Source organism: Pleurodeles waltl, chromosome 7 (assembly GCF_031143425.1).
Source record: "Pleurodeles waltl isolate 20211129_DDA chromosome 7, aPleWal1.hap1.20221129, whole genome shotgun sequence".
Classification (NCBI taxonomy): domain Eukaryota; kingdom Metazoa; phylum Chordata; class Amphibia; order Caudata; family Salamandridae; genus Pleurodeles; species Pleurodeles waltl.
The window spans coordinates 1,551,562,147-1,551,704,570 of NC_090446.1; the positions used below are offsets into that span (position 1 = coordinate 1,551,562,147).

Below are 142,424 nucleotides of genomic sequence, written 5' to 3' on the forward strand. Positions count from 1 at the left end.
ACCACCCACACTCTGCTCAGAGAGGATCACCCACTCTCTGCTGAGCGAGTTACACAGAGAGGGCCACCCACTCTGCTGAGCGAGTTGCACAGAGAGGGCACCCACTCTCAGCTGAGTGAGTGACAGAGAGAGGGCCACCCACTTTCTGCAGAGCGAGCTACACAGAGAGGGCACTCACTCTCAGCTGAGCGAGTTACAGAGAGGGCCACCCACTCTCTGCTGAGCGAGTTACACAGAGAGGCCCACCCACCCTCAGCTAAGCGACACCCACTCTCAGCTGAGCGAGTTACACAGAGAGGGCCACCCACTCACTGCTGAGGGAGTTACACTTACACAGCAAGGGCTAACCACTCTCAGTTCAGCAAGTTACACAGAGAGGGCCACATACTCTCAGCTGAGCGACACCCACTCTCAGCTGAGCGAGTTCCACAGAGAGGGCCACCCACTCTCAGCTGAGCGAGTTACACAGAGAGGGCCACCCACTCTCAGCTGGGTGAGTTACACAGAGAGGGCACCCAGTCTCAGCTGAGCGAGTTACACAGAGAGGGTCACCCACTTTCTGCTGAGCGAGTTACACAGAGAGGGCACCCACTCTCAGCTGAGTGAGTTACAGAGAGGGCCACCCACTCTCTGCTGAGCGAGTTACACAGCGAGGGCCACCCACTCTCAGCTGAGCGAGTTACACAGAGAGGGCCACCAACTCCCTGCTGAGTGAGTTACATTTACACAGCAAGGGCCACCCACTCTCTGCTGAGCGAGTTACAGAGAGAGGACCACCCACTCTGCTGAGCGAGTTACACAGAGAAGACACCCACTCTCAGCTGAGCGAGTTAGACAGAGAGGGGCACCCACTCTCAGTTGAGCAGGTTACACAGAGAGGGCCACCCACTCTCAGCTGAATGAGTTACAGAGAGGGCCACCCACTCCTAGCTGAGCGAGTTACACAGAGAGGGCCACCCACTCTCAGCTGAGCGACACCCACTCTCAGCTGAGCGAGTTACACAGAGTGGGCCACCCACTCTCAGCTGAGCGAGTTACACAGAGAGGGCACCCACTCTCAGCTGAGCGAGTTACACAGAGAGGGGCACCCACTCTCAGCTGAGCGAGTTACACAGAGAGGGCCACCCACTCTCAGCTGAGCGACACCCACTCTCAGCTGAGCGAGTTACACAGAGTGGGCCACCCACTCTCAGCTGAGCGAGTTACACAGAGAGGGCACCCACGGTCAGCTGAGCGAGTTACCCAGAGAGGACCACCGACTCTCAGCTGAGCGAGTTACACAGAGAGGGCCAGCCACTCTCTACTGAGCGAGTTACACACTCTTCTGAGTGAGTTACACAGAGAGAACCACCCACTCTGCTGAGCGAGTTGCACAGAGAGGGCCACCCACTCTCTGCTGAGCGAGTTACACAGAGAGGGCCACCCACTCTCAGCTGAGCGACACCCACTATTAGCTGAGTGAGTTACAGAGAGGGCCACCCACACTCAGCTGAGCGATTTACACAGAGAGGGCCACCCACACTCAGTTGAGCGATTTATACAGAGAGGGCACCCACTCTCAGCTGAGCAAGTTACAGAGAGAGGGGCACCCACTCTCAGCTGAGCAAGTTACAGAGAGAGGGGCACCCACTCTCAGCTGAGCGAGTTACACAGAGAGGACCACCCACTCTGCTGAGCGAGTTACACAGAGAAGACACCCACTCTCAGCTGAGCGAGTTACACAGAGAGGGCCACCCACTCTCAGTTGAGCAGGTTACACAGAGAGGGCCACCCACTCTCAGCTGAGCGACACCCACTCTCAGCTGAACGAGTTAAAGAGAGGGCCACCCACTCCTAGCTGAGCGAGTTACACAGAGAGGGCCATCCACTCTCAGCTGAGCAACACCCACTCTCAGCTGAGCGAGTTACACAGAGTGGGCCACCCACTGTCAGCTGAGCGAGTTACACAGAGAGGGCACCCACTCTCAGCTGAGCGAGTTACACAGAGAGGGGCACCCACTCTCAGCTGAGCGAGTTACAGAGAGAGGGCCACCCACTCTCAGCTGAGCGACACCCACTCTCAGCTGAGCGAGTTACACAGAGTTGGCCACCCACCCTCAGCTGAGCGAGTTACACAGAGAGGGCACCCACGGTCAGCTGAGCGAGTTACCCAGAGAGGGCCACCGACTCTCAGCTGAGCGAGTTACACAGAGAGGGCCACCCACTCTCTACTGAGCGAGTTACACACTCTTCTGAGTGAGTTACACAGAGAGAACCACCCACTCTGCTGAGCGAGTTGCACAGAGAGGGCCACCCACTCTCTGCTGAGCGAGTTACACAGAGAGGGCCACCCACTCTCAGCTGAGCGACACCCACTATTTGCTGAGTGAGTGTGAGAAGGTAGCCTCTTTCTAGCCTTGTTACCCCCACTTTTGGCCTGTTTGTGAGTGTATGTCAGGATGTTTGTCACTGTTTTCACTGTCTCACTGGGATCCTGATAGCCAGGCCTCAGTGCTCATAGTGAAAACACTATGTTTTCAGTATGGTTGTTATGTGTCACTGGGATCCTGCTGGTCAGGACCCCAGTGCTCATAGGTTTGTGGCCTATATGTATGTGTCACTGGGACCCTGTCACACAGGGCCCCAGTGCTCATAGGTGTGCATTTATATGTTCCCTGTGTGGTGCCTAACTGTCTCACTGAGGCTCTGCTAACCAGAACCTCAGTGGTTATGCTCTCTCATTACTTTCAAATTGTCACTAACAGGCTAGTGACCATTTTTACCAATTTACATTGGCTTACTGGAACACCCTTATAATTCCCTAGTATATGGTACTGAGGTACCCAGGGTATTGGGGTTCCAGGAGATCCCTATGGGCTGCAGCATTTCTTTTGCCACCCATAGGGAGCTCTGACAATTCTTACACAGGCCTGCCACTGCAGCCTGAGTGAAATAACGTCCACGTTATTTCACAGCCATTTTACACTGCACTTAAGTAACTTATAAGTCACCTATATGTCTAACCTTTACCTGGTAAAGGTTAGGTGCAAAGTTACTTAGTGTGAGGGCACCCTGGCACTAGCCAAGGTGCCCCCACATTGTTCAGAGCCAATTCCCTGAACTTTGTGAGTGCGGGGACACCATTACACGCGTGCACTACATATAGGTCACTACCTATATGTAGCTTCACCATGGTAACTCCGAATATGGCCATGTAACATGTCTATGATCATGGAATTGCCCCCTCTATACCATCCTGGCATAGTTGGCACAATCCCATGATCCCAGTGGTCTGTAGCACAGACCCTGGTACTGCCAAACTGCCCTTCCTGGGGTTTCACTGCAGCTGCTGCCAACCCCTCAGACAGGCAGCTGCCCTCCTGGGGTCCAGCCAGGCCTGGCCCAGGATGGCAGAACAAAGAACTTCCTCTGAGAGAGGGTGTGACACCCTCTCCCTTTGGAAAATGGTGTGAAGGCAGGGGAGGAGTAGCCTCCCCTAGCCTCTGGAAATGCTTTGTTGGGCACAGATGTGCCCAATTCTGCATAAGCCAGTCTACACCGGTTCAGGGACCCCTTAGCCCCTGCTCTGGCGCGAAACTGGACAAAGGAAAGGGGAGTGACCACTCCCCTGACCTGCACCTCCCCTGGGAGGTGTCCAGAGCTCCTCCAGTGTGCTCCAGACCTCTGCCATCTTGGAAACAGAGGTGCTGCTGGCACACTGGACTGCTCTGAGTGGCCAGTGCCACCAGGTGACGTCAGAGACTCCTGCTGATAGGCTCCTTCAGGTGTTGGTAGCCTTTCCTCTCTCCTAGGTAGCCAAGCCCTCTTTTCTGGCTATTTAGGGTCTCTGTCTCTGGGGAAACTTTAGATAACGAATGCAAGAGCTCATCCGAGTTCCTCTGCATCTCTCTCTTCACCTTCTGATAAGGAAACGACCGCTGACCGCGCTGGAAGCCTGCAAACCTGCAACATAGTAGCAAAGACGACTACTGCAACTCTGTAACGCTGATCCTGCTGCCTTCTCGACTGTTTTCCTGCTTGTGCATGCTGTGGGGGTAGCCTGCCTCCTCTCTGCACCAGAAGCTCCGAAGAAATCTCCCGTGGGTCGACGGAATCTTCCCCCTGCAACCGCAGGCACCAAAAAGCTGCATTACCGGTCCCTTGGGTCTCCTCTCAGCACGACGAGCGAGGTCCCTCGAATCCAGCGACTCTGTCCAAGTGACCCCCACAGTCCAGTGACTCTTCAGCCCAAGCTTGGTGGAGGTAAGTCCTTGCCTCACCTCGCTGGGCTGCATTGCTGGGAACCGCGACTTTGCAGCTACTCCGGCCCCTGTGCACTTCCGGCGGAAATCCTTTGTGCACAGCCAAGCCTGGGTCCACGGCACTCTAACCTGCATTGCACGACTTTCTAAGTTGGTCTCCGGCGACGTGGGACTCTTTTGTGTAACTTCGGCGAGCACCGTTTCACGCATCCTCGTAGTGCCTGTTTCTGGCACTTCTCCGGATGCTACCTGCTTTAGTGAGGGTTCTTTGTCTTGCTCGACGTCCCCTCTCTCTTCAGGGCCAATTTGCGACCTCCTGGTCCCTCCTGGGCCCCAGCAGCGTCCAAAAATGCCAAACGCACGATTTGCGTGTAGCAAGGCTTGTTGGCGTCCTTCCGTCAGGAAAACACTTCTGCACGACTCTCCAAGGCGAGCGGGATCCGTCCACTAAAGGGGAAGTCTCTAGCCCTTTTCGTTCCTGCAGAAACCTCAGCTTCTTCTGTCCAGTCGAAGCTTCTTTGCACCCGCAGCTGGCATTTCCTGGGCATCTGCCCATCTCCGACTTGCTTGTGACTTTTGGACTTGGTCCCCTTGTTCCACAGGTACCCTAGATTGGAAATCCACAGTTGTTGCATTGCTGGTTTGTGTCTTTCCTGCATTATTCCTCTAACACGACTATTTTGTACTTAGGGGAACTTTAGTGCACTTTGCACTCACTTTTCAGGGTCTTGGGGAGGGTTCTTTTTCTAACTCTCACTATTTTCTAATAGTCCCAGCGACCCTCTACAAGGTCACATAGGTTTGGGGTCCATTCGTGGTTCGCATTCCACTTTTGGAGTATATGGTTTGTGTTGCCCCTATCCCTATGTTTCCCCATTGCATCCTATTGTAACTATACATTGTTTGCACTGTTTTCTAAGACTATACTGCATATTTTTGCTATTGTGTATATATATCTTGTGTATATTTCCTATCCTCTCACTGAGGGTACACTCTAAGATACTTTGGCATATTGTCATAAAAATAAAGTACCTTTATTTTTAGTATAACTGTGTATTGTGTTTTCTTATGATATTGTGCATATGACACTAAGTGGTACTGTAGTAGCTTCACACGTCTCCTAGTTCAGCCTAAGCTGCTCTGCTAAGCTACCATTATCTATCAGCCTAAGCTGCTAGACACCCTATACACTAATAAGGGATAACTGGGCCTGGTGCAAGGTGCAAGTACCCCTTGGTACTCACTACAAGCCAGTCCAGCCTCCTACAGTGAGTTACAGAGAGGGCCACCCACACTCAGCTGAGCGATTTACACAGAGAGGGCCACCCACACTCAGTTGAGCGATTTACACAGAGAGGGCACCCACTCTCAGCTGAGCAAGTTACACAGAGAGGGGCACCCACTCTCAGCTGAGCGAGTTACACAGAGAGGGCCACCCACTCTCAGCTGAGCGACACCCACTCTCAGCTGAGCGAGTTACACAGAGAGGGCCAACCATTCTCAGCTGAGCGAGTTACACAGAAAGGGCACCCACTCTCAGCTGAGCGAGTTACACAGAGAGGGCCACCCACTCTCTGCTGAGCAAGTTACACTTACACAGCGAGGGCCAACCACTCTCAGCTGAGCAACTTACACAGAGAGGACCACCCACCCTGCTGTGCAAGTTACACAGAGAGGGCCACCCACTCTCTGCTGAGCAAGTTACACAGAGAGGACCACCCACTCTCAGCTGAGCAAGTTGCACAGCCGAGCGAGTTACATAGAGAGGACCACCCACTCTCTGCTCAGAGAGGATCACCCACTCTCTGCTGAGTGAGTTACACAGAGGGGGCCACCCACTCTGCTGAGCGAGTTACACAGAGAGGGCCACCCACTCTCAGCTGAGCGAGTTACACAGAGAGGGCACCCAATCTCAGCTGAGCGAGTTACACAGAGAGGGCCACCCACTTTCTGCTGGACGAGTTACACAGAGAGGGCACCCACTCTCAGCTGAGCGACACCCACTCTCAGCTGAGCGAGTTACACAGAGATGGCCACCCATTCTCAGATGAGGGAGTTACACAGAGAGGGCACCCACCCTCAGCTGAGTGAGTTACACAGAGAGGGCCACCCACTCTCTGCTGATCAAGTTACACTTACATAGCAAGGGCAACCCACTCTCAGCAGAGCGACTTACACAGAGAGGACCACCCACTCTGCTGAGCGAGTTACACAGAGAGGACCACCCACTCTGCTGAGCAAGTTACACAGAGAGGGCCACCCACTCTCTGCTGAGCAAGTTACACAGAGAGGACAGCCCACTCTCAGCTGAGCGAGTTGCACAGCCAAACGAGTTACACAGAGAGGACCTCCCACTCTCTGCTCCGAGAGGACCACCCACTGTCTGTTGAGCGAGTTACACAGAGTGGGCCACCCACTCTGCTGAGCGAGTTACACAGAGAGGGCCAGCCACTCTCAGCTGAGCGAGTTGCACAGAGAGGGCTCCCACTCTCAGCTGAGCGAGTGACACAGAGAGGGCCACCCACTTTCTGCAGAGCGAGTTACACTGAGAGGGCACCCACTCTCAGCATAGCGAGTTACAGAGAGGGACACCCACTCTCTGCTGAGCGAGTTACACAGAGAGGCCCACCCACTCTCTGCTAAGCGACACCCACTCTCAGCTGAGAGAGTTACACAGAGAGGGCCACCCACTCTCTGCTGAGTGAGTTACACTTACACAGCAAGGGCCAACCACTCTCAGATGAGCAAGTTACACAGAGAGGGCCACCCACTCTCAGCTGAGCGACACCCACTCTCAGCTGAGCGAGTTCCACAGAGAGGGCCACCCACTCTCAGCTGAGCGACACCCACTCTCAGCTGAGCGAGTTACACAGAGAGGGCCACCCACTCTCAGCTGAGTGAGTTACATAGAGAGGGCACGCACTCTCAGCTGAACGAGTTACACAGAGAGGGCCACCCAGTTTCTGCTGAGTGAGTTACACAGAGAGGGCACCCACTCTCAGCTGAGCGAGTTAGAGAGAGGGCCACCCACTCTCTGCTGAGCGAGTTACACAGAGAGGGCCACCCAATCTCAGTTGAGCGACACCCACTCTCAGCTGAGCGAGTTACACAGAGAGGGCCACCAACTCTCTGCTGAGTGAGTTACATTTACATAGCGAGAGCCACCCACTCTCTGCTGAGTGAGTTACACAGAGAGGGGCACCCACTCTCAGTTGAGCAGGTTACACAGAGTAGGCCACCCACTCTCAGCTGAGCCACACCCACTCTCAGCTGAACAAGTTACAGAGAGGGCCACCCACTCCTAGCTGAGCGAGTTACACAGAGAGGGCCACCCACTCTCAGCTGAGCGACACCCACTCTCAGCTGAGCGAGTTACACAGAGTGGGCCACCCACTCTCAGCTGAGCGAGTTACACAGAGAGGGCACCCACTCTCAGCTGAGCGACACCCACTCTCAGCTCAGCACCTTACACAGAGAGGGCCACCCACTCTCAGCTGAGAGAGTTACAGAGAGAGGGCACCCACTCTCTGTTGAGCGAGTTACACAGAGAGGGCCACCCACTTTCTGCTGAGCGAGTTACACAGAGAGGGCCACCCAATCTCAGCTGAGCGACACCCACTCTCAGCTGAGCGACACCCACTCTCAGCTGAGCGAGTTACACAGAGTGGGCCACCCACTCTCAGCTGAGCGAGTTACACAGAGAGGGCACCCACTCTCAGCTGAGCGACACCCACTCTCAGCTCAGCACCTTACACAGAGAGGGCCACCCACTCTCAGCTGAGAGAGTTACAGAGAGAGGGCACCCACTCTCTGTTGAGCGAGTTACACAGAGAGGGCCACCCACTTTCTGCTGAGCGAGTTACACAGAGAGGGCCACCCAATCTCAGCTGAGCGACACCCACTCTCAGCTGAGCGACACCCACTCTCAGCTGAGCGAGTTACACAGAGTGGGCCACCCACTCTCAGCTGAGCGAGTTACACAGAGAGGGTACCCACTCTCAGCTGAGCGACACCCACTCTCAGCTGAACGAGTTACAGAGAGGGCCACCCACTCCTAGCTGAGCGAGTTACACAGAGAGGGCCAACCACTCTCAACTGAGCAACACCCACTCTCAGCTGAGCGAGTTACACAGAGTGGGCCACCCACTCTCAGCTGAGCGAGTTACACAGAGAGGGCCACCCACTCTCAGCTGAGCGACACCCACTCTCAGCTCAGCACCTTACACAGAGAGGGCCACCCACTCTCAGCTGAGAGAGTTTCAGAGAGAGGGCACCCACTCTCTGTTGAGCGAGTTACACAGAGAGGGCCACCCACTCTCAGCTGAGCGACACCCACTCTCAGCTGAGCGATACCCACTCTCAGCTAAGCGAGTTACACAGAGTGGGCCACCCACTCTCAGCTGAGCGAGTTACACAGAGAGGGCACCCACTCTCAGCTGAGCGAGTTACACAGAGAGGGCCACCCACTCTCAGCTGAGCGACACCCACTTTCAGCTCAGCACCTTACACAGAGAGGGCCACCCACTCTCAGCTGAGAGAGTTACAGAGAGAAGTCACCCACTCTCTCTTGAGCGAGTTACACAGAGAGGGCCACCCACTCTCAGCTGAGCGACACCCACTCTCAGCTCCGCACCTTACACAGAGAGGACCAGCCACTCTGCTGAGCGAGTTACAGAGAGAGGCCCACCCACTCTCAGCCGAGCGACTTACACAGAGTGGGCACCCACTCTCAGCTGAGCGAGTTACACAGAGAGGGCCACCCACTCTCAGCTGAGCGACACCCACTCTCAGCTGAGCGAGTTCCACAGAGAGGGCCACCCACTCTCAGCTGAGAGACTTACACAGAGAGGACAACCCACTCTCAGCCGAGCGAGTTACACAGAGAGGACACCCACTCTGCTGAGCGAGTTACACAGAGAGGGCCACCACTCTTTACTGAGCTAGTTACACTTTCACAGAGAGGGCCACCCACTCTCGGATGAGCGAGTTACACAGAGAGGGCCACCCAGTTTCTGCTGAGTGAGTTACACAGAGAGGGCCACCCACTCTAAGCTGAGCGAGTTAGAGAAAGGGCCACCCACTCTCTGCTGAGTGAGTTACACAGAGAGGGCCACCCAATCTCAGTTGAGCGACACCCACTCTCAGCTGAGCGAGTTACACAGAGAGGGCCACCAACTCTCTGCTGAGTGAGTTACATTTACACAGCAAGAGCCACCCACTCTCTTCTGAGTGAGTTACACAGAGAGGGGCACCCACTCTCAGTTGAGCAGGTTACACAGAGTAGGCCACCCACTCTCAGCTGAGCCACACCCACTCTCAGCTGAACGAGTTACAGATAGGGCCACCCACTCCTAGCTGAGCGAGTTACACAGAGAGGGCCACCCACTCTCAGCTGAGCGACACCCACTCTCAGCTGAGCGAGTTACACAGAGTGGGCCACCCACTCTCAGCTGAGCGAGTTACACAGAGAGGGCACCCACTCTCAGCTGAGCGACACCCACTCTCAGCTCAGCACCTTACACAGAGAGGGCCACCCACTCTCAGCTGAGAGAGTTACAGAGAGAGGGCACCCACTCTCTGTTGAGCGAGTTACACAGAGAGGGCCACCCACTTTCTGCTGAGCGAGTTACACAGAGAGGGCCACCCACTCTCAGCTGAGCGACACCCACTCTCAGCTGAGCGAGTTACACAGAGTGGGCCACCCACTCTCAGCTGAGCGAGTTACACAGAGAGGGTACCCACTCTCAGCTGAGCGACACCCACTCTCAGCTGAACGAGTTACAGAGAGGGCCACCCACTCCTAGCTGAGCGAGTTACACAGAGAGGGCCAACCACTCTCAGCTGAGCAACACCCACTCTCAGCTGAGCGAGTTACACAGAGTGGGCCACCCACTCTCAGCTGAGTGAGTTACACAGAGAGGGCCACCCACTCTCAGCTGAGCGACACCCACTCTCAGCTCAGCACCTTACACAGAGAGGGCCACCCACTCTCAGCTGAGAGAGTTTCAGAGAGAGGGCACCCTCTCTCTGTTGAGCGAGTTACACAGAGAGGGCCACCCACTCTCAGCTGAGCGACACCCACTCTCAGCTGAGCGAGTTACACAGAGTGGGCCACCCACTCTCAGCTGAGCGAGTTACACAGAGAGGGCACCCACTCTCAGCTGAGCGAGTTACACAGAGAGGGCCACCCACTCTCAGCTGAGCGACACCCACTCTCAGCTCAGCACCTTACAAAGAGAGGGCCACCCACTCTCAGCTGAGAGAGTTACAGAGAGAGGTCACCCACTCTCTGTTGAGCGAGTTACAGAGAGAGGGCCACCCACTCTCAGCTGAGCGACACCCACTCTCAGCTCCGCACCTTACACAGAGAGGACCAGCCACTCTGCTGAGCGAGTTACAGAGAGAGGGCCACCCACTCTCAGCTGAGCGACTTACACAGAGAGGACCACCCACTCTGCTGAGCGAGTTACACAGAGAGTGCCACCCACTCTCTGCTGAGCAAGTTACACAGAGAGGACAACCCACTCTCAGCCGAGCGAGTTACACAGAAAGGACACCCACTCTGCTGAGCGAATTACACAGAGAGGGCCACCCACTCTTTGCTGAGCTAGTTACACTTTCACAGAGAGGGCCACCCACTCTCGGATGAGCGAGTTACACAGAGAGGACCACCCACTCTGCTGAGCAAGTTACACAGAGAAGACACACACTCTGCTGAGCGAGTTACACAGAAGGGGCCACCTACTCTCTGCTGAGCTAGTTACACTTACACAGTGAGGGCCACCCACTCTCAGCTGAGCAAGTTACACAGAGGGGGCCACCCACGCTCAGCTGAGCGAGTTACACAGAGAGGGCCACCTACTCTCGGCTGAGCGAGTTACACAGAGAGGACCACCCACTCTGCTGACAGAGTTACACAGAGGAGACCACCCACTCTGCTAAGCGAGTTACACAGAGGGGGCCACCCATGCTCAGCTGAGCGAGTTACCCAGAGAGGGCCACCGACTCTCAGCTGAGCGAGTTACACAGAGAGGGCCACCAACTTTCTACTGAGCGAGTTACACACTCTTCTGAGTGAGTTACACAGAGGACCACCCACTCTGCTGAGCGAGTTGCACAGAAAGGACCACCCACTCTCTGCTGAGCACGTTACACAGAGAGGGCCACCCACTCTCTGCTGAGCAAGTTACACAGAGAGGACCACCCACTGTCAGCCGAACGAGTTGCACTGAGGGGGCCACCCACTCTGCTGAGCGAGTTACACAGAGAGGGCCACCCACTCTCAGCTGAGCGAGTTACACAGAGAGGGCACCCACTCTCAGCTGAGCAGGTTACACACGGATGGCCACCCACTCTCTGCTGAATGTGTTACACTTACACAGCAAGGGCCACCCACTCTCTGCAGAGGGAGTAACACAGAGAGGGGCACCCACTCTCAGTTGAGCAAGTTACAAAGAGAGGGCCACCCACTCTCAGCTGAGCGACACCTACTCTCAGCTGAGCGAGTTCCAGAGAGGGCCACCCACTCTCAGCTGAGCGAGTTACACAGAGAGGGCCACCTACTCTCAGCTGAGTGACACCCACTCTCAGCTGAGCGAGTTACACAGAGAAGGCCACCCATTCTCAGCTGAGCGAGTTACACAGAGAGGGCACCCACACTCAGCTGAGCGAGTTACACAGAGAGGGGCACCCACTCTCAGCTGAGCAACACCCACTCTCAGCTGAGCAGGTTACACAGACAGGGCCACCCACTCTCAGCTGAGCAACACCCACTCTCAGGTGAGCGAGTTACCCAGAGAGGGCCACCCACTCTCAGCTTAGTGACTTACACAGAGAGGGCACCCAATCTCTTCTGAGCAAGTTAGACAGAGAGGGCCACCCACTTTCTACTGAGCGAGTTACACAGAAAGGGCCACCCACTCTCAGCTGAGTGAGTTACACAGAGAGCCACCCACTCTCAGGTGAGCGAGTTACACAGAGAGGGATACCCACTCTCAATTGAGCAGGTTACACAGAGAGGGCCACCCACTCTCAGCTGAGCGACACCCACTCTCAGCTTAGCGAGTTACACAGAGTGGGCACCCACTCTCAGCTGAGCGAGTTACACAGAGAGGGCCACCCACTCTCAGCTGAGCGACACCCACTCTCAGCTGAGCGAGTTCCACAGAGAGGGCCACCCACTCTCAGCTGAGAGACTTACACAGAGAGGACAACCCACTCTCAGCCGAGCGAGTTACACAGAGAGGACACCCACTCTGCTGAGCGAGTTACAGAGAGAGGGCCACCCACTCTCGGCTGAGTGAGTTACACAGAGAGGACCACCCACTCTGCTGAGCGAGTTACACAGAGAAGACACCCACTCTCAGCTGAGCGAGTTACACAGAGAGGGGCACCCACTCTCAGTTGAGCATGTTACACAGAGAGGGCCACCCACTCTCAGCTGAGCGACACCCACTCTCAGCTGAACGAGTTACAGAGAGGGCCACCCACTCCTTGCTAAGCGAGTTACACAGAGTGGGTGACCCACTCTCAGCTGAGCGAGTTACACAGAGAGGGCACCCACTCTCAGCTGAGCGAGTTACACAGAGAGGGCCACCCACTCTCAGCTGAGCGACACGCACTCTTAGCTGAGCGAGTTACACAGAGAGGGCCACCCACTCTCAGCTGAGAGACTTACACAGAGAGGGCACCCACTTTCTGTTGAGCGAGTGACACAGAGAGGGACACCCACTTTCTGCTGAGTGAGTTACACAGAGAGGGCCACCCACTCTCAGCTGAGCGACACCCACTCTCAGCTCAGCACCTTACATAGAGAGGACCAGCCACTCTGCTGATCGAGTTACAGAGAGAGGGCCACCCACTCTCAGCTGAGCAACCTACACAGAGAGGACCACCCACTCTGCTGAGCGAGTTACACAGAGAGTGCCACCCACTCTCTGCTGAGCAAGTTACACAGAGAGGACAACCCATTCTCAGCCGAGCGAGTTACACAGAGAGGACACACACTCTGCTGAGCGAGTTACACAGAAGGGGCCACCTACTCTCTGCTGAGCTAGTTACACTTACACAGCGAGGGCCACCCACTCTCAGCTGAGCAAGTTACACAGAGGGGGCCACCCACGCTCAGCTGAGCGAGTTACACAGAGAAGGCCACCTACTCTCGGCTGAGAGAGTTACACAGAGAGGACCACCCACTCTGCTGACAGAGTTACACAGAGGAGACCACCCACTCTGCTAAGCGAGTTACACAGAGGGGGCCACCCATGCTCAGCTGAGCGAGTTACCCAGAGAGGGCCACCGACTCTCAGCTGAGCGAGTTACACAGGGAGGGCCACCAACTTTCTACTGAACGAGTTATACACTCTTCTGAGTGAGTTACACAGAGGACCACCCACTCTGCTGAGCGAGTTGCACAGAAAGGACCACCCACTCTCTGCTGAGCACGTTACACAGAGAGGGCCACCCACTCTCTGCTGAGCCAGTTACACAGAGAGGACCACCCACTCTGCTGAGCTAGTTACACAGAGAGGGCCACCCACTCTCTGCTGAGCAAGTTACACAGAGAGGACCACCCACTGTCAGCTGAGCGAGTTGCACAGAGGGGGCCACCCACTCTGCTGAGCGAGTTACACAGAGAGGGCCACCCACTCTCAGCTGAGCGAGTTACACAGAGAGGGCACCCACTCTCAGCTGAGCAGGTTACACACGGATGGCCACCCACTCTCTGCTGAATGTGTTACACTTACACAGGAAGGGCCACCCACTCTCTGCAGAGGGAGTAACACAGAGAGGGGCACCCACTCTCAGTTGAGCAAGTTACAAAGAGAGGGCCACCCACTCTCAGCTGAGCGACACCCACTCTCAGCTGAGCGAGTTCCAGAGAGGGCCACCCAATCTCAGCTGAGCGAGTTACACAGAGAGGGCCACCTACTCTCAGCTGAGTGACACCCACTCTCAGCTGAGCGAGTTACACAGAGAAGGCCACCCATTCTCAGCTGAGCGAGTTACACAGAGAGGGCACCCACACTCAGCTGAGCGAGTTACACAGAGAGGGGCACCCACTCTCAGCTGAGCAACACCCACTCTCAGCTGAGCAGGTTACACAGACAGGGCCACCCACTCTCAGCTGAGCAACACCCACTCTCAGGTGAGCGAGTTACACAGAGAGGGCCACCCACTCTCAGCTGAGTGACTTACACAGAGAGGGCACCCAATCTCTTCTGAGCAAGTTAGACAGAGAGGGCCACCCACTTTCTACTGAGCGAGTTACACAGAAAGGGCCACCCACTCTCAGCTGAGTGAGTTACACAGAGAGCCACCCACTCTCAGGTGAGCGAGTTACACAGAGAGGGATATCCACTCTCAATTGAGCAGGTTACACAGAGAGGGCCACCCACTCTCAGCTGAGCGACACCCACTCTCAGCTGAGCGAGTTACACAGAGTGGGCACCCACTCTCAGCTGAGCGAGTTACACAGAGAGGGCAACCCACTCTCAGCTGAGCGACACCCACTCTCAGCTGAGCGAGTTCCACAGAGAGGGCCACCCACTCTCAGCTGAGAGACTTACACAGAGGACAACCCACTCTCAGCCGAGCAAGTTACACAGAGAGGACACCCACTCTGCTGAGCGAGTTACAGAGAGAGGGCCACCCACTCTCGGCTGAGCGAGTTACACAGAGAGGACCACCCACTCTGCTGAGCGAGTTACACAGAGAAGACACCCACTCTCAGCTGAGCGAGTTACACAGAGAGGGGCACCCACTCTCAGTTGAGCATGTTACACAGAGAGGGCCACCCACTCTCAGCTGAGCGACACCCACTCTCAGCTGAACGAGTTACAGAGAGGGCCACCCACTCCTAGCTGAGCGAGTTACACAGAGTGGGTGACCCACTCTCAGCTGAGCGAGTTACACAGAGAGGGCACCCACTCTCAGCTGAGCGAGTTACACAGAGAGGGCCACCCACTCTCAGCTTAGCGACACCCACTCTCAGCTGAGCGAGTTACACAGAGAGGGCCACCCACTCTCAGCTGAGAGACTTACACAGAGAGGGCACCCACTTTCTGTTGAGCGAGTGACACAGAGAGGGACACCCACTCTCAGCTGAGCGAGTTACACAGAGAGGGCCACCCACTCTCAGCTGAGCGACACCCACTCTCAGCTCAGCACCTTACATAGAGAGGACCAGCCACTCTGCTGATCGAGTTACAGAGAGAGGGCCACCCACTCTCAGCTGAGCAACCTACACAGAGAGGACCACCCACTCTGCTGAGCGAGTTACACAGAGAGTGCCACCCACTCTCTGCTGAGCAAGTTACACAGAGAGGACAACCCATTCTCAGCCGAGCGAGTTACACAGAGAGGACACACACTCTGCTGAGCGAGTTACACAGAAGGGGCCACCTACTCTCTGCTGAGCTAGTTACACTTACACAGCGAGGGCCACCCACTCTCAGCTGAGCAAGTTACACAGAGGGGGCCACCCACGCTCAGCTGAGCGAGTTACACAGAGAAGGCCACCTACTCTCGGCTGAGAGAGTTACACAGAGAGGACCACCCACTCTGCTGACAGAGTTACACAGAGGAGACCACCCACTCTGCTAAGCGAGTTACACAGAGGGGGCCACCCATGCTCAGCTGAGCGAGTTACCCAGAGAGGGCCACCGACTCTCAGCTGAGCGAGTTACACAGGGAGGGCCACCAACTTTCTACTGAACGAGTTACACACTCTTCTGAGTGAGTTACACAGAGGACCACCCACTCTGCTGAGCGAGTTGCACAGAAAGGACCACCCACTCTCTGCTGAGCACGTTACACAGAGAGGGCCACCCACTCTCTGCTGAGCCAGTTACACAGAGAGGACCACCCACTCTGCTGAGCTAGTTACACAGAGAGGGCCACCCACTCTCTGCTGAGCAAGTTACACAGAGAGGACCACCCACTGTCAGCTGAGCGAGTTGCACAGAGGGGGCCACCCACTCTGCTGAGCGAGTTACACAGAGAGGGCCACCCACTCTCAGCTGAGCGAGTTACACAGAGAGGGCACCCACTCTCAGCTGAGCAGGTTACACACGGATGGCCACCCACTCTCTGCTGAATGTGTTACACTTACACAGGAAGGGCCACCCACTCTCTGCAGAGGGAGTAACACAGAGAGGGGCACCCACTCTCAGTTGAGCAAGTTACAAAGAGAGGGCCACCCACTCTCAGCTGAGCGACACCCACTCTCAGCTGAGCGAGTTCCAGAGAGGGCCACCCAATCTCAGCTGAGCGAGTTACACAGAGAGGGCCACCTACTCTCAGCTGAGTGACACCCACTCTCAGCTGAGCGAGTTACACAGAGAAGGCCACCCATTCTCAGCTGAGCGAGTTACACAGAGAGGGCACCCACACTCAGCTGAGCGAGTTACACAGAGAGGGGCACCCACTCTCAGCTGAGCAACACCCACTCTCAGCTGAGCAGGTTACACAGACAGGGCCACCCACTCTCAGCTGAGCAACACCCACTCTCAGGTGAGCGAGTTACACAGAGAGGGCCACCCACTCTCAGCTGAGTGACTTACACAGAGAGGGCACCCAATCTCTTCTGAGCAAGTTAGACAGAGAGGGCCACCCACTTTCTACTGAGCGAGTTACACAGAAAGGGCCACCCACTCTCAGCTGAGTGAGTTACACAGAGAGCCACCCACTCTCAGGTGAGCGAGTTACACAGAGAGGGATATCCACTCTCAATTGAGCAGGTTACACAGAGAGGGCCACCCACTCTCAGCTGAGCGACACCCACTCTCAGCTGAGCGAGTTACACAGAGTGGGCACCCACTCTCAGCTGAGCGAGTTACACAGAGAGGGCAACCCACTCTCAGCTGAGCGACACCCACTCTCAGCTGAGCGAGTTCCACAGAGAGGGCCACCCACTCTCAGCTGAGAGACTTACACAGAGGACAACCCACTCTCAGCCGAGCAAGTTACACAGAGAGGACACCCACTCTGCTGAGCGAGTTACAGAGAGAGGGCCACCCACTCTCGGCTGAGCGAGTTACACAGAGAGGACCACCCACTCTGCTGAGCGAGTTACACAGAGAAGACACCCACTCTCAGCTGAGCGAGTTACACAGAGAGGGGCACCCACTCTCAGTTGAGCATGTTACACAGAGAGGGCCACCCACTCTCAGCTGAGCGACACCCACTCTCAGCTGAACGAGTTACAGAGAGGGCCACCCACTCCTAGCTGAGCGAGTTACACAGAGTGGGTGACCCACTCTCAGCTGAGCGAGTTACACAGAGAGGGCACCCACTCTCAGCTGAGCGAGTTACACAGAGAGGGCCACCCACTCTCAGCTTAGCGACACCCACTCTCAGCTGAGCGAGTTACACAGAGAGGGCCACCCACTCTCAGCTGAGAGAGTTACACAGAGAGGGCACCCACTTTCTGTTGAGCGAGTGACACAGAGAGGGACACCCACTTTCTGCTGAGTGAGTTACACAGAGAGGGCCACCCACTCTCAGATGAGCGACACCCACTCTCAGCTCAGCACCTTACATAGAGAGGACCAGCCACTCTGCTGAGCGAGTTACAGAGAGAGGGCCACCCACTCTCAGCTGAGCAACCTACACAGAGAGGACCACCCACTCTGCTGAGCGAGTTACACAGAGAGGGCCACCCACTCTCTGCTGAGCAAGTTACACAGAGAGGACAACCCACTCTCAGCCGAGCGAGTTACACAGAGAGGACACCCACTCTGCTGAGTGAGTTACACAGAGAGGGCCACCCACTCTCTTCTGAGCTAGTTACACTTTCAGAGAGAGGGCCACCCACTCTTGGCGGAGCGAGTTACACAGAGAGGACCACCCACTCTGCTGAGCAAGTTACACAGAGAAGACACACACTCTGCTGAGCGAGTTACACAGAAGGGGCCACCTACTCTCTGCTGAGCTAGTTACACAGAGGGGGCCACCCACGCTCAGCTGAGCGAGTTACACAGAGAGGGCCACCCACTCATGGGTGAGCGAGTTACACAGAGAGGACCACCCACTCTGCTGACAGAGTTACACAGAGGAGACCACCCACTCTGCTAAGCGAGTTACACAGAGGGGGCCACCCATGCTCAGCTGAGCGAGTTACCCAGAGAAGGCCACCGACTCTCAGCTGAGCGAGTTACACAGAGAGGGCCACCAACTTTCTACTGAGCGAGTTACACACTCTTCTGAGTGAGTTACACAGAGGACCACCCACTCTGCTGAGCGAGTTGCACAGAAAGGACCACCCACTCTCTGCTGAGCACGTTACACAGAGAGGGCCACCCACTCTCTGCTGAACCAGTTACACAGAGAGGACCACCCACTCTGCTGAGCCAGTTACACAGAGAGGGCCACCCACTCTCTGCTGAGCAAGTTACACAGAGAGGACCACCCACTGTCAGCTGAGCGAGTTGCACAGAGGGGGCCACCCACTCTGCTGAGCGAGTTACACAGAGAGGGCCACCCACTCTCAGCTGAGCGAGTTACACAGAGAGGGCACCCACTTTCAGCTGAGCAGGTTACACACGGATGGCCACCCACTCTCTGCTGAATGTGTTACACTTATACAGCAAGGGCCACCCACTCTCTGCAGAGGGAGTAACACAGAGAGGGGCACCCACTCTCAGTTGAGCAAGTTACAAAGAGAGGGCCACCCACTCTCAGCTGAGCGACACCCACTCTCAGCTGAGCGAGTTCCAGAGAGGGCCACCCACTCTCAGCTGAGCGAGTTACACAGAGAGGGCCACCTACTCTCAGCTGAGTGACACCCACTCTCAGCTGAGTCGAGTTACACAGAGAGGGCGACCCACTCACAGCTGAGCGAGTTACACAGAGAGGGGCACCCACTCTCAGCTGAGCAACACCCACTCTCAGCTGAGCAGGTTACACAGACAGGGCCACCCACTCTCAGCTGAGCAACACCCACTCTCAGGTGAGCGAGTTACACAGAGAGGGCCACCCACTCTCAGCTGAGTGACTTACACAGAGAGGGCACCCAATCTCTTCTGAGCAAGTTAGACAGAGAGGGCCACCCACTTTCTACTGAGCGAGTTACACAGAAAGGGCCACCCACTCTCAGCTGAGTGAGTTACACAGAGAGCCACCCACTCTCAGGTGAGCGAGTTACACAGAGAGGGATACCCACTCTCAATTGAGCAGGTTACACAGAGAGGGCCACCCACTCTCAGCTGAGCGACACCCACTCTCAGCTGAGCGAGTTACACAGAGTGGGCACCCACTCTCAGCTGAGCGAGTTACACAGAGAGGGCCACCCACTCTCAGCTGAGCGACACCCACTCTCAGCTGAGCGAGTTCCACAGAGAGGGCCACCCACTCTCAGCTGAGAGACTTACACAGAGAGGACAACCCACTCTCAGCCGAGCGAGTTACACAGAGAGGACACCCACTCTGCTGAGCGAGTTACAGAGAGGGCCACCCACTCTCGGCTGAGCGAGTTACACAGAGAGGACCACCCACTCTGCTGAACGAGTTACACAGAGAAGACACCCACTCTCAGCTGAGCGAGTTACACAGAGAGGGGCACCCACTCTCAGTTGAGCATGTTACACAGAGAGGGCCACCCACTCTCAGCTGAGCGACACCCACTCTCAGCTGAACGAGTTACAGAGAGGGCCACCCACTCCTAGCTGAGCGAGTTACACAGAGTGGGCGACCCACTCTCAGCTGAGCGAGTTACACAGAGAGGGCACCCACTCTCAGCTGAGCGAGTTACACAGAGAGGGCCACCCACTCTCAGCTGAGCGACACCCACTCTCAGCTGAGCGAGTTACACAGAGAGGGCCACCCACTCTCAGCTGAGAGAGTTACACAGAGAGGGCACCCACTTTCTGTTGAGCGAGTCACACAGAGAGGGACACCCACTTTCTGCTGAGTGAGTTACACAGAGAGGGCCACCCACTCTCAGCTGAGCGACACCCACTCTCAGCTCAGCACCTTACATAGAGAGGACCAGCCACTCTGCTGAGCGAGTTACAGAGAGAGGGCCACCCACTCTCAGCTGAGCAACCTACACAGAGAGGACCACCCACTCTGCTGAGCGAGTTACACAGAGAGGGCCACCCACTCTCTGCTGAGCAAGTTACACAGAGAGGACAACCCACTCTCAGCCGAGCGAGTTACACAGAGAGGACACCCACTCTGCTGAGTGAGTTACACAGAGAGGGCCACCCACTCTCTGCTGAGCTAGTTACACTTTCACAGAGAGGGCCACCCACTCTTGGCTGAGCGAGTTACACAGAGAGGACCACCCACTCTGCTGAGCGAGTTACACAGAGAAGAGACCCACTCTGCTGAGCGAGTTACACAGAAAGGGCCACCCACTCTCTGCTGAGCTAGTTACACTTACACAGCGAGGGCCACCCACTCTCAGCTGAGCAAGTTACACAGAGGAGGCCACCCACGCTCAGCTGAGCGAGTTACACAGAGAGGGCCACCCACTCATGGGTGAGCGAGTTACACAGAGAGGACCACCCACTCTGCTGACAGAGTTACACAGAGGAGACCACCCACTCTGCTAAGCGAGTTACACAGAGGGGGCCACACACGCTCAGCTGAGCGAGTTACCCAGATAGGGCCACCGACTCTCAGCTAAGCTAGTTACACAGAGAGGGCCACCGACTCTCTACTGAGCGAGTTACACACTCTTCTGAGTGAGTTACACAGAGAGGACCACCCACTCTGCTGAGCGAGATACACAGAGGGGGCCACCCACTCTGCTGAGCGAGTTACACAGAGAGGGCCACCCACTCTCAGCTGAGCGAGTTACACAGAGAGGGCACCCACTCTCAGCTGAGCGAGTTACACAGAGAGGGCCACCCACTTTCTGCTGAGCGAGTTAGACAAAGAGGGCACCCACTCTCAGCTGAGCGAGTTACAGAGAGGGTCACCCACTCTCTGCTGAGTGAGTTACACTGAGAGGGCCACCCACTCTCAGCTGAGTGACACCCACTCTCAGCTGAGCGGGTGACACAGAGAGGGCCACCCACTCTCTGCTGAATGAGTTACACTTACACAGCAAGGGCCACCCACTCTCAGCTGAGCGAGTTACACAGAGAGGGCACCCACTCTCAGCTGAGCGAGTTACACAGAGAGGGCACCCACTCTCAGCTGAGCGAGTTACACAGAGATTGCCACCCACTCTCTTCTGAGCAATTACACAGAGAGGGCCACCCACTCTCTGCTGAGCAAGTTACACAGAGAGGGCACCCACTCTCAGCCGAGCGACTTACACAGAGAGGACCACCCACTCTGCTGAGCCAGTGACACAGAGAGGACCGCCCACTCTGATGAGCGAGTTACACAGAGAGGGCCAACCAATCTCTGCTGAGCAAGTTACACAGAGAGGACCACCCACTCTCAGCTGAGCGAGTTGCATATCTGAGCGAGCTACACAGAGAGGACCACCCAATCTCTGCTCAGAGAGGACCACCTACTCTCTGCTGAGCGAGTTACACAAAGGGGGCCAACCACTCTCAGCTGAGCGACACCCACTCTCAGCTGAGCGAGTTACACAGAGAGAGCCAACCATTCTCAGCTGAGCAAGTTACACAGAGAGGGCACCCACTCTCAGCTGAGTGAGTTACACAGAGAGGGCCACCCACTCTCTGCTGAGGAAGTTACACTTACACAGCGAGGGACACCCACTCTCAGCCGAGCGACTTACACAGAGAGGACCACCCACTCTGATGAGCGAGTTACACAGAGAGGGCCACCCACTCTGCTGAGAAAGTTACACAGAGAGGACCACCCACTCTGATAAGCGAGTTACACAGAGAGGGCCAACCAATCTCAGCTGAGCAAGTTACACAGAGAGGGCCACCCACTCTCAGCTGAGCGAGTTACTCAGAGAGGGCACCCACTCTCAGCTGAGCGAGTTACACAGAGAGGGCCACCCACTTTCTGCTGAGCGAGTTACATAGAGAGGGCACCCACTCTCAGCTGAGCAAGTTACAGAGAGGGCCACCCACTCTCTGCTGAGCGAGTTACACAGAGAGGCCCACCCACTTTCACCTGAGCGACACCCACTCTCAGCTGAGTGAGTTACACAGAGAGGGCCACCTACTCTCTGCTGAGTGAGTTACACTTACACAGCAAGGGCCACCCACTCTCTGCTGAGTGAGTTACACAGAGAGGGGCACCCACTCTCAGTTGAGCAAGTTACACAGAGAAGGCCACCCACTCTCAGCTAAGCGAGTTACACAGAGAGGGCCACCCAATCTAGCTGAGCGACACCCACTCTCGGCTGAGCGACTTACACAGAGAGGGCCACCCACTCTCAGCTGAGTGAGTTACAGAGAGGGCCACCCACTCTCAGCTGAGCGATACCCACTCTCAGCTGAGTGACTTACACAGAGAGGGCCACCCACTCTCAGCTCAGCGAGTTACACAGAGAGGGCACCCACTCTCTGCTGAGTGAGTTACACAGAGAGGGCCACCCACTTTCTGCTGACCTAGTTACACAGAGAAGGCCACCCATTCTCAGCTGAGCGACACCCACTCTCAGCTGAGCGACTTACACAGAGAGGCCACCCACTCTGCTGAGCGAGTTACACAGGGAGGGCCACCCACTCTCAGCTGAGCGACTTACACAGAGAGGACCACCCACTCTGTGAGCGAGTTACACAGAGAGGGCCACCCACTCTCTGCTGAGCAAGTTACACAGAGAGGACAACCCACTCTCAGCCAAGCGAGTTACACAGAGAGGACACCCACTCTCTGCTGAGCGAGTTACACAGAGAGGGCCACCCACTCTCTGATGAGCGAGTTACACAGAGAGGGCCACCCACACTCAGCTGAGCGAATTACAGAGAGAGGGCCACCCACTCTCGGCTGAGCGAGTTACACAGAGAGGACCACCCACTCTGCTGAGCGAGTTACACAGAGAAGACACCCACTCTGCTGAGCAAGTTACACAGAAAGGGCCACCCACTCTCTGCTGAGCGAGTTACACTTACAGAGGGAGGGCCACCCACTCTCAGCTGAGCAAGTTACACAGAGGGGGCCACCCACGCTCAGCTGAGCGAGTTACACAGAGAGGGCCACCCACTCTCGGCTGAACAAGTTACACAGAGAGGACCACCCACTCTCAGCTGAGCGAGTTACACAGAGAGGGCCACCCACTCTCTGCTGAGCGAGTTACACACTCTTCTGAGTGAGTTACACAGAGAGGGCCACCCAATCTCAGCTGAGCGAGTTACACAAAGAGGACCACCCACTCTCTGCTGAGAGAGTTACACAGAGAGGGCCACCCACTTCCAGCCGAGCGAGTTACACTAGACCTGCCATCTTAAAATCTGAATCCCTGAGCTGACTCTTTTGTTTCTGCGTCAAACGTAACTTTAAGTCTTTTGCAGCAGAGTGGGAATACTCCTCCTTCTTCTCACATTCCTCTTGCACTCCTGTGGTAATTGTTCCATTAGATTTTGAGGCATTATTTGATTCTGACCCAACCTTAAACCGTTCTTCTGTATTATCAAATATTGAAAATTTGAAAATGATACAAAGTAGTGATATCTCTCTTGTATATTTATCGCACTCTTTTAACGCGTCAAAGACAAGGCTCCAGTTGTATTCCAAAATTGTTGTCAATTTAATCTTACAACATTGGACCTGTTGCAATGTAGAAGTATTGATATAATGCCCGTCTGTGGGCGGCACGTTCCTTCAAACCTGCCTTCGCCGATCACTGATCACTGCCTTCGAATGAGGTGACGACTAATAACTTGAAAGGTTTTAGTGTCTCCTAGAGAATGGAAGATACCAGTAACGTCACGTCCATAGCAGAGGATGAGCCTAGGAGATGGAACTGGCTGCCCCGGGCACTAAATAAGATTTAAAATACCACCTTTGTCAATAATATATAAGTGGGACCCTTGGATGCAGCTGGAATTATTAAATAGGTAGAGAAATTGGATTTCTTAAATATTTTAAAAGCAGAAATGATCTGCACCAGGAAACCTGGTTACCTAGGACTTTCCGTGTGATAGTTATTTGCCTTAAGCTGAGCCCTCCTTCTAAGAAGGGCACAGGAGGAGGAATGACCATCTCACTGAGTAACAAACTCAACCTGCAGCAGGACAGCCTTCCAGGCGCCTCAGCGGGTTCAGGTTCCAGAGGCTGTTTCTTCTGCTGATGGAGGCATGAGAGTTTTGTTGCTAGTGGTGAATGTCTATCTTCCCCCAGACACAGGTTATAACAACATGCACCCTGATATATTTAGAAAACATATCAACCATTGGGCACAATGAGGGGGAACATGGAGTTTTCAAGTCAGAGATTCAAATTGTAAAGTATCTAATCACCATATCAATCCATCCTGCGATATTGAGAAGGAAACTGCATTTAATATCTCGCCTCCTTGCCTCCACCAAGGGCAACAATGCGTTAAGAGAGGGCGTTCACCTCCAGGCCACTTAGGAATGAAGGGTTTTGTGATTTTAAACTGCAGATTTAGCCTGGACTCTCTGGCCCAATTTACCCATAAATCTCGGCCGGAACCTCCTTTAGAGATGACGTGATTGCTTCCTACTACAGCAAAATGGGTCACTGATGTGATGGTTCTAGGCTCTCCCTCAGTGATCATAGATCACTTTATTTAAATTTTGGTTTAAGTCAGTCTCCCTCACAGTCATGAAAAATTGATGGTTTCCGTGCCAAATTTAATAAAACATCAGGTAGAACACATTGGCCCCTTCTAAAATTGTTAATTAAAATGGATTACTTGAGGGGACTATCTGCGTTTAGATGTCTGGAATATGAATACCCCAACTGCTGTGACTCAGATTGTCAGGGACACCGGCCGGGCCACCCGAGCATCCCATGAACATACGTCCCTCGTTGCTTTCCCTGCATAAGGACATGAGCGGGTTACTCGGCTGCAGGTTCTTTCACCCTGAAGGGATGAAGGTGCCTTGGGAGCAGCTGCGGGGACCCGAGAGAAGCGCCCGAACCTCTCCTTGTTATCTAAGCACCACCTTTGGCAATGCCAAGGACATGTGTGCATTTCCCAAACCAGGGCTATCTGATCACTCCAACCACAGCCAAAAACAACATTGGCAGAAACAAGAGGGCCTGTCCCAGGAAGCCAAGGTCTCTCAGGGGACATGCCCCCGTGCTGTACCTGGTGCAGTGCATGCTGGGGCAGATCTCTGGGACAGGTGCCTCGGACAGGCTGTACACGGTGCAGTGCATGCAGGTACAGGTGACTGGGACACGCTCTACACTGTGCAGTGCATGCAGGTACAGGTGCCTGGGACACGCTGTACACTGTGCAGTGCATGCAGGTCCAGGTGTCTGGGACAGGCTGTACACAGTGCAGTGCATGCAGGTACAGGTGCCTGGGACAGGCTGTACACAGTGCAGTGCATGCAGGTACAGGTGTCTGGGACAGGCTGTACACTGTGCAGTGCATGCAGGTACAGGTGTCTGGGACAGGCTGTACACTGTGCAATGCATGCAGGTACAGGTGCCTGGGACAGGCTGTACACGATGCAGTGCATGCTGGGGCAGGTGCCAGAGACAGGCTGTACACGATGCAGTGCATGAGGGTACAGGTGCCTGGGTCAGGCTGTACACGGTGCAGTGCATGCAGGTACAGGTGACTGGGACACGCTGTACACTGTGCAGTGCATGCAGGTACAGGTGCCTAGGACACGCTGTACACTGTGCCGTGCATGCAGGTCCAGGTGTCTGGGACAGGCTGTACACAGTGCAGTGTACGCAGGTACAGGTGACTGGGACACGCTGTACACTGTGCAGTGCATGCAGGTACAGGTGCCTGGGACAGGCTGTATACAGTGCAGTGCATGCCGGGGCAGATCTCTGGGACAGGTGCCTGGGTGACGCTCTACCTGGCGCAGTGCATGCCGGGGCAGGTGCCTGGTACAGGCTGTACACGGTGCAGTGCATGCAGGTACAGGTGTCTGGGAGAGGCTGTACACTGTGCAGTGCATGCCGGTACAGGTGTCTGGGACAGGCGGTACATGGTGCAGTGCATGCAAGTACAGGTGTCTAGGACAGGCTGTACACAGTGCAGTGCATGCAGGTACAGGTGTCTGGGACAGGCGGTACATGGTGCAGTGCATGCAGGTTCAGGTGTCTGGGACAGGCTGTACACGGTGCAGTGCATGCAGGTTCAGGTGTCTGGGACAGGCTGTACACGGTGCAGTGCATGCAGGTACAGGTGTCTGGAAGAGGCTGTACCTGGTGCAGTGCATGCCGGGGCAGATCTCTGGGACAGGTGCCTGGGTGAGGCTCTACCTGGCGCAGTGCATGCCGGGGCAGGTGCCTGGTACAGGCTGTACACGGTGCAGTACATGCAGGTACAGGTGTCTGAGAGAGGCTGTACACTGTGCAGTGTATGCCGGTACAGGTGTCTGGGACAGGCTGTACACGGTGCAGTGCATGCAGGTACAGGTGTCTAGGACAGGCTGTACACAGTGCAGTGCATGCCGGTACAGGTGTCTGCGACAGGCTGTACACGTTGCAGTGCATGCAGGTACAGGTGCCTGGGACAGGGTGTACACGATGCAGTGCATGCAGGTACAGGTGTTGCATGCAGGTACAGGTGTCTGGTACAGACGGTACACGGTGCAGTGCATGCAGGTACAGGGGTCTGGGACAGGCTGCACACAGTGCAGTGCATGCCGGTACAGGGGTCTGGGACAGGCTGTACACGGTGCAGTTCAAGCAGGTACAGGTGCCTGGGACAGGCTGCACACAGTGCAGTGCATGCCGGTACAGGTGTCTGGGACAGGCTGTACACGGTGCAGTGCAAGCAGGTACAGGTGCCTGGGACAGGCTGTACACAGTGCAGTGCATGCCGGTACAGGTGCCTGGGATAGGCTGTACACGGTGCAGTGCATGCAGGGAGCGGTGTCTGGGACAGGCTGTACAAGGTGCAGTGCATGCAGGTACAGGTGTCTGGGAGAGGCTGTGCACTGTGCAGTGCATGCCGGTACAGGTGTCTGGGACAGGCTGTACACGGTGCAGTGCATGCAGGTACAGGTGTCTGGGATAGGCTGTACACGGTGCAGTGCATGCAGGGAGCGGTGCCTGGTACAGGCTGAACACGGTGCAGTACATGCAGGTACAGGTGTCTGGGAGAGGCTGTACACTGTGCAGTGCATGCCGGTACAGGTGTCTGGGACAGGCTGTACACGGTGCAGTGCATGCAGGTACAGGTGTCTAGGACAGGCTGTACACAGTGCAGTGCATGCCGGTACAGGTGTCTGCGACAGGCTGTACACGTTGCAGTGCATGCAGGTACAGGTGCCTGGGACAGGGTGTACACGATGCAGTGCATGCAGGTACAGGTGTTGCATGCAGGTACAGGTGTCTGGGACAGACGGTACACGGTGCAGTGCATGCAGGTACAGGGGTCTGGGACAGGCTGCACACAGTGCAGTGCATGCAGGTACAGGTGCCTGGGACAGGCTGTACACAGTGCAGTGCATGCAGGTACAGGTGCTTGGGACTGGCTGTACACAGTGCAGTGCATGCCAGTACAGGTGCCTGGGACAGGCTGTACACGATGTAGTGCATGCAGGCACAGGTGCCTGGGACAGGCTCTACAAGATGCAGTGCATGCAGGTACAGGTGTCTGGGACAGGCTGTACACAGTGCAGTGAATGCAGGTATAGGTGACTGGCACAGGCTGTACAAGGTGCAGTGCATGCAAGTACAGGTGTCTGGGACAGGCTGTACACAGTGCAGTGCATGCAGGTATAGGTGACTGCCACAGGCTGTACACGGTGCAGTGCATGCAGGTACAGGTGTCTGGGACAGGCTGTACACGGTGCAGTGCATGCAGGTATAGGTGACTGCCACAGGCTGTACACGGTGCAGTGCATGCAGGCACAGGTGTCTGGGACAGGCTGTACACAGTTCAGTGCATGCAGGTGTCTGGGACAGGCTGTACACAGTGCAGTGCATGCCAGTGCAGGTGTCTAGGAAAAGGCTGTACACAGTGGGGTGCATGCAGGCTCAGGTGCCTGGGACAGGCTGTACATGGTGCAGTGCATGCAGGTACAGGTGTCTAGGACAGGCTGTATACTGTGCAGTGCATGCAGGTACAGGTGTCTGGAACAGGCTGTTCACGGTGCAGTGCATGCAGGTACAGGTGCCTGGGACAGGCGGTACACTGTGCAGTGCATGCAGGTACAGGTGTCTGGCACAGGCTGTACACAGTGCAGTGCATGCAGGCACAGGTGTCTGGGACAGGCTGTACACTGTGCAGTGCATGCAGGTACAGGTGTCTGGGAAAGGCTGTACACAGTGCAGTGCATACTGGTACAGGTGTCTGGGACAGGCTGTACACAGTGCAATGCATGCAGGTAGTGGTGTCTGGGACAGTGCATGCAGGTACAGATGTCTGGGACAGGCTGTACACTGTGCAGTGCATGGAGGTACAGGTGTCTGGGACAGGCTGTACACAGTGCAGTGCATGCAGGTACAGGTGACTGGGACACGCTGTACACTGTGCAGTGAATGCAGGAACAGGTCCCTGGGACAGGCTGTATACAGTGCTGTGCATGCCAGTACAGGTGTCTGGGACAGGCTGTACACTGTGCAGTGCACGCAGGTACAGGTGTCTTGGACTGGCTGTATACAGTGCAGTGCATGCAGGTACAGGTGTCTGGGACAGGCTGTATACAGTGCAGTGCATGCAGGTACAGGTGCCTGGGACAGGCTGTACACGGTGCAGTGCATGCAGGTACAGGTGCCTGGGACAGGCTATACACGGTGCAGTGCATGCAGGTACAGGTGCCTGGGACAGGCTGTACACTGTGCAGTGCATGCAGGTACAGGTGTCTGGGACAGGCTGTACACAGTGCAGTGCATGCAGGTACAGGTGACTGGGACACACTGTACACTGTGCAGTGAATGCAGGACCAGGTGCCTGGGACAGGCTGTATACAGTGCTGTGCAGCCAGTACAGGTGTCTGGGACAGGCTGTATACTGTGCAGTGCACGCAGGTACAGGTGTCTGGGACAGGCTGTATACAGTGCAGTGCATGCAGGTACAGGTGTCTGGGACAGGCTGTACACAGTGCAGTGCATGCAGGTATAGGTGACTGGCAGAGGCTGTACACTGTGCAGTGCATGCAAGTACAGGTGTCTGGGACAGGCTGTACACAGTGCAGTGCATGCAGGTATAGGTGACTGGCACAGGCTGTACACGGTGCAGTGCATGCAGGTACAGGTGTCTGGGACAGGCTGTACACAGTGCAGTGCATGCAGGTACAGGTGTCTGGGACAGGCTGTATTCAGTGCAGTGCATGCAGGTACAGGTGCCTGGGAAAGGCTGTACACGGTGCAGTGCATGCAGGTACAGGTGCCTGGGACAGGCTATACACAGTGCATGCAGGTACAGGTGCCTGGGACAGGCTGTACACTGTGCAGTGCATGCAGGTACAGGTGTCTGGGACAGGCTGTACACAGTGCAGTGCATGCAGGTACAGGTGACTGGGACACACTGTACACTGTGCAGTGAATGCAGGACCAGGTGCCTGGGACAGGCTGTATACAGTGCTGTGCATGCCAGTACAGGTGTCTGGGACAGGCTGTATACTGTGCAGTGCACGCAGGTACAGGTGTCTGGGACAGGCTGTATACAGTGCAGTGCATGCAGGTACAGGTGTCTGGGACAGGCTGTACACAGTGCAGTGCATGCAGGTATAGGTGACTGGCAGAGGCTGTACACTGTGCAGTGCATGCAAGTACAGGTGTCTGGGACAGGCTGTACACAGTGCAGTGCATGCAGGTATAGGTGAGTGGCACAGGCTGTACACGGGTCAGTGCATGCAGGTACAGGTGTCTGGGACAGGCTGTACACAGTGCAGTGCATGCAGGTACAGGTGCTTAGGACAGGCTGTACACGGTGCAGTGCATGCAGGTACAGGTGACTGGCACAGGCTGTACACGGTGCAGTGCATGCCGGTACAGGTGCCTGGGACAGGCTGTACACTGTGGAGTGCATTCCGGTACAGGTGCCTGGGACAGGCTGTACAGGGTGCAGTGCATGCAGGCACAGGTGTCTGGGACAGGCTGTACACGGTTCAGTGCATGCAGGTACAGGTGTCTGGGACAGGCTTTACACGGTGCAGTGCATGCCAGTGCAGATGTCTGGGAGAAGGCTGTACACGGTGGGGTGCATGCAGGCTCAGGTGCCTGGGACAGGCTGTACATGGTGCAGTGCATGCAGGTACAGGTGTCTAGGACAGGCTGTATACTGTGCAGTGCATGCAGGTACAGGTGTCTGGGACAGGCTGTACACAGTGCAGTGCATGCAGGTACAGGTGACTGGGACAGGCTGTACACTGTGCATTGAATGCAGGAACAGGTGCCTGGGACAGGCTGTACACGGTGCAGTGCATGCAGGTACAGGTGTCTGGGAAAGGCTGTAAACAGTGCAGTGCATACTGGTACAGGTGTCTGGGACAGGCTGTACACAGTGCAGTGCATGCAGGTACAGGTGACTGGGACACGCTGTACACTGTGCAGTGAATGCAGGAACAGGTGCCTGGGACAGGCTGTACACGGTGCAGTGCATGCAGGTACAGGTGCCTGGGACAGGCTGTACACAGTGCAGTGCATGCAGGTACAGGTGTCTGGGACAGGCTGTACACGGTGCAGTGCATGCAGGTACAGGTGCCTGAGACAGGCTGTACACTGTGCAGTGCATGCAGGTACAGGTACCTGGGACAGGGTGTACACGTTGCAGTGCATGCAGGTACAGGTGTCTGGGACAGGCTGTACACAGTGCAGTGCATGCAGGTATAGGTGACTGGCACAGGCTGTACACGGTGCAGTGCATGCAGGTACAGGTGCCTGAGACAGGCTGTACAGTGCATGCAGGTACAGGTGCCTGGGTCAGGTTGTACACGGTGCAGTGCATGCAGGTACAGGTGTCTGGGTCAGGTTGTACACGGTGGGGTGCATGCAGGTACAGGTGTCTGGGACAGGCTGTATACGGTGCAGTGCATGCAGGTACAGGTGCCTGGGTCAGGTTGTACACGGTGGGGTGCATGCCTGTACAGGTGTCTGGGACATGAATTTGTGAAGTTTAATAAAAAAATAATATTTTTGTGCGTAATTATGCACCATAGGAATCAATGAAAGGTCAGCTTTAAAATGCATATAAAATCGTACAGTTGGTTTACCAAGTTCTTCTTTTGCAGGTTGGTCGAGGTCATCAGTGGGCACAGTGTGCCAGCTGGAGCAATATGGGTGACTCCCGGTACTGGCGGGAGCAGCGGGAACAGGGCGCTGCAGCTGGTGCAGGGACACCGCGAGGAACCACTTGGAAAAGCACTGAACAGGTAAGCTTAAAGGTGAATCCTGAGGGTCCCCTTGGAGTGTCGAGGTTGCAAGGGGTGGGAGACCCTTAGGGCACAGCAGGTTCTTCGTTCCAGGGCACAGGGCAGCTGGGTGCAGAGCTAATCCGTGAGCCAAGAGATGTGCCCAGATGCCCTCAGAAGCAGGAGGTGGGCTCGGTCAAGGGTAGTGTGCAGGACAATGGGGGCAGTCTGGAGGGAGGTCCAGGTTGTTTTTGAAGTCCCACGACTGGGGCTTCCTCTTGGTCTGCGTATAGTCCTGGAGGGGTTTTCTTTCCTGATGTCCAATGTGGGCTGACCAATACCACGGGTATTGGCACGGTTTGGCCGCTGGAGCTCATAGTGACACCAAATTTGGCACGTTGGCAGGGCTTGTCCTCACTGTTGTCGAGATGCAGCTAGGTTTACCTGCAATGTCTGGTTTGGGAGTTAGTGGCTGGTCAATGAAGTGACCCTCACTGGCTTGATGGTTTCTTGTGGTTTTAGAGTGGTACCCCCCCTTCTGGAGGGAGTTCTATGGTGATTTGTGAAGCCGAGAGGTCCTCTGGGGTTTTTGTAGAATTACCCAGTTGTCCAGCAGCTCCTCAGCGGCAATTTCTGCGTCGTGGGTGCAGCAGGCAGGGTTTGGCACCTTTTTGTTGATGCAGCTGGTCCACAGTTCTCTGGCTTCTTTTGTCGACTGAATCTGAGTTCTTGGTACGAGGATGCACACTAAGGGAGTTATTCTGACCCTGGCGGTCATGGGCCAACGACCGCGGAAGCACCGCCAACAGGCTGGCGGTGCTTCTGGGGCCATTCTGACCGCAGCGGTACAGCCGCGGTCAGAAAAGGGAAACTGACGGTTTCCCGCCGGTTTCCCGCGGCCCCAGGGAATCCTCCACGGCGGCGCTGCAAGCAGCGCCGCCATGGGGATTCCGACCCCCTTCCCACCATCCTGTTTCTGGCGGTTTTCGCCGCCAGAAACAGGATGGCGGGAACGGGTGTCGTGGGGCCCCTCGGGGCCCCTGCAGTGCCCATGCCATGCCCCCTAAGAGGGCCCCACATTGATTTTCAGTGTCTGCTTGGCAGACACTGAAAATCGCGACGGGTGCAACTGCACCCGTCGCACACCAGCAACTCCGCCGGCTCCAATCGGAGCCGGCATCCTCGTTGCTGGTGCTTTCCCGCTGGGCGGGCGGGTGGCCTTTTGGCGGTCGCCCGCCAGCCCAGCAGGAAAGCCAGAATGACCGCTGCGGTCTTTTGACCGCGGCGCGGTCTTCTGGCGGCGGAACTTTGACGGGCGGCCTCCGCCACCCGCCAAAGTTGGAATGACCCCCTAAATACTCTATTTGGTGGGCATTTTAGGGTAGAACCTGGTAGTGACTACACCCACTAAGTGACCACTTCCGGTGGGTAGAGGTCACATCCCTACACCTGATAGGCTATTTTCCTCCTTCTAAGATGGAGGAAAATGCAAAGGAGAGTCCGCCTTGAATGCAACACTTTAGGGGTGGTGCATGCTAGGTAGGGCCACTCCTCCTCTCCTAGTTCTGAATTTTCCACTGTTGCTCCCACCAAAGTGGGATTTTGCAACAGGGCAGCCATCTGCTGCTAGCAGCAAGCCTGGAGGTTGAGTTTCAAAGAACGTAAGCCCTTTGAAGCTCACTGCCAGGGCAGTGCACATTCCTGAGGGAAGGAGTATTAGCACCTCCACCCAGGAAGGGCTTTGTTCCGTACCCCAGAGGGCTGAAGCCCTCACCCCAGGGGTACAGACTTGTGTCTGGAAGTGGCAGGCTGGTTAGGGCCAGTCAGTAACCATTCTAGGGTAGTACCTCTGGGTACATTTTATAATAAATCCAACATTGGTACTAGTTTGGATTTATCATTCTGAGTTGCTTGTTACCAAACAGCCCGGGGTTCAGAGTGGCCATCATGTAGCTGGGAAACTCGTATTTGACCAGTGTCCAGCACATGCATTAAAATGGCTTCTCTATTCACTCACTATGTCCCAGGTTTGGCAGGAACACAGTGGGGGCATATTACTCATGCAGCTATGCACTCACATACAGTATAGTGCACCCTGCCTTAGGGTTGAAAGGCCTGCCAGTGGGGTGTCCTACCCATAGTGCATGTAATATATAGCAGACAGGGCACACAGGCAGTGTGCCATGTTGAGTTTATGTTTTTAGTTAGTGCCAGGGCACTCAGCCTACAGTGGTATGACTGGGAGCATCTGGATGCAGGGGCCCATGAGGGTGGCACAATCAGTGCTGATGCCCTCAGGGGCCTACCCTTAGTACCTCATGCTCTGGGTGTCTAAATACCATTTACTAGGGGTGTATAGCGGCAGCTAAAGGTATTACCAATTGTGCCAATGCATCACAACAGTTTAAGGAAATGAGCTCTGGCCCAGGGAACATGGTTAGCAGGTGCCCTGGGCACTAACTACTTCCAGGCTACATCATACACTAAGGCAAAAAGAGGCTAACCATGTCAAAAAGAGGCCTCTCCTCTCACTTGGGATCCTGTGACCAGAGCTTGGGTCATGTCTAGGTACCTTGGGTCATGCCTAGGGAGCCTGTAACCATAGCTTGGGTCATGTCTGGGGAACTTGTGATGGAGCTTGGGTCATGTGTAGGGAGCCTGTGACCGGAACTATGTCTAGGGAGCTTATGACAGAGATTGAGTCATGTCTGGGGAGCTGGTGACTGGTGCTTGGGTCATGTCTAGGGAACCCGTGACGAGAGATTGGGTCATGCATAAGGGGCCCATGACCGGATCTTGGTTCATGTCTAGAGTGCCTGTGACCATAGCTTGGGTCATGTCTTGGGAGCTTGTGACCAGAGCTTTGGTCATGTCTAGTGAGCTTGTGACCAGAGCTTGACACATGGCTAGGGAGCTTGTGACAGTGCTTGGGTCATGTCTAGGGAGCACATGACTGGAGATTGGGTAATGTCTAGGGAGCCTGGGACCAGAGCTTGGGCCATGTCTAGGAAGCCTGTGACCATAGCATGGGTCATGTCTAGGAAGCCTGTGACTATAGCATGAGTCATGTCTAGGGAGCACATTACTGGAGCTTGGGTAATGTCTAGGGAGCCTGTGATCAGAGTTTGGGTCATGTCTATCCAGCGTGTGACTGGAGCTGGGTCATGTGTAGGGTGCCTTTGACCAGAGATTGGGTCATGTCTAGCAAGCCTCTGACCATAGCTTGGGTCATGTGTAGTGAGCTTGTGATTAGAGCTTGACACATGGCTAGGGAGCTTGTGACAGTGCTTGGGTCATGTCTAGGGAGCCTGGCACTGCAGCCTGGGACATGTCTAAGCTGCCTGTTACCAGAGCTTGGGTCATCTCTAGGGAGCCTCTGACCAGAGCTTTGGTCATGGCTAGGGAGCTTTTGACAGAGCTTTGGTCATGTCTAGGGAGCCTATGACTGGAGCTTGGGTCATGTCTAGGTAGCCTGTGACTGGAGCTTGGGTCATGTCTGGGGAACTTGTGATGGAGCTTGGGTCATGTGTAGGGAGCCTGTGACCGGAGCTATGTCTAGGGAGCTTGTGGCAGATATTGTGTCATGTCTAGGGAGCCCATGATCAGAGCTTTCATGTCTAGGGAGCGGGTGACCGGAGCTTTGGCCACGTCTAGGGAACCCGTGACTGAGCTTCGGTCATTTTTGAGGAGCCAGTGATCAGAGCTTGGGTCATAGCTAGGGAGCCCATGGCCAGAGCCTAGGTCATGTGTAGGGAGCCCATGACTGGAGCTTGGGTCATGTCTAAGGAGCCTGTGACCGGAGTTTGAGTCATGTCTATCCAGCGTGTGACCAGAGTTTGGGTCATGTCTAGGGAGCCTGTCACTGCAGCTTGGGACATGTCTAAGCTGCCTGTGACCATAGCTTGGGTCATCTCTAGGGAGCCTCTGACCAGAGCTTCAGTCATGGCTAGGGAGCTTGTGACAGAGCTTCGGTCATGTCTAGGGAGCCTATGATTGGAGCTTGGGTCATGTCTAGGTAGCCTGTGACTGGAGCTTGGGTCATGTCTGGGGAACTTGTGATGGAGCTTGGGTCATGTGTAGGGAGCCTGTGACCGGAGCTTTCATGTCTAGGGAGTTGGTGACCGGAGCTTTGGTCAGGTCTAGGGAACCCGTGACTGAGCTTCGGTCATGTTTGATGAGCCAGTGACCAGAGCTTGGGTCATAGCTAGGGAGCCCATGACCAGAGCCTAGGTCATGTGTAGGGAGCCCATGACCGCAGCTTGGGTCATGTCTAGGGAGCCTATGACTGGAGTTTGGGTCCTGTCTAGGGAGCCTCTGACAGGAGCTGGGGTCATGTGTAGGGAGCCTGTGACCAGAGCTTGGGTCATGTGTAGGGAGCCTGTGACCAAAGCTGGGATCATGTCTAGGGAGCCCATGACTGGAGCTTGGGTCCTGTCTAGGGAGCCTCTGACAGGAGCTTGGGTCATGTCTAGGGGCAGGGTTTGGGTCATGTCTAGGGAGCCCATGACTGGAGCTTGGGTCCTGTCTAGGGAGCCTGTGACCAGAGCTGGGGTCATGTCTAGGGAGCCTCTGACAGGAGCTTGGGTCATGTTTAGGGAGCCTCTGACAGGAGCTTGGGTCATGTCTAGGGGCAGGGTTTGGGTCATGTCTAGGGAGCCCATGACTGGAGCTTGGGTCCTGTCTAGGGAGCCTGTGACCAGAGCTGGGGTCATGTCTAGGGAGCCTCTGACAGGAGCTTGGGTCATGTTTAGGGAGCCTCTGACAGGAGCTTGGGTCATGTCTAGGGGCAGGGTTTGGGTCATGTCTAGGAAGCCTGTGACCAGAGCTTGGGTCATGTGTAGGGAGCCTGTGATGGAGCTTGGTTCATGTCTAGGGAGCCTGTGACCAGAGCTTGGGTCATGTGTAGGGAGCCTGTGATGGAGCTTGGTTCATGTCTAGGGAGCCTGTGACCAGAGCTTGGGTCATGTGTAGGGAGCCTGTGACCAGAGCTTGGGTCATGTGTAGGGAGCCTGTGACCAGAGCTTGGGTCATGTGTAGGGAGCCTGTGACCAGAGCTGGGATCATGTCTAGGGAGCCCATGACTGGAGCTTGGGTCCTGTCTAGGGAGCCTCTGACAGGAGCTTGGGTCATGTCTAGGGGCAGGGTTTGGGTCATGTCTAGGGAGCCCATGACTGGAGCTTGGGTCCTGTCTAGGGAGCCTGTGACCAGAGCTGGGGTCATGTCTAGGGAGCCTCTGACAGGAGCTTGGGTCATGTTTAGGGAGCCTCTGACAGGAGCTTGGGTCATGTCTAGGGGCAGGGTTTGGGTCATGTCTAGGAAGCCTGTGACCAGAGCTTTGGTCATGTGTAGGGAGCCTGTGATGGAGCTTGGTTCATGTCTAGGGAGCCTGTGACCAGAGCTTGGGTCATGTGTAGGGAGCCTGTGATGGAGCTTGGTTCATGTCTAGGGAGCCTGTGACCAGAGCTTGGGTCATGTGTAGGGAGCCTGTGACCAGAGCTTGGGTCATGTGTAGGGAGCCTGTGACCAGAGCTGGGATCATGTCTAGGGAGCCCATGACTGGAGCTTGGGTCCTGTCTAGGGAGCCTCTGACAGGAGCTTGGGTCATGTCTAGGGGCAGGGTTTGGGTCATGTCTAAGGAGCCTGGGACTGGAGGCATCACCATTGTTTAACTGGACAAAGTCCTGGACCAGCAAATACTTGGGGCACACACCTGTCAACTCCAATGATGCAGGCCTTTCTAACTATTCAAATTTCTTAGCAACATGTGAGTCTAGGTGCTCAGGTGAAGCTCATTTTTATGTTGTCACGCCAGCCTCCTATGTTGCGCAGCACACATCCATCCTCTAGCTGTCCCCCTGGGAAGTCACAGGTGGCCCTGGCCTGTTTACCAGGAGCTCAGGCACACTTCCAGTTTGGCTCCAGTAGACAACAGAGGACATTGGTTCTGGATAAGATAAATACTCAGAGGTGCATAAGTAGCCTGTCCGGCCCTTGTTCGCGGAGAGGTTTTGGCACCACGAGAAGATGCAGCGCTTGGTCCTCTTGGCTGTCTTGGGAGCTGCAGGTATGTATGCCCTGGTCCCTAGTCTGAATCCACAGTGTCCTCATCATTGACATTGGAGCTGTTCTCACAAATAAACACCTGTGTCTTTCCATTTCAGTGTCAGTTCCATGGGATGATGATAGGATCATTGGTGGCTATGAATGTGCCCCTAACTCCCAGCCCTGGCAAGTATACCTGACCTACAAGGGGAATCGATGGTGCGGAGGGACCCTGATTAATGAATACTGGATCGTCTCAGCAGCCCATTGCTACAAATCGTGAGTAAAAACCCTCCTCAAACTTGATTATCACAATCTCCACAGATCCCATCATGACAGCTTCCTCCTACTCATCCTCACAGCCTCTTCAGATCTCATTAATGCTTTCCCAAACCTCATCATCACAGCCTCTAAAAACCTCATCCTCACAGCACCCACTGATGTCTTCATCACAGTCACCTCAAACCTCATCCTCACAGCGTCCACTGATGTCATCACCGCAGCTTTCTCCTACCTCATCCTCACAGCCTTCCTACATCTTGCCAATGCCTTCTCCACCCTCATCACCACAGCCTCCATAGATCACATACTCACAGTCTCCTCCTACCTCATGCTCACAATGTCCCTAGATCTCTTGAATGCCTTCTCTAACCCATCATCACAGGCTCTATAAAACTCATCCTCACAACATCCACCAATCTCATCATAGCCACTTCAAACCTCATCCTCACAGCCTCCATGGATCTCATCATCACAACCTTCTCAAACTTCATCCATACAGCCTCCATATATCTCATCAAAACAACCTTCTCAAACCTCATCCTCACAGCCTCTTCAGATCTCATCAATGCTTTCCCTAACCTCATCACCACAGCCTCTATAAACCTCATCCTCACAGCGTCCACCAATCTCATCACAGCGACTTCAAACCTCATCCTCGCAGCCTCCATCGATCTCATCATCACAACCTTCTCAAACCTCACCCTCACAGCCTCCATAGATCTCATCAAAACAACCTTCTCAAACCTCACCCTCACAGCCTCTTCAGATCTCATCAATGCTTTCCCTAACCTCATCACCACAGCCTCTATAAACCTCATCCTCACAGCATCCACTGTCATCATCACAGCAACCTCAAATCTCATCCTTACAGCCTCCATAGATCTTATCATCTCAAGCTTCTCAAACCTCATCCTTACAGCCTCCATAGATCTCATCATCACAACCTTCTCAAACCTCATCCTCACAGCCTCTTCAGATCTCATCTATGCTTTCCCCAACCTCATTACCGCAGTCTCTATATACCTCATCCTCACAGCGTCCACTGATGTCATCATCACAGCCACCTCAAACCTCATCCTCACAGCGTCCACTGATGTCATCATCACAGCAACCTCAAACCTCATTCTTACAGCCTCTATAGATCTCATCATCTCAACCTTCTCAAACCTCATCCTTACAGCCTCCCTATATCTCACCAATGCCTTCTTGAACCCCATCACTACAGCATCTGCAAACCTCATCACAGCATTCTCCAACCCCAACATCATAGCTTCCTCCTATCTCATTCTCACAGCATCCTGACATTTCATCAATGTCTTCTCCAACCTCATTACTACAACCACTATAAATCTCATCATCAAAGCCACCTCCAAGCTCATCACAACACTTCCATGGCCCTCATCAGAACCTTCTTTAACCCCATCCTCACAACCTCCCTAGGTCTCATCAATGCCTTCTCCAACCCCATCACCACAGCTGTGCAAGCCTCATCACCACAGTCTCCAACCCCAACATCACAGCGTCCATAGATCTCATCAATACAACCTCCTCCAATGACATCCACACAGCGTCCCCATATCTCGTCATTACAGTCCCCTCCAAACTCAGGCTCACGACCGCAGCAGGTCTCGTAATCAGAGGCTGCCTAACTTCAACCATCACAGCGTCCGCCAGCCTCATCCTCACAGCCTTTGCCAGCCTCATCCTCACAGCCTCTGCCAGCCTCATCCTCACAGCCTCTGCCAGCCTCATTCTCACAGGCTCATCCTCACAGCCTCTGCCAGAGTCATCCTCACATCCTCCAAAGAGCTCATCCACAAGTCATCAATAGACCTGATTCTTACAGCCTCCTCAAGCCATATCCTAATAACATCTATGTACCTCATTCTCACACCATTTGTAGACCTCCGCCATACAGCCTCCTATAACCTCAAGCTCTCCTTCAACACCTCTCATAATCATTGTTTCCTCACAGGCCACCCACACTGCCTGCATAGAACTCATCCTTACACCAGCCTCATGCCTCACCTTGACAAATGCCTTCAACTTCACTCTTAACAGCCTCTGCAGACCTCATCAAAGCAGCTTCATCATTTTCACAGCCTCCTCAGACCTCATCCTGACAGACCTTGCAAACCTCACAGGGACAGTCTCCATAACTAAAGAGTACTACCTATAGAAATAAACTGAGTTATTTACCATCCCTGCATGCTATTATTTAGACTCAATAGATCTCAGCCTCACATCATCAGAAGACTTCTTCCTCCCTGCCTTGGTTAACCTCACCTTCACTAAACTTCATCTTAACAGGATCCATAGACCCTCTCATTCCTTCCAGACACCCTGGCTATTCACTGTCTGTAAACCTCACCCTCATTCCCTCCATAGATCCCATGCTCGCCTCTTCATTAGAGTGCAGAAACCTCACCCTCATTCCCTCCATAGACCCCACACATTCACCCTCAGTAAGGCTTATCCTCACACTCACCATACAAATCAACCTCATTCCCTCCGTAGATCCCGTCCTCGCCTCTTCTTTAGAGCGTGTTTCTTCACTAAAGAAGCCTCACCCTCATTCCCTCCATAGACGTCACCCATTTACCCTGGGTAAGGTTTATCCTCACACACACCATACGCATCACCCACATTCCCTCTATAAAACCCATCCTCGCCTCTTCTGTAGAGAGCGTCTCCTCACTCAAGAAGCCTCATTCTCTCCGTAGACCCCACCCTCATCTTTTCATTAGAGCGCATCTAATCACTCTCAAGAAACCTCACCCTCATTCCTTCCATAGACCCCACACATTCACCCTCAGTAAGGCTTATCCTCACACTCACCATACAAATCACCCTCATTCCCTCCGTAGACCCCGTCCTCGCCTCTTCTTTAGAGCGTGTTTCTTCACTCAAGAAGCCTCACCCTCATTCCCTCCTACACCCCACTTTCTTCCCTCTTAATAGCCGTCTCTTCGCTCTTAGGAGCCCTCACCCTCACTCCCCCCGCTCCTGTGTGTTCTCTCCATCAGCCTCATTCTCCCTATTCCCATTCCCTCTTGGGAAGCCGCTCATCACAGTCTCTGCGTCTTCGTAAATCCCATTTTAATACCTTCACCTCAACCTCAGACTGCACCCCTCTTGGGACTATTCAGGGCCACCCTCGGATGCAGGTTTCTTTAGCACGAATTCCGAATACATTAGAACCTCCTCTCAAGCTCTCTCCTCTGATTCACTTGAGAACAGTTGCAGACACAGTCATTCCAGAGCTCTGACACTCCCTCACTCTATCTCCTCCTAGGCTATACTCCCTCTCAGAGCTGTGGCACTCCCTCACTCTGTCTCCTTACAATCCCTCACTCTGTCTCCTTCCAGACTATACTCCATCTCAGTGCTGTGACAATCCCTCACTCTTTCTCCTTACAATCCCTCACTCTGTCTCCTTCCAGACTATACTCCATCTCAGTGCTGTGACAATCCCTCACTCTGTCTCCTTCGAATCCCTCACTCTATCTCCACCCAGACTATACTCCATCTCAGTGCTGTGACAATCCCTCACTCTGTCTCCTTCCAAGGCTACTCACCCATCTTAGGATACACTCCCATTTCAGAGCTGTGACACTCCCTCACTCTGTCTCCTTCCAAGGCTACACTCCCATCTCAGGATACACTCCCATCTCAGGATACACTCCATCTCAGAGCTGTGACACTCCCTCACTCTGTCTCCTTCCAAGGCTACAATCCCATCTCAGGATACACTCCCATCTCAGAGCTGTGACACTCCCTCACTCTGTCTCCTTCCAAGGCTACACTCCCATCTCAGAGCTGTGACACTCCCTCACTCTATCTCCTTCCAAGGCTACACTCCCATCTCAGAGCTGTGACACTCCCTCACTCTGTCTCCTTTCAAGGCTACACTCCCATCTCAGGATAAAAAACACTCCCATCTCAGAGCTGTGACACTCCCTCACGCTGTCTCCTTCCAAAGCTACACTCCCATCTCAGAGCTGTGACACTCCCTCACTCTGTCTCCTTCCAAGGCTACACTGCCATCTCAGAGCTGTGACACTCCCTCACTCTGTCTCCTTCCAAGGCTACACTCCCATCACAGGATAGATACTCTCCCATCTCAGAGCTGTGACACTCCCTCCCTCTGTCTCCTTCCAAGGCTACACTCCCATCTCAGGATAGAAACACTCCCATCTCAGAGCTGTGACACTCCCTCACTCTGTCTCCTTCCAAAGCTACACTCCCATCTCAGAGCTGTGACACTCCCTCACTCTGTCTCCTTCCAAGGCTACACTGCCATCTCAGAGCTCTGACACTCCCTCACTCTGTCTCCTTCCAAGGTTACACTCCCATCACAGGATAGATACACTCCCATATCAGAGCTGTGACACTCCCTCCCTCTGTCTCCTTCCAAGGCTACACTCCCATCTCAGGATACACTCCATCTCAGAACTGTGACACTCCCTCACTCTATCTCCTCACCTCACCTCTCCTTTCCTCGCCTCTGCTCTCGTCTCCATCTTTTATCCCCTCCCCGCCTCTCCTCTCTCCTCTCCACTCCTCACCTCCCCTCCCTTCATCTTCCCCCCTCTCCTTTCTCTGCGCTCCTCCCCTCCCCTCCTCTCTCCTCTCCTCTCCACCCCTCTCTTCCCCTCTCCTCTCCACTCCTCTCCTCCCCTCTCGTCTTCTCTCCTTTACCCTCCCCACCCCGCCTATCCTCTCCTCTCCTTTCCTTGCCTCTCCCCTCTCCTCTTCTCCCCCTCCTCTCCACCCTTCTCTTCCCCTCTCCTCTCCTCCCCACTCCTCTCCTCCCCTCGCCCCTCTCGACTTCTCTCCTTTACCCTCCCCTCCCCGCCTATCATCTTTTCTCCTCTCCTCTCCTTTCCTTGCCTCTCCCCTCCCCTTCCCTCTCCTCTCTCCTCTCCACTACTCACATTTCCTCGCTTTCCCTCCCCTCTCCTCTCCTCTACCCTCCTCCCCTCTTCTTCCCTTCCCTCCTCTCTCCCCTCCTCTACTCTCCACTCCTCACCGGACTTCACCTCTCCCCTCCTTTCCTCTCCTCTCTCTCCTCTCCTCTCCACTCCTCCCCTTCCCTCCCCTCCTCTCTCCCCTCCTCATAACTGTACTTCTCACCTCATCTCACCTCTTCCCTCCTTTCCTCTCCTCCCTCTCCTCTCCTCCCCTCCCCTCGCCTGCACTCTCATTTCACTCCTTTCCTCTGCTCTCCCCTCCCCTCGTTTCTCCTCTTCTCCACCCTCACCTCTCATCCTCTCACTTTTTCTCCCCTCCTCTCTCCTTTCTCTGCTCTCCTCTCCTCCCCTTTCCTCTCCTCCCCTCCCCTCATCTCACCTTTCCTCCCCTCCCCTCTCCCCTCTCTCCTCTCCTCTCCTCATCTCACCTCACCTCTCCCCTCCTCTCCTCTCTCTCCTCTCTCTCCTCTCATCCCCTCCCCTCCTCTCTCCTCTTATCCCCCTCTTCCCCTCTCTCCCCTCCTCTCCTCTCCTTATCTCACCTCACCTCTCCCTCCCCTCTCCTGTCTCTGCTCTCGCCTCCTCCCCTCTCCTCCTCTCTCCTCTTATCCCCCCTCCTGTCCTATCCTCCCCTCTCCCCTCCCCTTCTCTTCCCTTCCCTCCCCTCCTCTCCTCTCCTCGCCTGCCCTCTCCTTTCACTCCTCTCCTCCCCTCCCCTTGCCTCTCTTATTCTCTCCCTTCTCCCCTCCCCTCCCTTTACCTCCCCTTCCCTCTCCTGTCTCTGCTCTCCTTTCCTCCCCTCCCGTCTCCTCTCCCCTTCTCCCCTCCCCTCCTCTCCTCTCTCCCCTCCTCTCCTCTCCACTCCTCATCTCACCTCACCTCTCTCCTTTCTCTGCTCTCCCCTCTCTCCTCTCCTCATTTCACCTCACCTCTCCCCTCCTCTCCTCTCTCTCCTCTCATCCCCTCTCCCCTCCCCTCCTCTCTCCTCTTATCCCCCCTCTTCCCCTCTCTCCCCTCCTCTCCTCATCTCACCTCACCTCACCCTCCCCTCTCCTGTCTCTGCTCTCGCCTCCTCCCCTCTCCTCCTCTCTCCTCTTATCCCCCCCTCCTCTCCTATCCTCCCCTCTCCTCTCCCCTCCCCTTCTCTTCCCTTCCCTCCCCTCCTCTCCTCTCCTGCCCTCTCCTTTCACTCCTCTCCTCCCCTCCCTTCCCTTTCCCTCCCCTTCCCTCTCCTGTCTCTGCTCTCCTTTCCTACCCTCCCGTCTCCTCTCCCCTTCTCCCCTCCTCTCCTCTCTCCCCTCCTCTCCTCTCCACTCCTCCTCTCACCCTCCCCTCACCTCACCCTCCCCTCTCCTGTCTCTGCTCTCGCCTCCTCCCCTCTCCTCCTCTCTCCTCTTATCCCCCCTCCTCTCCTATCCTACCCTCTCCTCTCCCCTCCCCTTCCCTTCCCTCCCCTCCCCTCCTCTCCTCTCCTGCCCTCTCCTTTCACTCCTCTCCTCCCCTCCCCTTGCTTCTCTTCTTCTTTCCCTCCTCCCCTCCCCTCCCTTTCCCTCCCCCTTCCCTCTCCTGTCTCTGCTCTCCTTTCCTACCCTCCTGTCTCCTGTCCCCTTCTCCCCTCCCCTCCTCTCTCCCCTCCTCTCCTCTCCACTCCTCATCTCACCTCACTTCTCCCCTCCTCTCGTCTCTCCTCTCTTCACCTCACCTCCCATCCCCTCCCTTTCCCTCCCCTCCCCTCTCCTGTCTCTGCTCTCCTCTCCTCCTCTCTCCTCTCCCCTCCTCCCCTCCTCTCCTCTCCTCTCCTCACCTCACCTCACCTCACCTCTCCCCTCCTCTCTCTTTTCTCCTCCCCTCCTCTCCCCTCTCTCCCCTCCTCACCTCTCCTTCCCTCACCCCTTCCCTTCCCTCTCCTGTCTCTGCTCTCCTCTCCACCCCTCTCCCCTCCCCTCCTCTCTCCTCTTATCCCCCCTCTTCCCCTCTCCTCCCCTCCCCTCCTCTCCTCTCCCCGGTACACCACACGAGATGAAACGCTGGAGTCTAGCGCCGCTCGTGGCCAACCACTGGTACTGCAGCACGCTCCCATAGAAAGCAATGAAGGGAGTATCCACAGGTGACCAATGGAGTCCCAGGGAGGGAGGATGCACTGGTGAGGGAAGGAGTCCCAGGTGAGGGAGGATCAAGGTGAGTGAAGGAGTCCAGCTGAGGGAGGATCCAGGTGAGTGAAGGAGTCCAGGTGAGGGAGGATGCAGGTGAGTGAAGGAGTCCAGGTGACGGAGAATCCAGGTGAGCAAAGGACTACAGGTGAGGGAGGATCCACAGCTGAGCGAAGGACTCCAGGTGAGGGAGTATCCACAGGTGAGCAAAGGAATCCCACGGAGGGAGGATGCATTAGTGAGGGAAGGAGTCCTAGGTGAGGAAGGATACACAGGTGAGCAAAGATGCCCAGCTGAGGGAGGATCCAGATGAGTGAAGGAGTCCAGGTGTCCAGGTGAGGGAGGATCCAGGTGAGTGAAGGAGTCCAGGTGAGGGAGGATCCACAGGTGAGCGAACGACTCCAGGTGAGGGAGGATCCACAGGTGAGCAAAGGTGTCCCAGGTAAGAGAGTATGCACATGTGAGTGAAGCTGTCCAGGTGAGGGAGAATCCAGGTGAGCGAAGGACTCCAGGTGAGGGAGAATCCAGGTGAGCAAAGGACTACAGGTGAGGGAGGATCCACAGGTGAGCAATAGAGTCCCAGAGAGAGAGTATGCACTGGTGAGGGAAAGAGTCCCAGGCGAGGAAGGATACACAGGTGAGAAAAGATGTCCAGGTGAGGGAGGATCCAGGTGGGTGAAGGACTCCAGGTGAGGGAGGATCCACAGGTGAGTGAAGGTGTCCAGGTAAGGGAGGATGCAGGTTAGTGAAGGAGTCCAGGTGAGGGAGGATCCATGTGAGTGAAGGACTCCAGGTGAGGGAGGATCCACAGGTGAGCAAAGGACTCCAAGTGAGGGAGGATCCACAGATTAGCAAAGGAGTCCCAGGTGAGAGAGTATACACAGGTGAGTGAAGCTGTCCAGGTGAGGGAGGATCTATGTGAGCAAAGGTGTCCAGGTGAGGGAGGATCCACAGGTGAGGGAAGGAGTCCCAGGTGAGGAAGGATACACGGGTGAGCAAAGGTGTCCAGGCGAGGGAGGATGCAGTTGAGTGAAGGAGTCCAGGTGAGGAAGGATCTAGGATCTAGGAGAGTGAAGGGCTCCAGGTGAGGGAGGACCCACAGGTGAGCAAAGGAGTCCAAGCGAGGGAGGATACACAGGTGAGTGAAGGAGTCCAAGCGAGGGAGGATACACAGGTGAGTGAAGGACTCCAGGTGAGGGAGGATCCACAGGTGAGCAAAGTAGTCCCAGGTGAGAGAGTCTACACAGGTGAGTTAAGCTGTCCAGGTGAGGGAGAATCCAGGAGAGCGAAGGACTCCAGGTGAGGGAGAATCCAGGTGAGCAAAGGACTACAGGTGAGGGAGGAACCACAGGTGAGCGAAGGACTCCAGGTGAGGGAGTATCCACAGGTGAGCAATAGAGTCTCAGGGAGAGAGTATGCACTGGTGAGGGAAAGAGTCCCAGGTGAGGAAAGATACACAGGTGAGCAAAGATGTCCAGCTGAGGGAGGATCCAGGTGAGTGAAGGAGTCCAATTGAGGGAGGATCCAGGTGAGTGAAGGTCTCCAGGTGAGGAAGGATCCACAAGTGAGTGAAGGTGTCCATGTGAGGGAGGATCCAGGTTAGTGAAGGAGTCCAGGTGAGGGACGATCCATGTGAGTGAAGGACTCCAGGTGAGGGAGTATACACAGGTGAGTGAAGCTGTCCAGGTGAGGGAGGATCTAGGTGAGCAAAGGTGTCCAGGTGAGGGAGGATCCACAGGTGAGGGAAGGAGTCACTGGTGAGGAAGGATACACAGGTGAGCAAAGGTGTCCAGGTGAGGGAGGATGCAGGTGAGTGAAGGAGTCCAGGTGAGGAAGGATCCAGGTGAGTGAAGGACTCCAGGTGAGGGAGGATCCACAGATGAGCAAAGGAGTCCAGGTGAGGGAGGATACACAGGTGAGTGAAGGACTCCAGGTGAGGGAGGAACCACAGGTGAGTGAAGGTGTCCAGGTGAGGGAGGATCCAGGTGAGTGAAGGAGTCCAGGTGAGGGAGGATCCAGGTGAGTGAAGGACTCCTGGTGAGGAAGGATCCACAGGTGAGCAAAGGAGTCCCAGGGAGGAAGGATACAAGGGTGAGTGAAGTTGTCCAAGTGAGGGAGGATCTAGGTGAGCAAAGGAGTCCATGTGAGGGAGGATCCAGGTGAGTGAAAGAGCCCCAGGGAGGGAGAATACACAGGTGAACGAATGAGTCACAGGTGAGGAAGGATCCAGGTGAATGAAGGAGTCCCAGGTGAGGAGGATTTACAGCTGAGCAAAGGAGACTAGGTGAGGAGGATCTAAGTGTGTGAAGGAGTCCCATGTTAGTGAAGGAGTCCAGGTGAAGGAGGATCCAAGTGAGTGAAGGAGCCCCAGGTGAGGGAGGAGCCAGGTGAGTGGAGTCCCTGGTGACTGAGGATACAGGTGAGTGAAGGAGTCCCAGGTGAGGGAGGATCCAGATGAGTAAAGGAGTCCAGGTGAGGGAGGGTCCACAGGTGAGAAAAGGAGTCCAAGTGAAGGAGGATCCACTGGTGAGTGAAGGAGTCCCAGGCAAGGGAGGATCCAGGTGAGTGTGAAGGAGTCCAGGTGAGGGAGGATCCAGGTGAGTGAAGGAGTCCAGGTGAAGGAGCATCCAGGTGAGGGAGGATCCAGGTGAATGAAGGAGTCCCAGGTGAGGGAGAATTATGGTGAGTGAAGGGGTCCCAGCTGAGGGAGGATTCAGGTGAGTGAAGGAGTCCCAGGTGAGGGAGGATCCAGGTGAGTGAAGGAGTCTCAGGTGAGAGTGAATGAGTCCAGGTGAGTGAAGGAGTCCAGGTGAAGGAGCATCCAGGTGAGGGAGGATCCAGGTGAGTGAAGTAGTCCTAGAAGAGGGAGGATCCTGGCGAGTGAAAGAGTCTCAGGTGAGAGTGAAGGTGTCCCTGGTGAGGGAGAATAAGATGAGTGAAGGAGTCCCATGTGAGGAAGGATCCAGGTGAGTGAAGGAGTCCCAGGGGAGGGAGGATCCACAGGTGAGTGAACGGTCCAGGTGAGTGAAGGAGTCCCAGGTGAGGGGCGCTCCAGTCTCAGGTGAGGGAGGCTGCATGTGAGTGAAGGAGTCCCAGATGAGGGAGGATCCAGGCAAGTGAAAGAGTCTAAGGTGAGAGTGAAGGAGTTCCAGGTGAGGGAAGATACAAGTGAGTGAAGGAGTCCCAGGTGAGGGAGGATCCAGGTGAGTGAAGGAGTCCAGGTGAGGGAGGATCCAGGTGAGAGAAGGAGCCCCAGGTTAGGGAGGATCCAGGTGAGCGAAGGCGTCCCAGATGAGGGAAGATTCAGGTGAGTGAAGGAGTCCCAGGTCAGGGAGGATCCAGGCGAGCGATGGAGTCCCAGGTGAGGGAGGATCCAGGTGAGCGAAGGCATCCCAGATGAGGAAAGATACAGGTGAGTGAAGGAGTCCCAGGTCAGGGAGGATCCTCTGTGGCATCCTGAAGGTAAAAATCAGGGGCGGCTCTTCTGCTCAGGCAGAGGAGCATCGGAGCGTCGCCCACTGCTTTTAAGAAGAAGGGGAAGAATAAATAAAATGATAATAACGAAGTGGTATTATCATTTTATTTTTCCTGGGAGCCAGGTTGGGGTGGGGCTGGGCTGGAGGGGGCCAGAGGAGGGCTGGAGGGAGAAGTGGAGTGCACAATAAGTGCGCATGTCTGTTTGGCCGGCCCAGCACAGCACGCCAAACAGACATGCGCACTTTGCATTCCTCCCCTGGCAGTATTGAACAGTTGGGAGGAGAAAGTGCATAGGCTCCCACTCCCTGTGTGAGCGCCAAAGCTGGGCTCTCACACCAATCACGACGCTGCTGTCATGTTGGTGACAGCATCGTTGTGATTGCTGGGAGCCTGTTTGCTGCTGGGAAGGGGAAGGAGGAGACGCAGTCTCTGGAAGAAAGGTAAGTTTAAAAAAAAAAATATTTCTTGTTTTATCCCTCGTGCCCCCTCCGCTACACCCGTTCAGTGGCATCCTGAAGGTGAAGTGTGCATCTCTGGTTAACCGGTTGGCCCTGTGTTTGGAGAGACAGATTGAGACCATGGAGACACCTAGGGCTAGATAGAGGAAGAAATGGGTTTGCGACTCGCAAATTGCAAGTCGGAGTGACTCACAATTTGCGAGTCGCAAACCCATATGCATGATGGTGTCCCTCACACCATCTGCGAATCGCAAGGGGGTCGCAAAGACCCACCTCATTAATGTTAATGGGGACCCTTTCCCTTTTGCGAATGGGTTAGCACCCACTTCACATGGGTGCTAACTGCGAGTTGCTTTGCGTTCGCGGTCACAAAGCGATTCTGCATCGCAATGTGAATCCCAAATAGGAAGGGGAACACCCCTTCATATTTGCGAATCGCATTCCCATTTTGCGAGTCGGTAACCAAGTTCTGAACATAGCTCAAAGTGATTACTGAGAAACAGGGAGTGGAGATGGCTCCTGTATCCAGGAAGAAAAGGAAGCACCCCAACAGCATGATGGTCCCAGCTAAGAGTGACAATGGACAGCCTCACAACATGCTGGCAGAGGGGAAGGAAATCATATTACTGGGACGGAAGAGGCCCCTCCATTGCACAGGAGAGCTGCAGCCCGGCTTTGAGTTGATGGTATTGAGTTTTGGTTGTTTTTTAGATTTCTTTTCTGGGGGCTCCTCTCTGACATGGAATGTGACCCACAGCAAGGCTCTGCGATCTGGATGGGCACATCATGTGCACCCCTTTTTATTAATGTTAGTAAGGAGCTATGGTGGACTGACAATGGTGGCTGCGGTGACAACAGAAGGATAATGATGGAACAGGTTTGTTTACCTGTGTCTGCACCTGGAGTGTGACATCTCCTTCTCAAAGTGGCCTGCCATTCCCTGCAACTAGGTCCTTGACTTCATACATGAGGAACATGGATGTCACATGTGTGCATATATATTGAACATGTAGTGGGGTGAGCCTGAGGTGTTAGGTGGTAGACTCTAAGCATATTTAAATTCAACATGGCAAAACCTTTCTTTTCTTGTGCCAGGCTCCTATGCCCCTTCCCCTAGATGTCTGGCAAGGGAAGAGCAAAGCTTACCATGTGGTCACTCAAACCAGATGACTCCTCTACCACTGGGATCGGTGCCTGGCTGGCTGGAAGGACAATAGTGGGGGCAGGCCCAGATGTGAGCTACATCTGCCTGCGACAAGGCAAACCCCTTAGAAAATAGATAGGTTGCTAGGCACTGGCAGATGATCATCCTTTTAACAGGAAACTTCCCCAACCCTTTGTCTCAGCTCTGAGAGTTATTCACACTTAATCAAGGAGCCATTCAGCTCCTGGGTGACAGGTGGAAGCTCAGGCATATGGGCTTCTAGAGGCTTTAGGAAGGTAAAAGGTGACTTTTTAAATGTACCTTTTGTAGAATATTTGTTACAAGTAGATCTTTACCAATGAATTGGATTTCTAATAACTATTTATTTTAAGTCCAAGAATGAACTGTTACAAGTCCAACCTTAGGATATCATGCACCTTGACATATGGGTATGGAAGGCCTACTTCGTGGTTACATAATAATAATTAAAAAGAGCGTTGAGGCCTGTCAAAAGGTCAAATCTGCAGTTTAAAGCTGCACTGCCACGTTTCTGGTGGTAGGCCTGCAGTTATGCTTTGCATTGTCACATCAGTGGTAGCACAATATGTGCTGCAATCCACAAGTGACATTGAACCTACAGGCTCTGGGTGCACCTTGAGCCATGTATTAGGGAATTGTATGTAAGTTAAATGTGCCAATTAGGTACTTAGCCAATTTTCACATGTTTAGGGTCAGAGCACATGCACTGTGGCCTGGTTAGCAGAGTCCGAGTGCACAGAGGGGAAAAAACAGCAGCATCACCTGAGAATGACACAAAAGCGATAGGGAACACAGGTGAGAATGGCAGTAGAGGAACAGGAAGTGACATCATATACATGCTGTAGTGACAAAGAAGGGATTGGAGGTGATATCACATAGAGGCTGTCCTCAGCAGAGAGGGATAGGAAGTGACATCACATAGAGGCTGTCCTCAGCTGAGAGTGACGAAGAAGGGATTGAAGGTGACATCACATAGAGGCTGTCCTCAGCTGAGAGCGCTAGTGGAGAGATAGGAAGTGACAACATATAGAGACTGTACTCAGATGGGGGTGCTAGAGGAGACATAGGAAGTGACATCACATAGAGGCTGTCCTCAGCTGAGAGTGCTAGTGGAGAGATAGGAAGTGACATCACATAGAGACTGTCCTCAGCTGGGGGTGCTAGAGAAGACATAGGAAGTGACATCACATGGAGGCTGTCCTCAGCTGAGAGTGCTAGTGTAGAGATAGGAAGTGACATCACACAGAGGCTGTTCTCAGCAGGGAGGGATAGGAAGTGACATCACACAGAGGCTGTTCTCAGCAGGGAGGGATAGAAAGTGACATCATTTGTAGGTTGTCCTCAGCTGGGGGGGTGATGGCAGAGGGATAGGAAGTGACATCACACGGAGACTGTCCTCAACAGGGAGGGATAGGAAGTGAAATCACATGTAGGTTGTCCCCTTCTGGGTGTGATGGCACAGGGATGGCCAGGTGCTCTTTCCTGATGGTTTCCTTTCTCCTCTCGTCATGCCACCATGCCTGCAGACCGAAGTCTCTGGTGGCCCACTTAGGTGAACACAACCTTGCAGAAGAGGAGGGCACGGAGCAGCACATTCAGGTGGCGAAGGCATAACAGTTCTTCTACTACAGCGAGTACAGTCTGGACAACGACATCATGATGGTGAAACTGGCCTCTCCTGCGCAGTTCAACCAGTACGTGCAGCCAATGAAGGTGGGCACCAGCTGCCCTCCGGAGGGAAGCCAGTGCCTGGTGTCCGGCTGGGGCAACCTCCTGACTTCAAGTGGTGAGCAGCTGCAGAAATCTTACTCAGTGCAATTTGACCACCTTCCAGGCAGTGATGCTTAACTCCTCAGACTGGAGTAGTCTCCAAGTCTTCCGCAACCAGTTGTCATGTGCCCTGCTCATTGGCAGCTGTAATCATGTAGAATTGGAAAACCTACTGACTGCATCAACGGGGGGTTAAGAAAGTTTGTTCAGTGGACAAGGACACAGAAGCAGGGTTTGTCAGTAGGCAGCAGGTAGGGAGTACCAGGAGATAGAGGCAGGGTTTGTCAGTAGGCAGGAGGTAGGGAGTGTCAGTAGATAGGGGCAGGGTTTGTCAGTAGACAGGAGGTATGGACTGGTCAAGGAGATAGGGTCAGGGTTTGTCAGTAGGCAGGAGGTAAGGAGTGCCAGGAGATAGGGTCAGGGTTTGTCAGTAGGCAGGAGGTAGGGAGTGCCAGTAGATAGGGTCAGGTTTTGTCAGTAGGCAGGAGGTAGGGAGTGCCAGGAGATAGAGGCAGGGTTTGTCAGTAGGCAGGAGGTAGGGAGTGCCAGTAGATAGGGTCAGGGTTTGTCAGTAGGCAGGAGGTAGGGAGTGCCAGGAGATAGGGTCAGGGTTTGTCAGTAGACAGGAGGTAGGGAGTATGCTAGGAGATAGGGGCAGGGTTTGTCAGTAGGCAGGAGGTAGGAAGTGCCAGGAGACAGAGGCAGGGTTTGTCAGTAGGCAGGAGGTAGGGAGTGTCAGGAGATAGGGTCAGGGTTTGTAAGTAGGCAGGAGGTAGGGAGTGTCAGTAGATAGGGTCAGGGTTTGTCAGTAGGCAGGAGGTAGGGAGTATACCAGGAGATAGGGTCAGGGTTTGTCAGTAGGCAGGAGGTAGGGAGTGCCAGGAGATAGGGGCAGGGTTTGTCAGTAGGCAGGAGGTAGGGAGTGGCAGGACACAGAGGCAGGGTTTGTCAGTAGGCAGAAGGTAGTGAGTGCCAGGAGACAGAGGCAGGGTTTGTCAGTAGGCAGGAGGTAGGTAGTGCCAGTAGATAGAGGCAGGGTTTGTCAGTAGGCAGGAGGTAGGGAGTAGGCCAGTAGATAGGGGCAGGGTTTGTCAGTAGGCAGGAGGTAGGGAGTGCCAGGAGACAGAGGCAGGGTTTGTCAGTAGACAGGAGGTAGGGAGTCGGCCAGTAGATAGGGGCAGGGTTTGTCAGTAGGCAGGAGGTAGGGAGTGCCAGGAGATAGGGTCAGGGTTTATCAGTAGGCAGGAGGTAGGGAGTGCCAGTAGCTAGGGTCAGGGTTTGTCAGTAGGCAGGAGGTCGGGAGTGCCAGGAGATAGGGGAAGGGTTTGTCTGTAGGCAGGAGGTAGGGAGTGCCAGTAGATAGAGGCTGGGGTTGTCAGTAGGCAGGAGGTCGGGAGTGCCGGGAGATAAGGGCAGGGTTTGTCTGTAGGCAGGAGGTAGGGAGTGCCAGTAGATAGAGGCAGGGTTTGTCAGTAGGCAGGAGGTAAGGAGGAGGCCAGGAGATAGGGGCAGGGTTTGTCAGTAGACAGGAGGTAGGAGGTTAGCCAGGAGATAGAGGCAGGGTTTGTCAGTAAACAGGAGGTAGGGAGTGCCAGTAGATAGGGGCAGGGTTTGTCAGTAGGCAGGGGGTAGGTAGTGCCAGTAGATAGGGGCAGGGTTTGTCAGTAGGTAGGAGGTAGGGAGTGCCAGTAGATAGGGTCAGGGTTTGTCAGTAGGCAGGAGGTAGGGAGTGCCAGGAAATAGGGGCAGGGTTTGTCAGTAGACAGGAGGTAGGGAGTGCCAGGAGATAGGGTCAGGGTTTGTCAGTAGGCAGCAGGTAGGGAGTGCCAGTAGATAGAGGCAGGGTTTGTCAGTAGGCAGGAGGTAGGGAGTGCCAGGAGATACGGGCAGGGTTTGTCAGTAGGCAGGAATAAGGGAGGAGGCCAGGAGATACGGGCAGGGTTTGTCAGTAGGCAGGAGGTAGGGAGGAGGCCAGGAGATAGGGTCAGGGTTTGTCAGTAAACAGGAGGTAGGGAGTGCCAGTAGATAGGGGCAGGGTTTGTCAGTAGACAGGAGGTAGGGAGTATGCTAGGAGATAGGGGCAGGGTTTGTCAGTAGGCAGGAGGTAGGAAGTGCCAGGAGACAGAGGCAGGGTTTGTCAGTAGGCAGGACGTAGGGAGTGCCAGGAGATAGGGTCAGGGTTTGTAAGTAGGCAGGAGGTAGGGAGTGTCAGTAGATAGGGTCAGGGTTTGTCAGTAGGCAGGAGGTAGGGAGTATACCAGGAGATAGGGTCAGGGTTTGTCAGTAGGCAGGAGGTAGGGAGTGCCAGGAGATAGGGGCAGGGTTTGTCAGTAGGCAGGAGGTAGGGAGTGGCAGGACACAGAGGCAGGGTTTGTCAGTAGGCAGAAGGTAGTGAGTGCCAGGAGACAGAGGCAGGGTTTGTCAGTAGGCAGGAGGTAGGTAGTGCCAGTAGATAGAGGCAGGGTTTGTCAGTAGGCAGGAGGTAGGGAGTAGGCCAGTAGATAGGGGCAGGGTTTGTCAGTAGGCAGGAGGTAGGGAGTGCCAGGAGACAGAGGCAGGGTTTGTCAGTAGACAGGAGGTAGGGAGTAGGCCAGTAGATAGGGGCAGGGTTTGTCAGTAGGCAGGAGGTAGGGAGTGCCAGGAGATAGGGTCAGGGTTTATCAGTAGGCAGGAGGTAGGGAGTGCCAGTAGATAGGGTCAGGGTTTGTCAGTAGGCAGGAGGTCGGGAGTGCCAGGAGATAGGGGAAGGGTTTGTCTGTAGGCAGGAGGTAGGGAGTGCCAGTAGATAGAGGCTGGGGTTGTCAGTAGGCAGGAGGTCGGGAGTGCCGGGAGATAAGGGCAGGGTTTGTCTGTAGGCAGGAGGTAGGGAGTGCCAGTAGATAGAGGCAGGGTTTGTCAGTAGGCAGGAGGTAAGGAGGAGGCCAGGAGATAGGGGCAGGGTTTGTCAGTAGACAGGAGGTAGGAGGTTAGCCAGGAGATAGAGGCAGGGTTTGTCAGTAAACAGGAGGTAGGGAGTGCCAGTAGATAGGGGCAGGGTTTGTCAGTAGGCAGGGGGTAGGGAGTGCCAGTAGATAGGGGCAGGGTTTGTCAGTAGGTAGGAGGTAGGGAGTGCCAGTAGATAGGGTCAGGGTTTGTCAGTAGGCAGGAGGTAGGGAGTGCCAGGAAATAGGGGCAGGGTTTGTCAGTAGACAGGAGGTAGGGAGTGCCAGGAGATAGGGTCAGGGTTTGTCAGTAGGCAGCAGGTAGGGAGTGCCAGTAGATAGAGGCAGGGTTTGTCAGTAGGCAGGAGGTAGGGAGTGCCAGGAGATACGGGTAGGGTTTGTCAGTAGGCAGGAATAAGGGAGGAGGCCAGGAGATACGGGCAGGGTTTGTCAGTAGGCAGGAGGTAGGGAGGAGGCCAGGAGATAGGGTCAGGGTTTGTCAGTAAACAGGAGGTAGGGAGTGCCAGTAGATAGGGGCAGGGTTTGTCAGTAAACAGGAGGTAGGGAGTGCCAGGAGATAGTGTCAGGGTTTGTCAGTAGGCAGGAGGTAGGGAGTGCCAGTAGATAGGGTCAGGGTTTGTCAGTAGGCAGGAGGTAGGGAGTGCCAGTAGATAGAGGCAGGATTTGTCAGTAGGCAGGAGGTAGGGAGTGCCAGGAGATACGGGCAGGGTTTGTCAGTAGACAGGAGGTAGGGAGTATGCCAGGAGATAGGGGCAGGGTTTGTCAGTAGGCAGGAGGTAGGGAGTGCCAGGAGACAGAGGCAGGGTTTGTCAGTAGGCAGGAGGTAGGGAGTGCCAGGAGATAGTGTCAGGGTTTGTCAGTAGGCAGGAGGTAGGGAGGAGGCCAGGAGATAGGGGCAGGGTTTGTCAGTAGACAGGAGGTAGGAGGTTAGCCAGGAGATAGAGGCAGGGTTTGTCAGTAAACAGGAGGTAGGGAGTGCCAGTAGATAGAGGCAGGGTTTGTCAGAAGGCAGGAGGTAGGGAGTAGGCCAGTAGATAGGGGCAGGGTTTGTCAGTAGGCAGGAGGTAGGGAGTGCCAGTAGATAGGGTCAGGGTTTGTCAGTACGCAGGAGGTAGGGAGTACCAGTAGATAGAGGCAGGGTTTGTCAGTAGGCAGGAGGTAGAGAGTGCCAGTAGATAGAGGCAGGGTTTGTCAGTAGGCAGGAGGTAGGGAGTGCCAGGAGATACGGGCAGGGTTTGTCAGTAGGCAGGAGGTAGGGAGGAGGCCAGGAGATGGGGTCAGGGTTTGTCAGTAAACAGGAGGTAGGGAGTGCCAGTCGATAGGGGCAGGGTTTATCAGTAGACAGGAGGTATGGACTGGGCAAGGAGATAGCGGCAGGGTTTGTCAGTAGACAGGAGGTAGGGAGTGCCAGGAGATAGGGGCAGAGTTTGTCAGTAGGCAGGAGGTAGGGAGTGTCAGTAGATAGGGGCAGGGTTTGTCTGTAGGCAGGAGGTAGGGAGTGCCAGTAGATAGAGGCAGGGTTTGTCAGTAGGAAGGAGGTAGGGAGGAGGCCAGGAGATAGGGGCAGGGTTTGTCAGTAAACAGGAGGTAGGGAGTGCCAGTAGATAGAGGCAGGGTTTGTCTGTGGACAGGAGGTAGGGAGTGCCAGGAGATAGGGGCAGGGTTTGTCAGTAAACAGGAGGTAGGGAGTGCCAGTAGATAGGGGCAGGGTTTGTCAGTAGGCAGGAGGTAGGGAGTGCCAGTAGATAGGGTCAGGGTTTGTCAGTAGGCAGGAGTTAGGGAGTGCCAGGAGATAGAGGCAGGGTTTGTCAGTAGGCAGGAGGTAGGGAGTGCCAGTAGATGGAGGCAGGGTTTGTCAGTAGACAGGATGTAGGGAGTGTCAGGAGATAGGGTCAGGGTTTGTCAGTAGACAGGAGGTCGGGAGTGCCAGTAGATAGAGGCAGGATTTGTCAGTAGACAGGAGGTAGGGAGTGCCAGGAGATAGGGGCAGGGTTTGTCAGTAGGCAGGAGGTAGGGAGTGCCAGGAGATACGGGCAGGGTTTGTCAGCAGACAGGAGGTAGGGAGTATGCCAGGAGATAGGGGCAGGGTTTGTCAGTAGGCAGGAGGTAGGGAGTGCCGGGAGATAGGGGCAGGGTTTGTCTGTAGGCAGGAGGTAGGGAGTGCCAGTAGATAGAGGCAGGGTTTGTCAGTAGGCAGGAGGTAGGGAGGAGGCCAGGAGATAGGGGCAGGGTTTGTCAGTAGACAGGAGGTAGGAGGTTAGCCAGGAGATAGAGGCAGGGTTTGTCAGTAAACAGGAGGTAGGGAGTGCCAGTAGATAGGGGCAGGGTTTGTCAGTAGGCAGGGGGTAGGGAGTGCCAGTAGATAGGGGCAGGGTTTGTCAGTAGGTAGGAGGTAGGGAGTGCCAGTAGATAGGGTCAGGGTTTGTCAGTAGGCAGGAGGTAGGGAGTGCCAGGAAATAGGGGCAGGGTTTGTCAGTAGACAGGAGGTAGGGAGTGCCAGGAGATAGGGTCAGGGTTTGTCAGTAGGCAGCAGGTAGGGAGTGCTAGTAGATAGAGGCAGGGTTTGTCAGTAGGCAGGAGGTAGGGAGTGCCAGGAGATACGGGCAGGGTTTGTCAGTAGGCAGGAATAAGGTAGGAGGCCAGGAGATACGGGCAGGGTTTGTCAGTAGGCAGGAGGTAGGGAGGAGGCCAGGAGATAGGGTCAGGGTTTGTCAGTAAACAGGAGGTAGGGAGTGCCAGTAGATAGGGGCAGGGTTTGTCAGTAAACAGGAGGTAGGGAGTGCCAGGAGATAGTGTCAGGGTTTGTCAGTAGGCAGGAGGTAGGGAGTGCCAGTAGAAAGGGTCAGGGTTTGTCAGTAGGCAGGAGGTAGGGAGTGCCAGTAGATAGAGGCAGGATTTGTCAGTAGGCAGGAGGTAGGGAGTGCCAGGAGATACGGGCAGGGTTTGTCAGTAGACAGGAGGTAGGGAGTATGCCAGGAGATAGGGGCAGGGTTTGTCAGTAGGCAGGAGGTAGGGAGTGCCAGGAGACAGAGGCAAGGTTTGTCAGTAGGCAGGAGGTAGGGAGTGCCAGGAGATAGGGTCAGGGTTTGTCAGTAGGCAGGAGGTAGGGAGGAGGCCAGGAGATAGGGGCAGGGTTTGTCAGTAGACAGGAGGTAGGAGGTTAGCCAGGAGATTGAGGCAGGGTTTGTCAGTAAACAGGAGGTAGGGAGTGCCAGTAGATAGAGGCAGGGTTTGTCAGTAGGCAGGAGGTAGGGAGTAGGCCAGTAGATAGGGGCAGGGTTTGTCAGTAGGCAGGAGGTAGGGAGTGCCAGTAGATAGGGTCAGGGTTTGTCAGTACGCAGGAGGTAGGGAGTACCAGTAGATAGAGGCAGGGTTTGTCAGTAGGCAGGAGGTAGAGAGTGCCAGTAGATAGAGGCAGGGTTTGTCAGTAGGCAGGAGGTAGGGAGTGCCAGGAGATACGGGCAGGGTTTGTCAGTAGGCAGGAGGTAGGGAGGAGGCCAGGAGATGGGGTCAGGGTTTGTCAGTAAACAGGAGGTAGGGAGTGCCAGTCGATAGGGGCAGGGTATATCAGTAGACAGGAGGTATGGACTGGGCAAGGAGATAGCGACAGGGTTTGTCAGTAGACAGGAGGTAGGGAGTGCCAGGAGATAGGGGCAGAGTTTGTCAGTAGGCAGGAGGTAGGGAGTTTCAGTAGATAGGGGCAGGGTTTGTCTGTAGGCAGGAGGTAGGGAGTGCCAGTAGATAGAGGCAGGGTTTGTCAGTAGGAAGGAGGTAGGGAGGAGGCCAGGAGATAGGGCAGGGTTTGTCAGTAAACAGGAGGTAGGGAGTGCCAGTAGATAGAGGCAGGGTTTGACTGTGGACAGGAGGTAGGGAGTGCCAGGAGATAATGGCAGGGTTTGTCAGTAGGCAGGAGGTAGGGAGTGCCAGTAGATAGGGTCAGGGTTTGTCAGTAGGCAGGAGTTAGGGAGTGCCAGGAGATAGAGGCAGGGTTTGTCAGTAGGCAGGAGGTAGGGAGTGCCAGTAGATAGGGTCAGGGTTTGTCAGTAGGCAGGAGTTAGGGAGTGCCAGGAGATAGAGGCAGGGTTTGTCAGTAGGCAGGAGGTAGGGAGTGCCAGTAGATGGAGGCAGGGTTTGTCAGTAGACAGGATGTAGGGAGTGTCAGGAGATAGGGTCAGGGTTTGTCAGTAGACAGGAGGTCAGGAGTGCCAGTAGATAGAGCCAGGATTTGTCAGTAGACAGGAGGTAGGGAGTGCCAGGAGATAGGGGCAGGGTTTGTCAGTAAACAGGAGGTAGGGAGTGCCAGTAGATAGGGGCAGGGTTTGTCAGTAGGCAGGAGGTAGGGAGTGCCAGTAGATAGGGTCAGGGTTTGTCAGTAGGCAGGAGTTAGGGAGTGCCAGGAGATAGAGGCAGGGTTTGTCAGTAGGCAGGAGGTAGGGAGTGCCAGTAGATGGAGGCAGGGTTTGTCAGTAGACAGGATGTAGGGAGTGTCAGGAGATAGGGTCAGGGTTTGTCAGTAGACAGGAGGTCGGGAGTGCCAGTAGATAGAGGCAGGATTTGTCAGTAGACAGGAGGTAGGGAGTGCCAGGAGATAGGGGCAGGGTTTGTCAGTAGGCAGGAGGTAGGGAGTGCCAGGAGATACGGGCAGGGTTTGTCAGCAGACAGGAGGTAGGGAGTATGCCAGGAGATAGGGGCAGGGTTTGTCAGTAGGCAGGAGGTAGGGAGTGCCGGGAGATAGGGGCAGGGTTTGTCTGTAGGCAGGAGGTAGGGAGTGCCAGTAGATAGAGGCAGGGTTTGTCAGTAGGCAGGAGGTAGGGAGGAGGCCAGGAGATAGGGGCAGGGTTTGTCAGTAGACAGGAGGTAGGAGGTTAGCCAGGAGATAGAGGCAGGGTTTGTCAGTAAACAGGAGGTAGGGAGTGCCAGTAGATAGGGGCAGGGTTTGTCAGTAGGCAGGGGGTAGGGAGTGCCAGTAGATAGGGGCAGGGTTTGTCAGTAGGTAGGAGGTAGGGAGTGCCAGTAGATAGGGTCAGGGTTTGTCAGTAGGCAGGAGGTAGGGAGTGCCAGGAAATAGGGGCAGGGTTTGTCAGTAGACAGGAGGTAGGGAGTGCCAGGAGATAGGGTCAGGGTTTGTCAGTAGGCAGCAGGTAGGGAGTGCTAGTAGATAGAGGCAGGGTTTGTCAGTAGGCAGGAGGTAGGGAGTGCCAGGAGATACGGGCAGGGTTTGTCAGTAGGCAGGAATAAGGTAGGAGGCCAGGAGATACGGGCAGGGTTTGTCAGTAGGCAGGAGGTAGGGAGGAGGCCAGGAGATAGGGTCAGGGTTTGTCAGTAAACAGGAGGTAGGGAGTGCCAGTAGATAGGGGCAGGGTTTGTCAGTAAACAGGAGGTAGGGAGTGCCAGGAGATAGTGTCAGGGTTTGTCAGTAGGCAGGAGGTAGGGAGTGCCAGTAGAAAGGGTCAGGGTTTGTCAGTAGGCAGGAGGTAGGGAGTGCCAGTAGATAGAGGCAGGATTTGTCAGTAGGCAGGAGGTAGGGAGTGCCAGGAGATACGGGCAGGGTTTGTCAGTAGACAGGAGGTAGGGAGTATGCCAGGAGATAGGGGCAGGGTTTGTCAGTAGGCAGGAGGTAGGGAGTGCCAGGAGACAGAGGCAAGGTTTGTCAGTAGGCAGGAGGTAGGGAGTGCCAGGAGATAGGGTCAGGGTTTGTCAGTAGGCAGGAGGTAGGGAGGAGGCCAGGAGATAGGGGCAGGGTTTGTCAGTAGACAGGAGGTAGGAGGTTAGCCAGGAGATTGAGGCAGGGTTTGTCAGTAAACAGGAGGTAGGGAGTGCCAGTAGATAGAGGCAGGGTTTGTCAGTAGGCAGGAGGTAGGGAGTAGGCCAGTAGATAGGGGCAGGGTTTGTCAGTAGGCAGGAGGTAGGGAGTGCCAGTAGATAGGGTCAGGGTTTGTCAGTACGCAGGAGGTAGGGAGTACCAGTAGATAGAGGCAGGGTTTGTCAGTAGGCAGGAGGTAGAGAGTGCCAGTAGATAGAGGCAGGGTTTGTCAGTAGGCAGGAGGTAGGGAGTGCCAGGAGATACGGGCAGGGTTTGTCAGTAGGCAGGAGGTAGGGAGGAGGCCAGGAGATGGGGTCAGGGTTTGTCAGTAAACAGGAGGTAGGGAGTGCCAGTCGATAGGGGCAGGGTATATCAGTAGACAGGAGGTATGGACTGGGCAAGGAGATAGCGACAGGGTTTGTCAGTAGACAGGAGGTAGGGAGTGCCAGGAGATAGGGGCAGAGTTTGTCAGTAGGCAGGAGGTAGGGAGTTTCAGTAGATAGGGGCAGGGTTTGTCTGTAGGCAGGAGGTAGGGAGTGCCAGTAGATAGAGGCAGGGTTTGTCAGTAGGAAGGAGGTAGGGAGGAGGCCAGGAGATAGGGCAGGGTTTGTCAGTAAACAGGAGGTAGGGAGTGCCAGTAGATAGAGGCAGGGTTTGACTGTGGACAGGAGGTAGGGAGTGCCAGGAGATAGGGGCAGGGTTTGTCAGTAGGCAGGAGGTAGGGAGTGCCAGTAGATAGGGTCAGGGTTTGTCAGTAGGCAGGAGTTAGGGAGTGCCAGGAGATAGAGGCAGGGTTTGTCAGTAGGCAGGAGGCAGGGAGTGCCAGTAGATAGGGTCAGGGTTTGTCAGTAGGCAGGAGTTAGGGAGTGCCAGGAGATAGAGGCAGGGTTTGTCAGTAGGCAGGAGGTAGGGAGTGCCAGTAGATGGAGGCAGGGTTTGTCAGTAGACAGGATGTAGGGAGTGTCAGGAGATAGGGTCAGGGTTTGTCAGTAGACAGGAGGTCAGGAGTGCCAGTAGATAGAGCCAGGATTTGTCAGTAGACAGGAGGTAGGGAGTGCCAGGAGATAGGGGCAGGGTTTGTCAGTAGGCAGGAGGTAGGGAGTGCCAGGAGATACGGGCAGGGTTTGTCAGCAGACAGGAGGTAGGGAGTATGCCAGGAGATAGGGGCAGGGTTTGTCAGTAGGCAGGAGGTAGGGAGTGCCAGGAGATAGGTTCAGGGTTTGTCTGTAGGCAGGAGGTAGGGAGTGCCAGGAGATAGATGCAGGGTTTGTCAGTAGGCAGGAGGTAGGGAGGAGGCCAGGAGATAGGGGCAGGGTTTGTCAGTAGGCAGGAGGTAGGGAGTGCCAGGAGATAGGGGCAGGGTTTGTCAGTAGGCAGGAGGTAGTGAGTGCCAGGACATAGAGGCAGGGTTTGTCAGTAGACAGGGGTAGGGAGTGCCAGTAGATAGAGGCAGGGTTTGTCTGTGGACAGGAGGTAGGGAGTGCCAGGAGATAGGGTCAGGGTTTGTCAGTAGGCAGGAGGTAGTGAGTGCCAGGAGATAGGGGCAGGGTTTGTCAGTAGGCAGGAGGTAGGGAGTGCCAGTAGATAGGGTCAGGGTTTGTCAGTAGGCAGGAGGTAGGGAGTGCCAGTAGATAGGGTCAGGGTTTGTCAGTAGGCAGGAGGTAGGGAGTGCCAGTTGATAGGGTCAGGGTTTGTCAGTAGGCAGGAGGTAGGGAGTGCCAGGAGATAGAGGCAGGGTTTGTCAGTAGGCAGGAGGTAGGGAGTAGGCCAGTAGATAGGGGCAGGGTTTGTCAGTAGGCAGGAGGTAGGGAGTGCCAGTAGATAGGGTCAGGGTTTGTCAGTAGGCAGGAGGTAGGGAGTACCAGTAGATAGAGGCAGGGTTTGTCAGTAGGCAGGAGGTAGGGAGTGCCAGTAGATAGAGGCAGGGTTTGTCAGTAGGCAGGATGTAGGGAGTGCCAGGAGATACGGGCAGGGTTTGTCAGTAGGCAGGAGGTAGGGAGGAGGCCAGGAGATAGGGTCAGGGTTTGTCAGTAAACAGGAGGTAGGGAGTGCCAGTAGATAGGGGCAGGGTTTGTCAGTAGACAGGAGGTAGGGAGTATGCTAGGAGATAGGGGCAGGGTTTGTCAGTAGGCAGGAGGTAGGAAGTGCCAGGAGACAGAGGCAGGGTTTGTCAGTAGGCAGGACGTAGGGAGTGCCAGGAGATAGGGTCAGGGTTTGTAAGTAGGCAGGAGGTAGGGAGTGTCAGTAGATAGGGTCAGGGTTTGTCAGTAGGCAGGAGGTAGGGAGTATACCAGGAGATAGGGTCAGGGTTTGTCAGTAGGCAGGAGGTAGGGAGTGCCAGGAGATAGGGGCAGGGTTTGTCAGTAGGCAGGAGGTAGGGAGTGGCAGGACACAGAGGCAGGGTTTGTCAGTAGGCAGAAGGTAGTGAGTGCCAGGAGACAGAGGCAGGGTTTGTCAGTAGGCAGGAGGTAGGTAGTGCCAGTAGATAGAGGCAGGGTTTGTCAGTAGGCAGGAGGTAGGGAGTAGGCCAGTAGATAGGGGCAGGGTTTGTCAGTAGGCAGGAGGTAGGGAGTGCCAGGAGACAGAGGCAGGGTTTGTCAGTAGACAGGAGGTAGGGAGTAGGCCAGTAGATAGGGGCAGGGTTTGTCAGTAGGCAGGAGGTAGGGAGTGCCAGGAGATAGGGTCAGGGTTTATCAGTAGGCAGGAGGTAGGGAGTGCCAGTAGATAGGGTCAGGGTTTGTCAGTAGGCAGGAGGTCGGGAGTGCCAGGAGATAGGGGAAGGGTTTGTCTGTAGGCAGGAGGTAGGGAGTGCCAGTAGATAGAGGCTGGGGTTGTCAGTAGGCAGGAGGTCGGGAGTGCCGGGAGATAAGGGCAGGGTTTGTCTGTAGGCAGGAGGTAGGGAGTGCCAGTAGATAGAGGCAGGGTTTGTCAGTAGGCAGGAGGTAAGGAGGAGGCCAGGAGATAGGGGCAGGGTTTGTCAGTAGACAGGAGGTAGGAGGTTAGCCAGGAGATAGAGGCAGGGTTTGTCAGTAAACAGGAGGTAGGGAGTGCCAGTAGATAGGGGCAGGGTTTGTCAGTAGGCAGGGGGTAGGGAGTGCCAGTAGATAGGGGCAGGGTTTGTCAGTAGGTAGGAGGTAGGGAGTGCCAGTAGATAGGGTCAGGGTTTGTCAGTAGGCAGGAGGTAGGGAGTGCCAGGAAATAGGGGCAGGGTTTGTCAGTAGACAGGAGGTAGGGAGTGCCAGGAGATAGGGTCAGGGTTTGTCAGTAGGCAGCAGGTAGGGAGTGCCAGTAGATAGAGGCAGGGTTTGTCAGTAGGCAGGAGGTAGGGAGTGCCAGGAGATACGGGCAGGGTTTGTCAGTAGGCAGGAATAAGGGAGGAGGCCAGGAGATACGGGCAGGGTTTGTCAGTAGGCAGGAGGTAGGGAGGAGGCCAGGAGATAGGGTCAGGGTTTGTCAGTAAACAGGAGGTAGGGAGTGCCAGTAGATAGGGGCAGGGTTTGTCAGTAAACAGGAGGTAGGGAGTGCCAGGAGATAGTGTCAGGGTTTGTCAGTAGGCAGGAGGTAGGGAGTGCCAGTAGATAGGGTCAGGGTTTGTCAGTAGGCAGGAGGTAGGGAGTGCCAGTAGATAGAGGCAGGATTTGTCAGTAGGCAGGAGGTAGGGAGTGCCAGGAGATACGGGCAGGGTTTGTCAGTAGACAGGAGGTAGGGAGTATGCCAGGAGATAGGGGCAGGGTTTGTCAGTAGGCAGGAGGTAGGGAGTGCCAGGAGACAGAGGCAGGGTTTGTCAGTAGGCAGGAGGTAGGGAGTGCCAGGAGATAGGGTCAGGGTTTGTCAGTAGGCAGGAGGTAGGGAGGAGGCCAGGAGATAGGGGCAGGGTTTGTCAGTAGACAGGAGGTAGGAGGTTAGCCAGGAGATAGAGGCAGGGTTTGTCAGTAAACAGGAGGTAGGGAGTGCCAGTAGATAGAGGCAGGGTTTGTCAGTAGGCAGGAGGTAGGGAGTAGGCCAGTAGATAGGGGCAGGGTTTGTCAGTAGGCAGGAGGTAGGGAGTGCCAGTAGATAGGGTCAGGGTTTGTCAGTACGCAGGAGGTAGGGAGTACCAGTAGATAGAGGCAGGGTTTGTCAGTAGGCAGGAGGTAGAGAGTGCCAGTAGATAGAGGCAGGGTTTGTCAGTAGGCAGGAGGTAGGGAGTGCCAGGAGATACGGGCAGGGTTTGTCAGTAGGCAGGAGGTAGGGAGGAGGCCAGGAGATGGGGTCAGGGTTTGTCAGTAAACAGGAGGTAGGGAGTGCCAGTCGATAGGGGCAGGGTTTATCAGTAGACAGGAGGTATGGACTGGGCAAGGAGATAGCGGCAGGGTTTGTCAGTAGACAGGAGGTAGGGAGTGCCAGGAGATAGGGGCAGAGTTTGTCAGTAGGCAGGAGGTAGGGAGTGTCAGTAGATAGGGGCAGGGTTTGTCTGTAGGCAGGAGGTAGGGAGTGCCAGTAGATAGAGGCAGGGTTTGTCAGTAGGAAGGAGGTAGGGAGGAGGCCAGGAGATAGGGGCAGGGTTTGTCAGTAAACAGGAGGTAGGGAGTGCCAGTAGATAGAGGCAGGGTTTGTCTGTGGACAGGAGGTAGGGAGTGCCAGGAGATAGGGGCAGGGTTTGTCAGTAAACAGGAGGTAGGGAGTGCCAGTAGATAGGGGCAGGGTTTGTCAGTAGGCAGGAGGTAGGGAGTGCCAGTAGATAGGGTCAGGGTTTGTCAGTAGGCAGGAGTTAGGGAGTGCCAGGAGATAGAGGCAGGGTTTGTCAGTAGGCAGGAGGTAGGGAGTGCCAGTAGATGGAGGCAGGGTTTGTCAGTAGACAGGATGTAGGGAGTGTCAGGAGATAGGGTCAGGGTTTGTCAGTAGACAGGAGGTCGGGAGTGCCAGTAGATAGAGGCAGGATTTGTCAGTAGACAGGAGGTAGGGAGTGCCAGGAGATAGGGGCAGGGTTTGTCAGTAGGCAGGAGGTAGGGAGTGCCAGGAGATACGGGCAGGGTTTGTCAGCAGACAGGAGGTAGGGAGTATGCCAGGAGATAGGGGCAGGGTTTGTCAGTAGGCAGGAGGTAGGGAGTGCCGGGAGATAGGGGCAGGGTTTGTCTGTAGGCAGGAGGTAGGGAGTGCCAGTAGATAGAGGCAGGGTTTGTCAGTAGGCAGGAGGTAGGGAGGAGGCCAGGAGATAGGGGCAGGGTTTGTCAGTAGACAGGAGGTAGGAGGTTAGCCAGGAGATAGAGGCAGGGTTTGTCAGTAAACAGGAGGTAGGGAGTGCCAGTAGATAGGGGCAGGGTTTGTCAGTAGGCAGGGGGTAGGGAGTGCCAGTAGATAGGGGCAGGGTTTGTCAGTAGGTAGGAGGTAGGGAGTGCCAGTAGATAGGGTCAGGGTTTGTCAGTAGGCAGGAGGTAGGGAGTGCCAGGAAATAGGGGCAGGGTTTGTCAGTAGACAGGAGGTAGGGAGTGCCAGGAGATAGGGTCAGGGTTTGTCAGTAGGCAGCAGGTAGGGAGTGCTAGTAGATAGAGGCAGGGTTTGTCAGTAGGCAGGAGGTAGGGAGTGCCAGGAGATACGGGCAGGGTTTGTCAGTAGGCAGGAATAAGGTAGGAGGCCAGGAGATACGGGCAGGGTTTGTCAGTAGGCAGGAGGTAGGGAGGAGGCCAGGAGATAGGGTCAGGGTTTGTCAGTAAACAGGAGGTAGGGAGTGCCAGTAGATAGGGGCAGGGTTTGTCAGTAAACAGGAGGTAGGGAGTGCCAGGAGATAGTGTCAGGGTTTGTCAGTAGGCAGGAGGTAGGGAGTGCCAGTAGAAAGGGTCAGGGTTTGTCAGTAGGCAGGAGGTAGGGAGTGCCAGTAGATAGAGGCAGGATTTGTCAGTAGGCAGGAGGTAGGGAGTGCCAGGAGATACGGGCAGGGTTTGTCAGTAGACAGGAGGTAGGGAGTATGCCAGGAGATAGGGGCAGGGTTTGTCAGTAGGCAGGAGGTAGGGAGTGCCAGGAGACAGAGGCAGGGTTTGTCAGTAGGCAGGAGGTAGGGAGTGCCAGGAGATAGGGTCAGGGTTTGTCAGTAGGCAGGAGGTAGGGAGGAGGCCAGGAGATAGGGGCAGAGTTTGTCAGTAGACAGGAGGTAGGAGGTTAGCCAGGAGATTGAGGCAGGGTTTGTCAGTAAACAGGAGGTAGGGAGTGCCAGTAGATAGAGGCAGGGTTTGTCAGTAGGCAGGAGGTAGGGAGTAGGCCAGTAGATAGGGGCAGGGTTTGTCAGTAGGCAGGAGGTAGGGAGTGCCAGTAGATAGGGTCAGGGTTTGTCAGTACGCAGGAGGTAGGGAGTACCAGTAGATAGAGGCAGGGTTTGTCAGTAGGCAGGAGGTAGAGAGTGCCAGTAGATAGAGGCAGGGTTTGTCAGTAGGCAGGAGGTAGGGAGTGCCAGGAGATACGGGCAGGGTTTGTCAGTAGGCAGGAGGTAGGGAGGAGGCCAGGAGATGGGGTCAGGGTTTGTCAGTAAACAGGAGGTAGGGAGTGCCAGTCGATAGGGGCAGGGTATATCAGTAGACAGGAGGTATGGACTGGGCAAGGAGATAGCGACAGGGTTTGTCAGTAGACAGGAGGTAGGGAGTGCCAGGAGATAGGGGCAGAGTTTGTCAGTAGGCAGGAGGTAGGGAGTTTCAGTAGATAGGGGCAGGGTTTGTCTGTAGGCAGGAGGTAGGGAGTGCCAGTAGATAGAGGCAGGGTTTGTCAGTAGGAAGGAGGTAGGGAGGAGGCCAGGAGATAGGGCAGGGTTTGTCAGTAAACAGGAGGTAGGGAGTGCCAGTAGATAGAGGCAGGGTTTGACTGTGGACAGGAGGTAGGGAGTGCCAGGAGATAGGGGCAGGGTTTGTCAGTAGGCAGGAGGTAGGGAGTGCCAGTAGATAGGGTCAGGGTTTGTCAGTAGGCAGGAGTTAGGGAGTGCCAGGAGATAGAGGCAGGGTTTGTCAGTAGGCAGGAGGTAGGGAGTGCCAGTAGATAGGGTCAGGGTTTGTCAGTAGGCAGGAGTTAGGGAGTGCCAGGAGATAGAGGCAGGGTTTGTCAGTAGGCAGGAGGTAGGGAGTGCCAGTAGATGGAGGCAGGGTTTGTCAGTAGACAGGATGTAGGGAGTGTCAGGAGATAGGGTCAGGGTTTGTCAGTAGACAGGAGGTCAGGAGTGCCAGTAGATAGAGCCAGGATTTGTCAGTAGACAGGAGGTAGGGAGTGCCAGGAGATAGGGGCAGGGTTTGTCAGTAGGCAGGAGGTAGGGAGTGCCAGGAGATACGGGCAGGGTTTGTCAGCAGACAGGAGGTAAGGAGTATGCCAGGAGATAGGGGCAGGGTTTGTCAGTAGGCAGGAGGTAGGGAGTGCCAGGAGATAGGTTCAGGGTTTGTCTGTAGGCAGGAGGTAGGGAGTGCCAGGAGATAGATGCAGGGTTTGTCAGTAGGCAGGAGGTAGGGAGGAGGCCAGGAGATAGGGGCAGGGTTTGTCAGTAGGCAGGAGGTAGGGAGTGCCAGGAGATAGGGGCAGGGTTTGTCAGTAGGCAGGAGGTAGGGAGTGCCAGGACATAGAGGCAGGGTTTGTCAGTAGACAGGGGTAGGGAGTGCCAGTAGATAGAGGCAGGGTTTGTCTGTGGACAGGAGGTAGGGAGTGCCAGGAGATAGGGTCAGGGTTTGTCAGTAGGCAGGAGGTAGTGAGTGCCAGGAGATAGGGGCAGGGTTTGTCAGTAGGCAGGAGGTAGGGAGTGCCAGTAGATAGGGTCAGGGTTTGTCAGTAGGCAGGAGGTAGGGAGTGCCAGTAGATAGGGTCAGGGTTTGTCAGTAGGCAGGAGGTAGGGAGTGCCAGTTGATAGGGTCAGGGTTTGTCAGTAGGCAGGAGGTAGGGAGTGCCAGGAGATAGAGGCAGGGTTTGTCAGTAGGCAGGAGGTAGGGAGTAGGCCAGTAGATAGGGGCAGGGTTTGTCAGTAGGCAGGAGGTAGGGAGTGCCAGTAGATAGGGTCAGGGTTTGTCAGTAGGCAGGAGGTAGGGAGTACCAGTAGATAGAGGCAGGGTTTGTCAGTAGGCAGGAGGTAGGGAGTGCCAGTAGATAGAGGCAGGGTTTGTCAGTAGGCAGGATGTAGGGAGTGCCAGGAGATACGGGCAGGGTTTGTCAGTAGGCAGGAGGTAGGGAGGAGGCCAGGAGATAGGGTCAGGGTTTGTCAGTAAACAGGAGGTAGGGAGTGCCAGTAGATAGGGGCAGGGTTTATCAGTAGACAGGAGGTATGGACTGGGCAAGGAGATAGCGGCAGGGTTTGTCAGTAGACAGGAGGTAGGGAGTGCCAGGAGATAGGGGCAGAGTTTGTCAGTAGGCAGGAGGTAGGGAGTGTCAGTAGATAGGGGCAGGGTTTGTCTGTAGGCCGGAGGTAGGGAGTGCTAGTAGATAGAGGCAGGGTTTGTCAGTAGGAAGGAGGTAGGGAGGAGGCCAGGAGATAGGGGCAGGGTTTGCCAGTAGACAGGAGGTAGGAGGTTAGCCAGGAGATAGAGGCAGGGTTTGTCAGTAAACAGGAGGTAGGGAGTGCCAGTAGATAGAGGCAGGGTTTGTCTGTGGACAGGAGGTAGGGAGTGCCAGGAGATAGGGGCAGGGTTTGTCAGTAAACAGGAGGTAGGGAGTGCCAGTAGATAGGGGCAGGGTTTGTCAGTAGGCAGGAGGTAGGGAGTGCCAGTAGATAGGGTCAGGGTTTGTCAGTAGGCAGGAGTTAGGGAGTGCCAGGAGATAGAGGCAGGGTTTGTCAGTAGGCAGGAGGTAGGGAGTGCCAGTAGATAGGGGCAGGGTTTGTCAGTAAACAGGAGGTAGGGAGTCCCAGTAGATAGGGGCAGGGTTTGTCAGTAGGCAGGAGGTAGGGAGTGCCAGTAGATAGGGGCAGGGTTTGTCAGTAAACAGGAGGTAGGGAGTGCCAGTAGATAGGGGCAGGGTTTGTCAGTAGGCAAGAGGTAGGGAGTGCCAGTAGATATGGTCAGGGTTTGTCAGTAGGCAGGAGTTAGGGAGTGCCAGGAGATAGAGGCAGGGTTTGTCAGTAGGCAGGAGGTAGGGAGTGCCAGTAGATGGAGGCAGGGTTTGTCAGTAGACAGGAGGTAGGGAGTGTCAGGAGATAGGGTCAGGGTTTGTCAGTAGACAGGAGGTTGGGAGTGCCAGTAGATAGAGGCAGGATTTGTCAGTAGACAGGAGGTAGGGAGTGCCAGGAGATAGGGGCAGGGTTTGTCAGTAGGCAGGAGGTAGGGAGTGCCAGGAGATACGGGCAGGGTTTATCAGTAGACAGGAGGTAGGGAGTATGCCAGGAGATAGGGGCAGGGTTTGTCAGTAGACAGGAGGTAGGGAGTGCCAGGAGACAGAGGCAGGGTTTGTCAGTAGGCAGGAGGTAGGGAGTGCCAGGAGATAGGGTCAGGGTTTGTCAGTAGGCAGGAGGTAGGGAGGAGGCCAGGAGATAGGGGCAGGGTTTGTCAGTAGACAGGAGGTAGGAGGTTAGCCAGGAGATAGAGGCAGGGTTTGTCAGTAAACAGGAGGTAAGGAGTACCAGTAGATAGAGGCAGGGTTTGTCAGTAAACAGGAGGTAGGGAGTGCCAGTAGATAGAGGCAGGGTTTGTCAGTAGGCAGGAGGTAGGGAGTAGGCAAGTAGATAGGGGCAGGGTTTGTCAGTAGGCAGGAGGTAGGGAGTGCCAGTAGATAGGGTCAGGGTTTGTCAGTAGGCAGGAGGTAGGGAGTGCCAGGAGATAGAGGCAGGGGTTGTCAGTAGGCAGGAGGTAGGGAGTAGGCCAGTAGATAGGGGCAGGGTTTGTCAGTAGGCAGGAGGTAGGGAGTGCCAGTAGATAGGGTCAGGGTTTGTCAGTAGGCAGGAGGTAGGGAGTACCAGTAGATAGAGGCAGGGTTTGTCAGTAGGCAGGAGGTAGGGAGTGCCAGTAGATAGAGGCAGGGTTTGGCAGTAGGCAGGAGGTAGGGAGTGCCAGGAGATACTGGCAGGGTTTGTCAGTAGGCAGGAGGTAGGGAGGAGGCCAGGAGATAGGGTCAGGGTTTGTCAGTAAACAGGAGGTAGGGAGTGCCAGTAGATAGGGTCAGGGTTTGTCAGTAGGCAGGAGTTAGGGAGTGCCAGGAGATAGAGGCAGGGTTTGTCAGTAGGCAGGAGGTAGGGAGTGCCAGTAGATAGGGTCAGGGTTCGTCAGTAGGCAGGCGGTAGGGAGTACCAGTAGATAGGGTCAGGGTTTGTCAGTAGGCAGGAGGTAGGGAGTGCCAGGAGATAGAGGCAGGGTTTGTCAGTAGGCAGGAGGTAGGGAGTAGGCCAGTAGATAGGGGCAGGGTTTGTCAGTAGGCAGGAGGTAGGGAGTGCCAGTAGATAGGGTCAGGGTTTGTCAGTAGGCAGGAGGTAGGGAGTGCCAGGAGATAGAGGCAGGGTTTGTCAGTAGGCAGGAGGTAGGGAGTAGGCCAGTAGATAGGGGCAGGGTTTGTCAGTAGGCAGGAGGTAGGGAGTGCCAGTAGATAGGGTCAGGGTTTGTCAGTAGGCAGGAGGTAGAGAGTACCAGTAGATAGGGTCAGGGTTTGTCAGTAGGCAGGAGGTAGGGAGTGCCAGGAGATAGAGGCAGGGTTTGTCAGTAGGCAGGAGGTAGGGAGTAGGCCAGTAGATAGGGGCAGGGTTTGTCAGTAGGCAGGAGGTAGGGAGTGCCAGTAGATAGGGTCAGGGTTTGTCAGTAGGCAGGAGGTAGGGAGTACCAGTAGATAGAGGCAGGGTTTGTCAGTAGGCAGGAGGTAGGGAGTGCCAGTAGATAGAGGCAGGGTTTGTCAGTAGGCAGGAGGTAGGGAGTGCCAGGAGATACAGGCAGGGTTTGTCAGTAGACAGGAGGTAGGGAGGAGGCCAGGAGATAGGGTCAGGGTTTGTCAGTAAACAGGAGGTAGGGAGTGCCAGTAGACAGGGGCAGGGTTTATCAGTAGACAGGAGGTATGGACTGGGCAAGGAGATAGCGGCAAGGTTTGTCAGTAGACAGGAGGTAGGGAGTGCCAGGAGATAGGGGCAGAGTTTGTCAGTAGGCAGGAGGTAGGGAGTGTCAGTAGATAGGGGCAGGGTTTGTCTGTAGGCAGGAGGTAGGGAGTGCCAGTAGATAGAGGCAGGGTTTGTCAGTAGGAAGGAGGTAGGGAGGAGTCTAGGAGATAGGGGCAGGGTTTGCCAGTAGACAGGAGGTAGGAGGTTAGCCAGGAGATAGAGGCAGGGTTTGTCAGTAAACAGGAGGTAGGGAGTGCCAGTAGATAGAGGCAGGGTTTGTCTGTGGACAGGAGGTAGGGAGTGCCAGGAGATAGGGGCAGGGTTCGTCAGTAAACAGGAGGTAGGGAGTGCCAGTAGATAGGGGCAGGGTTTGACAGTAGGCAGGAGGTAGGGAGTGCCAGTAGATAGGGTCAGGGTTTGTCAGTAGGCAGGAGTTAGGGAGTGCCAGGAGATAGAGGCAGGGTTTGTCAGTAGGCAGGAGGTAGGGAGTGCCAGTAGATGGAGGCAGGGTTTGTCAGTAGACAGGAGGTAGGGAGTGTCAGGAGATAGGGTCAGGGTTTGTCAGTAGACAGGAGGTCGGGAGTGCCAGTAGATAGAGGCAGGATTTGTCAGTAGACAGGAGGTCGGGAGTGCCAGGAGATAGGGGCAGGGTTTGTCAGTAAGCAGAAGGTAGGGAGTGCCAGGAGATACGGGCAGGGTTTGTCAGTAGACAGGAGGTAGGGAGTATGCCAGGAGATAGGGGCAGGGTTTGTCAGTAGGCAGGAGGTAGGGAGTGACAGGAGACAGAGGCAGGGTTTGTCAGTAGGCAGGAGGTAGGGAGTGCCAGGAGATAGGGTCAGGGTTTGTCAGTAGGCAGGAGGTATGGACTGGGCAAGGAGATAGCGGCAAGGTTTGTCAGTAGACAGGAGGTAGGGAGTGCCAGGAGATAGGGGCAGAGTTTGTCAGTAGGCATGAGGTAGGGAGTGTCAGTAGATAGGGGCAGGGTTTGTCTGTAGGCAGGAGGTAGGGAGTGCCAGTAGACAGAGGCAGGGTTTGTCAGTAGGAAGGAGGTAGGGAGTAGGCAAGTAGATAGGGGCATGGTTTGTCAGTAGGCAGGAGGTAGGGAGTGCCAGTAGATAGGGTCAGGGTTTGTCAGTAGGCAGGAGGTAGAGAGTACCAGTAGATAGGGTCAGGGTTTGTCAGTAGGCAGGAGGTAGGGAGTGCCAGGAGATAGAGGCAGGGTTTGTCAGTAGGCAGGAGGTAGGGAGTAGGCCAGTAGATAGGGGCAGGGTTTGTCAGTAGGCAGGAGGTAGGGAGTGCCAGTAGATAGGGTCAGGGTTTGTCAGTAGGCAGGAGGTAGGGAGTACCAGTAGATAGAGGCAGGGTTTGTCAGTAGGCAGGAGGTAGGGAGTGCCAGTAGATAGGGGCAGGGTTTGTCAGTAAACAGGAGGTAGGGAGTCCCAGTAGATAGGGGCAGGGTTTGTCAGTAGGCAGGAGGTAGGGAGTGCCAGTAGATAGGGGCAGGGTTTGTCAGTAAACAGGAGGTAGGGAGTGCCAGTAGATAGGGGCAGGGTTTGTCAGTAGGCAAGAGGTAGGGAGTGCCAGTAGATATGGTCAGGGTTTGTCAGTAGGCAGGAGTTAGGGAGTGCCAGGAGATAGAGGCAGGGTTTGTCAGTAGGCAGGAGGTAGGGAGTGCCAGTAGATGGAGGCAGGGTTTGTCAGTAGACAGGAGGTAGGGAGTGTCAGGAGATAGGGTCAGGGTTTGTCAGTAGACAGGAGGTTGGGAGTGCCAGTAGATAGAGGCAGGATTTGTCAGTAGACAGGAGGTAGGGAGTGCCAGGAGATAGGGGCAGGGTTTGTCAGTAGGCAGGAGGTAGGGAGTGCCAGGAGATACGGGCAGGGTTTGTCAGTAGACAGGAGGTAGGGAGTATGCCAGGAGATAGGGGCAGGGTTTGTCAGTAGACAGGAGGTAGGGAGTGCCAGGAGACAGAGGCAGGGTTTGTCAGTAGGCAGGAGGTAGGGAGTGCCAGGAGATAGGGTCAGGGTTTGTCAGTAGGCAGGAGGTAGGGAGGAGGCCAGGAGATAGGGGCAGGGTTTGTCAGTAGACAGGAGGTAGGAGGTTAGCCAGGAGATAGAGGCAGGGTTTGTCAGTAAACAGGAGGTAAGGAGTGCCAGTAGATAGAGGCAGGGTTTGTCAGTAAACAGGAGGTAGGGAGTGCCAGTAGATAGAGGCAGGGTTTGTCAGTAGGCAGGAGGTAGGGAGTAGGCAAGTAGATAGGGGCAGGGTTTGTCAGTAGGCAGGAGGTAGGGAGTGCCAGTAGATAGGGTCAGGGTTTGTCAGTAGGCAGGAGGTAGGGAGTGCCAGGAGATAGAGGCAGGGGTTGTCAGTAGGCAGGAGGTAGGGAGTAGGCCAGTAGATAGGGGCAGGGTTTGTCAGTAGGCAGGAGGTAGGGAGTGCCAGTAGATAGGGTCAGGGTTTGTCAGTAGGCAGGAGGTAGGGAGTACCAGTAGATAGAGGCAGGGTTTGTCAGTAGGCAGGAGGTAGGGAGTGCCAGTAGATAGAGGCAGGGTTTGGCAGTAGGCAGGAGGTAGGGAGTGCCAGGAGATACTGGCAGGGTTTGTCAGTAGGCAGGAGGTAGGGAGGAGGCCAGGAGATAGGGTCAGGGTTTGTCAGTAAACAGGAGGTAGGGAGTGCCAGTAGATAGGGGCAGGGTTTATCAGTAGACAGGAGGTATGGACTGGGCAAGGAGATAGCAGCAAGGTTTGTCAGTAGACAGGAGGTAGGGAGTGTCAGTAGATAGGGGCAGGGTTTGTCTGTAGGCAGGAGGTAGGCAGTGCCAGTAGATAGAGGCATGGTTTGTCAGTAGGAAGGAGGTAGGGAGGAGTCTAGGAGATAGGGGCAGGGTTTGCCAGTAGACAGGAGGTAGGAGGTTAGCCAGGAGATAGAGGCAGGGTTTGTAAGTAAACAGGAGGTAGGGAGTGCCAGTAGATAGAGGCAGGGTTTGTCTGTGGACAGGAGGTAGGGAGTGCCAGGAGATAGGGGCAGGGTTCGTCAGTAAACAGGAGGTAGGGAGTGCCAGTAGATAGGGGCAGGGTTTGACAGTAGGCAGGAGGTAGGGAGTGCCAATAGATAGGGTCAGGGTTTGTCAGTAGGCAGGAGTTAGGGAGTGCCAGGAGATAGAGGCAGGGTTTGTCAGTAGGCAGGAGGTAGGGAGTGCCAGTAGATGGAGGCAGGGTTTGTCAGTAGACAGGAGGTAGGGAGTGTCAGGAGATAGGGTCAGGGTTTGTCAGTAGACAGGAGGTCGGGAGTGCCAGTAGATAGAGGCAGGATTTGTCAGTAGACAGGAGGTCGGGAGTGCCAGGAGATAGGGGCAGGGTTTGTCAGTAAGCAGAAGGTAGGGAGTGCCAGGAGATACGGGCAGGGTTTGTCAGTAGACAGGAGGTAGGGAGTATGCCAGGAGATAGGGGCAGGGTTTGTCAGTAGGCAGGAGGTAGGGAGTGACAGGAGACAGAGGCAGGGTTTGTCAGTAGGCAGGAGGTAGGGAGTGCCAGGAGATAGTGTCAGGGTTTGTCAGTAGGCAGGAGGTATGGACTGGGCAAGGAGATAGCGGCAAGGTTTGTCAGTAGACAGGAGGTAGGGAGTGCCAGGAGATAGGGGCAGAGTTTGTCAGTAGGCATGAGGTAGGGAGTGTCAGTAGATAGGGGCAGGGTTTGTCTGTAGGCAGGAGGTAGGGAGTGCCAGTAGACAGAGGCAGGGTTTGTCAGTAGGAAGGAGGTAGGGAGTAGGCAAGTAGATAGGGGCAGGGTTTGTCAGTAGGCAGGAGTTAGGGAGTGCCAGTAGATAGGGTCAGGGTTTGTCAGTAGGCAGGAGTTAGGGAGTGCCAGGAGATAGAGGCAGGGTTTGTCAGTAGGCAGGAGGTAGGGAGTAGGCCAGTAGATAGGGGCAGGGTTTGTCAGTAGGCAGGAGGTAGGGAGTGCCAGTAGATAGGGTCAGGGTTCGTCAGTAGGCAGGAGGTAGGGAGTACCAGTAGATAGGGTCAGGGTTTGTCAGTAGGCAGGAGGTAGGGAGTGCCAGGAGATAGAGGCAGGGTTTGTCAGTAGGCAGGAGGTAGGGAGTAGGCCAGTAGATAGGGGCAGGGTTTGTCAGTAGGCAGGAGGTAGGGAGTGCCAGTAGATAGGGTCAGGGTTTGTCAGTAGGCAGGAGGTAGGGAGTGCCAGGAGATAGAGGCAGGGTTTGTCAGTAGGCAGGAGGTAGGGAGTAGGCCAGTAGATAGGGGCAGGGTTTGTCAGTAGGCAGGAGGTAGGGAGTGCCAGTAGATAGGGTCAGGGTTTGTCAGTAGGCAGGAGGTAGAGAGTACCAGTAGATAGGGTCAGGGTTTGTCAGTAGGCAGGAGGTAGGGAGTGCCAGGAGATAGAGGCAGGGTTTGTCAGTAGGCAGGAGGTAGGGAGTAGGCCAGTAGATAGGGGCAGGGTTTGTCAGTAGGCAGGAGGTAGGGAGTGCCAGTAGATAGGGTCAGGGTTTGTCAGTAGGCAGGAGGTAGGGAGTACCAGTAGATAGAGGCAGGGTTTGTCAGTAGGCAGGAGGTAGGGAGTGCCAGTAGATAGAGGCAGGGTTTGTCAGTAGGCAGGAGGTAGGGAGTGCCAGGAGATACAGGCAGGGTTTGTCAGTAGGCAGGAGGTAGGGAGGAGGCCAGGAGATAGGGTCAGGGTTTGTCAGTAAACAGGAGGTAGGGAGTGCCAGTAGACAGGGGCAGGGTTTATCAGTAGACAGGAGGTATGGACTGGGCAAGGAGATAGCGGCAAGGTTTGTCAGTAGACAGGAGGTAGGGAGTGCCAGGAGATAGGGGCAGAGTTTGTCAGTAGGCAGGAGGTAGGGAGTGTCAGTAGATAGGGGCAGGGTTTGTCTGTAGGCAGGAGGTAGGGAGTGCCAGTAGATAGAGGCAGGGTTTGTCAGTAGGAAGGAGGTAGGGAGGAGTCTAGGAGATAGGGGCAGGGTTTGCCGGTAGACAGGAGGTAGGAGGTTAGCCAGGAGATAGAGGCAGGGTTTGTCAGTAAACAGGAGGTAGGGAGTGCCAGTAGATAGAGGCAGGGTTTGTCTGTGGACAGGAGGTAGGGAGTGCCAGGAGATAGGGGCAGGGTTCGTCAGTAAACAGGAGGTAGGGAGTGCCAGTAGATAGGGGCAGGGTTTGACAGTAGGCAGGAGGTAGGGAGTGCCAGTAGATAGGGTCAGGGTTTGTCAGTAGGCAGGAGTTAGGGAGTGCCAGGAGATAGAGGCAGGGTTTGTCAGTAGGCAGGAGGTAGGGAGTGCCAGTAGATGGAGGCAGGGTTTGTCAGTAGACAGGAGGTAGGGAGTGTCAGGAGATAGGGTCAGGGTTTGTCAGTAGACAGGAGGTCGGGAGTGCCAGTAGATAGAGGCAGGATTTGTCAGTAGACAGGAGGTCGGGAGTGCCAGGAGATAGGGGCAGGGTTTGTCAGTAAGCAGAAGGTAGGGAGTGCCAGGAGATACGGGCAGGGTTTGTCAGTAGACAGGAGGTAGGGAGTATGCCAGGAGATAGGGGCAGGGTTTGTCAGTAGGCAGGAGGTAGGGAGTGACAGGAGACAGAGGCAGGGTTTGTCAGTAGGCAGGAGGTAGGGAGTGCCAGGAGATAGGGTCAGGGTTTGTCAGTAGGCAGGAGGTATGGACTGGGCAAGGAGATAGCGGCAAGGTTTGTCAGTAGACAGGAGGTAGGGAGTGCCAGGAGATAGGGGCAGAGTTTGTCAGTAGGCATGAGGTAGGGAGTGTCAGTAGATAGGGGCAGGGTTTGTCTGTAGGCAGGAGGTAGGGAGTGCCAGTAGACAGAGGCAGGGTTTGTCAGTAGGAAGGAGGTAGGGAGTAGGCAAGTAGATAGGGGCATGGTTTGTCAGTAGGCAGGAGGTAGGGAGTGCCAGTAGATAGGGTCAGGGTTTGTCAGTAGGCAGGAGGTAGAGAGTACCAGTAGATAGGGTCAGGGTTTGTCAGTAGGCAGGAGGTAGGGAGTGCCAGGAGATAGAGGCAGGGTTTGTCAGTAGGCAGGAGGTAGGGAGTAGGCCAGTAGATAGGGGCAGGGTTTGTCAGTAGGCAGGAGGTAGGGAGTGCCAGTAGATAGGGTCAGGGTTTGTCAGTAGGCAGGAGGTAGGGAGTACCAGTAGATAGAGGCAGGGTTTGTCAGTAGGCAGGAGGTAGGGAGTGCCAGTAGATAATGGCAGGGTTTGTCAGTAGGCAGGAGGTAGGGAGTGCCAGGAGATACAGGCAGGGTTTGTCAGTAGGCAGGAGGTAGGGAGGAGGCCAGGAGATAGGGTCAGGGTTTGTCAGTAAACAGGAGGTAGGGAGTGCCAGTAGACAGGGGCAGGGTTTATCAGTAGACAGGAGGTATGGACTGGGCAAGGAGATAGCGGCAAGGTTTGTCAGTAGACAGGAGGTAGGGAGTGCCAGGAGATAGGGGCAGAGTTTGTCAGTAGGCAGGAGGTAGGGAGTGTCAGTAGATAGGGGCAGGGTTTGTCTGTAGGCTGGAGGTAGGGAGTGCCAGTAGATAGAGGCAGGGTTTGTCAGTAGGAAGGAGGTAGGGAGGAGTCCAGGAGATAGGGGCAGGGTTTGCCAGTAGACAGGAGGTAGGAGGTTAGCCAGGAGATAGAGGCAGGGTTTGTCAGTAAACAGGAGGTAGGGAGTGCCAGTAGATAGAGGCAGTGTTTGTCTGTGGACAGGAGGTAGGGAGTGCCAGGAGATAGGGGCAGGGTTTGTCAGTAAACAGGAGGTAGGGAGTGCCAGTAGATAGGGGCAGGGTTTGTCAGTAGGCAGGAGGTAGGGAGTGCCAGTAGATAGGGTCAGGGTTTGTCAGTAGGCAGGAGTTAGGGAGTGCCAGGAGATAGAGGCAGGGTTTGTCAGTAGGCAGGAGGTAGGGAGTGCCAGTAGATGGAGGCAGGGTTTGTCAGTAGACAGGAGGTAGGGAGTGTCAGGAGATAGGGTCAGGGTTTGTCAGTAGACAGGAGGTCGGGAGTGCCAGTAGATAGAGGCAGGATTTGTCAGTAGACAGGAGGTAGGGAGTGCCAGGAGATAGGGGCAGGGTTTGTCAGTAGGCAGGAGGTAGGGAGTGCCAGGAGATACAGGCAGGGTTTGTCAGTAGACAGGAGGTAGGGAGTATGCCAGGAGATAGGGGCAGGGTTTGTCAGTAGGCAGGAGGTAGGGAGTGCCAGGAGACAGAGGCAGGGTTTGTCAGTAGGCAGGAGGTAGGGAGTGCCAGGGGATAGGGTCAGGGTTTGTCAGTAGGCAGGAGGTAGGGAGGAGGCCAGGAGATACGGTCAGGGTTTGTCAGTAAACAGGAGGTAGGGAGTGCCAGTAGATAGGGGCAGGGTTTATCAGTAGACAGGAGGTATGGACTGGGCAAGGAGATAGAGGCAGGGTTTGTCAGTAGACAGGATGTAGGGAGTGTCAGGAGATAGGGGCAGAGTTTGTCAGTAGGCAGGAGGTAGGGAGTGCCAGTAGATAGAGGCAGGGTTTGTCTGTGGACAGGAGGTAGGGAGTGCCAGGAGATAGGGGCAGGGATTGTCAGTAGGCAGGAGGTAGGGAGTGCCAGTAGATAGAGGCAGGGTTTGTTAGTAGACAGGAGGTAGGGAGTGCCAAGAGATAGATGCAGGGTTTGTCAGTAGCAAGGAGGTAGGGAGTGCCAGGAGATAGGGGCAGGGATTCTCAGTAGGCAGGAGGTAGGGAGTGCCAGTAGATAGAGGCAGGGTTTGTTAGTAGACAGGAGGTAGGGAGTGCCAAGAGATAGATGCAGGGTTTGTCAGTAGGCAGGAGGTAGGGAGTGCCAGTAGATAGGGTCAGGGTTTGTCAGTAGGCAGGAGGTAGTGAGTGCCAGGAGATAGGGGCAGGGTTTGTCAGTAGGCAGGAGGTAGGGAGTGCCAGTAGATAGGGTCAGGGTTTGTCAGTAGGCAGGAGGTAGGGAGTGCCAGTAGATAGGGGTAGGGTTTGTCAGTAGGCAGGAGGTAGGGAGTGCCAGTAGATAGGGTCAGGGTTTGTCAGTAGGCAGGAGGTAGGGAGTGCCAGGAGATAGGGTCAGGGTTTGTCAGTAAACAGGAGGTAGGGAGTGCCAGTAGATAGGGGCAGGGTTTGTCAGTAGGCAGGAGGTAGGGAGTGCCAGTAGATAGGGTCAGGGTTTGTCAGTAGGCAGGAGTTAGGGAGTGCCAGGAGATAGAGGCAGGGTTTGTCAGTAGGCAGGAGGTAGGGAGTGCCAGTAGATGGAGGCAGGGTTTGTCAGTAGACAGGAGGTAGGGAGTGTCAGGAGATAGGGTCAGGGTTTGTCAGTAGACAGGAGGTCGGGAGTGCCAGTAGATAGAGGCAGGATTTGTCAGTAGACAGGAGGTAGGGAGTGCCAGGAGATAGGGGCAGGGTTTGTCAGTAGGCAGGAGGTAGGGAGTGCCAGGAGATACGGGCAGGGTTTGTCAGTAGACAGGAGGTAGGGAGTATGCCAGGAGATAGGGGCAGGGTTTGTCAGTAGGCAGGAGGTAGGGAGTGCCAGGAGACAGAGGCAGGGTTTGTCAGTAGGCAGGAGGTAGGGAGTGCCAGGAGATAGGGTCAGGGTTTGTCAGTAGGCAGGAGGTAGGGAGGAGGCCAGGAGATACGGTCAGGGTTTGTCAGTAAACAGGAGGTAGGGAGTGCCAGTAGATAGGGGCAGGGTTTATCAGTAGACAGTAGGTATGGACTGGGCAAGGAGATAGAGGCAGGGTTTGTCAGTAGACAGGATGTAGGGAGTGCCAGGAGATAGGGGCAGAGTTTGTCAGTAGGCAGGAGCTAGGGAGCGCCAGTAGATAGAGGCAGGGTTTGTCTGTGGACAGGAGGTAGGGAGTGCCAGGAGATAGGGGCAGGGATTGTCAGTAGGCAGGAGGTAGGGAGTGCCAGTAGATAGAGGCAGGGTTTGTTAGTAGACAGGAGGTAGGGAGTGCCAAGAGATAGATGCAGGGTTTGTCAGTAGGCAGGGAGTAGGCCAGGAGATAGGGTCAGGGTTTGTCAGTAGACAGGAGGTAGGGAGTGCCAGGAGATAGGTTCAGGGTTTGTCTGTAGGCAGGAGGTAGGGAGTGCCAGGAGATAGATGCAGGGTTTGTCAGTAGGCAGGAGGTAGGGAGGAAGCCAGGAGATAGGGGCAGGGTTTGTCAGTAGGCAGGAGGTAGGGAGTGCCAGGAGATAGGGGCAGGGTTTGTCAGTAGGCAGGAGGTAGGGAGTGCCAGGACATAGAGGCAGGGTTTGTCAGTAGACAGGAGGTAGGGAGTGCCAGTAGATAGAGGCAGGGTTTGTCTGTGGACAGGAGGTAGGGAGTGCCAGGAGATAGGGGCAGGGTTTGTCAGTAGGCAGGAGGTAGGGAGTGCCAGTAGATAGGGTCAGGGTTTGTCAGTAGGCAGGAGGTAGTGAGTGCCAGGAGATAGGGGCAGGGTTTGTCAGTAGGCAGGAGGTAGGGAGTGCCAGTAGATAGGGTCAGGGTTTGTCAGTAGGCAGGATGTAGGGAGTGCCAGTAGATAGGGGTAGCGTTTGTCAGTAGGCAGGAGGTAGGGAGTGCCTGTAGATAGGGTCAGGGTTTGTCAGTAGGCAGGAGGTAGGGAGTGCCAGGAGATAGGGTCAGGGTTTGTCAGTAAACAGGAGGTAGGGAGTGCCAGTAGATAGGGGCAGGGTTTATCAGTAGACAGGAGGTATGGACTGGGCAAGGAGATAGAGGCAGGGTTTGTCAGTAGACAGGATGTAGGGAGTGCCAGGAGATATGGGCAGAGTTTGTCAGTAGGCAGGAGGTAGGGAGTGCCAGTAGATAGAGGCAGGGTTTGTCTGTGGACAGGAGGTAGGGAGTGCCAGGAGATAGGGGCAGGGATTGTCAGTAGGCAGGAGGTAGGGAGTGCCAGTAGATAGAGGCAGGGTTTGTTAGTAGACAGGAGGTAGGGAGTGCCAAGAGATAGATGCAGGGTTTGTCAGTAGGCAGGAGGTAGGGAGTAGGCCAGGAGATAGGGTCAGGGTTTGTCAGTAGACAGGAGGTAGGGAGTGCCAGGAGATAGGTTCAGGGTTTGTCTGTAGGCAGGAGGTAGGGAGTGCCAGGAGATAGATGCAGGGTTTGTCAGTAGGCAGGAGGTAGGGAGGAAGCCAGGAGATAGGGGCAGGGTTTGTCAGTAGGCAGGAGGTAGGGAGTGCCAGGAGATAGGGGCAGGGTTTGTCAGTAGGCAGGAGGTAGGGAGTGCCAGGACATAGAGCCAGGGTTTTTCAGTAGACAGGAGGTAGGGAGTGCCAGTAGATAGAGGCAGGGTTTGTCTGTGGACAGGAGGTAGGGAGTGCCAGGAGATAGGGGCAGGGTTTGTCAGTAGGCAGGAGGTAGGGAGTGCCAGTAGATAGGGTCAGGGTTTGTCAGTAGGCAGGAGGTAGTGAGTGCCAGGAGATAGGGGCAGGGTTTGTCAGTAGGCAGGAGGTAGGGAGTGCCAGTAGATAGGGTCAGGGTTTGTCAGTAGGCAGGAGGTAGGGTGTGCCAGTAGATAGGGGTAGGGTTTGTCAGTAGGCAGGAGGTAGGGAGTGCCAGTAGATAGGGTCAGGGTTTGTCAGTAGGCAGGAGGGAGGGAGTGCCAGGAGATAGAGGCAGGGTTTGTCAGTAGACAGGAGGTAGGGAGTGCCAGTAGATAGGGACAGGGTTTGTCAGTAGACAGGAGGTAGGGAGTGCCAGGAGATAGGGGCAGGGTTTCTCGGTAGACAGGAGGTAGGGAGTGCCAGGAGATAGGGTCAGGGTTTGTCAGTAGATAGGAGGTAGGGAGTGCCAGGAGATAGAGGCAGGGTTTGTCAGTAGACAGGAGGTAGGGAGTGCCAGTAGATGGAGGCAGGGTTTGTCAGTAGGCAGTAGGTAGGGAGTACCAGTAGATAGGGGCAGGGTTTGTCAGTAGGAAGGAGGTAGGGAGTACCAGTAGATAGGGGCAGGGTTTGTCAGTAGGCAGCAGGTAGGGAGTGCCAGTAGATAGGGGCAGGGTTTGTCAGTAGGCAGGAGGTAGGGAGTGCCAGTAGATGGAGGCAGGGTTTGTCAGTAGACAGGAGGTAGGGAGTGCCAGGAGATAGGGGCAGGGTTTGTCAGTAGGCAGCAGGTAGGGAGTGCCAGGAGATAGGGTCAGGGTTTGTCAGTAGGCATGAGGTAGGGAGTGCCAGGAGATACGGGCAGGGTTTGTCAGTAGACAGGAGGTAGGGAGTATGCCAGGAGATAGGGGCAGGGTTTGTCAGTAGGCAGGAGGTAGGGAGTACAAGTAGATAGAGGCAGGGTTTGTCAGTAGGCAGGAGGTAGGGAGTGCCAGTAGATAGAGGCAGCTTTTGTCAGTAGGCAGGAGGTAGGGAGTGCCAGGAGATACGGGCAGGGTTTGTCAGTAGGCAGGAGGTAGGGAGGAGGCCAGGAGATAGGGTCAGGATTTGTCAGTAAACAGGAGGTAGGGAGTGCCAGTAGATAGGGGCAGGGTTTATCAGTAGACAGGAGGTAGGGAGTGCCAGGAGATAGGGGCAGAGTTTGTCAGTAGGCAGGCGGTACTGAGTGCCAGTAGATAGAGGCAGGGTTTGTCTGTGGACAGGAGGTAGGGAGTGCCAGGATATAGGGGCAGGGTTTGTCAGTAGGCAGGAGGTAGGGAGTGCCAGTAGATAGATGCAGAGTTTGTCAGTATGCAGGAGGTAGGGAGTAGGCCAGTAGATAGGGTCAGGGTTTGTCAGTAGACAGGATGTAGGGAGTGCCAGGAGATAGGGTCAGGGTTTGCTGTAGGCAGGAGGTAGGGAGGGCCAGGACATAGATGCAGGGTTTGTCAGTAGGCAGGAGGTAGGAAGGAGGCCAGGAGATAGGGGCAGGGTTTGTCAGTAGGCAGGAGGTAGGGAGTGCCAGTAGATAGGGGCAGGGTTTGTCAGTAGGCAGGAGGTAGTGAGTGCCAGGAGATAGGGGCAGCGTTTGTCAGTAGGCAGGAGGTAGGGAGTGCCAGGAGATAGAGGCAGGGTTTGTCAGTAGACAGGAGGTAGGGAGTGCCAGGAGATAGGGTCAGGGTTTGTCAGTAGACAGGAGGTAGGGAGTGCCAGGAGATAGAGGCAGGGTTTGTCAGTAGGCAGGAGGTAGGGAGTAGATAGAGGCAGGGTTTGTCAGTAGGCAGGAGGTAGGGAGTGCCAGGAGATAGGGGCAGGGTTTGTCAGTAGGCAGGAGGTAGGGAGTGCCAGGAGAAAGGGGCAGGGTTTGTCAGTAGGCAGGAGGTAGGGAGTAGGCCAGTACATAGGGTCAGGGTTTGTCAGTAGGCAGGAGGTATGCAGTAGGCCAGTAGATAGGGTCAGGGTTTGTCAGTAGGCAGGAGGTAGGGAGTGCCAGGAGATATGGTCTGGGTTTGTCAGTAGGCAGGAGGTAGGGAGTGCCAGGAGATAGAGGCAGGGTTTGTCAGTAGGCAGGAGGTAGGGAGTGCCAGTAGATAGGGTCAGGGTTTGTCAGTAGGCAGGAGATAGGGAGTGCCAGTAGATAGGGTCAGGGTTTGTCAGTAGGGAGGAGGTAGGGAGTGCCAGTAGACAGAGGCAGGGTTTGTCAGTAAACAGGAGGTAGGGAGTGCCAGTAGATAGGGACAGGGTTTGTCAGTAAACAGGAGGTAGGGAGTGCCAGTAGATAGGGACAGGGTTTGTCAGTAGGCAGGAGGTAGGGAGGAGGCCGGGAGATAGGGGCAGGGTTTGTCAGTAGGCAGGAGGTAGGGAGTGTCAGTAGATAGAGGCAGGGTTTGTCAGTAGGCAGGAGGTAGGGAGTAGGCCAGGAGATAGGGGCAGAGTTTGTCAGTAGGCAGGAGGTAGGGAGTGCCAGTAGATAGAAGCAGGGTTTGTCAGTAGGCAGGAGGTAGGGAGTGCCAGGAGATAGGGTCAGGGTTTGTCAGTAGACAGGAGGTTGGGTGTGCCAGGAGATAGGGTCATGGTTTGTCAGTAGGCAGGAGGTATGGAGTGTCAGGAGATAGAGGGAGGGTTTGTCAGTAGGCAGGAGGTAGGGAGGAGGACAGGAGATACGGGCAGGGTTTGTCAGTAGGCAGGAGGTAGGGAGTGCCAGGAGCCAGAGGCAGGGTTTGTCAGTAGGCAGGAGGTAGGGAGTGGTCAAGGAGATAGTGGGTGGAGAGGTTTTCATTGCGCAAGATGGTAGAGTGTGGGCAGAGATGCCACTGGACAGAGTTTTACGTGGTCTAGAAAGTGAGAGAGAGAGAGACAGGTCCATCAGTGTGCCATGAGGTAATCGCAGATTTATTCGCAATGTATTGCAATACGATTGTCATAGTGACGGGGCTGGGATGATTCAGGTAATGACTGAAGAGCCTATAACTGTTCTAATAATCTAGGACTCTTGATGGGGGTGGGGGCAGTACACAGGATGTGTGTGGGCAGGACACAGGATGAGTAGGGGTAGGACACAGGATGAGTGGGGGCAGGACACAGGGTGTGTGGGGGCAGGACACAGCATGATTGGGGGCAGGACACAGGGTGGGGTGTGGGGGCAGGACACAGGATGAGTGGGGCAGGACACAGGATGAGTGGGGCAGGACACAGGGTGTGTGGGGGCAGGACACAGGATGAGTGGGGGCAGTACACAGGATGAGTGGGGCAGGACACAGGATGAGTGGGGCAGGACACAGGGTGTGTGGGGGCAGGACACAGGATGTGTGGGGGCAGGACACAGGATGAGTGGGGCAGGACACAGGATGAGTGGGGCAGGGCACAGGGTGTGTGGGGGCAGGACACAGGATGAGTGGGGGCAGGACACAGGGTGTGTGGGGGCAGGGCACAGGATGTGTAGAGGCAGGACACAGGATGTGTGGGGGCAGTACACAGGATGTGTGTGGGCAGGACACAGGGTGTGTGGGGGCAGGACACAGGGTGTGTGGGGGCAGGACACAGGGTGTGTGGGGCAGGACACAGGGTGAGTGGGGGCAGTACACAGGATGTGTGGGGGCAGGACACAGGGTGTGTGGGGGCAGGACACAGGGTGTGTGGGGGCAGGACAAAGATTTTGTGGGGCAGGACACAGACACAGGGTGTGTGGTGGTAGGACACAGGATTAGTGGGGCAGGACACAGGGTGAGTGGGGGCAGGACACAGGATGAGTGGGGGCAGGACACAGGATGTGTGGGGGTAGGACACAGGGTGTGTGGGGGCAGGACACAGGATGTGTGGGGGCAGGACACAGGATTAGTGGGGCAGGACACAGGATGTGTGGGGGCAGGACATGGGGTGTGTGGGGGCAGGACACAGTATGTGTGGGGGTAGGACAAGGGGTGTGTGGGGGCAGGACACAATGGAGCTTTGCTTAAGGGATGGAAAGCCAGGTGTGCATCTATGTATGGGGACAACAAGGCGATCAGGTGTTGAGTCAGGAATGGGGCCCTGCAGGATGACCAGGTTTGCATCAGTGTTTTTGCTGGGGCAGAACCAACAGATGTAACCATGAAAACCAACGATGCATGGCAAATTGTTAAGTATCAGAGCACCTGATTTTAAGGGAGCACAACAGGGATGCAATTATGCTTTGTGGATTTATGGGGGGAGCAGGACCACCAGGTATGAGTTTGTTTGTGGGCGGTGGGGGCAGGATACCCCAAACCTCTAAGTTCTTGCTCTGTACAGTGAGGATCTTTGCTCAGCTATGCTGTGCAGAAGGGAGTTGGTTGCTTGGTTTTTCATCTCCTGTTAGTGCGGTGAGCAGAGTGTTGTGGGTCCAAGTGTGTCACAGCCCTCACCTCAACCCTATAGATGTTGTGAATGCCATAGAACCCCAGGCAACAAAGAAAGTTTGTAAAACCCCAAAAAATCAAGCCGAAGCCTGACTGAATGCTGCCAACACAACTCAGTGAACAGGCAAAATCAAAAACACAACTGGGAGATTGGGCAGGACAGTGCAGAATAAACAGGCTGCTTTAATGCACAGATGTGAAAATGAAACTTATATACATGACAACATATGCCTTAATACAGTTAATCTGAAGCACCACTCTTAAACCTCCCCTCAACCCAAAGAACCCCCCACCAAATCATCTGTTCATGAGCACCCCCTTTTCATTCTATTCCCCATCTTTCCACCCATGACCCAAGCGTTGCGGGGTGAGCTCCATCTGTGAGTATCTCGACTGCAAGATGCGTGAGTCTTCTGCTTCTCTGGTGCCTGTCCTAGTGCGACCAGGGACCTCATAAGTATTTAGCCATGCAAGACATTGATCGTTTATCAGAAATAAACTATTTGTGCATTCCTTCATGGTCAGAGACAGGACATCCTAAATAAAGCGATGCATCAGTAGCCAGGGTTGGTGCCATGTACTGGAAGCAAGAGGCAGGAGAGGTGTTTGCAGATTTTGAGCCCTGGGAGGTTCTGCCCCGCTAACCTGCTCCTTTGCACCGGCAGTGCAGTACCCAGACCGGCTCCAGTGCCTTGAAGTGCCAGTCCTGAGTGAGCCCAACTGCAAGTCCTCGTACACAGGACAGATCACCCAAAACATGTTCTGTGCAGGCTACCTGGAGGGAGGGAAGGACTCTTGCCAGGTAAGAAAAGATGACAATGGTCTGCATATTGTACTAGTGCTAACCCTAACCACAATTCTAAACCTAACCATAATCCTAGATCAAGGCTTACCCTTGTGTTAACCCTAAAGTTATCCCTAAATGTCTAACCCTAAATCTAATCTTAAACCTAACATGAACCCTAACACCAATTCTAAACCTAAGCATTATCCTAGAACAAGGCTTACACTCAGGTTAATCCTAAAGTTATCCCCAAATGTATCACTAAATACAATCTCTATCCATAAATCTAACCCTAGCATTAACCCTGAAGCTAATCGTAACCCTAATTTAAACTCTAACCACAATTCTAAACCTAACCATAATCATAGATCAAGGCTTACCCTTGTGTTAACCTTAAAGTTATCCCTAAATGTATGGCTAAACACAAACTCTATCCCTAGGTCTAACCCTAAACGTAATCTTACTTCTAACATAAACATTAACCATAATACTAAACCTAACCATAATCCTAGAATAAGGCTTACCCTCCTCTGAACCCATAAGTTATCCCTAAATGTATCGCTAAATACAAACTCTATCCCTCTATCCCTAAAGTTTAACCCTAGCATTAACCCTAAATCTACTCTTAACCCTATAACCCTAACATAAACCCTAACCACAATTCCAAACCTAACCATAATTCTAGATCAAGAGTTACCCTTGTGTTAACCCTAAAGTAATCCCTAAATGTATCGCTAAATACACACTCTATCCCTAAATCTACCCCTAAATTTAATCTTAACCCTAACATAAACCCTAACCACAATAATAAAACCAACCATAATCCTAGCTCAAGGCTTACCCTATTGTTAACCCTAATGCCGTACCTAAATCTATCCCAAAACATAATGTGAACCCTAACTATATCCCTAAATCTAACACTGGCATTGACCCTAAACCTAATCTTAATCCTAACCTTAATGTAAACCATAACACCAAACACAGCCATAACCTTACCTCAAGAAGACTCAACTATAATGTTAACCCTAACCCTAACATTATCTTTAACTCTATCCATAACTGTAATGCTAACTCTCACCCTAACACTAATCCTAACATAAACCCAAAACCTAACCCTAACCTTAATCTAAACACGAACTCTAACATTAACTCTACCCCAGAGCTGTAATCTAAACCCCATGCCTAATGCAGCATTAAATCTCATTAAACCCTGTTATTTCTAACCCTGACTAAAACCCTAACACTAATGTTCACCCTAGCTCAAACTCTAACTCTAACCCAAAACCTAGCTGTGAATCTAACCTTAACCATAAACATAGTGTTACCCCTAACTGGAACCCCAAATTTAACCCTAACTCTATCCCTAACCATCATATTATGCCAACCCTGTCCCAGCTCTTTTCCTAAACCTGACCATCACTCTGTCCCTAACGTTACCACTAGTGCTCATTCTAACCATAAGCCTAATCCTCACTGCAAAAACAGCCACGTGTTTGATCCTTAGGCCTTGATTGACAAATTTGTGTTATGTTATAGATTCACAATGGTGTGTTATTTTATAAATGTACAATACTGTGTTATGTTCTAGATTGACAGTGCTGTGTCATGTTATCGATTCACAGTGCTCTGTTATGTTATAGATTCACAATGTGTGTTATGTTATAGATTCACAGTATTGTGTTATGTTATAGATTCACAGTGCTGTGTTATGTTATAGATTCACAGTGCTGTTACATTATAAATTCACAGTGCACTATGTTACAGATTCACAATGCTGTGTTATGTTATAGATTCACAATGCTGTGTTATGTTATATATTCACAGTATTGTTTTATGTTACAGAGTCACAATGCTGTGTTATGTTATAAATTCACAATGCCGCTATGTTATAGATTCACAATGCTGTGCTATGTTATGGGGATTTATAAAGAGCACTTAAAGGGACTCTTGTAACTGAGGGCCTTATTTACAAGAATCTGATGCATCACCATCTGTTGACGCTAAATTCACACATTGCAGAGTAGCATCATTAAACTGATGCAACTCCAGCAATGTGAGGAGTGTCCCATAGGAAAAAGCCCTGTGTCAATTTTAAGCCTGCTCAGAGGAGGCAGCAAAGTTTTGACCCAGTGAAGTTGTAGAATGACGTAATGAAAAGTTGTATATTTCACAGTGTCAATACTACGTTGAGTTTCCCATACGAATGCCCACCCTGCATACATTATATCTGGCGCAGGTATAATGTGACGCAGGGCTTTACAAACTGATGCATTAGGCCTTACGCATCAGTTTGCAAATATGGAGCAGTCTAGTGCCCTGATAGCGCCTCCACTGGGTCAAAATAAAAGATGCCACAGTGGCGCCAAGGGCTTGTCTTTGAGGCCCAGAGTTCTAATACTGTAATACCGTGGGTCTTTCTCTAACACCCCTCCCACTGTGGGTCTCTCTCTAACACTCCCCCCACCGTGGGTCTCTCTCTAACAATCCCCCCACAGTGGGTCTCTCTCTGGCACCCCCAACCGTGGGTCTCTCTCTAACACCCCTCCCACTGTGGGTCTCTCTCTGGCACCCCCAACCGTAGGTCTCTCTCTGGCACCCCTCCCACCGTGGGTCTCTCTCTAACACCCCTCCCACTGTGGGACTCTCTCTGGCATCCCCAACCATGGGTCTCTCTCTGGCACCCCACTCACCGTGGGTCTCTCTCTAACACCCCTCCCACTGTGAGTCTCTCTCTAACACTCCCCCCACCGTGGGTCTCTCTCTAACAATCCCCCCACAGTGGGTCTCTCTCTGGCACCCCCAACCGTGGGTCTCTCTCTCTAACACCCCTCCCACCGTGGGTCTCTCTCTGGCACCCCCAACCGTAGGTCTCTCTCTGGCACCCCTCCCACCGTGGGTCTCTCTCTAACACCCCTCCCACCGTGGGTCTCTCTCTAACACCCCTCCCACTGTGGGACTCTCTCTGGCATCCCCAACCATGGGTCTCTCTCTGGCACCCCACTCACCGTGGGCCTCTCTCTAACACCCCTCCCACCATGGGTCTCTCACTGGCACCCCCAACCGTGCGTCTCTCTCTAACACTCCTCCCACCGTGGGTATCACTCTGGCACCCCCAACCCTGGGTCTCTCTCTAACACACCTCCCACTGTGGGGTTCTCTCTGACACCCCCAACTGTGGGTCTCTCTCTAACACCTCTCCCGCTGTGGGACTCTCTCTGGCACCCCCCAACTGTGGCTCTCTGTCTAACACCCCTCCCACCGTGGGTCTCTCTCTAACATCCCCCCCACCGTGGGTCTCTCTCTGGCACCCTGATCCGTGGGTCTCTCTCTAACACCCCTCCCACCGTGGGTCTCTCTCTGGCATCCCCAACCATGGGTCTCTCTCTGGCACCCCACTCACCGTGGGTCTCTCTCTAACACCCCTCCCACCATGGGTCTCTCTCTGGCACCCCAACCATGGGTCTCTCTCTAACACACCTCCCACTGTGGGGCTCTCTCTGGCAACCCGAACCGTGGGTCTCTCTCTAACACTCCTCCCACCGTGGGTCTCTCTCTGACACCCCTCCAACTGTGGGTCTCTCTCTGGCACCCCTAACCGTGGGTCTCTCTCTAACACCCCTCCCACCATGGGTCTCTCTCTGACACCCCTAACTGTGGGTCTCTCTCTAACACCCCTCCTACCGTGGGTCTCTCTCTAACACCCCTCCCACCGTGGGTCTCTCTCTGGCACCCTCCAACCGTGGGTCTCTCTCTAAAACCCCTCCCACCGTGGGTCTCTCTCTAGCACCCCCAACTGCGGGTCTCTCTCATCACCCTTCCCACCGTGGGTCTCTCTCTAACACCCCTCCCACCGTGGGTCTCTCTCTGTCACCCTCCAACCGTGGGTCTCTCTCTAACACCCCTCCCACCGTGGGTCTCTCTCTAGCACCCCCAACTGTGGGTCTCTCTCATCACCCTTCCCACCGTGGGTCTCTCTCTGGCACCCCCATCCATGGGTCTCTCTCTAACACCCCTCCCACCGTGGGTCTCTCTCTGTCACCCCCAAGCGTGGGTCTCTCTCTAACACTCTTGCCACTGCGGGTCTCTCTCTGGCAGACACTCCCGGTGCACCCCTAATTTGAAGATCTGCCCACTGTCCACACCCCAGCCCTCCCCGCTGGCCCTTTGCTCTCCAGCCGACTCTTCACAAGGACTGAATGCCTCTGTCTTGTCTCTCGCCCCTGCAGGGTGACTCTGGCGGACCCCTCATCTGTGATGGGGCTCTGATGGGAGTCGTCTCTTGGGGAAAAGGATGCGCTCAGAAGAACTACCCCGGTGTTTACGTCAAAGTCTGCAACTACGTCGACTGGATCAACAACGTGATAGACAACTATTGAAGAATCCTGCAGAACCAAGCGCCATGAGGGCACTGCAGCACTATGCAACTGTGAAATAATGATCATGATAATAATTAAATAATGATAATAAGAACAATAAGAACAATAATGCAATCAAAATACTTTACTATCACAGAAACAGTTTTCCGACTCTTCACACCTCATTAAATGAACAAAGGACTGGACAGGTGCTGATCCCACACTTCGGACTTCGACACTACAGTGAAGTCTCACTAACTCACTAACACACCACCAGCCTCACACACCTCAGTGGAGTCTCACTAACACACCACTGGCCTCACACACCTCAGTGGAGTCTCCTAACACACCACAGGCCTCACACACCTCAGTGGAGTCTCACTAACACACCAAAGGCTTCACACACCTCAGTGGAGTCTCACTAACACACCACCGGCCTCACACACCTCAGTGGAGTCTCACTAACACACCACTGGCCTCACACACTTCAGTGGAGTCTCAATAACACACCACTGGCCTCACACACTTCAGTGGAGTCTCACACACCACAGGCCTCACACACCACAGTGGAGTCTCACTAACACACCACAGGCCTCACACACTTCAGTGTAGTCTCACTAACACACCACAGGCCTCACACACCGCAGTGGAGTCTCACTAACACACCACAGGCCTCACACACCGCAGTGGAGTCTCACTAACACACCACCGGCCTCACACACCTCAGTGGAGTCTCAGTAACTCACTAATCACCACTGGCCTCACACACTTCAGTGGAGTGTCAGTAACCCACTAATCACCACCGGCCTCAACCACCTCAGTGGAGTCTCACTAACACAGCACAGGCCTCACACACTTCAGTAGAGTCTCATCAACACACCACTGGCCTCACACTCTTCAGTGGAGTCTCACTAACACACCACCGGCCTCACACACCTCAGTGGAGTCTCAGTAACACACCACAGGCCTCACACACTTCAGTGGAGTCTCACTAACACACCACCGGCCTCACACACCTCAGTGGAGTCTCAGTAACACACCACAGGCCTCACACACTTCAGTGGAGTCTCACTAACACACCACCGGCCTCACACACCCTAGTGGAGTCTCACTAACACACCACAGGCCTCACACACTTCAGTGGAGTCTCACTAACACACCACCGGCCTCACACCCCTCAGTGGAGTCTCAGTAACACACCACAGGCCTCACACACTTCAGTGGAGTCTCACTAACACACCACCGGCCTCACACACCTCAGTGGAGTCTCAGTAACACACCACAGGCCTCACACACTTCAGTGGAGTCTCACTAACACACCACCGGCCTCACACACTTCAGTGGAGTCTCACTAACACACCACTGGCCTCACACACCTCAGTGGAGTCTCAGTAACTCACTAATCACCACTGGCCTCACACACTTCAGTAGAGTCTCAATACCACACCACTGGCCTCACGCACTTCAGTGGAGTCTCACTAACACACCACAGGCCTCACACACCGCAGTGGAGTCTGACTAACACACCACCAGCCTCACACACCTCAGTCGAGTCTCATTCACTAACACACCACTGGCCTCACATACCTCAGTGGAGTCTTCATAACACATCACCGGCCTCACACACTTCAGAGGAGTCTCACTAACACAGCACAAGCCTCACACACTTCAGTGGAGTCTCACTAACACACCACAGGCCTCACACACTTCAGTGGAGTCTCTGTAACACACCACTGGCCTCACACACTACAGTGGAGTCTCACTAACACAGCACAGGCCTCACACACTTCAGCGGAGTCTCTCTAACACACCACTGGCCTTGCATACTTGAGTGGAGTCGCACTAACACACAGCACAGGCCTCACACACCTCAGTGGAGTCTCACTAACACACCACTGGCCTCACACAGCTCAGTGGAGTCTCAATAACACACCACAGGCCTCACACACTGCAGTGGAGTCTCCTAACACACCACAGGCCTCACACACCTCAGTGGAGTCTCACTAACACACCACCAGCCTCACACACCTCTGTGGAGTCTCATTCACTAACACACCACTGGCCTCACACACCTCAGTGGAGTCTCACACACAGCACAGGCCTCACACACCTCAGTGGAGTCTCACTAACACACCACCGGCCTCACACACCTCAGTGGAGTCTCACTCAGTGCACTATTCAGACCTCACACACTTGAATAGAGTTTCAATAGCCCTCAATCCACGAGCTTTAGACACCCCACTGGAGTCTTGTTCAATCCACATATTACAGTTTCTTCATAGCATATGTCCATATACCCTCTGACCCTTTATTTCTTCCCTCTTGACCTATGACCTATTGAACGTCCACCGAATGTGCCCGCATCATTTCTTGGCATCAGTCTCCCTTGTGTGTCATCGCAAATAATAAAATGCATTAAATGGCAATTCTCTGTCCGTATCGTGGTTACTGACCCCTCCCCCCTCCCCCCCCCCCCCCCCCGGCTCTGTGCAGTGTCTCTGCTGTGGTTGTGAGCTCCAGTGTGTGTCACTCACAGCCAGTCCTGGGCTGTCTGCCCTCTGAACTCATTGCTTCATCACCGGAGCTCTGAGGTATTACTGGGGGCCTGAGGCATTACTGGGGGTCTGAGGCATCACTGGGGGTCCGAAGTATAACTGGGGGTCTGTAACATTACTTGGGGTCTGAAGCACTACTGGGGGTCTGAGGTATTACTGGGGTCAGAGGTATTCATGGGGGTCTGAGGTATTACTGTAGGTCTGAGGCATTACTGGAGGTCTGAGGCATTACTGGGGGTCTGAGGCATTACTGGGGGTCTGAGGCATTACTGGGGTCTGAGGTAGTATTGGGGGATTTGAGGCATTGCTGGCAGTGTGAGGCATTACTTGGGGTCTGAGGCATTACTGGGAGTGAGAGGCCTTACTGAGGGTCTGAGGCAGTACTGAAAGTCTGAGGCATTACTGAGGGGCTGAGGCATCACTAGAGGTCTGAGGCATTACCAGGGGGTAGGAGGCATTCCTGGGTGTCTGAGGAATCACTGGGGGTCCGAGGCATTACTTCAGCATCTGAGGCATTACTGACTAGTCCGTGGCATCACTGGGGGTCTGAGGCATTATTGAGGTGTCTGAGGAATTACTGGCAGTGTGAGGCATTAGTGGGGGGTCTGAGGCATTACTAAGGGTCTGAGGCATTACTGAGGTTCTGAGGTATAACTGGAGGTCTGAGACATTACTGAGGGTCTGAGGCATTACTGGCAGTGTGAGGCATTACTGGTTCTGAAGTATTACTGGCGATCTAGAGCATTATTGGGGTTCTGGGGTACTACTGGGCTCTGAGTTATCACTGTGGTCTGAGGTATTACTGGGGGTCTCTGCGGCATTACTAGGAGTTGGAGGTATTACTGAGGGTCTGAGGCATTACTGAGGGTCTGAGGCATTACTGAAGGTCTATGCCATTACTGGCAGTGTGAGGCATTACTGGGGGGTCTGAGGCATTACATGGGGTCTAAAGCATTACCGGGAGTGGGAGGCCTTGCTACTAGTCTGAGGTATTACTGAAGGTCTGAGTCATTACTGCGGGGTCTGAGGTATTACTGGAGATCTGAGGCACTACTGGGGTATGAGGCCTTACTGGAGGGCAGGTATTACAGAAGGTCTGAGGCATTACTGAGGGTCTGAGGTATTACTGGATATCCGAGGCAGTACTGAACATCTGAAGTATCACTGAGGTCAGAGGTATCACTGGGGACCTGAGGTATTATTGGAGATCAGAGGCATTACTGAGGGGCCTGAGGCATTACTGAAGGTATAAGGCATTACTGAGGTTCTGAGGCATCACTAGAGGTCTGAGGCATTACTAGGGGGGTCAGAGACATTCCTGGGTGTCTGAGGCATCACTGGGGGTCTGAGGCATTAATGTAGGAGGCTGGACTGGCTTGAGGTGGTACCCAGGGGTACTTACACCTTGCACCAGGCCCAGGTATCCCTTATTAGTGTAGAGGGTGTCTAGCAGCTTTGGCTGATAGAAAAGGAAGCTTAGCAGAGCAGCTTAGGCTGAACTAGGAGATGAGTGAAGCTCCTACAGTACCACTAGTGTCATATGCACAATATCATAAGAAAACACAATACACAGATATACAAAAAATAAAGGTACTTTATTTTTATGACAATATGCCAAAAGTATCTCAGTGAGTACCCTCAGTATGAGGATAGCAAATATACACAAGATATATGTACACAATACCAAAATATGCAGTAATAGCAATAGAAAACAGTGCAAACAATGTATAGTCACAATAGAATGCAATGGGGGCACATAGGGATAGGGGCAACACAAACCATATACTCTAGAAGTGGAATGCGAACCACGAATGTGAGAAAGTAGCCTCTTTCTAGCCTTGTTACCCCCACTTTTGGCCTGTTTGTGAGTGTATGCCAGGGTGTTTTCACTGTCTCACTGGGATCCTGCTAGCCAGGGCCCAGTGCTCATAGTGAAAACCCTATGTTTTCAGTATGTTTGTTATGTGTCACTGGGACCCTGCTAGTCAGGACCCCAGTGCTCATAAGGTTGTGGCCTATATGTGTGTGTTCCCTGTGTAGTGCCTAACTGTCTCACTGAGGCTCTGCTAACCAGAACCTCAGTGGTTATGCTCTCTCATTTCTTTTAAATTGTCACTAACAGGTTAGTGACCAATTTTACCAATTTACATTGGCTTACTGGAACACCCTTATAATTCCCTAGTATATTGTGAGAAGGTAGCCTCTTTCTAGCCTTGTTACCCCCACTTTTGGCCTGTTTGTGAGTGTATGTCAGGGTGTTTGTCACTGTTTTCACTGTCTCACTGGGATCCTGATAGCCAGGCCTCAGTGCTCATAGTGAAAACACTATGTTTTCAGTATGTTTGTTATGTGTCACTGGGATCCTGCTGGTCAGGACCCCAGTGCTCATAGGTTTGTGGCCTATATGTATGTGTCACTGGGACCCTGTCACACAGGGCCCCAGTGCTCATAGGTGTGCATGTATGTGTTCCCTGTGTGGTGCCTAACTGTCTCACTGAGGCTCTGCTAACCAGAACCTCAGTGGTTATGCTCTCTCATTACTTTTAAATTGTCACTAACAGGCTAGTGACCATTTTTACCAATTTACATTGGCTTACTGGAACACCCTTATAATTCCCTAGTATATGGTACTGAGGTACCCAGGGTATTGGGGTTCCAGGAGATCCCTATGGGCTGCAGCATTTCTTTTGCCACCCATAGGGAGCTCTGACAATTCTTACACAGGCCTGCCACTGCAGCCTGAGTGAAATAACGTCCACGTTATTTCACAGCCATTTTACACTGCACTTAAGTAACTTATAAGTCACCTATATGTCTAACCTTTACCTGGTAAAGGTTAGGTGCAAAGTTACTTCGTGTGAGGGCACCCTGGCACTAGCCAAGGTGCCCCCACATTGTTCGGAGCCAATTCCCTGAACTTTGTGAGTGCGGGGACACCATTACACGCGTGCACTACATATAGGTCACTACCTATATGTAGCTTCACAATGGTAACTCCGAATATGGCCATGTAACATGTCTAAGATCATGGAATTGCCCCCTCTATGCCATCCTGGCATTGTTGGTACAATTCCATGATCCCAGTGGTCTGTAGCACAGACCCTGGTACTGCCAAACTGCCCTTCCTGGGGTTTCACAGCAGCTGCTGCTGCTGCTGCCAACCCCTCAGACAGGCATCTGCCCTCCTGGGGTCCAGCCAGGCCTGGCCCAGGATGGCAGAACAAAGAACTTCCTCTGAGAGAGGGTGTGACACCCTCTCCCTTTGGAAAATGGTGTGAAGGCAGGGGAGGAGTAGCCTCCCCCAGCCTCTGGAAATGCTTTGTTGGGCACAGAGGTGCCCAATTCTGCATAAGCCAGTCTACACCGGTTCAGGGACCCCTTAGCCCCTGCTCTGGCGCGAAACTGGACAAAGGAAAGGGGAGTGACCACTCCCCTGACCTGCACCTCCCCTGGGAGGTGTCCAGAGCTCCTCCAGTGTGCTCCAGACCTCTGCCATCTTGGAAACAGAGGTGCTGCTGGCACACTGGACTGCTCTGAGTGGCCAGTGCCACCAGGTGACGTCAGAGACTCCTGCTGATAGGCTCCTTCAGGTGTTAGTAGCCTATCCTCTCTCCTAGGTAGCCAAACCCTCTTTTCTGGCTATTTAGGGTCTTTGTCTCTGGGGAAACTTTAGATAACGAATGCAAGAGCTCATCCGAGTTCCTCTGCATCTCTCTCTTCACCTTCTGATAAGGAAACGACTGCTGACCGCGCTGGAAGCCTGCAAACCTGCAACATAGTAGCAAAGACGACTACTGCAACTCTGTAACGCTGATCCTGCCGCCTTCTCGACTGTTTTCCTGCTTGTGCATGCTGTGGGGGTAGTCTGCCTCCTCTCTGCACCAGAAGCTCCGAAGAAATCTCCCGTGGGTCGACGGAATCTTCCCCCTGCAACCGCAGGCACCAAAAAGCTGCATTACCGGTCCCTTGGGTCTCCTCTCAGCACAACGAGCGAGGTCCCTCGAATCCAGCAACTCTGTCCAAGTGACCCCCACAGTCCAGTGACTCTTCAGTCCAAGTTTGGTGGAGGTAAGTCCTTGCCTCACCTCGCTGGGCTGCATTGCTTGGAACCGCGACTTTGCAGCTACTCCGGCCCCTGTGCACTTCCGGCGGAAATCCTTTTGCACAGCCAAGCCTGGGTCCACGGCACTCTGACCTGCATTGCACGACTTTCTAAGTTGGTCTCCGGCGACGTGGAATTCCTTTGTGCAACTTCGGTGAGCACCGTTTCACGCATCCTCGTAGTGCCTGTTTCTGGCACTTCTCCGGGTGCTACCTGCTTCAGTGAGGGCTTTTTGTCTTGCGCGACGTCCCTTCTCTCGTCAGGTCCAATTTGCGACCTCCTGGTCCCTCCTGGGCCCCAGCAGCGTCCAAAAACGCCAAACGCACAATTTGCAACTAGCAAGGCTTGTTGGCGTTCTTTCAGCGGGAAAACACTTCTGCACAACTCTCCAAGGCGAGAGGGATCCGTCCACCAAAGGGGAAGTCTCTAGCCCTTTTCGTTCCTGCAGAAACCTCAGCTTCTTCTGTCCAGTCGAAGCTTCTTTGCACCCACAGCTGGCATTTCCTGGGCATCTGCCCATCTCCGACTTGCTTGTGACTTTTGGACTTGGTCCCCTTGTTCCACAGGTACCCTAGATTGGAAATCCACAGTTGTTGCATTGCTGGTTTGTGTCTTTCCTGCATTATTCCTCTAACACGACTTCTTTGTCCTTAGGGGAACTTTAGTGCACTTTGCACTCACTTTTCAGGGTCTTGGGGAGGGTTATTTTTCTAACTCTCACTATTTTCTAATAGTCCCAGCGACCCTCTACAAGGTCACATAGGTTTGGGGTCCATTCATGGTTCGCATTCCACTTTTGGAGTATATGGTTTGTGTTGCCCCCATCCCTATGTTTCCCCATTGCATCCTATTGTAACTATACATTGTTTGCACTGTTTTCTAAGACTATACTGCATATTTTTGCTATTGTGTATATATATCTTGTGTATATTTCCTATCCTCTCACTGAGGGTACACTCTAAGATACTTTGGCATATTGTCATAAAAATAAAGTACCTTTATTTTTAGTATAACTGTGTATTGTGTTTTCTTATGATATTGTGCATATGACACTAAGTGGTACTGTAGTAGCTTCACACGTCTCCTAGTTCAGCCTAAGCTGCTCTGCTAAGCTACCATTATCTATCAGCCTAAGCTGCTAGACACCCTATACACTAATAAGGGATAACTGGGCCTGGTGCAAGGTGCAAGTACCCCTTGGTACTCACTACAAGCCAGTCCAGCCTCCTACATTGGTGGCAGCGGTGGGATAAGTGCTTGAGACTACTTACCACTCTTGTCATTGTACTTTTCATAAGAGAAAAATATACAAAACAAGGTCAGTGTATATACACATAGCCAAAAAGTTTTGCATTTCCTCTTTTCACTCTTTTCTAAGTGCTGAAAAGTACTTCTAAACTTTCAAAAAGTTCTTAAAAGTTTAAAAAGTTTTTTCTGTCTTTCCAAAAAGTTCTGAAAACTTTTTTCTCTTTTTCTATCACTTTAACTCTCTCTAAAAAATGTCTGGCACAGGCCAAAGTGTTGATCTGTCCAAACTTGCATATGACAACCTTAGCTGGAAAAGAGCAAGGAGTCTCTGTATAGAGAGAGGTTTGAGTGTAGGGAAGAATCCTTCCTTGGAACTGTTACTTAACATGCTTAGAGAACAGGATAAGGCCATAGGTGCCCCATCTGTTGAAAAAGTACCTAATAGTTCTCAATCTGATTCAGGGACTCCCCCAGGAAAAGATTCAGGAAAGAAACTTCCTAGCCTGCCCATTACTAGACAGTCTAGCATAGATGGTAATGATGATGAGCCACACCAGAGAAATAGTGTTGTCTCACATCATAGCAAAAGCATATATTCTCACCATACTGGTAGTAATGTTTCTGTAAACCAAGCTGTTAGGGTGGCTTCTGTAAGGGACAGGTCTCCTTCTGTTCATTCACATCATAGCTCTGTTTCTAGAAATGTCCCTCCCACCAACCCTGATGACAGAATGTTAGAGAGGGAACTCAATATGTTGAGGGTGGAACAAACCAGACTGAAGCTTAAAAAGCAACAGCTGGATTTGGATAGACAGTCTTTTGAATTAGAGAAGGAAAGACAGAAGTTGGGTTTAGATACCCATGGTGGCAGCAGCAGTATTCCCCATAGTCATCCTGCAAAAGAGCATGATTCCAGGAATCTGCACAAGATAGTTCCCCCTTATAAGGAGGGGGATGACATTAACAAGTGGTTTGCTGCACTTGAGAGGGCCTGTGTTGTACAGGATGTCCCTCAAAGGCAGTGGGCTGCTATCCTATGGCTATCATTTAGTGGAAAAGGTAGGGATAGGCTCCTTACTGTGAAAGAAAATGATGCCAATAATTTTACAGTTCTTAAGAATGCACTCCTGGATGGTTATGGCTTAACCACTGAACAGTACAGGATAAAGTTCAGAGAGACCAAAAAGGAGTCTTCACAAGACTGGGTTGATTTCATTGACCATTCAGTGAAGGCCTTGGAGGGGTGGTTACATGGCAGTAAAGTTACTGATTATGAAAGCCTGTATAACACAATCCTGAGAGAGCATATACTTAATAATTGTGTGTCTGATTTGTTGCACCAGTACCTGGTAGACTCTGATCTGACCTCTCCCCAAGAATTGGGAAAGAAGGCAGACAAATGGGTCAGAACAAGGGTGAACAGAAAAGTTCATACAGGGGGTGACAAAGATGGCAATAAGAAGAAAGATGGTGAAAAATCTCAAGATAAGCATGGGGATAAGGGTAAAACCAAAGATCCCACTTCAAATCTTAAACACTCTTCAGAGGGTGGGGATAAAACAAATTCTTCCTCTTCTTCCCAACCTGCACACATTAAAAAGCCTTGGTGCTTTGTGTGTAAAAATAGAGGCCATAGGCCAGGGGATAAGTCCTGTCCAGGTAAACCCCCTGAGCCTACCACCACTAATACATCAAGCTCTAGTGCCCCTAGCAGTAGTGGTACTAGTGGTGGGACTGCTGGCAACAGTCAAGTTAAGGGTGTAGTTGGGTTCACTTTTGGGTCCATAGTAGAAACTGGGGTAGTCAGTCCCAAGACAGTTTCTGTCACACCTAGTGGCATTGGCCTTGCCACACTGGCTGCTTGTCCCCTTACAATGGATAAGTACAGGCAGACAGTTTCAATAAATGGTGTTGAGGCCTTGGCCTACAGGGACACAGGTGCCAGTTTCACTTTGGTGACTGAAAACCTAGTGCACCCTGATCAACACATCATTGGACAACAGTATAAGATTATTGATGTCCATAACTCCACTAAGTTTCTTCCCTTAGCTATAATTCAGTTTAGTTGGGGTGGAGTTACTGGCCCTAAGCAGGTGGTGGTATCACCTAGCTTACCTGTAGACTGTCTCTTAGGTAATGACCTAGAGGCCTCAGGTTGGGCTGATGTAGAGTTTTATGCCCATGCAGCCATGCTGGGCATCCCTGAGGAATTGTTCCCTCTCATTTCAAGTGAAATGAAAAAGCAAAGGAGAGAAGGCCTGAAAACTCAGGATCCCTCTCCATCAACAGGTAAAAAGGGTATCACAGTATCCCCTAACCACCCTACCATTCAGGATACTATTCCTGTGGTGGGAGAAACCTCTCCTGGGGTGGCACCTGTTCCAAGGGAATCATCAGCTGGCAAAGCTGGACTCCCTGAGGTGGAAGTACCTCTCTGTGGGATAACTAACATTGGTGAGAAAAACAGCACCATTTTAGTTAACATGGAGCATCCCTCCAACCCTCCCAGAGAAACTTTAGTGCAGAAACCCTGCACTACCTCACAACACTTAGGACAGCATCCCTGCCCTAGTGTGGAGCTCATAGGACAGCATCCCTGCCCTGCTCCAAATCAAGAGAAACAGCATCCCTGTTCCCTCTTCCAGCCAGATGGACAAAGTTTTTGCCCAGCTATGGCTTTTCTGAGACAGCATCCCTGTCTGGCATTTCCATCACTACAAATAGGTTCAGTGGACAATTCCCACTGCTCTAAACTAAAACTTACTGATAGAAACTCTGAAAATACATCTTCACATTGTTGCTTAGCTAAAAAACTTCAAACAGGGTGGTTTACATCCCCACAGGGAAGTAACCATATAGAGATTGATAAAGGGAGTAACCAGTCTATTGCAGAGCTACTCTCTACTTATCACCACTTAGACAATAAAGTCTCAACTGGCCAAGGTTAGCCTTATTGTCCTTCGTTTGGGGGGGGGGTTGTGTGAGAAGGTAGCCTCTTTCTAGCCTTGTTACCCCCACTTTTGGCCTGTTTGTGAGTGTATGTCAGGGTGTTTGTCACTGTTTTCACTGTCTCACTGGGATCCTGATAGCCAGGCCTCAGTGCTCATAGTGAAAACACTATGTTTTCAGTATGTTTGTTATGTGTCACTGGGATCCTGCTGGTCAGGACCCCAGTGCTCATAGGTTTGTGGCCTATATGTATGTGTCACTGGGACCCTGTCACACAGGGCCCCAGTGCTCATAGGTGTGCATGTATGTGTTCCCTGTGTGGTGCCTAACTGTCTCACTGAGGCTCTGCTAACCAGAACCTCAGTGGTTATGCTCTCTCATTACTTTTAAATTGTCACTAACAGGCTAGTGACCATTTTTACCAATTTACATTGGCTTACTGGAACACCCTTATAATTCCCTAGTATATGGTACTGAGGTACCCAGGGTATTGGGGTTCCAGGAGATCCCTATGGGCTGCAGCATTTCTTTTGCCACCCATAGGGAGCTCTGACAATTCTTACACAGGCCTGCCACTGCAGCCTGAGTGAAATAACGTCCACGTAATTTCACAGCCATTTTACACTGCACTTAAGTAACTTATAAGTCACCTATATGTCTAACCTTTACCTGGTAAAGGTTAGGTGCAAAGTTACTTAGTGTGAGGGCACCCTGGCACTAGCCAAGGTGCCCCCACATTGTTCGGAGCCAATTCCCTGAACTTTGTGAGTGCGGGGACACCATTACACGCGTGCACTACATATAGGTCACTACCTATATGTAGCTTCACAATGGTAACTCCGAATATGGCCATGTAACATGTCTAAGATCATGGAATTTCCTCCTCTATGCCATCCTGGCATTGTTGGTACAATTCCATGATCCCAGTGGTCTGTAGCACAGACCCTGGTACTGCCAAACTGCCCTTCCTGGGGTTTCACTGCAGCTGCTGCTGCTGCCAACCCCTCAGACAGGCATCTGCCCTCCTGGGGTCCAGCCAGGCCTGGCCCAGGATGGCAGAACAAAGAACTTCCTCTGAGAGAGGGTGTGACACCCTCTCCCTTTGGAAAATGGTGTGAAGGCAGGGGAGGAGTAGCCTCCCCCAGCCTCTGGAAATGCTTTGTTGGGCACAGAGGTGCCCAATTCTGCATAAGCCAGTCTACACCGGTTCAGGGACCCCTTAGCCCCTGCTCTGGCACGAAACTGGACAAAGGAAAGGGGAGTGACCACTCCCCTGACCTGCACCTCCCCTGGGAGGTGTCCAGAGCTCCTCCAGTGTGCTCCAGACCTCTGCCATCTTGGAAACAGAGGTGCTGCTGGCACACTGGACTGCTCTGAGTGGCCAGTGCCACCAGGTGACGTCAGAGACTCCTGCTGATAGGCTCCTTCAGGTGTTAGTAGCCTATCCTCTCTCCTAGGTAGCCAAACCCTCTTTTCTGGCTATTTAGGGTCTCTGTCTCTGGGGAAACTTTAGATAACGAATGCAAGAGCTCATCCGAGTTCCTCTGCATCTCTCTCTTCACCTTCTGATAAGGAAACGACTGCTGACCGCGCTGGAAGCCTGCAAACCTGCAACACAGTAGCAAAGACGACTACTGCAACTCTGTAACGCTGATCCTGCCGCCTTCTCGACTGTTTTCTTGCTTGTGCATGCTGTGGGGGTAGTCTGCCTCCTCTCTGCACCAGAAGCTCCGAAGAAATCTCCCGTGGGTCGACGGAATCTTCCCCCTGCAACCGCAGGCACCAAAAAGCTGCATTACCGGTCCCTTGGTTCTCCTCTCAGCACGACGAGCGAGGTCCCTCGAATCCAGCAACTCTGTCCAAGTGACCCCCACAGTCCAGTGACTCTTCAGTCCAAGTTTGGTGGAGGTAAGTCCTTGCCTCACCTCGCTGGGCTGCATTGCTGGGAACCGCGACTTTGCAGCTACTCCGGACCCTGTGCACTTCCGGCGGAAATCCTTTGTGCACAGCCAAGCCTGGGTCCACGGCACTCTAACCTGCATTGCACGACTTTCTAAGTTGGTCTCCGGCGACGTGGGACTCCTTTGTGCAACTTCGGCGAGCACCGTTTCACGCATCCTCGTAGTGCCTGTTTCTGGCACTTCTCCGGGTACTACCTGCTTTAGTTAGGGCTCTTTGTCTTGCTCGACGTCCCCTCTCTTGTCAGGTCCAATTTGCGACCTCCTGGTCCCTCCTGGGCCCCAGCAGCATCCAAAAACGCCAAATGCACTATTTGCAACTAGCAAGGCTTGTTGGCGTCCTTTCAGCGGGAAAATACTTCTGCACAACTCTCCAAGGCGAGAGGGATCCGTCCACCAAAGGGAAAGTCTCTAGCCCTTTTCGTTCCTGCAGAAACCTCAGCTTCTTCTGTCCAGTCGAAGCTTCTTTGCACCCGCAGCTGGCATTTCCTGGGCATCTGCCCATCTCCGACTTGCTTGTGACTTTTGGACTTGGTCCCCTTGTTCAACAGGTACCCTAGATTGGAAATCCACAGTTGTTGCATTGCTGGTTTGTGTCTTTCCTGCATTATTCCTCTAACACGACTTCTTTGTCCTTAGGGGAACTTTAGTGCACTTTGCACTCACTTTTCAGGGTCTTGGGGAGCGTTATTTTTCTAACTCTCACTATTTTCTAATAGTCCCAGCGACCCTCTACAAGGTCACATAGGTTTGGGGTCCATTCGTGGTTCGCATTCCACTTTTGGAGTATATGGTTTGTGTTGCCCCTATCCCTATGTTTCCCCATTGCATCCTATTGTAACTATACATTGTTTGCACTGTTTTCTAAGACTATACTGCATATTTTTGCTATTGTGTATATATATCTTGTGTATATTTCCTATCCTCTCACTGAGGGTACACTCTAAGATACTTTGGCATATTGTCATAAAAATAAAGTACCTTTATTTTTAGTATAACTGTGTATTGTGTTTTCTTATGATATTGTGCATATGACACTAAGTGGTACTGTAGTAGCTTCACACGTCTCCTAGTTCAGCCTAAGCTGCTCTGCTAAGCTACCATTCTCTATCAGCCTAAGCTGCTAGACACCCTATACACTAATAAGGGATAACTGGGCCTGGTGCAAGGTGCAAGTACCCCTAGGTACTCACTACAAGCCAGTCCAGCCTCCTACATTGGTTGTGCAGCGGTGGGATAAGTGCTTTGAGACTACTTACCACTCTTGTCATTGTACTTTTCATAAGAGAAAAATATACAAAACAAGGTCAGTGTATATACACATAGCCAAAAAGTTTTGCATTTCCTCTTTTCACTCTTTTCTAAGTGCTGAAAAGTACTTCTAAACTTTCAAAAAGTTCTTAAAAGTTTAAAAAGTTTTTTTCTGTCTTTCTAAAAAGTTCTGAAAACGTTTTTCTCTTTTTCTATCACTTTAACTCTCTCTAAAAATGTCTGGCACAGGCCAAAATGTTGGTCTGTCCAAACTTGCATATGATCACCTTAGCTGGAAAGGAGCAAGGAGTCTCTGCATAGAGAGAGGTTTGAGTGTAGGGAAGAATCCTTCCTTGGAACTGTTACTTAACATGCTTAGGATCTGTTGAAAAAGTACCTAATAGTTCCCAATCTGATTCAGGGACTCCCCCAGGAAAAGATTCAGGAAAGAAACTTCCTAGCCTGCCCATTACTAGACAGTCTAGCATAGTTGGTAATGATGATGAGCCACACCATACAAATAGTGTTGTCTCACGTCATAGCAAAAGCATTTATTCTCACCATACTGGTAGTAATGTTTCTGTTAGCCAAGCTGTTAGGGTGGCTTCTGTAAGGGACAGGTCTCCTTCTGTTCAATCCCATCATACCTCTGTATCTAGGAATGTCCCTCCCACCAACCCTGATGACAGAATGTTAGAGAGGGAACTCAATAAGTTGAGGGTGGAACAAACCAGACTGAAGCTTAAAAAGCAACAGCTGGATTTGGATAGACAGTCTTTTGAACTAGAGAAGGAAAGACAGAAGTTGGGTTTAGAAACCCATGGTGGAAGCAGCAGTATTCCCCATAGTCGTCCTGCAAAAGAGCATGATTCCAGGAATCTGCACAAGATAGTTCCCCCTTATAAGGAGGGGGATGACATTAACAAGTGGTTTGCTGCACTTGAGAGGGCCTGTGTTGTACAGGATGTCCCTCAAAGGCAGTGGGCTGCTATCCTATGGCTATCATTTAGTGGAAAAGGTAGGGATAGGCTCCTTACTGTAAAAGAAAATGAAGCTAATGATTACAAAGTTCTTAAGAATGCACTCCTGGATGGTTATGGCTTAACCACTGAACAATACAGGATAAAGTTCAGAGAGACCAAAAAGGAGTCTTCACAAGACTGGGTTGATTTAATTGACCATTCAGTGAAGGCCTTGGAGGGGTGGTTAAATGGCAGTAAGGTTACTGACTTTGAAAGCCTGTATAACTTGATCCTGAGAGAGCATATTCTTAATAATTGTGTGTCTGATTTGTTGCACCAGTACTTGGTGGACTCTGATCAGACCTCTCCCCAAGAATTGGGAAAGAAGGCAGACAAATGGGTCAGAACAAGGGTGAACAGAAAAGTTCATACAGGGGGTGACAAAGAGAACAACAAGAAGAAAGATGGTGAAAAATCTCAAGATAAGCATGGGGATAAGGGTAAAACCAAAGATCCCACTTCAAATCTTAAACACTCTTCAGGGGGTGGGGATAAAACAAATTCTTCCTCTTCTTCTCAACCTACACAATTTAAAAAGCCTTGGTGCTTTGTGTGTAAAAATAGAGGCCATAGGCCAGGGGATAAGTCCTGTCCAGGTAAACCCCCTGAGCCTACCACCACTAATACATCAAGCTCTAGTGCCCCTGGCAGTAGTGGTACTAGTGGTGGGACTGCTGGCAACAGTCAAGTTAAGGGTGTAGTTGGGTTCACTTATGGGTCCATAGTAGAAACTGGGGTAATCACTCCCAAGACAGTTTCTGTCACACCTAGTGGCATTGGCCTTGCCACACTGGCTGCTTGTCCCCTTACAATGGATAAGTACAGGCAGACAGTTTCAATAAATGGTGTTGAGGCCTTGGCCTACAGGGACACAGGTGCCAGTATCACTTTGGTGACTGAAAACCTAGTGGCTCCTGAACAACACATCATTGGACAACAGTATAAAATTATTGATGTCCATAACTCCACTAAGTTTCTTCCCTTAGCTATAATTCAGTTTAGTTGGGGTGGAGTTACTGGCCCTAAGCAGGTGGTGGTATCACCTAGCTTACCTGTAGATTGTCTCTTAGGTAATGACCTAGAGGCCTCAGGTTGGGCTGATGTAGAGTTTTATGCCCATGCAGCCATGCTGGGCATCCCAGAGGTATTGTTCCCTCTCATTTCTACTGAAATGAAAAAGCAAAGGAGAGAAGGCCTGAAAACTCAGGATCCCTCTCCAACAACAGGTAAAAAAGGTATCACAGTATCCCCTAACCACCCTACCATTCAGGATACCATTCCTGTGGTGGGAGAAACCTCTCCTGGGGTGGAACCTGTTCCAAGGGAATCATCAGTTGGCAAAACTGTAGTCCCTGAGGTAGAAGTACCTCTCTGTGGGATAACTAACATTGGTGAGAAAAAGAGCACCATTTTAGTTAACATGGAGCATCCCTCCAACCCTCCCAGAGAAACTTTAGTGCAGAAACCCTGCACTGCCTCACAACACTTAGGACAGCATCCCTGCCCTAGTGTGGAGCTCATAGGACAGCATCCCTGCCCTGCTCCAACTCAAGAGAAACAGCATCCCTGTTCTCTCTTCCAGCCATATGGACAAAGTTTTTGCCCAGCTATGGCTTTCCTGAGACAGCATCCCTGTCTGGCATTTCCATCACTACAAATAGATTCAGTGGGCAATTCCCACTGCTCTAAACTAAAACTTATTGATAGAAACTCTGAAAATACATCTTCACATTGTTGCTTAGCTAAAAAACTTCAAACAGGGTGGTTTACATCCCCACAGGGAAGTAACCATATAGTGGATGATAAAGGGAGTAACCAGTCTATTGCAGAGCTACTCTCTACTTATCACCACTTAGACAATAAAGTCTCAACTGGCCAAGGTTAGTCTTATTGTCCTTCGTTTGGGGGGGGGGGGTTGTGTGAGAAAGTAGCCTCTTTCTAGCCTTGTTACCCCCACTTTTGGCCTGTTTGTGAGTGTATGCCAGGGTGTTTTCACTGTCTCACTGGGATCCTGCTAGCCAGGGCCCAGTGCTCATAGTGAAAACCCTATGTTTTCAGTATGTTTGTTATGTGTCACTGGGACCCTGCTAGTCAGGACCCCAGTGCTCATAAGGTTGTGGCCTATATGTGTGTGTTCCCTGTGTAGTGCCTAACTGTCTCACTGAGGCTCTGCTAACCAGAACCTCAGTGGTTATGCTCTCTCATTTCTTTTAAATTGTCACTAACAGGCTAGTGACCAATTTTACCAATTTACATTGGCTTACTGGAACACCCTTATAATTCCCTAGAATATGGTACTGAGGTACCCAGGGTATTGGGGTTCCAGGAGATCCCTATGGGCTGCAGCATTTCTTTTGCCACCCATAGGGAGCTCTGTCAATTCTTACACAGGCCTGCCACTGCAGCCTGAGTGAAATAACGTCCACGTTATTTCAAAGCCATTTTACACTGCACTTAAGTAACTTATAAGTCACCTATATGTCTAACCTTTACCTGGTAAAGGTTGGGTGCTAAGTTACTTAGTGTGTGGGCACCCTGGCACTAGCCAAGTTGCCCCCACATTGTTCAGGGCCAATTCCCCGGACTTTGTGAGTGCGGGGACACCATTACATGCGTGCGCTACGTATAGGTCACTACATATATGTAGCTTCACAATGGTAACTCCGAATATGGCCATGTAACATGTCTATGATCATGGAATTGCCCCCTCTATGCCATCCTGGCATAGTTGGCACAATCCCATGATCCCACGGGTCTCTAGCACAGACCCTGGTACTGCCAAACTGCCTTTCCCGGAGTTTCACTGCAGCCGCTGCCAACCCCTCAGACAGGTTTCTGCCCTCCTGGGGTCCAGCCAGGCTTGGCCCAGGAAGGCAGAACAAAGGACTTCCTCTGAGAGAGGGTGTTACACCCTCTCCCTTTGGAAAATGGTGTGAAGGCAAGGGAGGAGTAGCCTCCCCCAGCCTCTGGAAATGCTTTCATGGGCACACATGGTGCCCATTTCTGCATAAGCCAGTCTACACCGGTTCAGGGACCCCTCAGCCCTGCTCTGGCGCGAAACTGGACAAAGGAAAGGGGAGTGACCACTCCCCTGACCTGCACCTTCCCTGCGAGGTGCCCAGAGCTCCTCCAGTGTGCTCCAGACCTCTGCCATCTTGGAAACAGAGGTGCTGCTGGCACACTGGACTGCTCTGAGTGGCCAGTGCCAGCAGGTGACGTCAGAGACTCCTTTTGATAGGCTCCTTCAGGTGTTGCTAGCTTATCCTCTCTCCAAAGTAGCCAAACCCTCTTGTCTGGCTATTTAGGGTCTCTGTCTTTGGGGATTCCTTAGATAACGAATGCAAGAGCTCATCCGAGTTCCTCTGCATCTCTCTCTTCACCTTCTGCCAAGGAATCGACTGCTGACCGCGCTGGAAGCCTGCAAAACTGCAACAAAGTAGCAAAGACGACTACTGCAACTCTGTAACGCTGATCCTGCCGCCTTCTCGACTGCTTTCCTGGTGGTGCATGCTGTGGGGGTAGTCTGCCTCCTCTCTGCACTAGAAGCTCTGAAGAAATCTCCCGTGGGTCGACGGAATCGTCCCCCTGCAACCGCAGGCACCAAAGAACTGCATCACCAGTACCCTGGGTCTCCTCTCAGCACGACGAGCGAGGTCCCTTGAATCCAGCAACTCTGTCCAAGTGACACCCACAGTCCAGTGACTCTTCAGTCCAAGTTTGGTGGAGGTAAAACCTTGCCTCCCCATGCCAGACTGCATTGCTGGGAACCGCGATTTTTGCAACTACTCCGGCCTCCGTGCACTTCCGGTGGAAATCCTTTGTGCACAGTCCAGCCTGGGTCCACAGCACTCTAACCTGCATTGCACGACCTCCTAAGTTGTTCTCCGGTGGCGTGGGACTCCTTTGTGCGACTTTGGGTGAGCACCGTTTTGCTCCACTTTGTAGTGCCTGTTCCGGCACTTCTGCGGGTGCTGCCTGCTTCTGAAAGGGCTCCTTGTCTTGCTCGATGCCCCCTCTGTCTCCAGACGCAATTGGCGATATCCTGGTCCCTCCTGGGCCACCTCAGCATCCAAAAACCCTAACCGCACAATTTGCAGCTAACAAGGCTTGTTGGCGGTCTTTCTTCAGGAAAATACTTCTGCACGACTCTCCACAGCGTGAGGAATCCGTCTGCCAAAGGGGAAGTTCCTAGCCCTTGTCGTTCCTGCAGAACCTTCAGCTTCTACTGTCCAGTAGCAGCTCCTTTGCACCCACAGCTGGCATTTCCTGGGCATCTGCCCATCTCCGACTTGCTTGTGACTTTTGGACTTGGTCCCCTTGTTCCACAGGTACCCTAGTTTGGAAATCCATCGTTGTTGCATTGCTGATTTCTGTCTTTCCTGCAGAATTCCCCTATCACGACTTCTATGTCCTTTGGGGAACTTTAGTGCACTTTGCACTCACTTTTCAGGGTCTTGGGGTGGGCTATTTTTCTAACCCTAACTGTTTTCTTACAGTCCCAGCGACCCTCTACAAGGTCACATAGGTTTGGGGTCCATTTGTGGTTCGCATTCCACTTCTAGAGTATATGGTTTGTGTTGCCCCTATCCCTATGTGCCCCCATTGCATTCTATTGTGACTATACATTGTTTGCACTGTTTTCTATTGCTATTACTGCATATTTTGGTATTGTGTACATATATCTTGTGTATATTTGCTATCCTCATACTGAGGGTACTCACTGAGATACTTTTGGCATATTGTCATAAAAATAAAGTACCTTTATTTTTAGTATATCTGTGTATTGTGTTTTCTTATGATATTGTGCATATGACACTAGTGGTACTGTAGGAGCTTCACTCTTCTCCTAGTTCAGCCTAAGCTGCTCTGCTAAGCTACCATTATCTATCAGCCTAAGCTGCTAGACACCCTATACACTAATAAGGGATAACTGGGCCTGGTGCAAGGTGTAAGTACCCCTTGGTACTCACTACAAGCCAGTCCAGCCTCCTACACATACATACATATATGTCTAACCCTCACTTAGTGAAGGTTAGGTGCAAAGTTACTTAGTGTGTGGGCTCCCTGGCACAAGCCAAGGTGCCGCCACATTGCTCAGGGCAACTTCCCCGGACTTTGTGAGTGCAGGGACACCATTACACGTGTGCACTACATATAGGTCAATACCTATAGGTAGCGCCACAATGGTAGCGCCGAACATGGCCATGTAACATGTCTAGGATCATGGAATTTTCACCCCAATACCATTCTAGTATTTGGGGGACAATTCCATGCATCCCCGGGTCTCCAGCATAGAGCTTGGGTACTGTCAAACTAACTTTCCGGTGTTTTCTCTGCAGCCACCGCTGCTGCCAACCCTCAGACAAGTTTCTGCCCTCCTGGGGCCTGGGCAGTCCAGTCCCAGGAAGGCAGAACAAAGGATTTCCTTTGAGAGAGGGTGTTACACCCTCTCCCTTTTGAAATAGGTGTGAAGGGCCTGAAAGGAGTAGCCTCTCCTGGCCTCTGGAAATGCTTTGAAGGGCACAGATGGTGTCCTCCTTGCATAAGCCAGTCTACACCAGTTCAGGGATTCCCCCAGCCCCGCTCTGGCGCAAAACTGGACAAAGGAAAGGGGAGTGACCATTCCCCTGACCAGCACCTCCCAAGGGGAGGTGCCCAGAGCTCCTCCAGTGTGTCCCAGATCTCTGCCATCTTGGATGCAGAGGTGTGAGGGCACAATGGACAGCTCTAGTGGCCGGGTGCCAGCAGGTGACATCAGAGACCCCTCCTGATAGGTGCTTACCTTTCTCTGTAGCCAATCCTCCTCTGAGGGCTATTTGGGGGTCTCTCCTGTGGGTATCTCATCAGATAACAAATGCAAGAGCTCACCAGAGTTCCTCTGCACTTCCCTCTTTGACTTCTGCCAAGGATCGACCGCTGACTGCTCCAGGACACCTGCAAAACCGCAACAAAGTAGCAAGAAGACTACCAGCAACATTGTAGCACTTCATCCTGCTGGCTTTCTCGACTGTTTCCTGGTGGTGCATGCTCCGAGGGCTGTCTGCCTTCACCCTGCACTGGAAGCCAAGAAGAAATCTCCCGTGGGTCGACGGAATCTTCCCCCTGCCAACACAGGCACCAAACTTCTGCATCATCGGTCCTCTGGGTCCCCTCTCATCCTGATGAGCGTGGTCCCTGGAACACAGGAGCTGGGTCCAAGTGTCCCCGACAGTCCAGAGGCCCTTCTGTCCAAATTTAGTGGAGGTAAGTCCTTGCCTCCACACAGCAGACAGTAATCCTGTGTACTGCGTGAACTGCAGCTGCTCGGGCTTCTGTGCACTTTTGCAAGACTTCCTTTGTGCACAGCCTAGCCCAGGTCCCCAGCACTCCGTCCTGCTTTGCCCAACTCGCTGAGTTGGACTCCGACTTCGTGGGACTCCCTTTTGTTGTGCTGAGTTGACTGTTGTTCTCAGATCTTCTGAATGCCTGTTCAGGTGCTTCTGCGGGTGCTGCCTGCTTCTGCGTGGGCTCTCCGTATTGCTGAGCGCCCCCTCTGTCTCTTCCTCTAAGGGGCGACCTCCTGGTCCTTCCTGGGCCCTGGCAGCCCCCAAAATCCTCATCTGCGACTCTTGCAGCTAGCAACGCTTCTTTGTGGTATTTCTGCATGAAAACACTTCTGCACCCTCCAACACACCGTCGGACATCTTCTGACCAAAGGAGAAGATCCTGGCATCTTCCGTTGTTGCAGAATCTTCCGTTTCTTCCACCCGGAGGCATCCCTTTTGCACCCTCATCCTGGGTTTAGTGGGTTCCTGCCCTCCCTGGACACTTGCGTGACTCTTGGACTTGGTCCCCTTCCTTTACAGGTCCTCAGGTCCAGGAATCCGTCTTCAGTGTTTTGCAGTCAGTTGTTGCCCTTGCAGAATCCCCTATCTCGACTTTGCTGTCTTTCTGGGGTAGGAGGGTAATTTTACTCCTACTTTTCAGGGTCTTGGGGTGGGGTATCTTGGACAAACTTAGTGTTTTCTTACACTCCCAGTGACCCTCTACACTACACTAGGCCTGGGGTTCATTCGTGGTTCGCATTCCACTTTTGGAGTATATGGTTTGTGTTGCTCCTAGGCCTATTTGTCCCTATTGCATTCTATTGTGTTCTACTGTGTTTGCACTACTTTTCTAACTGTTTACTTACCTGATTTGGTTTGTCTGTGTATATTTTGTGTATATTACCTACCTCCTAAGGGAGTTTATCCTCTGAGATACTTTTGGCATATTGTCACTAAAATAAAGTACCTTTATTTTTAGTAACTCTGAGTATTGTGTTTTCTTATGATATAGTGCTAAGTGATATAAGTGGTATAGTAGTAGCTTTGCATGTCTCCTAGGTCAGCCTAAGCTGCTCTGCTATAGCTGCTAGAAACACCTCTAACCTACTAATAAGGGATAACTGGGCCTGGCACAAAGTGTAAGTACCACAAGGTACCCACCACAAGCCAGGCCAGCCTCCTACACTGCGCACCACCCCAGGGGTGGTGATGGACAGGGGAGTGGTCACTCCCCTTTCCTTTGTCCAGTTTCACGCCAGAGCAGGGACTGGGGTCTCTGAACCAGTTTAGATTGGCTTATGGAAGGAGGGCACCATCCGTGCCCTTCAAAGCATTTCCAGAGGCTGAGGGAGGCTACCCCTCCCCAGCCTGTCACACCTATTTCCAAAGGGGGAGGGTGTAACACCCTCCTCCCAAAGAAATGCTTTGTTCTGCCTTCCTGGAACTGAGCTGCTCACACCCCAGGAGGGCAGAACCCTGTCTGTGAGGTGGCAGCAGCTGTAGCTGCAGTGCAAACCTCAGAGTGCTGGTTTGGCAGTACTGGGGGTCCATGGTGGAGCCCCCAGGATGCATGGAATTGGCTCCCCAATACCAGATTTGGAATGGGGGGACAATTCCTTGATCTTAGACACCTTACATGGCCATATTCGGGGTTACCATTGTGAAGCTACATATAGGTATTGACCTATATGTAATGCATGCGTGTAATGGCGTCCCCACACTCACAAAGTCTGGGGAATTGGCCCTGGACTGTGTGGGGACACCTTTGCTAGTGCAAGGGTGCCCTCACACTAAGTAACTTTACACCTAGCCTTCAGTAAGTGAGGTTAGACATATAGGTGACTTATAAGTTACTTAAGTGAATTGAAAATGGCTGTGAAATAGTGTGGGCACTATTTCACTCAGGCTGCAATGGCAGGCCTGTGAAAGGGTTTGTCTGAGCTCCTTATGGGTGGCAAAAGAAATGCTGCAGCCCATAAGGATCTCCTGGTACCCAAATGCCCTGGGTACCTGGCTACCATATACTAGGGACTTATAAGGGGGGGTCCAGTGTGCCAATTGAAATTAGTAAATGAAGCCACTAGCCTATAGTGACAAATTTAAAAGCAGAGAGAACATAAGCACTGAGGTTCTGATTAGTAGAACCTTAGTGACACAGTTAAGCACTGCTGACAACACACACAGTAGGCCACAAGCTATGAGCACTGGGGTCCTGACCAGCAGGATCCCAGCAAAACAGGCAAAAATACTGACATACATGTAAAAACGGGGGTAACATGGCAAGAAAGGTTGATACTTTCCTACACAACCCCCCCCCCCCCAAACAAGGGATATTAAGGCTAACCTTCCCCAGATGAGTCTTCACTGTCTAAGTGGAAATATCTGGAGAGTCCATCTGCATGGAGTGGGTACTCCCAGGTCTATGTTCTACTGTAAGGTCCGTCCCCAGTAGGGAAATGGACCACCTCAACAATTTAGGGTTTTCACCATTCATTTGTTTAAGCCATAATAGAGGTTTTTGGTCTGTTTGAACAATGAAGTAAGTCCCAAACAAGTAGGGTCTCAGCTTCCTCAAGGCCCAGACGCAAGCAAAGGCCTCCCTCTCTATGGCAGACCAATGCTTATCTCTAGGGGTCAACCTCCTGCTGATAAAAGCAACTGGTTGATCCTGACCCTCTGAGTTAAGATGTGATAAGACTGCCCCTACCCCTTATTCAGAAGCATCTGTTTGGACAATTACGTTTTTGGAGTAGTTTGGGCTTTCCAAGACAGGGGCAGTGCACATGGCCTGCTTAAGCTCCTCAAAAGCTTTCTTACAGCTAGCTGGCCACAATACCTTTTTAGGCATTTTCTTAGAGGTGAGGTTATTAAGAGTGGCAGCAATGGAGCCATAGTTCTTATTGAACCTCCTGTAATACCCAGTGAGACCTAAGAAGGCTCAGACCTGGGTCTGTGTAGTAGGGGGAGCCCAGTCCATAATGGTCTGGATCTTTCCCTGTAGTGGTTCAATCTGTTCTCCACCTAACAGGTGGCCCAGATAAACCACTTTTCCCTGCCCTATCTGGCACTTTGAAGCCTTGATGGAGAGGCCTGCCTTTTGCAGGGCCTCCAAAACTTTCCATAGGTGGACCAGGTGATCATCCCAGCTGGAGCTAAAGACAGCTATATCATCTAGATATGCTGCACTAAAAGCTTCCAGCCCTTGCAAGACTGTGTTCACCAACCTCTGAAAAGTGGCAGGTGCATTTTTCAAACCAAAGGGCATTACTGTGAATTAGTAGTACCCTCCAATGGTGGAAAATGCAGTTTTTGCTTTTGCATCCTCTGATAACTTGATCTGCCAATACCCTGCAGTCAAATCAAAGGTGCTTAGATACTTGGCAGATGCCAGTGTATCTATGAGCTCATCTGCCCTGGGTATAGGGTGAGCATCAGTTTTAGTTACTTGGTTGAGACCTCTGTAGTCAACACAAAATCTCATTTCCCTTTTACCATCTTGAGAATGAGGCTTTGGTACAAGTACCACAGGAGAGGCCCATGGACTTTCAGAGTGCTCAACCACTCCCAGTTCAAGCATTTTCTGAACCTCTTGTTTTATGCAGTCTCTGACATGGTCAGGCTGCCTATAGATCTTACTTTTGACAGGCAAGCTGTCACCAGTATCTATAGTGTGCTCACACCAAGAAGTGGTGCCTGGCACAGTAGAAAAGAGTTCAGAAAACTGACCCAGGAGATTTATGCAGTGGTCTTTCTGCTCAGCAGTAAGACAATCTGCCAAAACTACACCTTCCACTAGAGCATCTTGTTCTGTGGAAGAGAAGAGATCAGGGAGAGGGTCACTCTCTTCTTCCTGTCCTTCATCTGTTGCCATGAGCAGGGTGAGATCAGCCCTGTCATAGTAGGGTTTCAGGCGATTGACATGGAGCACACTAAGGGGACTCCTGGCAGTGCCTAAGTCAACCAAGTAGGTGACTTCTCCCTTTTTCTCAACAATAATGTGGGGTCCACTCCATTTGTCTTGGAGTGCTCTTGGGGCCACAGGCTCCAAGACCCACACTTTCTGCCCTGGTTGGTACTGAATCAGAACAGCCTTCTGGTCATGCAATTGCTTTTGGAGCTCTTGGCTGGCCTGAAGGTTTTTACTGGCCTTTTTCATGTACTCAGCCATCCTAGATCTTAGGCCAAGTACATAGTCCACTATGTCTTGCTTAGGAGCTTTTAAAGGTTGTTCCCAACCCTCCTTCACAAGTGTTAGGGGACCTCTTACAGGGTGTCCAAACAGGAGTTCAAAGGGGCTGAAGCCCACTCCTTTCTGGGGTACCTCCCTGTAAGCAAAAAGGAGGCAAGGTAAGAGAACATCCCATCTCCTCCTTAGTTTTTCAGGGAGTCCCATTATCATTACTTTGAAAGTTTTATTAAACCTCTCAACCAGTCCATTTGTTTGTGGATGATAGGGTGTAGTGAACTTGTATGTCACACCACATTCCTTCCACATGGCCTTTAAGTAAGCAGACATGAAATTGCTTCCCCTGTCTGATACCACCTCTTTTGGGAAGCCCACCCTGGAAAAGATTCCCAGGAGGGCCTTTGCCACTGCAGGAGCTGTAGTGGTCCTTAGAGGAATTGCTTCAGGATATCTGGTGGCATGGTCCACTACCACCAAGATAAACCTATTGCCTGAAGCAGTAGGAGGGTCAAGGGGGCCAACTATGTCAACCCCTACCCTTTCAAAGGGGAGCCCAACCACAGGTAGTGGAATAAGGGGAGCCTTTGGAGTGCCACCTGTTTTGCCACTGGCTTGACAGGTTTCACAGGACTTGCAAAATTCCTTTGTGTCCTCTGACATTCTAGGCCAATGAAACAAGGGAACAAGCCTGTCCCAAGTTTTCATTTGCCCTAAATGTCCAGCCAAGGGAATGTCGTGGGCTAGAGTTAGGAGGAACTCTCTGTATTGCTGAGGAATCACCAATCTCCTGGCAGCTCCAGGTTTTGGATCCCTTGCTTCAGTATACAAGAGGTTGTCCTCCCAGTAAACTCTGTGAGAGTCACTGACATCCCCATTTGCTTGTTTGACAGCTTGCTGTCTTAGACCCTCTAGTGTGGGACAGGTCTGCTGTGCCACACTCAGCTCCTCCCTGGCAGGCACCCCTCCACCCAAAAGCTCAGCAGTGTCTGCTTCCAGCTCCTCTGGTGTAGTTTCTGCACAGGGTGGAAATTCTTCTTCCTCAGAAGTTGAATCCACTGTAGAGGGAGGGATAGTAGGTAGTGTTTTACCTTTACTAACCCTATCTTTAGGGAGCACTTGGTCCATTGTTCCAGGATCCAAGTCACCCTGTCCTTTTTGCTTTTTGGTCTGAGCCCTGGTTAAAGCAACAATATTCCCTGGAATGCCCAGCATTGCTGCATGAACCTCCAACTCCACTTCTGCCCAAGCTGATGTCTCTAAATCGTTCCCTAGTAGACAGTCTACAGGTAAATCTGAGGCAACCACAACTTTCTTTGGACCAGTAACCCCCCCCCCCAGTTGAGATTCACAACAGCCATGGGGTGGCCAAGAGTGTTGTTATGAGCATCAGTCACTTGGTACTGGTGACCAAGTAGGTGTTGTTCAGGGTGGACCAGTTTCTCTATTACCATGGTAACACTGGCACCTGTGTCCCTGTAGGCCTGAACCTCAACACCATTTATTAGGGGTAGTTGCTTGTACTTATCCATGTTAAGGGGACAAGCAACCAAGGTGGCCAAATCAATGGACCCCTCAGAGACTAACACAGCCTCTGTGGTCTCCCTAACGAGACCAACCCCAACTAAATTACCAAAAGTGAGCCCAGCTACTCCCTTGGATTGGCTATTAGTAGGTTTGCTCCCACCACCACTGCTATTACTAGGGGCACTAGGTGTAGCAGTGGGTACCAAGGGGTACTTACACCTTGCACCAGGTACAGGTATCCCTTATTAGTGTAGAGGAGTGTCTAGCAGCTTAGGCTGATAGAAAAGGTAGCTTAGCAGAGCAGCTTAGGCTGAACTAGGAGGCGTGTAAAGCTCCTACTATACCACTGGTGTCATATGCACAATATCATAAGAAAACACAATACACAGATATACTAAAAATAAAGGTACTTTATTTTTATGACAATATGCCAAAAGTATCTCAGTGAGTACCCTCAGTATGAGGATAGCAAATATACACAAGATATATGTACACAATACCAAACATATGCAGTAATAGCAATAGAAAACAGTGCAAGCAATGTATAGACACAATAGGTTGCAATGAGAGCACATAGGTACAGGGGCAACACAAACCATATACTCTAGAAGTGGAATGCGAACCACGAATGGACCCCAAACCTATGTGACCTTGTAGAGGGTCGCTGGGACTATAAGAAAACAGTGAGGGTTAGAAAAATAGCCCACCCCAAGACCCTGAAAAGTGGGTGCAAAGTGCACCTAAGTTCCCCAGAGAGCACAGAAGTCGTGATAGGGGAATTCTGCAAGGAAGACCAACACCAGCAATGCAACAACAATGGATTTCCTGACGAGAGTACCTGTGGAACAAGGGGACCAAGTCCAAGAGTCACGATCAAGTCGGGAGTGGGCAGATGCCCAGGAAATGCCAGCTGTGGGTGCAAAGAAGCTGCCACCGGATGGTAGAAGCTGTGGATTCTGCAAGAACGACAAGGGCTAGAAACTTCTCCTTTGGAGGATCGATGTCCCACGTCGTGAAGAAGCTTGCAGAGGTGTTTCTGTGCAGAAAGACTGCAAACAAGCCTTGCTAGCTGCAAGGGTCGCGGTTAGGGTTTTTGGATGCTGCTGTGGTCCAGGAGAGACCAGGATGTTGCCAATTGCGTGAGGAGACAGACGGGGCGTTCAGCAAGAAAAAGTGCCCACTCAGAATCAAGCAGCACCCGCAGAAGTGCCGGAGCAGGCACTACAAAGAGGAGTGAACCGGAGCTCACCCGAAGTCACAAAAGAAGGTCCCACGAGGCCGGAAGACAACTAAGGAGGTCGTGCACTGCAGGTTAGAGTGTCGGGGATCCAGGCTTGGCTATGCACAAAGGAAATCCTGGAAGAGTGCACAAGAGCCGGAGCAGCTGCAAATCACGCGGTACCCAGCAATGCAGTCTAGCGTGGGGAGGCAAGGACTTACCTCCACTAAACTTGGACTGAAGAGTCACTGGACTGTCGGAGTCACTTGGACAGAGTTGCTGAGTTCCAGGGACCACGCTCGTCATGCTGAGAGGGGACCTAGAGGACCAGTGATGCAGTTCTTTGGTGCCTGCGGTTGCAGGGGGAAGATTCCGTCGACCCACGGGAGATTTCTTCGGAGCTTCTTGTGCAGAGAGGAGGCAGACTACCCCCACAGCATGCACCACCAGGAAAACAGTTGAGAAGGCGGCCGCATCAGCGTTACAAGGTCGCAGTAGTCGTCTTTGCTACTTTGTTGCAGTTTTGCAGGCTTCCAGAGAAGTCAGCGGTCGATTCCTTGGCAGAAGGTGAAGAGAGAGATGCAGAGGAACTCTGATGAGATCTTGCATTCGTTATCTAAAGAATTCCCCAAAGCAGAGACCCTAAATAGCCAGAAAAGGAGGTTTGGCTACTTAGGAGAGAGGATAGGCTAGCAACACCTGGAGGAGCCTATCAGAAGGAGTCTCTGACGTCACCTGCTGGCACTGGCCACTCAGAGCAGTCCAGTGTGCCAGCAGCACCTCTGTTTCCAAGATGGCAGAGGTCTGGAGCACACTGGAGGAGCTCTGGGCACCTCCCAGGGGAGGTGCAGGTGAGGGGAGTGGTCACTCCCCTTTCCTTTGTCCAGTTTCACGCCAGAGCAGGGCTGGGGGATCCCTGAACCGGTGTAGACTGGCTTATGCAGAAATGGGCACCATCTGTGCCCATGAAAGCATTTCCAGAGGCTGGGGGAGGCTACTCCTCCCCAGCCCTGACACCTTTTTCCAAAGGGAGAGGGTGTAACACCCTTTCTCTGAGGAAGTCCTTTGTTCTGCTTTCCTGTGCCAAGCCTGGCTGGACCCCAGGAGGGCAGAAACATGTCTGAGGGGTTGGCAGCAGCAGCAGCTGCAGTGAAACTCCGGGAAAAGTAGTTTGGCAGTACCCGGGTCTGAGCTAGAGACTCGGGGATCATGGAATTGTCTCCCCAATGCCAGAATGGCATTGGGGTGACAATTCCATGATCTTAGACATGTTACATGGCCATGTTCGGAGTTACCATTGTGACGCTATACATATGTCGTGACATATGTATAGTGCACGCGTGTAATGGTGTCCCCGCACTCACAAAGTCCGGAGAATTTGCCCTGAACAATGTGGGGGCACCTTGGCTAGTGCCAGGGTGCCCACACACTAAGTAACTTAGCACCCAACCTTTACCAGGTGAAGGTTAGAAATATAGGGGACTTATAAGTTACTTAAGTGCAGTGGTAAATGGCTGTGAAATAACGTGGACGTTATTTCACTCAGGCTGCAGTGGCAGGCCTGTGTAAGAATTGTCAGAGCTCCCTATGGGTGGCAAAAGAAATGCTGCAGCCCATAGGGATCTCCTGGAACCCCAATACCCTGGGTACCTCAGTACCATATACTAGGGAATTATAAGGGTGTTCCAGTATGCCAATGTAAATTGGTGAAATTCGTCACTAGCCTGTTAGTGACAATTTTGAAAAGAAATGAGAGAGCATAACCACTGAGGTTCTGGATAGCAGAGCCTCAGTGCGACAGTTAGTCATAACACAAGTAACACATACAGGGCACACTTATGAGCACTGGGGCCCTGGCTGGCAGGGTCCCAGTGACACATACAACTAAAACAACATATATACAGTGAAATATGGGGGTAACATGCCAGGCAAGATGGTACTTTCCTACAGATCCCTATGGGCTGCAGCATTTTTTTTGCTACCCATAGGGAGCTCTGACAATTCTTACACAGGTCTGCCAGTGCAGCCTGAGTGAAATAACATCCATGTTATTTCACAGCCATTTACCACTGTACTTAAGTAACTTATAAGTCACCTATATGGGCACCCCCTCTGTCTCCTCATCCAAGTGGCGACATCCTGGTCCCTCGTGGGCCACAGCAGCATCCAAAAACCCTAACTGCGACCCTTGCAGCTAGCAAGGCTTGTTTGCGGTCTTTCCGCGTGAGAACACCTCTGCAAGCTTCTTCACGACGTGGGACATCAATCCTCCAAATGGGAAGTTCCTAGCCCTCTTCGTTCTTGCAGATCACCAAGCTTCTTCCAACAGGTGGCAGCTTCCTTGCACCCTCAGCTGGCATTTTTTGGGCTCCTGCCCACTCTCGACACTGTCGCGAGTCTTGGACTTGGTCCCCTTGTCTTACAGGTACTCAGGTCCGGAAATCCACTGTTCTTGCATTGCTGGTGTTTGTTCTTCCTGCAGAATCCCCCTATCACGACTTCTGTGCTCTCTGGGGGTAGTAGGTGCACTTTACACCTACTTTTCAGGGTCTTGGGGTGGGCTATTTTTCTAACCCTCACTGTTTTCTTACAGTCTCAGCGACCCTCTACAAGTTCACACAGGTTTGGGTTCCATTTGTGGTTCGCATTCCACTTTTGGAGTATATGGTTTGGTTTGCCCCTATACCTATGTGCTCCTATTGCAATCTATTGTAACTTTACATTGCTTGCATTACTTCCTTTTGCTATTTCCTGCAAAATTGTGGTTTTTGTACATATATCTTGTGTATATATCTTATCCTCATACTGAGGGCACTCACTGAGATACTTCTGGCATATTGTCATAAAAATAAAGTACCTTTATTTTTAGTTCTTCTGTGTATTGTGTTTTCTTATGATATTGTGCCTATGACAGTGGTATAGTAGGAGCTTTATATGTCTCCTAGTTCAGCCTAAGCTACTTTGCTATAGCTACCTTCTGTAGGAGGCTGGACTGGCTTGTAGTGAGTACCATAGGCTGATAGATAATGGTAGCTTAGCAGAGCAGCTTAGGCTGAACTAGGAGACGAGTGAAGCTCCTACAGTACCACTAGTGTCATATGCACAATATCATAAGAAAACACAATACACAGATATACTAAAAATAAAGGTACTTTATTTTTATGACAATATGCCAAAAGTATCTCAGTGAGTACCCTCAGTATGAGGGTAGCAAATATACACAAGATATATGTACACAATACCAAAATATGCAGTAATAGTATTAGAAAACAGTGCAAACAATGTATAGTTACAATAGGATGCAATGGGGACACATAGGGATAGGGGCAACACAAACCATATACTCCAAAAGTGGAATGCGAACCACGAATGGACCCCAAACCTATGTGACCTTGTAGAGGGTCGCTGGGACTGTTAGAAAATAGTAAGGGTTAGAAAAATAGCCCACCCCAAGACCCTGAAAAGTGAGTGCAAAGTGCACTAAAGTTCCCCATAGGACATAGAAGTCGTGATAGGGGAATTCTGCAGGAAAGACACAAACCAACAATGCAACAACGATGGATTTCCAAACGAGGGTACCTGTGGAACAAGGGGACCAATTCCAAAAGTCACAAGCAAGTCGGAGATGGGCAGATGCCCAGGAAATGCCAGCTGTGGGTGCAAAGAAGCTGCTACTGGACAGTAGAAGCTTAGGTTTCTGCAGGAACGACAAGGGCTAGAGACTTCCCCTTTGGAGGACGGATCCCTTACGCCGTGGAGAGTCATGCAGAAGGGTTTTCCCGCCAAAGGACTGCCAACAAACCTTGCTAGCTGCAAATCATGCAGTTAGTGTTTTTGGATGCTGCTGTGGCCCAGGAGGGACCAGGATGTCGCAAATTGCGTCAGGGGACAGAGGGGGCGTCGAGCAAGAAAAGGAGCCCTCTCAGCAGCAAGCAGCACCCGCAGAAGTGCCAGAAACAGGCACTACGAAGATGCGTGAAATGGTGCTCACCTGAAGTCGCACAAAGGAGTCCCACGTCGCCGGAGAACAACTTAGGAGGTCGTGCAATGCAGGTTAGAGTGCCGTGGACCCAGGCTGGACTGTGCACAAAGGATTTCCACCAGAAGTGCACGGAGGCCGGAGTAGCTGCAAAAGTCGCGGTTCCCAGCAATGCAGTCTGGCGTGGGGAGGCAAGGACTTACCTCCACCAAACTTGGACTGAAGAGTCACTGGACTGTGGGAGTCACTGGAACAGAGTTGCTGGATTCAAGGGACCTCGCTCGTCGTGCTGAGAGGAGACCCAGGGTACCGGTGATGCAGTTCTTTGGTGCCTGCGGTTGCAGGGGGACGATTCCGTTGACCCACGGGAGATTTCTTCAGAGCTTCTAGTGCAGAGAGGAGGCAGACTACCCCCACAGCATGCACCACCAGGAAAACAGTGGAGAAGGAGGCAGGATCAGCGTTACAGAGTTGCAGTAGTCGTCTTCGCTACTTTGTTGCAGTTTTGCAGGCTTCCAGCGCGGTCAGCAGTCTATTCCTTGGCAGAAGGTGAAGAGAGAGATGCAGAGGAACTCGGATGAGCTCTTGCATTCGTTATCTAAGTAATCCCAAGAGACAGAGACCCTAAATAGCCAGAAAAGAGGGTTTGGCTACCTAGGAGAGAGGATAGACTAGCAACACCTGAAGGAGCCTATCAGAAGGAGTCTCTGACGTCACCTGATGGCACTGGCCACTCAGAGCAGTCCAGTGTGCCAGCAGCACCTCTGTTTCCAAGATGGCAGAGGTCTGGAGCAAACTGGAGGAGCTCTGGGCACCTCCCAGGGGAGTTACAGGTTAGGGGAGTGGTCACTCCCCTTTCCTTTGTCCAGTTTTGCGCCAGAGCAGGGCTAAGGGGTCCCTGAACCGGTGTAGACTGGCTTATGCAGAAATGGGTACCATGTGTGCCCATGAAAGCATTTCCAGAGGCTGGGGAAGGCTACTCCTCCCCTGCCTTCACACCATTTTCCAAAGGGAGAGGGTGTAACACCCTCTCTCAGAGGAAGTCCTTTGTTCTGCCATCCTGGGCCAGGTCTGGCTGGACCCCAGGAGGGCAGAAGCCTGTCTGAGGGGTTGGCAGCAGCAGCAGCTGCAGTGAAACCCCAGAAAAGGCAGTTTGGAAGTACCAGGGTCTGTGCTACAGACCACTGGGATCATGGGATTGTGCCAACTATGCCAGGATGGCATAGAGGGGGCAATTCCATGATCATAGACATGTTACATGGCCATATTCGGAGTTACCATTGTGAAGCTACATATAGGTAGTGACCTATATGTAGTGCACGTGTGTAATGGTGTCCCCGCACTCACAAAGTCCGGGGAATTGGCCCTGAACAATGTGGGGGCACCTTGGCTAGTGCCAGGGTGCCCACACACTAAGTAACTTAGCACCCAACCTTTACCAGGTAAAGGTTAGACATATAGGTGACTTATAAGTTACTTAAGTGCAGTGTAAAATGGCTGTGAAATAACGTGGACGTTATTTCACTCAGGCTGCAGTGGCAGGCCTGTGTAAGAATTGTCAGAGCTCCCTATGGGTGGCAAAAGAAATGCTGCAGCCCATAGGGATCTCCTGGAATCCCAAAACCCTGGGTACCTCAGTACCATATACTAGGGAATTATAAGGGTGTTCCAGTGTGCCAATGTAAATTGGTAAAATTGGTCACTAGCCTGTTAGTGACAATTTGTACAGAGAGAGCATAACCACTGAGGTTCTGGTTAGCAGAGCCTCAGTGAGACAGTTAGGCACCACACAGGGAACACATACATATAGGCCACAAACTTATGAGCACTGGGGTCCTTACTAGCAGGGTCCCAGTGACACATAACAAACATACTGAAAACATAGGGTTTTCACTATGAACACTGGGCCCTGGCTAGCAGGATCCCAGTGAGACAGTGAAAACACCCTGACATACACTCACAAACAGGCCAAAAGTGGGGGTAACAAGGCTAGAAAGAGGCTACTTTCTCACACAACCCCCCCCCCAAACGAAGGACAATAAGGCTAACCTTGGCCAGTTGAGACTTTATTGTCTAAGTGGTGATAAGCAGAGAGTAGCTCTGCAATAGACTGGTTACTCCCTTTATCATCCACTATATGGTTACTTCCCTGTGGGGATGTAAACCACCCTGTTTGAAGTTTTTTAGCTAAGCAACAATGTGAAGATGTATTTTTAGAGTTTCTATCAGTAAGTTTTAGTTTAGAGCAGTGGGAATTGTCCACTGAACCTATTTGTAGTGATGGAAATGCCAGACAGGGATGCTGTCTCAGTAAAGCCATAGCTGGGCAAAAACTTTGTCCATATGGCTGGAAGAGAGAACAGGGATGCTGTTTCTCTTGAGTTGGAGCAGGGCAGGGATGCTGTCCTATGAGCTCCACACTAGGGCAGGGATGCTGTCCTAAGTGTTGTGAGGCAGTGCAGGGTTTCTGCACTAAAGTTTCTCTGGGAGGGTTGGAGGGATGCTCCATGTTAACTAAAATGGTGCTCTTTTTCTCACCAATGTTAGTTATCCCACAGAGAGGTACTTCTACCTCAGGGAGTCCAGCTTTGCCAGCTGATGATTCCCTTGGAACAGGTGCCACCCCAGGAGAGGTTTCTCCCACCACAGGAATGGTATCCTGAATGGTAGGGTGGTTAGGGATACTGTGATACCCTTTTTACCTGTTGATGGAGGGGGATCCTGAGTTTTCAGGCCTTCTCTCCTTTGCTTTTTCATTTCAGTAGAAATGAGAGGGAACAATTCCTCAGGGATGCCCAGCATGGCTGCATGGGCATAAAACTCTACATCAGCCCAACCTGAGGCCTCTAGGTCATTACCTAAGAGACAGTCTACAGGTAAGCTAGGTGATACCACCACCTGCTTAGGGCCAGTAACTCCACCCCAACTAAACTGAATTATAGCTAAGGGAAGAAACTTAGGGGGTCATTCTAACCCTGGCGGTCGGTGATAAAGCGGCGGCCAACCCGCCAACAGGCAGGCGGTCCAAAAAATGGAATTCTGACCCTGGCGGGAACCGCCAACACAGCCCGCCACATTAACACTCCGACCGCCACGGCGGGACCGACAAACAGCGCGGCGGTCACCGCCAACAGGCAGGCGGCAGACAATGTACCGCCCACCCTATCACAACTCACCAATCCGCCACTTTTTCCGGGGCGGGAGCCCCGCCGATTAAAACACGGCGGAAACAGACTACGAACGGGAAAACGCTCACCTATACACACTCCACGAGGAAGGAGGACAGCATGGAGCCCGAATTACACATCCTACCGGCTATTGTCTACCTGCTCATCTACCAGGAGTACGAACGCCGGCGCAGACGACAACGGTGAGTACTGCACCTACGACACAGGGGAGGGGGGAGGAGGAAAGGTTACGTGCACACACATACGCAAAACACCCACCCCCCAACCCACCCCCCCAATACCTACACACCAATGCAGAGCAACAAGTCAGAGTGACACCCCCAAAACCCCCCGGAAGAATGCAAAGACATAATTCAAATGAAGTTCAAAATTTATGTATAAAATAGGTTCATTGAAGTCATGGTAAATATGCCATAAGAAATATACAAAAGAAATAATGAACATAGTGCAAAGTATAAACATAGTCAATAAGTTCTGCACAGTCCGTTCAATATCCAGAGTCCGTGGGCCAATGTGTACAAACACATGGGCAAAGCCCACACAGGAGACCAGATACCATTGGAGAGAACACTGCAGGGGCATCAGATGATAAAACAACAGGCACCTCAGGGGGAAGGGAAAGGGGGGCACCTCAGCCACGACGCCAGATCCACGAGGGGCCTCCATGCCCACTGTACCATCCTGGGGAGTGCAAAGCCACAGTCTCACAAGTCTCTACAGTGGGTGGGTTGCCCACTGGATTATCCTGGGGAGTGCAAAGCCACAGTCTCACAAGTCTCTACAGTGGGAGGGTTGACCACTGTTCCATCCTGGGGAGTGCAAAGCCACAGTCTCACAAGTCTCTACAGTGGGAGGGTTGCCCACTGATCCATCCTGGGGAGTGCAAAGCCACAGTCCATCAGATGGATAACCGACTCCACTGGTATTGGAGGAGTCATGGTGCCCAGAGTGCATCGTGAACACCTGCTCGACACAGAACCGGCACTGTCAATGGACCAGCGGTGCTTGAGACGGCGGTGCCCAGCGGAGCGGTGCTTGAGATGAAGGTCCCAGCGGAGCGGTGCTTGAGATGAAGGGCCCAGCGGAGCGGTGCTTGAGATGAAGGGCCCAGCGGAGCGGTGCTTGAGACGGCGGTGCCCAGCGGAGCGGTGCTTGACAGGAAGGGCCCAGCGGAGCGGTGCTTGAGATGAAGGGCCCAGCGGAGGGGTGCTTGAGATGAAGGGCCCAGCGGAGTGGTGCTTGAGATGAAGGGCCCAGCGGAGCGGTGCTTGAGACGGCGGTGCCCAGCGGAGCGGTGCTTGACAGGAAGGGCCCAGCGGAGCGGTGCTTGACAGGAAGGGCCCAGCGGAGCGGTGCTTGAGATGAAGGGCCCAGCGGAGCGGTGCTTGAGATGAAGGGCCCAGCGGAGCGGTGCTTGAGACGGCGGTGGCCAGCGGAGCGGTGCTTGACAGGAAGGGCCCAGCGGAGCGGTGCTTGACTGGAAGGGCCCAGCGGAGCGGTGATTGAGATGAAGGGCCCAGCGGAGCGGTGCTTGACAGGAAGGGCCCAGCGGAGCGGTGCTTGAGATGAAGGGCCCAGCGGAGCGGTGCTTGAGATGAAGGGCCCAGCGGAGTGGTGCTTGACAGGAAGGGCCCAGCGGAGCGGTGCTTGAGATGAAGGGCCCAGCGGAGCGGTGCTTGAGACGGCGGTGCCCAGCGGAGCGGTGCTTGACAGGAAGGGCCCAGCGGAGCGGTGCTTGAGATGAAGGGCCCAGCGGAGCGGTGCTTGACAGGAAGGGCCCAGCGGAGCGGTGCTTGAGATGAAGGCCCCAGCGGGGCGGTGCTTGACAGTTAGGGCCCAGCGGAGCGGTGCTTGAGATGAAGGCCCCAGCGGAGCGGTGCTTGACAGGAAGGGCCCAGCGGAGCGGTGCTTGAGATGAAGGGCCCAGCGGAGCGGTGCTTGACAGGAAGGGCCCAGCGGAGCGGTGCTTGAGATGAAGGCCCCAGCGGAGCGGTGCTTGACAGGAAGGGCCCAGCGGAGCGGTGCTTGAGATGAAGGGCCCAGCGGAACGGTGCTTGAGATGAAGGGCCTAGCGGTGCGGTGCTTGAGATGAAGGGCCCAGCGGAGCGGTGCTTGACAGGAAGGGCCCAGCGGAGCGGTGCTTGAGATGAAGGGCCCAGCGGAGCGGTGCTTGAGACGGCGGGGCCCTGTTCAGCGGTGTTCTTCACGGCGGGGCCCTGTTCAGCGGTGCCTGTCTTGGCGGGGCCCTCTTCAGCGGTGCTCCTCACAGCGGGGCCCTGTTCAGCGGTGCTCTTCACGGCGGGGCCCTGTTCAGCGGTGCCTGTCTTGACGGGGCCCTCTTCAGCGGTGTTCTTCATGGCGGGCCCTGTTCAGCGGTGCCTGTCTTGGCGGGGCCCTCTTCAGCGGTGCTCCTCACGGCGGGGCCCTGTTCAGCGGTGCCTGTCTTGGCGGGGCCCTCTTCAGCGGTGCTCCTCACGGCGGGGCCCAGTTCAGCGGTGCCTTTCTTGGCGGGCCCTCTTCAGCGGTGCTTGTCCTGTCTTTCAAGGGAGCCAGACCTGGCCAAGACTCCCGCTTAGTCACCCTCCGACCTTGCGGTAGCGGGGCCCTCCTGTGATGGAGTCTTGTGCCCGTGGGTGTCGTCCGTCACACCCGGTATGGGGCTGGAGGGGCCCTCCTGGTGTGCTCGGCTGCTGCATGTCTTCTCCGCCCTGCTGCCCTTGCCCTCCTTCGCTGCAGCTCTCGGGCCCTTGCCTCCCTTAGATGATGTGGCAGGTGACGTGGCAAGGCCACTCTCCGTGGTGGCAGCCGTCTCAGGCTTTTCGCGCCGGCCCTTAAGTTTTCTTGTCCTCTTCCCAGGGGGTGGGCTCGCTGTCCCCTTGCTGCTGGCCGATGTTCCTTCCCTAGGAGCTGGTGGACTCCAATAGCCCTGCACTATGGTGATACTAGATGCAGGGCTGGTGGTGGCTGAGGTGCTCTTTGGACTCTTACCAGATGGAGGGGGTGGGTCAGGTGATGCAAAGAGGTTAATTTGGAGAGGAAAGGTTTTTTAGGAGCAATGGGAACGGTAGGTGCAGTGGGTATGGGAGTGGAGGAAGAGGATGTGGTTGTAGGAGAGTCAAGTGTGCTGTCTTTGGGTGCAGGTGCTTGGGCTGGAGGCTGTCGTGAGGTGGATGGCTGTTGGGTGGGTGGCTGCCTGCGTTTGTGTGGTTTGGAAGAGGGGGTGACAGACACAGTGGGAGAGGACACAGGGGACGTGTAAATGGCAGTGGGGGTGGTGACTGCACGTGTGCTGACTGTAATGGAGGGTGTGCTGGTGATGGAAGTACTGGCTGATGGTGGGGTGCATGCAGGTGTGAGTGGAGACTTCACAGGGAGGGAGGAGGGATACGAGGAGGAGGGGGACACAGAGGTGGTAGTGACTGTTGGCATGTCTGCATCTGGATGTTGTTTGTGTGAATGCTTGTGGGATCTGTGGTGCTTATGTCTGGATGAGCTGCCCTTGGGTGTTGAGGTGTGTGCAGGCTGGTCTGATGGTGTGGATGGGATAAGCTGAGGAACAGGAGACTGGGACTGGGTGGAGGGAGTTAGAAGAGGGAGGCTGGAGACAGGGACAATGGCTGCCGTCAGTGCTGAGGCCAGAGCGTTGAACGATCGCTGATGGGCAGCCTGACCCGAATGAATGCCCTCCAGGTATGCATTGCTCAGATGCACCTCCCTTTCCACCCCCTGGATGGCATTCAAAAGGGTAGACTGCCCAACAATGAGCGTCCGGTGGAGGTCAATGACCTCCTCACTGAGGGCAGCAGGGGTAATTGGGGCAGGGCCTGAGGTGCCTGGGGCGAAGGAGATGCCCGCCTTGGTGTGCGAGCGGGCACGGGGCGAACGCTGAGGGGCTGCTTGGAGGGCGGAGCTGGTGCACTGGGTGGCGGCTGTACCTGTAGTTGCGGTGGGCACGGATGTTGCCGCCACCGCAAGGGAGCTCCCTTCCGAGGACGTGTCGGTGTCGCTGACGTCTCCACGGGTCCCCGTTGTGGAGCTCCCCTCGCCCTCCGTCTCACTGCTGAACTCGGAGTCCGTTGCATGGCCCTCCGGGGCCATGTGAGATGCAGCTCCCTCGTGCGCCGATGCCACTTCTCCTCCGCCTGATGATGCTAATGCACACATGCACAGGAAGAAAAAGAAAATGGGTGGGGGGGAAAAATGAAGACAGGTTGAGTGCATGCATTGGCAACACCGTTGGCGGAGAGGACAGACACAGAAGCCCCCTGAACTACGCTGCGCAATCGGGGTACACTACTCAGTTCTTGTAACTAGGCCTACAGGTCTATGGACGACAAATGCACACATGGGTGATGCAGGACCATGGATAGCTGTACTTGGCACCCTACAGAGGTGGGGGGCGGGGGCACAGGGCCATGGCTAACGGAGGGGACTAGCCTACAGAAAGCACCCTGGCCTTGACTTACCCACAGCCCTCCTCCCCCACCCAGACACCTCCACTGCGCGCAAAGATAGCAGAATGTGCTGATACTCACCCCCTTGTGTCTGCTGTGATGTCCTCACGTGCCCATCCAAATCGGGGTAGGCCACCGCCAGGATCTGGGACATCAGGGGGGTCAATTGGCGGCTGGCACCCCTCCTACGTTGGGAGGCCATCCCCAGCAGAGACTCGGCGGTCTTTCTGGTCCCGCGGCGGATGTCCTCCCACCTCTTTCGGCAGTGGGTGCCCCGTCTGTTTTGGACCCCCAGGGCCCGGACGTCCTTGGCGATGGCACGCCAAATGTCGACCTTCTGATGGGCGCTGACCTATTTGACATGTACAGGGTGGGAAAGGAAATATCATCACTTTTCAGCATGGTAGATGTGAGTGGCCCCCCCTCCCCAACCTTGCCATGTGGCACATGTTCCCATCTGTCGTGCGTTGCACTCCTCATTCGCTCCCCTCCCCACCATCTTACATACACCCCACTCAACACAGGCATAGCCCATTCAGCGTGCACCCTGTGTACTAACCTGTTGGTCTGGAGGACCGTAGAGTAGCGCATACTGGGGGAGGACCCCATCAACAAGGTTCTCCAATTCTTCGGAAGTGAAGGCAGGGGCCCTTTCCCCAGTTGCAGCAGCCATTGTATCGCCCAGACCGAGGTCACAGCAGCACTTGTAGTATAGGTTCTCTCCTGTGGATGATCAGGTCTCGAGTGATTAATCAGATAGAAAATGGCGGTCACGCCTGCGGCGGTGTGTACCGCGGCGGTGCGTACCGCAACCGCCGGCGCACATCGTCATTGGCTCCTGAGACCCATAGGGTTCAATGTTAACCAATGCTGCTTTGCGCCGCGGTCTTCGACCGCCACGGTGTGCCACGCCAGCGCAGTGACCTCACATCCCACTGTCACACTTCACAGGTCAGGCAGCCGCCATTTCAAGGGCCCACATGGCATGATTTCTACTGCGTCACACAGGCCTAGGCCTTGCATTGCCACTCATACAAGCCGTTCCATGCATAGCGATTCGTGTACTGTGCAAGCTGTGTGAACGAATCTGTGGGTTGCTTGACTGTGTGCTCCATGTTGTCCTTCCTAGGCACCGTCCGCTGGGACTTGCGAGGAGAAGGATGAATCCTCCTGTGTACCGACCGCTGGTGGACCTGTCGACAATGGAAGAACGACATATCATACTTACATACCGGCTTGACAGAGCAACTATACATGAACTATGTGCCCAGCTGGAGCCAGACCTGATGTCCCCCATCCGCCAACCCACAGGGATTCCCCCTCTGGTGCAGGTTCTGTCAGTACTCCATTTTCTGGCAAGTGGGTCGTTTCAGACAACAGTGGCCATATCATCTGGGATGTCTCAGCCTATGTTTTCAAAGGTTTTGTCCAGAGTGTTGTCTGCCCTGATGAAATACATGCGGAGATACATTATTTTCCCTGAGGTGGGCGAATTGGCTACAGTGAAGGGGGATTTCTATGCCCTTGGACATATCCCCAACATCATTGGGGCCATTGATGGGACCCATGTGGCTTTGGTTCCCCCCAAAGACAGTGAGCAGGTGTACCGAAACAGAAAAAGTTATCATTCGATGAATGTCCAGGTGGTCTGTTTGGCTGACCAGTACATCTCCCATGTAAATGCCAAGTTCCCTGGGTCAGTGCATGACGCGTATGTCATGCGAAATAGCAGCATCCCTTATGTGATGGAACAGCTACAGAGACACCGTGTGTGGCTAATTGGTGACTCTGGTTACCCCAACCTGTCGTGGCTACTGACCCCAGTGAGGAATCCCCGGACCAGGGCAGAGGAACGGTACAATGAGGCCCATGGGCGAACTAGGAGGATCATAGAAAGGACCTTCGGGGTCCTGAAGGCCAGGTTTAGGTGCCTGCATATGACAGGGGGATCCCTCATGTACTCACCAAAGAAGGTGTGCCAGATCATCGTGGCCTGCTGTATGCTTCACAATCTTGCATTGCGACGCCAGGTGCCTTTTCTGCAGGAGGATGGTCCAGATGGTGGTGTTGTTGCAGCTGTGGAGCCTGTGGAGAGTGAAGAAGAGGAAGACGACGGGGACGACACGGACAACAGGATACAGTCATACAACAATACTTTCAGTAGCACACAGGTAAGAAACAGCCACCCCAATTTACATTTACTTGAGGCCTCATGCGTCTCCACTGTCTGTGTTTCCCCCCAGTTCCAGTTAACTGATTTGTGACTTTCCCTTCCCTTTTCAGAGCTGTATGACCCACTGCCTGACTTCAGCTTTGTTTGCCCATGGACTAAAGCTTATTGAAATTGGTATGTTGTCATCACAAAGTAACTGGACATTATTGAACCGTTATGTGTAATACATTTGTTAAGAATACAAGCAGACTCCTGTTTATTTAAGTGGAATAAGTGATTTATTTAAAGTGCTAGATATAGGTAAATCATTGGGAAGCGGGGATGGGTGGGGGTGGAGTAATGTCCATGGCAGAGTCCAGTTCTCAGTCGCACAGGTGCATTGTCCATATGCCTGTGGAAGGATGGAGCAGGGGCAGTTCAAGGTTGGACAGGGTGACAATGTGGGACAGTGGGATGACATTGGGGGTATGTTAGGCTGGCGGGGGTCTTGCAATCCTACTCTCTCTTCTTGTGAGATCTCAGGTTCTGCTTGCAGGGTGGTTCTTCTTCTGCAGGAGGTGGGGTTCTGGTGGCCTGTCGTTGTGTGGGGGCCTCCTGTCCACTTGCGCCAGTGGAGGTGGTAGGCTGTTCCTGGCCTGGGCTAGTGACAGGGGCCCTTTGGGGTGCCACATGGTCCTGCAATGTGGTGACGATCTGGGTAAGGGCCAGGACGATGGTCCCCATTGTGGAACCGATGTTCTTCAGTTCCTCCCTGAACCCCATGTACCGTTCCTCCTGCAGTTCCTGGATCTCCTGGAACCGGGCCAGTACCGTCGCCATCGTCTCCTGGGAGCGGTGGTATGCTCCCATGATGGTGGAGAGGGCCTCTTGGAGAGTCGGTTCCCCGGGCCTGTCCCCCCCCTGTCGCACAGCAGCCCTCCCAGTTCCCCTGTGTCCCAGGGCCTCTGTCCCCTGGCCGGTGTGCCCACTACCACTGCCCCCAGGTCCCTGTTGTTGTTGGGGTGGTAGGTCAACCTGGGTGCCCTGTAGTGGTGGACACACCGCTGATTGACGTGCCCTGGAGACAGAGGCATGGGCCTGCTGGGTGGGAGCTGTGCTGGTGTTCCCAGAGGGGGTTGGGTCTGGTGTAGCCTGTGGCTGTCTGTGGGGAACCGACTGTCCAGAGGTCCCCGATGGTCCGGGCTGGTCGTCTGGCTCCAGGGAGACAGAGCTGCTGTCATCGCTGGGGGCCTCTTCTGGGGGTGGGATGGACATCTCTGGACCCTCCTTGGCGGTGTGGTGGCGTTCGGGTCCTGCAGGGGTATAAAGGTATGGTTATTGCTTCTGTGTGTGGGATTTCGTGTGATAGCTGGGTGTCCGTGTACCAATGTGCAGGCATTTCCTTGTGGGGGCTTTTGTGAGGGTGGCTTGTGGGGGTGATGTGTGTGTGCAGTGGGCATGCTTTGGTGATGGGTGTCCATGCTTTGGGGTCGCATGCAGGGCTTGGTGTTGGGATGGGTGGGTTGTGATGGTGAGGCTTTTGCTAGGGGTTGGTGTGATGGGGGAGGGGGTGAGGGTGGGGGTATGATTTGGCATGCAGGTGGGGTGGGGGGAATGAAGTAGTGAAGATTTGACTTACCAGAGTCCATTCCTCCGCCTACTCCAGCGAGGCCCTCAGGATGCAGGATGTGCAAGACTTCCTCCTCCCACACGGTAAATTCTGGGGGAGTAGGTGGGGGTCCGCCGCCAGTCTTCTGCACCGCTATGTTGTGCCTTGATACCATGGAACGCACCTTCCCCCGTAGGTCGTTCCATCTGTTCCTGATGTCCTCCCGATTGCGTGGATGCTGTCCGACCGCGTTGACCCTGTCCACTATCCTTTGCCATAGCTCCATCTTCCTGGCAATTGTGGTGTGCTGCACCTGTGCCCCGAATAGCTGGGGCTCTACACGGACTATTTCCTCCACCATGACCCTGAGTTCGGCGTCACTGAACCTGGGGTGTCTTTGGGGTGCCATGGGGTGGTGTGGTTGAGGTGTGGGGTGGCGTTTGTGGTGATGAGTGTGGTGCATGTGGTGGTGTGTGGTGTTTGGTGCGTGGATTCTGTGTGGGTGATGGTGGTGTGTGCCTCTGTGTTGTGGGATTCTCTATTCTGTGCTCTGTCTCTAGCCTTCGTCAATGATTTCGGGTGGTAGGGGCTTGTGGGTGATGTGGGTGTGTGTTTTATATTGTATTGGATGTGTGGGAGTGGTGTTTGTATGTGTATCAGGTGTGTGTATTTCGAAGTGACCAATGTGGCTGAGTTTTCTATGGGTGTGTGTATTTTGACCGCGGCGGTGTGTACCGCCAATGGAATACCGCGTTTGAAAGACCGCCGTGTGGATTTGTGGGTCGGAATGGTATGGGCGTATTTCTGTTGGCGTGACGGTGGAGGTTTGGTCATCGCCATTTTTTCGCTGACCTTTGGTGTGGCGGATTATTGAGGATGTCGGGTTTTCGGCGGTTTGGCAGTTGCGGGTCAGAATGACCGTGGCGGTTTACCGCGGCCACGGCGGTGTTATGGAGGTCTTCTGGCCGGCAGTAAGCGCCATTTACCGCCGAGGTCAGAATGACCCCCTCAGTGGAGTTATGGACATCAATAATTTTATACTGTTGTCCAATGATGTGTTGTTCAGGAGCTACTAGGTTTTCAGTCACCATAGTGATACTGGCACCTGTGTCCCTGTAGGCCAAGGCCTCAACACCATTTATTGAAACTGTCTGCCTGTACTTATCCATTGTAAGGGGACAAGCAGCCAGTGTGGCAAGGCCAATGCCACTAGGTGTGACAGAAACTGTCTTGGGACTGACTACCCCAGTTTCTATTATGGACCCATAAGTGAACCCAACTACACCCTTAACTTGACTGTTGCCAGCAGTCCCACCACTAGTACCACTACTGCTAGGGGCACTAGAGCTTGATGTATTAGTGGTGGTAGGCTCAGGGGGTTTACCTGGACAGGACTTATCCCCTGGCCTATGGCCTCTGTTTTTACACACAAAGCACCAAGGCTTTTTAATGTGTGTGGGTTGAGAAGAAGAGGAAGAATTTGTTTTATCCCCACCCCCTGAAGAGTGTTTAGGATTTGAAGAAGGATCTTTGGTTTTACCCTTGTCCCCATGCTTATCCTGAGATTTCTCACCATCTTTCTTCTTGCCATCCTTGTCACCCCCTGTATGAACTTTTCTGTTCACCCTTGTTCTGACCCATTTGTCTGCCTTCTTTCCCAATTCTTGGGGAGAGGTCAGATCAGAGTCCACCAGGTACTGGTGCAACAAATCAGACACACAGTTATTAAGAATATGCTCTCTCAGGATCAAGTTATACAGGCTGTCATAATCAGTAACGTTACTGCCATGTAACCACCCCTCCAAGGCCTTCACTGAATGGTCAATGAAATCAACCCAGTCTTGTGAAGACTCCTTTTTGGTCTCTCTGAACTTTATCCTGTATTGTTCAGTGGTTAAGCCACAACCATCCAGGAGTGCATTCTTAAGAACTTTGTAATCATTGGCTTCACTTTCTTTCACAGTAAGGAGCCTATCCCTACCTTTTCCACTAAATGATAGCCATAGGATAGCAGCCCACTGCCTTTGAGGGACATCCTGTACAGTACAGGCCCTCTCAAGTGCAGCAAACCACTTGTTAATGTCATCCCCCTCCTTATAAGGGGGAACTATCTTATGCAGATTCCTGGAATCATGCTCTTTTGCAGGATGACTATGGGGAATACTGCTGCTGCCACCATAGGTTTCTAACCCCAACTTCTGTCTCTCCTTCTCTACTTCTAAGGTCTGTCTATCCAAATCCAGCTGTTGCTTCTTGAGCTTCAGTCTGGTTTGTTACACTCTTAATCTATTGAGCTCCCTTTCTAACAATCTGTCATCAGGGTGGGTGGGTGGGACATGCCTTGAGACAGAAGTATGGTGAGAATGGACAGAAGGAGACCTGTCCCTTACAGAAGGCACCCTAACAGCTTGGTTAACAGAAACATCACTTCTACTGTGGTGAGAATGAATGCTCTTGCTATGATGTGAGACAACACTATCTGTATGGTGTGACTCAACATCAGTACCAACTATGCTAGACTGTCTAGTAATGGGCAGGCTCTGAAGTTTCTTTCCTGAATCTTTTCCTAGGGAAGTCCCTGGATCAGATTGGGAACCATTAGCTACTTTTTCAACAGATGGGGCCCTTTTGGCCTTATCTTGTTCTCTAAGCATGTTAAGCAATAATTCCAAGGAAGGATTCTTCCCTACACTCAAACCTCTTTCTACACAGAGACTCCTTGCTCCTTTCCAGCTAAGGTGGTCATATGCAAGTTTGGACAGATCAATATTTTGGCCTGTGCCAGACATTTTAGAAAGGGTTTAAGTGACAGAAAAAGTGAGAAAAAGTTTTTAGAACTTTTAGAAAGACAGAAAAAAACTTTTAAAACTTTTTAGAACTTTTTAGAAAGTTTAGAGGTACTTTTCAGCACTTAGAAAAGAGTGAAAAGAGGAAATGCAAAACGTTTTGGTTAGGTGTACATACACTGAACTTGTTTTGTATATTTTTCTCTTATGAAAAGTACAATGACAAGAGTGGTAAGTAGTCTCAAAGCACTTACCCCACCGCTGCACAACCAATGTAGGAGGCTGGACTGGCTTGTAGTGAGTACCTAGGGGTACTTGCACCTTGCACCAGGCCCAGTTATCCCTTATTAGTGTATAGGGTGTCTAGCAGCATAGGCTGATAGATAATGGTAGCTTAGCAGAGCAGCTTAGGCTGAACTAGGAGACGAGTGAAGCTCCTACAGTACCACTAGTCTCATATGCACAATATCATAAGAAAACACAATACACAGATACTAAAAATAAAGGTACTTTATTTTTATGACAATATGCCAAAAGTATCTCAGTGAGTACCCTCAGTATGAGGGTAGCAAATATACACAAGATATATGTACACAATACCAAAATATGCAGTAATAGTCTTAGAAAACAGTGCAAACAATGTATAGGTAGAATAGGATGCAATGGGGACACATAGGGATAGGGGCAACACAAACCATATACTCCAAAAGTGGAATGCGAACCACGAATGGACCCCAAACCTATGTGACCTTGTAGAGGGTCGCTGGGACTATTAGAAAATAGTAAGGGTTAGAAAAATAGCCCACCCCAAGACCCTGAAAAGTGAGTGCAAAGTGCACTAAAGTTCCCCAAAGGACATAGAAGTCGTGATAGGGGAATTCTGCAGGAAAGACACAAACCAACAATGCAACAACTATGGATTTCCAGTCGAGGGTACCTGTGGAACAAGGGGACCAAGTCCAAAAGTCACAAGCAAGTCGGAGATGGGCAGATGCCCAGGAAATGCCAGCTGTGGGTGCAAAGAAGCTGCTACTGGACAGTAGAAGCTTAGGTTTCTGCAGGAACGACAAGGGCTAGAGTCTTCCCCTTTGGAGGACGGATCCCTCACGCCGTGGAGAGTCGTGCAGAAGGGTTTTCCCGCCAAAGGACCGCCAACAAACCTTGCTAGCTGCAAATCGTGCAGTTAGTGTTTTTGGATGCTGCTGTGACCCAGGAGGGACCAGGATATCGCCAATTGCGTCAGGGGACAGAGGGGGCGTCGAGCAAGACAAGGAGCCCTCTCACCAGCAAGCAGCACCCGCAGAAGTGCCAGAAACAGGCACTACGAGGATGTGTGAAACAGTGCTCACCCGAAGTCGCACAAAGGAGTCCCACGTCGCCGGAGAACAACTTGGGAGGTCGTGCAACGCAGGTTAGAGTGCTGTGGACCCAGGCTGGACTGTGCACAAAGGATTTCCACCGGAAGTGCACGGAGGCCGGAGTAGCTGCAAAAGTTGCGATTCCCAGCAATGCAGTCTGGCGTGGGGAGGCAAGGACTTACCTCCACCAAACTTGGACTGAAGAGTCACTGGACTGTGGGAGTCACTTGGACAGAGTTGCTGGATTCAAGGGACCTCGCTCGTAGTGCTGAGAGGAGACCCAGGGTACCGGTGATGCAGTTCTTTGGTGCCTGCGGTTGCAGGGGGACGATTCCGTCGACCCACAGGAGATTTCTTCGGAGCTTCTAGTGCAGAGAGGAGACAAACTACCCCCACAGCATGCACCACCAGGAAAACAGTCGAGAAGGCGGCAGGATCAGCGTTACAAGGTCGCAGTAGTCGTCTTTGCTACTTTGTTGCAGTTTTGCAGGCTTCCAGCGCGGTCAGCAGTCGATTCCTTGGCAGAAGGTGAAGAGAGAGATGCAGAGGAACTCGTATGAGCTCTTGCATTCGTTATCTAAATAATCCCCAGAGACAGAGACCCTAAATAGCCAGAAAAGAGGGTTTGGCTACCTAGGAGAGAGGATAGGCTAGGAACACCTGAAGGAGCCTATCCGAAGGAGTCTCTGACGCCACCTGCTGGCACTGGCCACTGAGAGCAGTCCAGTGTGCCAGCAGCACCTCTGTTTCCAAGATGGCAGAGGTCTGGAGCACACTGGAGGAGCTCTGGGCACCTCCCAGGGGTGGTACAGGTCAGGGGAGTGGTCACTCCCCTTTCCTTTGTCCAGTTTCGCGCCAGAGCAGGGCTAAGGGGTCCCTGAACTGGTGTAGACTGGCTTATGCAGAAATGGGCACCATCTGTGCCCATCAAGGCATTTCCAGAGGCTGGGGGAGGCTACTCCTCCCCTGCCTTCACACCATTTTCCAAAGGGAGAGGGTGTAACACCCTCTCTCAGAGGAAGTCCTTTGTTCTGCCATCCTGGGCCAGGCCTGGCTGGACCCCAGGAGGGCAGAAGCCTGTCTGAGGGGTTGGCAGCAGCAGCAGCTGCAGTGAAACCCCGGGAAAGGCAGTTTGGAAGTACCAGGGTCTGTGCTACAGACCACTGGGATCATGGGATTGTGCCAACTATGCCAGGATGGCATAGAGGGGGCAATTCCATGATCATAGACATGTTACATGGCCATATTCGGAATTACCATTGTGAAGCTACATATAGGTAGTGACCTATATGTAGTGCACGCGTGTAAAGGTGTCCCCGCACTCACAAAGTCCGGGGAATTGGCCCTGAACAATGTGGGGGCACCTTGGCTAGTGCCAGGGTGCCCTCACACTAAGTAACTTTGCACCTAACCTTTACCAGGTAAAGGTTAGACATATAGGTGACTTATAAGTTACTTAAGTGCAGTGTAAAATGGCTGTGAAATAACATGGACATTATTTCACTCAGGCTGCAGTGGCAGGCCTGCACAAGAATTGTCAGAGCTCCCTATGCGTGGCAAAAGAAATGCTGCAGCCCATAGGGATCTCCTGGAACCCCAATACCCTGGGTACCTCAGTACCATATACTAGGGAATTATAAGGGTGTTCCAGTAAGCCAATATAAATTGGTAAAATTGGTCACTAGCCTGTTAGTGACAATTTGAAAGAAATGAGAGAGCATAACCACTGAGGTTCTGATTAGCAGAGCCTCAGTGAGACAGTTAGTCATAACACAGGTAACACATTCAGGCACACTTATGAGCACTGGGGCCCTGGCTGGCAGGGTCCCAGTGACACATACAACTAAAACAACATATGTACAGTGAAAAATGGGGGTAACATGCCAGGCAAGATGGTACTTTCCTACAGTTAGACTCTCCCTCCACCTCCTCTCCTACCTGTTGATCAGTCTGTTCTTGGTCATCCTGGAGATGGAGGTTCAAAAGGAAATCTTTGTTGGGGTTCTTCCCAATCCCTAGGCATTTATCTAAGCAAAGACCTCTCAAACGTTTAAAGTTTAGGTTCTCATAAGTAGTTTTGATGACCCTAGGGGTGGCCTTAGAGGAAGACATAGTGACAGAAAAGTTAGAGTAAAGTTGACAAAAGGAGAATACCTACTTTATCTAACTTTTTAGAAGTTTCAGAGTGAAAGTGAGACTGCTAGGTATACTTATGTATAGCTCTAAGTGCAGAGTACGCTTTCTTGTGGAAAGCACCAGTGACAGAGTGATAAGGCAATTGCAAGTACTTATCCCACTGCTGCACCACCAATGTTGGAGGCTGGCCTGGTTTGTAGTAGGTACCTAAGGTACTTACACCTTATACCGGGTCCAGTTATCCCTTATTAGTGAAATGTAGTCAGTGTCTGGAAGCCAGGCTGTCTAGAGGTAGCTGTAGGCAGAGCAGCTAAGACAGAACTAGTAGACATGCAAAGCTCTTGTAATGCACACAAGAAAGACAATACTCAGTGTTGCCAAAAATAAAGGCACTTTATTTTAGTGGCACAAGGCCAAAAATATCTTAGAGGATATACACCATTAGGAGGTAAGTATTATACATAAAGTATACACTAGTAACCAAAATTAGGTAAGCAAACAGTCACAAACTAGTGCAAATAGTTAAAATCACCATAGGTTACAATGGGCCTAGGGGGAACACAAACCATATACTAAAATAGTGGCATGTGAATGTTGGTTTCCCACCTAGGCAAGTGTAATGTGTAGAGGGGCACAGGAAGTGAAAGAAAACACCAAAGGTAAGTAAAATACCCCACCCCAGAGCCCAGGAAAGCAGAAGTAAAGTACAGCAAGGTTCCTCAGAACACACTAGAAGTTGTGATAAAGAATTATGCAAAAACCAAGCAAGACTGGAAGACACCAGCGATGGATTCCTGGACCTGAAGACCCGGGGAGAGAGGAGACCAAGTCCAAGAACAGCTGAAGAGTCCAGGAGTAACATGAGCCCCTGCTAATCCAGAAGAAGGTGCAAAAGTAGATTCTCTGGTTAGAAGAAAAAGTCAGAAAT

At 53.1% G+C, this 142,424-nt stretch overlaps 1 pseudogene; it reads left to right on the forward strand.

Annotated features, from left to right (window-relative positions):
• The first annotated feature begins 37,569 nt into the window (after positions 1 to 37,569).
• Positions 37,570 to 93,933, forward strand: LOC138246696 (trypsin-like; annotated as a pseudogene).
• Positions 93,934 to 142,424: the final 48,491 nt, after the last annotated feature.